This window comes from Trichosurus vulpecula, chromosome 8, assembly GCF_011100635.1.
Source record: "Trichosurus vulpecula isolate mTriVul1 chromosome 8, mTriVul1.pri, whole genome shotgun sequence".
Taxonomy (NCBI): domain Eukaryota; kingdom Metazoa; phylum Chordata; class Mammalia; order Diprotodontia; family Phalangeridae; genus Trichosurus; species Trichosurus vulpecula.
In genome coordinates this window covers 183,964,700-184,108,878 of record NC_050580.1, presented here as the reverse complement: position 1 = coordinate 184,108,878, position 144,179 = coordinate 183,964,700, and the positions used below count along the sequence as shown (strand labels likewise).

The window sequence follows — 144,179 nt, the reverse complement described above, 5'->3', positions numbered from 1 at the left end:
CCCACCCACCCTCCTTTTGAAGGCAAGCAATTAAATATAGGTTATACAGGTATCATTATGAAAAGCAATTCCGTTAATAGTAATGTTGTGAAAGACTAACTGTATTTTCCTCCATCCTATCCTGTCCCCCTTTATTCAATTTCTCCTTTGATCCTATCTTTTTTCAATAGTGTTTGCTTTTGACTACTTCCTCCCCCAATCTGTCCTCCCTTCTATCATCCACTACTCTTATCCCCTTCCCCTGTAATTTCCTGTAAGGGAAGATACCCAATTGAATATGTATGTTATTCCCTCCTTAAACTAAATCTGATGAGATCAAGGATCACTTGTTCTCTTTCACCTACCCCCTCTTCCCTTCCATTATAATAGTTTTCTGGCCACTTTTATGTGAGATAATTTACCCCATTCTATCTCTCCCTATCTCCCTCTCTCAATATATTCCTCTCTTATCCCTTAATTTGATTTTATTTCTTTTAGATATCTTCCATTCATCTTCAACTCACCCTGTGCCCACTCTCTCTCTCTCTCTCTCTCTCTCTCTCTCTCTCTCTCTCTATATATATATATATATATATATATATATGTGTGTGTGTGTGTGTGTGTGTGTGTGTACACATACATATATACATACATACACACTCACTTATACATATATATATATATATATATATATGCAATTCCCTTCAGCTACCCTAATACTGAGGTCTCATGAATCATACACATCATCTTTCCATGTAGGAATGTAAACAAAACAGTTCAACTTTAGCAACTCACTTGCAATTTCTTTTTCTTGATTACCTTTTCATGCTTCTCTTGATTCTTGTGTTTGAAAGTCTAATTTCCTATTCAGCTCTGGTCTTTTCAGTGAGAAAGCTTGAAAGTCCTCTATTTTATTGAAAATCCATATTTTGCCTTGGAGCATGATACTCAGTTTTGCTGGGTAGGTGATTCTTGGTTTTAATCCTAGCTCCATTGACCTCTGGAATATCGTGTTCCAAGCCCTTTGATCTCTTAATGTAGAAGCTGCCAGATCTTGGGTTATTCTGATTGGGTTTCCACAATACTCAAATTGCTTCTTTCTGGCTGCTTGCAGTATTTTCTCCTTGATCTGGGAGCTCTGGAATTTGGCGACAATATTCCTAGATTTCGTTTTGGGATCTCTTTGAGGAGGCTATCGGTGGATTCTTTCAATTTCTATTTTGCCCTGTGGCTCCAGAATATCAGGGCAGTTATCCTTGACAATTTTTTGAAAGATGATATCTAGGCTCTTTTTTTTGATCATGGCTTTCAGGTAGTCCAATAATTTTTAAATTATCTCTCCTGGATCTATTTTCCAGGTCAGTGGTTTTTCCAATGAGATATTTCACATTGTCTTCCATTTTTTCATTCTTTTGGTTCTGTTTTATAATATCTTGATTTCTCACTAGCTTCCACTTGCTCCAATCTAATTTTTAAGGTAGTATTTTCTTCAGTGGTCTTTTGGACCTCCTTTTTCATTTGGGTAGTTCTCCTTTCAAGGCATTATTCTGCTCATTGGCTTTTTGGAGCTCTTTTATCATTTGAGTTAGTCTATTTTTTAAGGTGTTGTTTTCTTCAGTATATTTTTGAGTATTTTTTTGGGTGTCCTTTAGCAAGTCATTGACTTGTTTTTCATGGTTTTCTCGCATCCTTCTCATTTCTCTTCCCAATTTTTCCTCTACTTCTCTAACTTGCTTTTCCAAATCCTTTTTGAGCCTTTCCATGGCCTGAGACCCACTCATGTTTTTTTTGGAGGCTTTTGTTGTAAGTTCTGTGACTTTGTTGACTTCTTCTGGCTGTATGTTTTGTTCTTCTTTGTCACCAAAGAAAGATTCCAGAGTCTGAGAATGAATCTGGGTGCGTTTTCGCTGCCTGGCCTTATTCCCAGCCAACTAACTTGACCCTTGAGTTTTTCAGTGGGGTACGGCTGTTTGTAGAGTTAAGAGAACTATGTTCCAAGCCTGGCGGGATGCACCAGCTCTGCCACACCAGCACTTCTCCTTCCCCAAGAACCCCCAACCTGGACTGGACCTAGATCTTCAGCAGACTCTTCACTCCTGCTCTGATCCACCACTTAATTCCTCCCACCAGGTGGGCCTGGGGCCGGAAGCAACTGCAGCTGTAGTTGTGTAGCTGCCCCACCTCCACTGCCCCTGGGGCAGTCGCCGAACCATGAACTCCTTTTTTCACTGTGTCGACAGCAGTTTTTCCCACTAACTTTCTCTGTTGTCTTTGGTGTTTGTGGGTTGAGAATTCTGGTAACTGCTGCAGCTCACTGATTCAGGGTGCCAGGGCATGATCCTTCTGGCTCCTGGTCTGGTTGGTCTGCACTGCCCACGCTGGGCTCTGCTCCACTCTGCTCCCAGCTCTGTGCGGGATAGACCTCACCCAGAGACCATACAGGCTGTCCTGGGCTAGAGCCCTTCTTCTCTCCGCTGTTTTGTGGGTTCTGCAGTTCTTCTCTGTTATCTTTGGTGTTTGTGGGTTGAGAAGTCTGGTAACTGCCACAGCTCCCTGATTCAGGGTGCTAGGGCCTGCTCCACCTGGCTCCTGGTCTGGTTGGTCCACGCCGCCCAAGTTGAGCTCTGCTCCGCTCCACTCCACTCCCAGCTCTGTGCGGGATAGACCTCACGCAGAGACCATCCAGGCTGTCCTGGGCTGGCGCCCTGCTTCTCTCTGCTATTTTCTGGGTTCTGCAGTTCTAGAATTGGTTCAGAGCCATTTTTGTAGGTTTTTGGAGGGACTTGGCAGGGAGCTCACACTAGTCCCTGCTTTCCAGCCACCATCTTGCCATTTTGGTGTTTTTAATAGAAATGGATGTTGTAATTTGTAAAAGGATTTTTCTACATCTATTGAGATGATCATATGAATGTGTTATAATGGGTGGAAAAAAGGGGACTTCCAAAAAAACAAAAAACAAAACCAAAGCCAGGTGTGGTACCACATAAGGTAGTGAGCTTTCTATCAGTGAAAATTTTACACTATAGTTTTGAAAATTGAGAATAGTGCCATATCCTGGATCCTGTTTTACGTACAATATAATCAACATATTTTCATCTATGTTCCATCTATGTCCCTCTAGGTTCATCTATGTTAATCCCATCGATGTTCAACTAAAATCTGCCCCTGTTCCCAGTAACTTAGAAATGTTGATTACAGTTCTGTCCTCTGGAGCAACATAGTGTAAGTCAAATACATTTTCTCCATGACAGCCTTTTAGACAACTATCATTTCTTCTTCTCTCATGTCTTTTCTCCTGGCTAGACACTTCTAATTTTTTGAGTGTTCTTCATTTGAAATAATTTACAAAGTCCTCACCTAATGATGGTTCCTATTCATATAGTGATTTAAGGTCACAAAAGTGTTTTAGATATGTAATCTCATTTTATCCTCATAACAGCCCTGTGATTTAGGCTTATGTATCAACAATCCAGCTAGCAGCTTCTGTGGGGGTGTAAGATCCACTAACAACCAGCACCCAGAAAGCTGCCAACACAGGTCTGCTTTACTTAAGGAAAACAACATTAAGGGGTTAACAATCTTACTTTAATCCAGCATACAAATATCATTTGCTTACTTCAGGGGAAAAAACCAGCACCCTGAATTACAGACCAAATTCAACATCTGGGTGTACAGTCAGGGAGCTCATTATGACAGCTGGCCCAGAGTCATGTGCCACTCCTGCTGTGGCTCAGATCTCTGAGCAAGAATGCCAACCTCTATGCTTATATATCCTGTTCAGGGCCCCGAAGGCCCTGACCTCACCCAGGCTGATTGTGGAAAAGTTCCCCACCCCCAATATCACATCAGATACAAATCAATAGTTCCCAATTGTATCAGTGCTGAGAAATACAAAAACATCCCACTTTAACTTCCCCATTCAAACAAAGGCCAGAATCATTAAAGGTCAAAAACAAAAAGTCCCACCTTAATTACTATTACAGTTTATAATGTTCCTATGTTTTCAGATGATGCAACCAAGGCTCAAAGAAATTAATGACTTGTTCAAAATCATATCTCAGTGTCTGGGGCAGTATTTGAACTCAAATCCTTCCAATTCCAATCCTAGCCCTTTAGTTTCCATTCTATACTACCTATTCATCCTTCTATAAAAGTGCTCCACTGTATCAATATCCTTCTTAAAAAAAATCGTGTCAAGAATGTACACAGTACTTGAGGTGTAGTCAGACTAGTAAAAATTCAGTATTATTTAGTGTGTCCCTTCGCTTGCCAATTAGACAGTTAATGTACTCAAATATGTCATTACCTTTTTGAGAACTTTGTCAAACTATTGACATGTTGATTTGTAGTTAACTAAAATGTAAAAATTATCTTCACATATGCTACTATTAAGACCCTCAGTTTCTATCTGTTCAGTTCATAAAAAACACAAATTCTCAAGTATGGAACTTCTTGTTTGTACATTAATCTTTACCAAATTTCATGTAGCAAATTTTGTACATTTTTCTTTTTTTTTTCAGATGCCTATCATTCCTGATGCTCTAGTACAGAAGAAATTCCTCCAAAATTACATATCATAGACTTAGTGCATTAACATACTTTCCTATTCTTATAGAAATCATTGATAAAAATATCAAATACGACAGGATCAGAGAATTTCAAGCGTTATAGTTCAGTCAACTCAACATCTATTTAAGTGGGTGTATATTCGACCTATATTTCAACCTCCTTTTTACAAAGATCTTATATGAGATCCTCCCCACCCCACCCAAGACTGTGCCCACCTTCCTAATTTTGCTGATCTTAGTCACCTGTTAGATTTCAAAATGTGGAAGTCCCACTTCTGTGCAGGGTTTGCTGATGACATTTAATTTCTTTGTGCAAAAACACAGTATTTGGAATTGGAAGACTCAGGTTGAACTTTTGCCTCTGCTTCTTATTACCTGTGTGACCATGGGCAAGTTAACATCTTCAGACTTACCTATAATATGAGAGGGTTAAATTAGACGGCTTCTTAGTAACTTCTCCCTTTACATTCATAATCTCTTTCTATTAGCTTCAGGTATATTTTTCTGTGTACATATGACACTCTTCCTAGTGATTTTAAGCTTCCTGACAAGGGGAACTATTCCTTTAGATCTATGTCCCCATTCTCTTGCATAGGGGCTATTTAATAAATTTTTGTCAAACTGAACCATCAATCTGTTTGGTCTGTCTACTGAATAGAATTTCTCATGAGTCAAAAGTATATAGTCAGAAGACAGTCAAATTTGGTTAAGATGTGATGTTAATTAGTGTCAACTGAATTTGTTTAAGGGCTGACTGTAGCTATAAACGAAATTACACACATGGCTCTGAAAGGTTGGAGGAGATAGACTGAGGGGGTGTAATAGTAATTAAGGTGGGACTTTTTGCTGTTGACCTCTAATGATTCTGGCCTTTGTTTGAATGGGGCAGATAAAGTGGGATGTTTTTGTATTTCTCAGCACTGAGACAATTGGGAGCCATTGATCTGTATCTGATGTGATATTGAGGGAGGGGAACATTTCCATGCCCAGCCTGGGTGAGGTCGGGGCCCTTCGGGGGCCCTGAACAGAAAATGTAAGATCAGATGACAGTAAAGCTCAAATACTACTCTTCTCCCTCCCTTTTTTCCCTCTACTGAAATGTGTTTTTGTGCCTCTTCATTTTGTGTAATTTACCCTCTTCTACTACCTCCTTACCTCTTCTCTCATAGCCCTCCCTTTACATCTCTTAATTATGTTTTTTATCCTTATTTCAGTTATTTTATACAGGCATTCACACTCTATGTGTATCCCTTTCAAATGTCATAATAGCTGTACTATTCTCAAGACTGACCTATATATGTGTATATAGAAAACATACTTAAGATGATATAATCCTATATAAACATGTAAATAATTTGCCCTTACTGATTAATAAGGTTTGTGGGGGTTTTTCCTCCTGTTTACCTTTTTATGTCTCTCTTGAGTTTTGTATTTAGAGATCAAATTTTCCTTTGAGTTCTGGCCTTTTCATCAGGAAGGTCTGGAATTCCCTTATTTCATTGAATGTCCATCTCCTTGCCTGAAAAATTATGCTTAGTTTTGCTGGGTAGTTGATCCTTGGTTGTAGTCCCAGCTCCTTTGCCCTTCAGAATATCATATTCCAATTTCTCCTGTCTTTTAAGGTAGAAGCTGAGAGATCCTGCGTGATCCTGACTGTAGTTCCACGATATTTGAATTGTTTCTTTTTGGCTGCTTGCAGTATTTTCTCCTTGATTTTGTAATTCTGAAATTTGGCTACAATATTTCTTGGTGTTTTCAGTTTGGGACCTCTTTCAGGGGATGATCGGTGAATTCTTTCAATAACTATTTTGCCCTCTGTGTCTAGGACCTCTGGGCAGTTGTCTTTGATAATTTCTTCGAAGATACTGTCAAGGCTCTGTTTTTTTGATCATTGCATTGACCATAATCCTTTATTTTTGCAATATTGATGTTACAGTAGAAATTGTTATCTTGGTTCTGCTCTTTTAACTCCCCATCAGTTCATATAAGTCTTCCTGGTTTTCGCTGAAACTGTCTTTTTCTTCATTTATTTTTTTTCTGTGAATTTCTTTTCTTTATTTAGTTTTCAGCATTGATTTTCACAAGAGTTTGAATTACAAATTTTCTCCCCATTTCTACCCTCCCCCCCCCCACTCCAAGATGGCGTATATTCTGGTTGCCCTGTTCCCCAGTCAGCCCTCCCTTCTGTCACCCTACTCCCCTCTCATCCCCTTTTCCCTTCCTTTCTTGTTGGGCAAGATACATTTCTATGCCCATTGCCTCTGTATCTTATTTTCTAGTTGCATGCAAAAACTTTTTTTTTTGTTTTTGAACATCTGTTTTTAAAACTTTGAGTTCCAAATTCTCTCTCTCTTCCCTTCCCACCTACCCTCCCTAAAAAGTCAAGCAATTCAACATAGGCCACATGCACATCATTATGTATAACCCTTCCACAATACTCATGTTGTGAAAGACTAACTATATTTTGCTCCTTCCTAACCTATCCCCCTTTATTGAATTTTCTCCCTTGGCCCTGTCCCCTTTTGAAAGTGTTTGTTTTTGATTACCTCCACCCCCATCTGCCCTCCCCTCCATCATCCCCCCTTTTTTATCTTCTTCCTCCTTTTTTCCTGTGGGGTAAGATACCCAAATGAGTATGTATGGTATTCCCTCCTCAGGTCAAATTTGATGAGAGAAAGATTCACTCATTTCCCTTCACCTGCCTTCTCTTCTCTTCCTACAGAACTGCTTTTTCTTGCCAGTTTTATGTGAGATAATTTACCCCATTCTATCCCTCCCTAGCTCCCTCTCTCAATATATTCCTCTCTCATCCCTTAATTTGATTTTATTTCTTTTAGATATCTTCCCTTTATCTTCAACTCACCCCGTGCCTGCTCTCTCTCTCTCTCTCTCTCTATATATATATATATATATATATATATATATATATATATATATATATATACACATATATTTATATATATATATATATATACACAACATATATACAAACATACACACTCACATATACATATATATACATAAAGATATATATGTGTATATATACATATATATATACACATAAAGATATATATGTGTGTGTGTATATATGTGTATATATATATATATATATATATATATATATATATATATATATATATATATATGCATATTCCCTTCAGCTACCCTAATACTGAGGTCTCATGAATCATGCACATCATCTTTCCATGTGGGAATGTAAACAAAACAATTCAACTTTAGTAACTCACTTGCAATTTCTTTTTCTTGTTCTTTTTCTTGATTACCTTTTCATGCTTCTCTTGATTCTTGTGTTTGAAAGTCAAATTTTCTATTCAGCTCTGACCTTTTCACTGAGAAAGCTTGAAAGTTCTCTATTTTATTAAAAGTCTATATTTTGCCTTGGAGCATGATACTCAGTTTTGCTAGGTAGGTGATTCTTGGTTTTAATCCTAGCTCCATTGACCTCTGGAATATCTTATTCCAAGCCCTTTGATCTCTTAATGTAGAAGCTGCTAGATCTTAGGTTACTCTGATTGTGTTTCCACAATACTCAAATTGTTTCTTTCTGGCTGCTTGCAGTATTTTCTCCTTGATCTGGTAGCTCTGGAATTTGGCGACAATATTCCTAGGAGATTTCTTTTTGGGATATTTTTGAGGAGGCGATCTGTGGATTCTTTCCATTTCTTTTTTACCCTCTGTATCTAGAATATTAGGGCAGTTCTCCTTGATAATTTCTTGAAAGACGATATCTAGGCTCTTTCTTTGATCATGGCTTTCAGGTAGTCCAATAATTTTTAAATTATCTCTCCTGGATCGATTTTCCAGGTCAGTGATTTTTCCTATGAGATGTTTCACATTATCTTCCACTTTTTCATTCCTTTGGTTCTGTTTTATAATATCTTGATTTCTCATCAAGTCACTAGCTTCCACTTGCTCCAATCTAATTTTTAAGGTAGTATTTTCTTCAGTGGTCTTTTGGACCTCCTTTTCCATTTGGCTAATTCTGCCTTTCCAGGCATTCTTCTCATTGGCTTTTTGGAGCTCTTTTGCCATTTGAGTTAGTCTATTTTTTAAGGTGTTGTTTTCTTCAGTATATTTTTCAGTATTTTTGGGGTCTCCTTTAGCAAGTCATTGACTTGTTTTTCATGGTTTTCTTGCATCCTTCTCATTTCTCTTCCCAATTTTTCCTCTACTTCTCTAACTTGCTTTTCCAAATCCTTTTTGAGTTCTTCCATGGCCTGAGACCAGTTCATGTTTTTCTTGGAGGCTTTTGTTGTAGGCTCTTTGACTTTGTTGACTTCTTCTGTCTGTATGTTTTGTTCTTCTTTGTCACCAAAGAAAGATTCCAGAGTCTGAGACTGAATCTGGGTGTGTTTTCGCTGCCTGACCATATTCCCAGCCAACTAACTTGACCCTTGAGTTTTTCAGTGGGGTATGGCTGTTTGTAGAGTTAAGAGAACTATGTTCCAAGCCTGGGGGGATGTGCCAGCTCTGCCACACCAGCACTCCTCCTTCCCCAAGAAACCCCAACCCAGACTGGACTTAGATCTTCAACAGGCTCTTCACTCCTGCTCTGATCTGCCACTTAATTCCTCCCACCAGGTGTGCCTGGGGCCGGAAGCAACTTCAGTTGTAGTTCTGTAGCTGCCCCACCTCCTCTGACCCCAGGGCAGTGGCTGAACTGCGAGCTTCTTCTTACACTCTGTCCCCAGCAGTTTTCCCACTAACCTTCTCTGTTGTCTTTGGTGTTTGTGGGTTGAGAAGTCTGGTAACTGCTGCAGCTCACTGATTCAGGGCACTAGGGCATGCTCCTTCTGGCTTCTGGTCTGGTTGGTCCATGCCACCCATGCTGGGCTCTGCTCCACTCCCAGCTCCCTGCGGGATAGACCTCACCCAGAGACCATCCAGGCTGTCCTGGGCTGGAGCCCTGCTTCCCTCTGCTATTTTCTGAGTTCTGCAGTTCTAGAATTGCTTCAGTACCAGTTTTTATAGGTTTTTGGAAGGGCTCAGTGGGGAGCTAATGCTAGTCCCTGCTTTCCAGCCGTCATCTTGGCTCCCCGCCCCCCAAGACTCTTTTTTTCATTGTGGATTTCCAGTAGACTTATAATTCTTCATTTGTCTCTCCTGGATCTATTTTCCAGGTCAGTTTTTTTTCCCAATCAGACATTTGGCATTTTTTTTCTATTTTTTCATTCTTTACATTTTGTTTTGCTACTTGATGCCTCATAGATTCATTAGCTTCCACTTGCTCAACTGTAATTTTAATGAGTTAGTGTCTTCATTTTGCTTTTGAGTCTCCTTTTTCCAATTGGTTGATTTTACTTCTCAGGGTGTCATTTTCTCTGTTTAGTTTCTGAACCTCCATAGCCATTTTGCCAATCTTATTCTTTAGGGACTTGATTTTGTCAGTGTATTTTTTCCCATTTTTTCCATTGTTTTCTTTTACCTCCCTAATTTAGTTTTTAAAATCCTCCTTTAGCTTTTCCAGTAATGCCTTTTGGGCTGGAGACCAGTTCATATTATCTTTTGAGGTATCAGTTGTGGCTATAGTTTCATTGCTACCCTCTTCCAAATTGGTATTTTGATCATGCCTGTCTCCATAAAAAGAATCAATGGTCCTCGGTTTTTTTGTTATAGGTAATGCTTTTAAAGTTTCATGTGCCCAAGTACATCTTATCCTTAATAATTTCTTCTGCTTATTCAGTAACTAAAAGGCATCTTCTTTCTATACCAGAGATGATGTATTGGGGATCAAGATAGGCTCTTAGCACTTATTCAAGCAAGTGCCCTTAAAGAGTTTGGCCTTTGTTTCCTTTGATTAATTCAGTGTCTTTTATTGAATCTTGTTAGGTTCTAAGCCCCATGCCCAAACCCCTATCTATTAGTTGCTAAGTTTATGTGGTGTGAATTGGTAACTAAGGTTGGGCTCCAGGTGGGGCCAATGAAGGGAAGTGCTAAGACCAGGGCCAATAGTAAGAGCTTAAGTTTTGGTCTCTCAGATGATGTTTGATGACAGCTAAAGAGTGCATAAAAAAGGAAGACAGAGCTATTTGCTTAGGGCTCTCACTCTTGGTGGTGTGATGATGTGGAAACTCTGGGCAGCTGTAGTTAAGAGCCCTCCAGCTTGTAAACCCAGATGTTCAGACTTTGTTAAACTCTGGTAACTATGAATTGTGATTTGAATCAGACAAGGTCTGTCTGTTGATGTTTTTAATTTGTTTGACTTTGCTCTGAAGTCCCCCTGAACTAAGTGAATGATGTCTGTATGCTGGATTAAAGCAAGATTGTTAACCCCTCAACATTGCTTTCTTTGCTAAAGCAGATGAAAAGGACCTGGGCTTGCAGCATTCTGTGAGCTGGTTGTTGTTTTTACACCACTCCCCACAGCAGCTGCTAGCTAGATTGTTGCAACAGAAGAGTACCTTATTTTATTTTCATCTATCATTTTTTTCCAGTTAAAAAAGATCTCAATGAAATCCACTATGGGACATGCGGGTCTGACTTTATTTGCTGTCATATTACAATGAGGTTTCTCAAATATATTTGTTAAATAATGAATTTTTGTTTTTATTTTTTATAGGTTTATCAAAAGATCAGTATCATCATGAGAGTAGAGAACTACAGAAAGAGATCAGCCTGTAAAATATTGCTATAGAATGTGGGAAAGTGGGCAATAGTCTCATTGAATTCTCTAACCAGCTTAGCAGTTATTATTTTGAATTATAAACAAATGCACCCAATGATTGATCAAATCAGAGAACATAAATACTTGTGAAAGGATTAGCTATTTGACAAGAAGAGAAAGGGAAACTTGGTAAATCATTTAGCACAAATTAAGCTTTGTCCAATTGTGTGTTCAATATGTCACAATGAGTCCCAAGCAGATAAGTGAATTAATTATAAAACGTCCTTTAAAAATGATCAGGGATGGAGGCACCTTCTACAGTTATGATTAGATGTAAAATTTTTAAGAGATAGAGGGGATTATAAAGGTTGAAATTGAACACTATTAATACAAGGTAATGAAATGTTTCTGCATAAATAAAATCCATACTGCTAGAAAAAGAAGGGAAATAATTTGTAAAAAGAAATCTTTGCATCAAATATCTCTGATAAAACTATCTCTAATGTCTGGGAATTTAGCTCAAATATGTAAGACCAAAATTCATTTCCCAAGAGATAGCTAAAGTATATAAGGTCTCAAAAACTGTGAAAACTATAAATAACTAAATGAAAAAAATGCTCTGAATCACTGGGAGTAAGAGAAATGCATAGCAAAATAATGTTGAAGTTTCTCCTAACACCCTGAAAATTGAAAAAAATGACAAAAATGTAAAGATTCAATTTTGGAGGATCTTCAGGAACACAGGCATGCTGGTGTATTGTTGAAGGTGCTGTGAATTGGTCCCAAGAGTTTGGAAAAGAATTCAGAATTTTGAAAAAAAGGGACTAAAATGTCGTACCTTTTGACCCAGAATTCTTACTGGTAGGCACATATCTCAAAAAGGTAAAAAGACAGAGAGAAAGGAATTTTATGTCTAATTTTTACACAAGAATTATTTTGTCTTCCAAAGAACTGAAAATAAACTGGATGTCTATTGAGAGGGAAATTACTAAACATGATGTGTTATATTATTAGAGGAATACTATTGTACTTTAAATAATGGCAAAAATGAGGAATTCAGAGAAAAAATGGAAAGGCATATCTACTGCCATAGAGCAAAGTAATCAGAACCAGAAAAACACTATTCACAATGCCTAAAAAATTCAAATGGAGAGAACAACAAAGGAAATAGGACATTGCAATGTCACTGTATAAAAGAGATGGGGACATATACCTCCCTCCCTTCACTGGAGGGGCAAGGTGATGGGAGGGGAATGTGGTATACTGTTACTGTTTTACTGTTGTTACTGTATTACTGTTGTAGTAATTAATATACCAATTACTTTTATTGAATTATTTAAAAAACCTTTGTCCTAAGGGAAGCCTTTCTGGGTAGAGGTGGATGAGGGACATGTTTGTAAATGAATTCAATATACAAATAGTATTAAAAAACTTTTAAAAGATCTATTATATTTTGAAAATGGAGTCTTGAAATTCTTTTCTATTATTTTTTCTATTCTCTCACACTTTTATTAATTTTCTTTTATCAGTTGAACTGCTAAAATTTGGTTTGTCTAAACTGAGAACTATTTAATTCTTTTAACCTTAAAAATAACTTTCCAAGTTTTCTAGGTTTAAGTATATTTTGAGAGATAACATTATTACTAATCTTCTTTTTTTGGAAGTGCTGGCATATGATATATTTGAAATCAACCTCTTGGTATTTTATCTAGCTGTGTCTTTTTATATTTAATAGTTTTCCTGTCAATAAAATTGTGATTGGTTTTGTTTATGATTCTATCTGTAATTTTTTTTTGTTCATTCACATTTATTCTTATGAGTATTGCACTCAATTTATCTTATATTTCCTTATTTTTGATGTTGCCTTATTCAAGTTATTCAAAGTAGCTAGAGAGACAAATTATATTTCTGTCATTATATGATTATTTCTAATATTTCCTTAAGATTTAATGCTCTTTTTATTATAGAAAGGAGTCTGAAGAATTGCAGAAAGCAGGACAGAATATAACAATGTTACTTGGATTTAAGGGCACCATGACAATATGGCTATATTGGCAGTGGCTGACTAAGTATTTCTCCTTCTCAAGGTGATTTAAATATATTTTACTTTCTCTCTTTTGGTGGGCAGTAGGATTAACAGAGATAGTAATTCTAAGTTATTCTAGACATTTGAGCAGATTTGGCTCCCTTGCTTCTTTCTACTCTGCTCTATTAAAAGAAGAACCTCAATAATATTTTTAAGTGAAACATAGTTCCTCTAAAACTAAATACATATTGATTGGCTCATCAAATTTTTTTCATAGATAGTCCATATTTCACTTTAACCTATCCCTATGGAACTGTTACAAATTACAAATTAGCATAATATGAATCTATTAAGGCAATATGATCGCACAGAAAGATTACTAGATTGGGAATTCAGAGATTAATGTTTAAAACCTGGCTTCCTTACTTATTCATTGTGTGTTCTTAAATGAATCACTATAGATTTAGAGATTATAATTAATAATGTGAAACTACTGAATTAGGTGATCTTTAAGGCTCTTTTCAGGCAGCTAGGTGTTACAGTGGATAGAGTGCTGGGCCTAGAGTCAGGAAGACTCATTTTGCTGAGTTCAAATCTGGCCTCAGCCACTTTTTAGCTGTGTGATCCTGGGCAAGTCACTTAACTCTGTGTGTCTGTTTCCTTATCAGTAAAATCAACTGGAGAAGGAATGGCAAACCACTCCAGTATCTTTGCCAAGAAAAGCCAGAATAGGTCACAAGTGAAAATGACTGAAAAACAAGAAGACTCCTTTCTATTCTAAAATTGTAGTTTCAATTCTACCTTTAAAACACCCCTTATCCCCATATATTATATATAAGCTGTTATATAATAAATATACCTATGAAATATTTTCTCTTAGTGGATACTATCTGTGGGGTCCAAATCATGGGCATTTTTTTAAGCTATGTAGCAATACAGAAGAGAATGGGACCCACCTGTAGAGAAGGGTCCACATATGGCAAGGGCTGTCCTCATGCTTTTCTCAAATTGAGGCAGAAGAGATATCTCTAGCCTTTTCTCCCTAGTCACTGCTCTCCAAGAGAGATTTATATTCCTGCTAAGAGAGGAAGATAGAATTTATGATAGGAAAGGAGCCCACTTAGTCAAATCACAGCAAAGCAGAAATCAGAGAAGGAGAATATAGGAGATTTTATGTCAGACAATACAGAGGGTAGGAGCTTGTTTATTGGGAGCAAGAGAACTCAGCTCAACTAGGGCAGTGTCCTGGATATTACGCAAGGGAAAACTCCCTGAAGTCTCTCGATTAGCAAACTGGGAACAGGAACGTGATGGAGACCATTTCCTTCAGCAATCTGAAGTAGGTTTGAGCTCTGCTGTCTCTTGAAGCTGGAATCTAGCTTGAGGTTCAAAGAAGACTGTCACTTGCCCTAAGTCATTGCATGTGTGTGCACACACACACACACAAACACACCTGCACATACAATTGTAAATGTTCCAATCCTGTACAGCAGGGGTGGAGAAACTGAGGCCTTCAGGCCACACGTACCCTTCTAGGTGCTTGGATGTCGCCTTTGACTGAGTCTAAGTTTTACACAATGAATTCTTTTTTTAAGGGAATTAGTTCTGTGAAGTTTGGATTCAGGGAAGAGGTCTCACTGGAGGACCTAGAGTGTCACATGTGGCCTCAAGGCTGCAGGTTCCCCAACCCTGCCCTAGGGAATATCTCAACCTGTACTTCTTCATACAATCTCTGATATCTAATTTATCCTTAACATTTGATGACCTCTTAGAATTATAGAATGCTTAAACTAGGAACACAATAGAGATGATCAAATCTAATCATCTCATTTTATAGATAGTCTTCTTGGTCATAATGCTGACTATACCTTAGCAAGGCAGATGTTAATGGATGCAGGTTTTGGTTTTAGATATACAGTGTATGGGAAAATAATTTTTTTGGGAACCAAATATTTAAAATTAAGCTATCTTTTCCATTCTAATAACTGCTTGTCCCATTTCTCTAGGAGACTGGAGTAAATACTTGATGTAATGCATAGAGTGAATCAATCTGTGGTATCTGAATTTGTGCTATTAGGACTTAGTGATTCATGGGAGATCAAGATCTGTCCCTTACTAATATTTTCTGTGATTTATTTCACTACTGTTTCAAGTAACATTCTTATTATGACCACAGTTATCACTGATTCCCATCTCCATTCCCCCATGCCATGTACTTCTTGTTAGCCAACCTATTTTTTGTGGATTTGTGGCTTTCCTCAGTCACCATCTCCAAGACAATCACAGACTTTTTTAGGGATAGCAAGACCATCTCCTTTAAAACTCACATGTGGCAGGTTGTATTTGTACACTTTGCTGGGGGTAATGAGATGGTGTTGCTCTTGATTATGGCCTATGACCACTATGTAGCCATATGCAAACCTCTCTACTATACAACCATCATGAGCCAGCAAAAGTTAATTTGGCTTGTTGTTATCTCATGGGCTATTGGACTTGTACACTCAGTTAGTCAATTGGCTATGATTGTGGATCTGCCTTTCTGTGGTCCTAGAGAGATGGATAGCTTTTTCTGTGACCTTCCACTGGTGATTGAACTTGCCTGCATGCCCTAGGATTATTGGTGAATGCTGATAGTGGATTCCTTGCTACAACCTGTTGCATGCTACTTTTGATTTCTTACACCTATATCCTACTCACTGTTTGTCATCACTCTACAGATGGGGTATATAAAGCATCATCTACTTGTACTGCCCACATCATGGTGGTGGTAATATTCTTTGTACCTTGTATCTTCATTTATCTTTGTCCACTCAACATTCCCTCAGTGGACAAATTTCTTGCCATGTTTTATGCAGTGTTTACACCTCTATTAAATCCTGCCATCTATACCTTGAGAAACAAAGAGATGAATGTGGCCATGAAGAGACAGAGAAGTCAATATGTGAGTTGAAAGGGAACATCTTAGGTATCTCTCTTGATCAGAAGCACCACCCATCAACTAATTCTTTTGACTTGGAGTCATGGATGGATACATGAATTAGACCATTGTAGACACTCAATTTACACCAAAAGTTGTGCATATCATTGGAACTATGATTAATGCCCTGATCATTCAGTGGAAACGTGAAGTTTTCCTTTGAAATTTTAACAAGATAGATTCAGAAGGCATTCTCCATGAAGACTGCTCTGTTTGCCTCTCTCTTTGTCTCTATTTCTTTCTGTCTCTCTCTTTCTCCCACTGAGGTATCCTTAAGTGAAAGGCAATATGACATGGTAGAAAGAGAACTGGACTTTAAGTCAGGAAAGACTTGTGTTTGGCACTTACCATCCCCATGTTCATGGATAAGTTATTAAACTCCTTTGGACTTTAGTTTCCTAAACTATAAAATTACAGTATTTAACTTTTAGGTTTTTCATGAGACTCTAAGAAGATAACATGTGAAGTCCTTTTGCGAATCATAAAATATTGGATAAATGTCAGTTACTATAATTTTCCTTCATCTCCCAGACAATTTAAAGGGATTTACTGAAAAGATAATTGCTTCTGTGGCTACCATTGTCATTAGGTGACATCATAAGCTTCCTGTGAGTTTTAAAAGTTCACTCAAAATTTGTCAAAATGATGTTTGTTCAGCTCTTTCTGTGATGGGTAAGAATTCGAAATTGAAGGTTGCCCATCACTTGGGGAATGGCTAAACAAACTGTTGTATATGATTGCAATGGGATATTATAGTGTTGTAAGAAAAGACAAGTAGGATGATTTCAGAAATACCTGGAAAGACTTACATGAACTGATGCATAGTGAAATTAACAGAACAAGGAAAACATTGTACACAATAACATCAATATTGTTTGAAGAATTGTGAATGACTTAGCTCAGGGGTGGGGATCCTGTGGCCTCAAGGCTGCAGGTTAAGGTGATTAGTTCTGTGAAGTTTGGATTCAGCAAAAGGCCTGTACTTGAGGACCTAGAGGGCCACATGTGGTCTTGAGGCCACAAGTTCCCTGCCCCTGACTTAGCTATTTTCAGCAATACAATGATCCAAGACAATCCCAAAGGACTAATAATAAAACATACTATCTGCTTCTAGGAAAAGAACTGATATTGACCGAATACAGACTGAAGCATGCTATTTTTACTTTCTTTTATTTTTTAAAATTTGAGTCTTCTTATGCAAAATGACTAACATGGAAATGTTTTACATGATTGCTCGTGTACAACCTATATCTGATTGTTTACCATCTCAGGGAGGGGGAAGGAGAAGAAGGGAAGGAGCAATAAAATTTGGAACTTAAAATTTTAACTAAAAATGTAAAACACCTTTTTAAAAAATGCTTGTTAAATCTAATACAATTGGGGATGATAGGGAAAAATGGATCTTTTCTCATAGGTCCTCCTATGTTCTCTCTGCTTTCAATGAAACTCAAAGGAGTTTCTCTCTCTCTCTCTCTCTCTCTCTCTCTCTCTCTCTCTCTCTCTCTCCATGCACACATGCACAAGGGCAGTGAAAATGATTCTAAAGGAAAGGTTCCTAATCTATAATTATTGAACTCCTTGGAGTTGTGGAATTATTGCAGAGTCTATCTCATTAAATAACCCATTAAACAAATAATTAAACATATGTTTTATATTCCAAATAAGTAATACATCTTGAACATTTATGAATTATAATTTTTTAAATGAATGCTGTTGCTATTATGATTAATAGAAAATAAATTTATTCAAAATTGCATTTGTAGTAATTTTTTATCATATTTTCCTCCTTCTAATATTTGTGGTCTCCCTTAATTAGAATGTAAATACCTTGAAACAGGAATTATTCTGTTTTCCTATTTGCAAACTTAGTACTTAGTACAATGCTTAGAACATAGTAAGGATTAAATAAATGGCTTTTAAATTATTTTTTATTCACCAAATTAAGAATAAGGTTCAGGAAAAATAAACCTATGCCAGGATTGAAAAGCACTTAAGATATTTTTCATATCCAACTATGTTTGGGAAGAACCACAAATGGAAGAACAGGAAGGATATTTAGAAACTTTCTAGCATGGTTCTTCTTAAATTCTTTGGAGACTTCTGGATTAAGAAATGTGATCAAGTCTTTTAAGATGCCCAGTATATGTACCAGTTTTGTTTTTTATTGATACAGACAGCATCCTTGAGATAATGGAACAAACAGAATGGAAAAGACAGCCTGAGTGGGATGGTGAAGCCCTCTCATAGAATCAGCCTGGCTCAGGGCTTCTGATTGACAGATAGGCCTAAGTCTAAGTCTTGGGGGAGTTATTAAGGAATCACCTGACCTATAGGAATCCAGAACTTAGAGAAGCAGGACCCACTTCCTCCCCACTAACACCTCAGCACAAACCTGACCAAATAAGGATAAAAGTGTCCTTAACAATTGTTATTGGCTCAATTTGCCTTTCCTTGTTCCTTGTACCTGGGTTAGAGTTCTTGCGAGATTGTGAGCCTGGACTCCACCAATGAGAGTAAGGCCAGTGATGATGTGGGGAGATGTTTACCTTAGGTTATAAAGCTCAAGTTCTGCCCCCTGTACGCTGCTTCTCCCTACTGATTTCCCGTTGGTTTGGAGATCACCCTTTCTCCCACAGGATCATAATAGAATCACTTTCTACTTTCTGCTTGAGCAGCCTCTGAGTTTCATTTAATTTTGGGGGGGTTTAATTTTTGTCCCATACAGAGCTTAATTTCCAAACTTTTTTCTCCAGATAAATATTTCCTCACATGCTGTATATTTAAAACCAAAACATGTATCCATTAACATCTATCTAGCTATTCAATATTAGGACCAAGAAAATGTCTACAAAATGAGACACCTGGTTTTGAGCATTTCTATTCTGCATTCTAGTTAAAAATTCTTTGATTCTATGAACTCATCAAAAATTAAGGATTAGAAATCAGAGATTGTATGAAGGAATATGAGCTTTCATGGGATGAAAGACCCTCACCAATTAAAAGTTAATAAGGAGCCATCTCAGGGTGGGAACAGAAATAAATTTTATTCAGTTCTTGAGAATTGGGTGTCCTCCACTAGCACAGAGCATAACCAGCAAGGGAGATGCTTTACAAGGAGCAAAGCACCAATAATTATACCCAACACAAGAGAATTCCAGCCCACCTCTGACCCTTCTCCCCATTGGCTGGGAGGTGGGCTTACAATCTGAGCATGAAAACTAGACAAAGAATCGGGAAATTGAGGCACAGAAACTCCAATTCCCATTCCCTTAGTTAATGATTACAACTGAGGGGACATCTATAAATCTAAAGAAGGAGAATAGGATGAGGGGAGGGGGAGACCCTCTCCATTCTCTTACAGTACTTTTACAGTAAAGGAAAGCAGGTCACAGTGACCCTGTTCTCACTGAGCAAATCTTTAAACCAGAACCAGAAAAAAGAACAAAAAGTTTCAGGGTAAACTTTCCCAAAGGCTGAGCCATCAGACTCTCACAGCCTCAGAATTTTTTTTACTTCCCTATTTCACTATTTCTTGATTTTTAAACATTTCTTTGTGTGTGTGTGTGTGTGTGTGTGTGTGTATCTTCTCTGTGAAGTTTTCACATTTTATTTATCTCACACTGGCTGAATGCTGTCAGCCTAGATGGCTTGGTTTTGTACTAAAATAAAATAAAATGGTTCGGTACTAAAATAACACCAGCTATCAGAAGGTATTGAATTTGTCTCTAAGTAGAGACTCACTGGTAGTAACAAAAAGTTACAAAACGGTAGGCTCTCACTGGAAAAAAAAAATGTCTTTACGTGTGGACATGTTTTAGCTATTCATCCTTCTCGTATTACCAAGGGGATCATGATTCTACAGGTTGATGCTAGTTCAGGCAGAAATTCCCTAACAGTCTCCTCAATTCTCTCTTCCTCCTCGTTCCCCACCTGTGCCCACTAGCCAAAGATTCTGTAATGACTCTGGGGCTGGAATAGGTGCTGATTTTGATTTACAAGGTCATCTCTTCCACTTTTGCATTTGTGCGAGCAAGAAGCCAGAGAAGAAGCAAGAGTTGGGGATGGGGAAACACAGAGGAGCTTGTCACCATGGAAGAGCATGAGAGATGTTGCCTACCCCAGAACTCTGGAGTTGGGACTATGTAGATGAATTATTAGGTAGTGAAAGCTTATTTTAGAGATTCATGTTTCCCTGAGGCTTATCTTTGTTTCTTTACGGTTTGTTTACCTGTTTGCATTTAAAAGAGAGGGTTGAGCCAATTGTTTGGGATCAGGGAATTCCTGGGCAAGCTACTTCAGTCACTGCAGAGATATTTCCCCTCCATAGCCTTCAATATCCAATTAAGCCCAAGGTTTGGAAGGGACTGTAACCATTAATTGCCACTAAAGGCCCTGACTCACTCCCTCTAGAGTGGGGCCCCCACCCAGCACAAGCTTTTGAGACTTTGAAAACTAAAGTGACCACCACTCCAGCATTAGCTTTACCCAATCTAGAAAAACCTTTCACTCAGTATGTTGATGATAGGAGAGGACAGGCTTTGGGAGTCCTAATCCAATCCTTAGCACCTGACCCCAAGCCAGTTGCCTGTTTTTCTTTTCTTTTTTTTTGAACAAAAATTTATTTACTTTTTATAATTAAGATTTTTTATGTTTAGTTTACAACACTCAGTTCCACATAATTATGAATTCCAGATTTTCTTCCCCCCCAACTCCCCAATACAGCATGGAATCCAATATATCTTCCACATAAAACTTCACATTGAACTTATTCACACAATAGTCAAAGTGTAAAGAAGAATTATGACCAGTGGAATGAATCATGAGAAAGAAGAAACAAACCAAAAGAAAAAAACAAAAACAAAGACAAAAGAGAACAAAAGGGAAAAAAATGGAGAGCATAGAGTTTGCCTCAATCTGCATTCAGCCTCCATAGTTCTTTCTTTGGATGTAGATAGCTCTCTCCATCATGAGTCCTTTGGAGTTGTCTTTGAACCTTTTATTGCTGAGAAGAGCAAAGTCTATCAGGGTTAGTCATCACAGAATCCATATGTCTATGGTTGTGCATAATGTTCTCCTGGTTCTGCTCCTCTCATTCAGCATTATATTGTGTAGGTTTTTCCAGGTTATTATGAAGTCTGTACCATCCCCATTTCTTATAGCAAAATAGTATTCCATTAACTTCATATAGCACAGCTTGTTTAGCCATTTCCAAATTGATGGGCATCCCCTTGATTTCCAATTCTCTGCTACTACAAAAAGAGCCGCTATAAATATTTTTGCACATATGGGTCCTTTTCCCACTTGTGTGATCTCTTTGGGATACAACCTTAGAAGTGGTATTCCTGGATCAAAGGGTATGAACATTTCTATAGCCCTTTGGGCATAGTTCCAAATTGCTCTCCAAAATGGCTGGATCAGTTCACAACTCCACCAGCAATGTAACAATGTTCCAATTTTCCCACATCCTCTCCAGCATTTATCATTTTGCTGTTTTGTCATTTTAGCCAATCTGATAGGAGAGATGTGGTATCTAAGAGTTGTTTTGATTAATATTCCTCTAATCAGTATTGATTTCGAGCATTTTTTCATATGCCTGTAGATATCTTTAATTCTTCCTCCAAAGACTGTCTGTTCATATCCTTTGACCATTTCTCAATTGGGGAATGACTTGTATTCCTATAAAGTTGGCTCAGTTCCTTGTATATATTAGAGATGAGGTCTTTATCAGAGACATTAGTTGTAAAGATTTTCTCCCAATTTTGTAATGATCTCTATCTCTTGTTGTGTCATGAATTCTTTGCTTTTATATAAATCTGATAGGTAAACTATTCCTTGCTTTCCCAAATTGCTTATAGTATCAGCCTTTACTCCTAAATCATGAACCCATTTTGACTTTATTTTGGTATATGGTGTAAGATATTGGTCTATGCTCAGTTTCTGCCCTACCATTTTCCAATTTTCCCAGCAGTTTTTGTGAAATAGTGAATTCTTAGCCCAGAAGCTGGATTCTTTGGGTTTATCAAAAAATAGATTGCTATAGCCATTGGCTACTGTGTCTTGTATACCTATCCTATTACACTGGTCCATGACTCTGTTTCTTAGTCAGTACCAGGTAGTTTTGATGACTGCCGCTTTATAGTACAGTTTAATATCTGGTATGGCTAGGCCACCTTCCCTAGCATTTCTTTTCATTAATTCCCTAGATATTCTAGACCTCCTGTTCTTCCAGATGAATTTTTTTATTATTTTATCCAGCTCTGTAAAATAATTTTTTGATAGTTTGATTGCTATGGCACTGAATAAATAAATTAATTTAGGTAAAATTGTCATTTTTATTATATTATCTCAGCCTAACCATGAGCCAGTTGCCTGTTTTTTAAAAAAATTAGACTCCATGGCTGCTACAGCCACTTTAATTGAGGTTGCTTCTAAACCTTTGCTTGGCCAGCCCCTAGAAGCTACGACTCCCCATCAAGTTCAGAGCATCCTAGAAGCAGAGAGCCACCAGGGGCTGGCTAAACACAGGCTCACCAAATATCAAGCCTTGCTCTTAGATACCCCTGACCTAATTCTTCAGGTGTGTCCTCGAAGCAGTGTGGTACACAGGACAAGTGATTAGGGGATCTAGGTGCGAAATAGTCATCTTTAATTCCCTCCAGGGAAACTGTCTTTTACACCAGGAAAATTGTCCTTTTTCTGTACACCTATACTGCCTGTTTGGTGCTTCTTTGCTTAACATCCTTGCCATTATTGTCTTCTCCATGCTCCAAGTCATCAACTTCCAGATGACTGCTCAGACTTTGTACCCCTTGAACGGGACCCATTGAGGCAGGGACAGCTCTACGCCCCTTGCCAACAGGAAAGAAATATCAGAAGCTGAGACCTTCACCCTTTACCCAAAAGAATTTGTGTCCCATTTGTTTGAGGCGGGAATGATGAGGGTACAATCTCTGGGAACCTCCTTGAATCTGGAATGCCATTTTTGGGAGCCCCCTTGAACTCATTTTTCCAGTAGATCTGTCCTTCCCCTAAGGCCATAAACCTTTCAGTATCTAGGCCCAAATCTCTACCTAGCCTAACCCTTTATTGTTCAGTTACTTCCCACCCTTGAGACCATCATTATCCATGCCTTCAGCTACTTCCCACCCTTAATCCAATTCTCTTGGTTCCTGGAGTTTGACCTCATCCCAGTCTCATCAAGCTCCTCCTTAGACTTCTCCTCAAGACCCTCCCTAAACCAATCCTCCCATCACCCCAGAAACACCCTAGATTCCTCCTACAGTATTTGTGCATATAAGTTTCAACTTGCTTCCATGAAGGTACTTGGATTGAATCTGGCCTGTTTGTGAAAACAAGAATCACAAAAGGTAAGATTTCTTAAGACAGCCCGTTTATGGTGAATCCTTAATAGACTTTGTCTTTTTCATTGGCAAAAAAGTAAACTTTTTTGAGAGATGTTATAGATAGTTAGACTGAGAAAACACAATTTTTGGTGGCTAAAGGGCAGGAATGATGTTTTAGAGATGTGTACTTGACACTTGAATGTGAGAATGGAAGCAATAGTGGTGGTTAAAGTGACAATGGCAGCAGTGACTGGGCACCCAGATTGGAAACATAGATCAGATGCACATCTTATCAGGGACTCCATACTTCTCAAAGCCCTGAGTTAACCTGGCATTCACAGATGTCCAGAACTGACCAGGGACTCAACCCCAGGCACAATACAAGAGCTGAAGATTCTCTCACATGGGCCAGAAACATTGACTTTGGGTAAAGGCTATTGTGGTGTAAGACATGAAGAAAGATAAAATTTCAGAGAATCCTGGGAAGACTTGTATGGACTGATGCAGAATGAAGTGAACAGAATGAGGGGGATTAATGTCTACTATGACATCAACTTTTAAAAAAATGAACAGTTTTGAAAGATTTGTACATTCTGGTTAATGTAATGATCAATCATGATTCCAGACAACTGATCGTGAAAAATTCTGCCCACCTCCTGACAGAGAGGTAGTAGCTTAATGAGGAAAATGAGGCATATTTTAAAATAAAAAAAAAATAATATACCTATTTTCCCTCATCGCCAGCATCATTTGTCATTTCTGATAGATATGAGGTGGTACATCAGCATTGCTTTAATTTGTCTTTTTCTAATCAATAGTTATTTAGAATATTGTTATGCAACTACAGATAGCTGATTTCTTCTTCTGAAAACAGCTTGTTCGTATCTTTTGACCATTTATCAATTGTGAATTGGCTCTTATTTTTATAAATTTGAATCAGTTGTCTATATATTTGAGAAGCAAGACTTTATCAGAGAAATTTCTGTCAAAGATTTTTATGTTACTTCATGGTCTATGGTACCTTTTAGTAAAGTGTAGTTTCCTTAATTATCTCTTTTAATTAGGTCTATTTTTGCTTTTGCTTTGTCTGAGATCATGCTTGCTATCACTGCCTTTTCTTTTTACTCCACCTGAAGAATAATAGTTCCTGCTCCAAGCCTTTATTTTACTTCTGTGTGTGTATCTTTCTGTTTCAAGCATATCTCTTCTACACAATATATTTTTGCATTCTTATTTCTAATCTATTCTGCTATCTGCTTTCATTTTATGGGTGAGCTCATCCCATTCACATTTCCAGTTATGATTACAAATTGCATATTTCTCTCCACCCCATTTTATTCTGTTTATGCTAATCTCCCTCTTTTTATCTTGTCCCTACCAAAAATCTGTTTTGCTTCTCACCACTGCATCTCTTTATCTGCCCTGCCTTTTATCATTTTGAAACTCCATACTTTTTATTTCCACCCCCTCATATTTTCCTGTTGGGTAAGAGATTTCTGTACTGAAACTGACTCCATAGATATTCTTCCCTCCTTGAAACAATTCAGATGATAGCAAGGTTCAGGCTTTGCCCAACATCTATTTATTTTCCCCTCTACTGTAAAAGCTCTGGAAACATGTCTAGGCTTTGACCATTTATCAGTTGGGTAATGACTCATATTCTATAAATTTGGCAAAGTTGTCTATATATTTGAGATATAAGACCTTCTTCTGAGAAACTATCTATAATTTTTTTTCCAAATTTTCTTCTTTCCTTCTAATCATAGCTATATTGCTTTTGTTTGTACAACACCTTTTTAATTCAATGTAATCAAAATGATGCATTTTATATCTCACAATGATATATCTTTTTTGTTCATAAATTCTTCTCATATCCATAAATCTGGTAAGTAATATGTTCCATGTTCTCATTTTCTTATGATATCTCCCTTCCTATTTAGGTCATGTATCCATTTTGATCTTACCTTGGTTAATTGTGTAAGACATTGTTCTATATCCAATTTCTGCCAGACTGCTTTCTAGTTTTCTTAACAATTTTTTTTGTCAAATAATGAATTCTTATCCCAGAAGCTTAAGTCTTTGTATTCGTCAAACACAAGGTTACTATAATTATTTACTACCATGAATTGTATATCTAGTCTGTTCCACTGATCTACCTTTTTATTTCTTGGCCAGTACCAGAGAGTTTTGGTTACTGCCTTATAATAGAGTTTAAGATGTCATACTGATAAACCTCATTACTTTGTATTTTTTTAAAAAAATTCATTCCTTTGATATTCTTGACCTTTTGTTCTTCCAAAAGAATTTTGTTGTCTCTTTTTCTAGCTCAATAAAATAATTTTTGGTAATTTAATTGAGATTGCATTGAATAAGTAGATTTTAGGTAGAATTGTCATTTTTATTTTATTGGTTCTGCCCACCCATAGAAAATGAACATTTCTCCAATTATTTAAACCCGACTTTATTTGTATAAAAAGTGTTTTATAACTATGTTAATATAGTTCCTTGGTTTGTCACGGCAAGTATACTCCCAGTTATTTTTACTTTCTGCAATTGTTTTAAATGGGAAATATCTTACTATCTCTTCTTTCAGAGTTTTTTGGTGATATACAGAATGCTGATGATATATGTGTGTTTATTTTATATCTTGTTACTTTGCTAAAATTATTAATTGTTTCAGCTAAGTTTTAGTTGAATCTCTAGAATTTTATGAGTGTATTATCATATTGTCTCCAAAAGAGATAGCTTTATTACCTTTTGCCCATTCTGATTCCTTCAACTTATTTTTCTCCTCTTATTCATATTACTAGCATTTCTAACATAATATTGAACAACATTTTGATATTGTTTATAATGAACATTCTTGTGTCACTCCTCATCTTATTGAGGAGGCTTCTAGCTTATCTCCATTAGAAATAATGCTTGCTCATGGTTTTAGGAAGATTCTTATAATTTCAAGAAAAAAAATCCTTTAAAGTGTTATTTTTTTTACATAGGAATAAGTGTTGTATTTTGTCAAAAGCTTTTTCTGCATTTATCGATATAATCATATGATTTTTTGTTGTTATTTTGTTATTGACATAATAATTTATCTTAATAGTTTTATGTTAGACAATCCCCGTATTCCTGGTATAAATCACACTTGATCACAAATCTTTGATATATTACTGTGGTCTCCTAGCTAGTCTTTTATTTAGGGTTTTTGCATCCATATTCATTAATGAAATTGGTCTATAATTTTCTTTCTCTGATTTTGCTCTACCTGGCTTAGATATCAGCACCATATTTGTTTCAAGAAACCAATTTGATAGGACTCCTACTTTTCCCATTACTCCAAATATTTTCTTTAATATTGGAATTAGTTGATCTTTAAATGTTTGGAAGAATTTACCTGTAAATCCATCTGGTCCTCATGTTTTTTCCCCACCTTAGGAAGCTCATTGGTGATTTGTTCAATTTCTTTTTCTCTAAAATAGGTTTATTTAGATATTCTATTTCCTCTTCTGTTCTAGGCAGTTTATTTTTTTTTTGTAAATATTCTTCCATTTCACTTCAAATGTTAAATTTATTGACCTGTATTTTGGTAAAATCACTCCTAATAAATGCTTTGATTTCATCTCCATTAGTGATATATCACCCTTTTAATTTTTGATACTGGCAATTTGGTTTTCTTCTCTCAAAAAAAATCATATTAACCAATGGCTTATCTGTTTTATTGTTTTTTCATAAAACCAGTTCCTAAGTTTATTTAATCATTCATGGTGTTCTTACATTCAATTTCATTATTATCACCTTTAAGTTTTAGGATTTCCAATTTGTTGTTTAATTGGAGATTTTTGGTTTGTTCTTTTTCTAGTTTTTATAATTGAATATATGATTCATTGATTTTCTATTTCTCTATTTTATGGATATAATAATTTATAAGTATAGAATATATTCACATTTTGTCATGTTATTGGCATTTTCTTTAATAGTTATTTATTATTTCTGTGACTTATTCTTTAACTCACTCATTCTTTTAGATTAAGTTGTTTAGGTTTCAATTAATTTGAAAACTGTGTTTCCATGGTCCATTATTAAATATAATTTTTATTGTATTGTGATCCAAAAAGATGCATTTCTACTTTTCTGCATTTAACTATGAAGTTTTTATGTTTTAATATATAATCATTTTTTAAATGTACCTTGTACCACTGAGAAAAAGATATTTTTCTTTCTATTCCTATTCAAGTCCATCCCGATATCTATCATGTCTAAGGTTATATTCATCTCCTTGACTGTTTTGAAAAATTGATTTATCTAGTTCTCAGAAAGATTTAAGTTCCTCACTATTATAGTTTTGTTCTCTATTCTCATCAGTAATTCGTTTAGTATTTACTTTAAAAAACTTGGATGCTATAGTATTTGATGCATATAGGTTTAGCATTGATATTACTTCAATATCTATGGTACTTTTTATCATTATACATTTTCCCTGTTTATCTCTTTTAATTAAATCTACTTTAGCTTTGATTTTGAGATCATGATTGCTATCTCTGATTTTTATTTTTTGCATCAGCTAAAGAATTCAAATTGTTCTTAAATGATGTCTCCTCAATGTATTTTCCAGATCAGTTGTTTTTCCAATGAGGTATTTCATATTTTCTTCTATTTTTCACTCTTTTGACTTTTAAAGATATTCTTTGATGTCTCATGAACTCATTAGCTTCCACTTTCCCAGTTCTAATGTTTAAGGAATTATGTTCTTCCTTGAGATTTTGTACCTCTTTTCCTCCATTTGTTTAATTTTATTTTTTAAGGAACTCTTTTCTTCAGTGAATTTTGGTGCCTCCATTTCCAAGAGTTCCCTTCTTCAATGAATTTTTTGTGCCTCTTATCATTAGGCTTATTTTGTTTTTTAAATGTTATTTTCTTCAGTATTTTTGCATCTTTTATCAAGCTGTTAATTTTTTTTCACAATTTTCTTGCCTCTCTCATTTTGTTTCCCAATTTTGCTCTACTACTTTTACCTCTTTAATTCTTCAAAGAGTTTTTGCTGGCCTTCCATCTACCTAGCATTTTTTCTTGGAGACTTTGCTTGTAGCTATTTTCACACTGTTGTCTTCTTCTAAGTTTACATCTTTGTCTTCCCTGACATTGTAGTAACTTTTTATAGTAAAATTCTTCTTTTTTGTTCACTTTCCCAGCCTATTTCTTCACTTTGAACTTTATGTTAAAGTTGGGGTCCCTCACCTGTTATTGGGGAGATCATGATCATAAGCTTGAGAATTTTTCATGCTACCTTTTCACACCTAGTTCAGTGAGTGAGCATTTTTTGATTTTTCTGAGATGAAATTATCCTTGGAGAGGTGTGGTCACTTCTTTTCTTGTTTGCGCTCTGGTCTTTACCCATGAAAGGCTCCTGCTCTCCTGCAGCCACAAGCACTAGTACTCCTTTTAACCATGGAATTGGAAATTGGCCTTGCTCCTTTGAGACTAATAAAAAGCACTTCTCTCTGACCTGGAACTGTGACCCAGAAGTGCTTGTGGGAAATAGGGTTGCTGACCAGTGCCAGCTGCACTTTATGATAGCAAAGGGTCTTCTGCTGTTTCTTTCTGATCAGTTGTCCAACTCCCTTACTGTTGTACCTGCCTCAAGGCCCATTGCTGGCACTTCTGCCCTGCTCTAGGCCTGCACCCTTCATGGTCTTAGAGACCTCCTCTGTAGACCTTCTAAGTTGTCTTAGGCCACAAAAATGTCTCCATCTCACCTTTTGTTGGCTCTCCTGTCCCAAAATTTGATTCAAGGAGGTATTATTTTAAAGTTTTTTGAAGGGGATGTTTAGAAGGTTTAGCTGGGTCCCAGCTTCTATTTTATCATCTTAGTTCTCTAGGGGTTTTGAGTTAAAGAATTATTGACTCACTTTTGCTACTTCTCTGGGACAAAAATGTTTTATTCTCTGGGGTTTCTCTGGGCCAATAAGTGAACAACAATGTAAGATTTTCATAGTTAATGCACTCAGGCAGGCATTTCCCACTATCTCTGCTTATTTAAAAGTAAACTAGCCCCATAAAATGTGACAGGACGGGATGGTGAGAAAACACTTGCAGTTAGGTTGGTGGAGGAGGAAAATCAATGAAAGTTTTAAGAACTATTTGGTGCTTGAGCTAGGTCTTGAAGGAAAAAGAATTTTTTGAGATGAAAGTGTGGAATGAGCATATTCAGTACATGGGATACAGAAGGGGCATGCTTTCCAAACCCACATTTGGAGGGGAGATGGCTTTTAAAATATTACTTATTTTGGGATTTTCTAGTTAGATAGAGCTCTTCTATTTGGCTTTCAATTTCCTAAGGACTCAGTGCCAGATGCTTCTCCAAATTTGCTGATAATCAAAGATACAAAGAAGACCCAGAGGATCATAATATATGGATTCTTTCCATCAACAGACCTCTTTCACCTAGAATACAGAGAATGAATTCCTGACCAGGGACTATTCCTTGCAGTAAATATATGCTGTGTACCATACTGATGAAGATTCTCTTTCTTATATCAATCTGTCTATATTCTCTTCATTGAACACAGATTTAAACCAGAGGAGGGAGAACAGATTTTGTCACCAAAAAGTGAAGTCTTTAGTGAGGGAGACACTCAATATGGTAAGCCCTTTCTGGTCCTATCTGATTTTCTGCAGTTGTCTCTATTTCTTTCCTGTCTCCCTCTCTTCTCTATTTTAAGGCAATTTAAGTGCATCACCTTTAGATGCTGCTTCTAAATACAATGGGCTCAGAGTTTTCCCCAACTCATGCTGTTTCTAGGAAAATTTAGGTTTTCTTCTCCTATTTTAGTCCAGTAATTCAGCCTTCTATGTAGCCACAGATATGGCTCTCAATCCATTTCAAAGGCTCAAACCTACTACTTCTTCAGAGTCCTCTCTAAGGTTTCATACATGATTATTTTATCAGTTTACTTTATATTAACATTCTGTAGCTTTTAAGGCATAAATAATAGGCAAATCAATGGGATGAATGAATAGAGTTTTCCAGATTAGAGGAGAGTTGGTTTTTGGGTACATTGGCAAAACGGCAACTGAATACAAGTCTGAGTAATAACAGGGAGGGAAACTAAGGGAAGGGGAAAAAAGTCTCAGACAGTTGGCATGATATGGGAACTGAACTCTATAACACTGAGCTCTAGAAATTATAGGTATATACATATTATATATACACAAAATCATAGTATCACATTTATGGAGAAAAACATAGATGTAACCTCAGAGATCATCTAATCCAAACCCCTCATTTTAGATATTAGGAGACTGAGGTCTAGGGAGGATATGTGACTTTCCCAAGGTCACCTTGGTATTAAACAGCAGAAGCATTATTTGAACCCAAATCTTTTGACTGTGACTCAGGCCAGTGCTTTTTCTACTATACCACATTGTTCCTTTAAATATCCTTGATATAGTAATGCAAATAAGAAAACCCATAGCCTTGATTCCATTTCTCCTATTCTCCTAGTTCACTACTTTGTTATATTCATCATTTTTATTCTTTTTTGTAGGGGGTAGGTTGGTTGAATTCACAGAATTATATAGTTAAAACTCTTAGTAAACAGAGAGATCTATCTCTTTTGGGTACAACTGCTTATGGTCTCCAAAAGTAAAAGGAATGGTTGCCTATTTAGTTTTCTTTATTAGGTTTTTAATAAAGCTAATCATAGGAAAGAAGTGAAACAAAGAGAAAGTTAATTGTTAAACTACATGACAGATGACTAGTCAATAAATTCTTGTATAGGACTAGGTACATAGAACATGGAAAATAAGAGGGAAAAGCCAAATTATGTATTCCATCCCCTCTTAGCATAAATGAGGAAACTGAATTGCAGAGGAGGTAAGGGAGCTGTCTAAGGTCACATAGCTAGTTAGTGGTTGAATTGGTACTAGAACCCAGACAGACTAAATAGCTGTCCTGAGTTCTTTCCATATTGCTCTACTAATTCTTGGTATCAGTGTGTAAAAGTTTTTCTTTATAGGGGGATTTTAACATGCTACATAAATGTACGTTATCATAATTGAAACTCAAAAATGTGTCTAGTCTACATATATCCAACATCCTTTCTGATTTCTATACATGCTTCAAGTGGGAACAAGTCTGAATATATTCCACAAAGTGTCATTCATTACGATTAATGGGACAAAGGTCAATCTTGAAAAGGTAAAATCAAAATTAAAAAAAAAGAAGATATAGTATATTTTCAAGTATAAAAATCATGGGAAACAAGCTGGGAAAATATCAAAGGATGTGGCAATGAGAAATCCTGAACAATCATTTTAATGAAAGAATAGAAAAGGTTAATACACTTATGGTACATACACGTTAAGAGCTTTGGAGGGGATTAAAAATAATGCATTTTCACAAATAAGTTAAATGGTCTTTCCCTAATTTATTTTTTGCAACTTACACACAAATAATTTTTCATGCATGATCAATAACTCAATTCAGCTCCATTCCTGAATAATAGTTTTGAGAACTGGAAATGAGGACAATCAGAATTCATAATATAGTGTAGCTACATGAAAAGAGCACTGGACTCATTATCAGGAGATCTGGGCTGCATTGTTTACTAACTTGGAGATATTGAACAAGTTAAGGGTGTTCATTTCTCTAAAATGAGAAAGTAAATACTCTCTAAGGGCTCTTTCAGTTCTAAAATTCTATGATATTGTGTTTTCCTACTTTGAAAAGCCCTTATAAAATACAGATAAGCATTTGCATGTTGAAACAAAGTAATATCTTCTCTTTCTCTCTTTTTCCCTCCCTTACACTCTCCCTCCCTCTCTCTCTCTACTTATCTTTCTCTATCTCTCCTTTTCCTCCTTCTCTCTTTCCTCTCTCTTTGTATTTCTTTCATTATCACTGCTCCCTATTACTCTCCATCGCTTCATGTCCTTCTCCATCTCTCTCTTCTTTATCTCTCTTACTCCTCTTTCCCTTCTGTCTGTGTGTCTATATGGGTGATAGTTCTGAGGTGGAGGAATATTCTTAACAGGCTACATAGGTATCAATATATTTATGTGGGGAGATACTTGTTTGAGAAGCAAAGATTAAAGAATAAACTCTGTTATCCATTTCAACAAAACTGCCATATTCTTACTCTTTCCAGGAAACTTTCTAGTAAATACTGGACTGAATGGATGGAACAAATAATTCTGTGGTGTCAGAATTTTTGCTAATGGGGCTTTGTGACTCTGGGGAGCTGCAGGCCTTCTTGTTTTTATTGTTTTCCATACTTTACTTGATCATCCTTTTGGGCAACATCCTGATTATTCTCTCTGTCATCAGTGATCCTAATCTCCACTTTCCCATGTATTTCTTGTTGGCCAATCTCTCTTTTGTTGACTTGTGGCTTTCCTCAGTGACAACACCAAAAATGATCATGGATTTTCTCAGAGAAAGCAAGACCATCTCCTTTGAAGGTTGCATGTGCCAGATCTTCTTTGGGCATTTTGTTGGAGGGGGCGAGATGGTGCTGCTTGTGGTCATGGCTTATGACCGCTATGTAGCCATATGCAAGCCACTTCACTATACAACCATCATGAGCCAGCAAAGATGCATTTGGCTTGTAGTGATCTCATGGACTTTGGGGTTTGTGCATTCAATGAGTCAACTGGCTGTCATCATGGATTTGCCCTTCTGTGGCCCTAGAGAGATGGACAGCTTTTTTTGTGACCTCCCACTGGTGATTGAGCTTGCATGCGTGGATACCTATGTCCTAGGACTAATGGTGAATGCTGATAGTGGAATCCTTGCCTTGATTTGCTTCTTTCTCTTGTTGATCTCTTACACCCATATCCTACTCACTGTCTATCATCATTCTATGGATGGGGCAGCTAAGGCATTATCCACCTGCAGTGCCCACATTACAGTTGTAGGAATATTCTTTGGACCTTGCATCTTCATCTACCTGTGGCCACTCAACATCACCTCAGTGGACAAGTTTCTTGCAGTGTTTTACACAGTCTTTACACCTCTGTTGAACCCTGCCATATATACCTTGAGAAACAAAGAGATGAAGGTTGCTCTGAGGAAACTGGGAAGTCAGTGTGTGAATATGAAGTGGAATTCTTAGATGTATCTTTTTATTGGAACTCTCATATTGAAATTCCTAATTACTATTAAGGGTAAAACCCTACTTCCAGTCACCAAGGCTTGTAATCCAAGTGTCATCCTTGAGTCCTTATTCTCTCTTACTCTCTGTATCCCAAATATTGCTAAATCCTGTCAATTTTTCCTTTGTAACATTGTTTGTATACACCCCCTTCTCTGATCCTGCCATCACTCTGCTGTAGGCCCTCATTACCGGACTCCTGGACTGTGGTAATAACCATTCAGTCAATAAACGTCTAAGTGTCAATTGAGTGCCAGGCACTGTGTTAATCACTGGGTATAAAATGGAAGAATACAGGCTCTGCTTTCCAGGAGCTCACAGTCTAATTGGGAAGGCACTATGCAAGCAACTATGTACAACCAAGTTATATGCCAGTCAGATCAGAAACATTCAACAGAGGGAAGATAGTAGAGTTAAATCGGTTAATTAAGACTGTATAGAAGGTAGAATATTAGCTGAGACTCAGAGGGAAGAAAGGAAGGAAACCAGGTGACAGAGACGAAGAGGGAGAGCATTCCAGGCATGAGGCTCATGCAGGGAAAATGACCTAAACGAGAAGATGAAATGTCTTGTTAAGCAACTGCAAGGATACCAGGATCACTGGATCAAAATATAGAAGCTGTGAGAGGTAAAAAGTGTAAGAAGACTGTAAAGGTAGAGAAAGGGAATTTGTGAAGGGTTTTGAATGCCAGAGGATTTTATATTTGATCTAGAAATGACAGGGTGTCGATGTTGCTTACTGAGTAGCAGGGTGGTAGTGTTAGACTTGAGCTTTAGAAAGATCACTTTGGCACTTGAGTGGAAGATACATGGAGTAAGAGACTTGTGGCAGGTAGATCCACCTTCAGGCTATTGGAATAGTCCACATGTTATGTTATACCAGTGTGGTGATAGTATTAGAGGATCAAAAAGAGCACATGTGAGAGATTTAATGAAGGCAAAATGGACAACAGATTGCATATGGGGGCAAGAGAGTGAGGAGTTGAGGAGGAATCTTCTTTAGTGAAGACAGCTTATCTTGTCAGTAAGCACCATTTATCTCCTCCCTTTTCCATCCTCTGGGCAAAGCATCCCTAAGTCACATCAGCATCTTTTACCGAATCTCCAAATTTAGCCAAGCAGAGATACTCAATTATCCCTCCATACCAATATTTCCTTGGGACAAATGGGAAGTGATACTAAAAGTACTGAGGGTTTCATCTAGAAAGGTGGAGAATCATCACCGGCTCCTCCTGCTACCAATCACTGGGTACTGTGGAGGGAATGGGATTAACACTTCCTCATATATATATCTATATATATATATATACACACACACACATTTTGTTTTTGCATATGTATATTAACATTTAAAATGTATATAGATATTGCTGTAACTAATAAAAAACAAACTTATTTAAAAGTGTTAATTTATAGGGGTTATTTGTGACTGTATATTTCATGAACCAACAAATATCATCATGTATGGAACCATAATTTTTTGCCTTTATAATTATGTTTTAATACTAAAAAAGATTGGAAATTTCTATTTTAACAAAATCTCTAGTACATAATTCTCCGTAATTCAGGTTAACCTTCATGACTACATGAGATGATTGAGATTTTACTGTATTCAAAGGTGTCCTCAGATGGCATAGACTAGGAAATGAGAATCAGAAGTTTGGGATAGAAAGAGCACTTATCTCAGAGTATTACTAATTGTATGTGAAGCATTATAGTGTAATATAGACAGTTGACCTCAGAGGTAGGAAGACCTGGTTCCTGTCTCATTACATAATGTCTATACGTTCTTGGTCAAGTAAATAAATCTCCTAGTGTTCTGAGTAATTAAGTAAGACTTCAAGTTACAGAAGAAACACTCATGTACATTGCTAGAGGGAGTTCTTTCAAAAGCAATTTTCCATACTTATGAAATCACAAATCTAGTTTAGAGAAAAAGGACCCAAGAAAATAATTTTAAACACTCTGAGGTGTTATTTACATACCTATAAAAATAAGAACACTATAATTATTATTATTAATCTTTGTCAAACAAACAAAACCAGTAATGGAAAAAAAGTGAGCAGAATTAGAACAAATGATAATAACATTCTATAGAGAAAGAGAAATTTAAAAAAACTTTGGGACTCCTACCAATGTAACTATAATCTATATGTCTCAAAAGAATGAAAATGAAACTTCACTTCCACTATACCTGACAGAGAGATGAAATTAAAATGTAGAAAGAGACATTTTTGGGCCATGGATAATGTGGGAATTTCTTTTGTTGAACTATGTACATATGAATTGAGGGATTTGTTTATTTTTTATGCTAAATTTGGAAAGGGAATAGTTTAAGTAAGAGATTGATTAAAAAAATCTATCTTACTTGAAAAATTAAAAAAAATAAATCAAACTGAAGAATATGCACTGGTAAAAATGAAATAAAAAATACAACTCCTCTAATACCCTTGATGATTTAGTAAATGAATTGTACTTGAACTTGAGAATAGACAGAAATCTTGCCCTTAGCCACCAAGGCATGACATTGCTCTACAAAAATGTAAGAACTTTCACCAAAAAGTGCAGATAAAATCAGAAGGAAATAAGTTATCTTGAAAAAAAATCTTTGGAGCAAAGTGCTTGTTAAAAGGTCTAATTTTCTTTTCTTTTTTTAAGTTTTTTTTTATTTTTTAGATTTTTTTATTTTTAGTTTACAACACTCAGTTCTGCATGTTTTTGAGTTCCAAATATTCTTCTCTGCCTTCCCCTCCTTCTCTCCCTAACTCCCAGGGTGGCATGTAGTCTGAGATAGGTTCTCCATATACGTTCCCATTAAACTTATTTAAACAACAGTCAAGTTGTAAAGAAGAATTACGAACAATGGAATGAATCATGAGAAGGAAGAAACAAAACCAAAAAAGAAGAGAAAAAAAATGAGAGCAAATAGTTTGCCTTAATCTGCATTCAGACTCCATAGTTCTTTCTCTGGATGTAGATAGCTCTTTCCATCATGAGTCCTTTGGAGCTGTCTTTGAACCTTGTATTGCTGAGAAGAGCTGAGTCTATTAAAGTTAGCCATCACAGAAACAACATGTCTGTGGTTGCATACAATGTTCTCCTGGTTCTGCTCCTCTCACTCAGCATCACATCATGTAGGTATTTCCAGGTTACTATGAAATCTGTATCTTTCCTATTTCTTATAGCACAAAGGCTAGAGGCACGACTGAAAGTGTGGTGGTACTGCTGCTCCCAGGGCTTCTACACTTTTCTGTCTATTGGTTATTAATTGTTGCTTGTGAAGATAAGGAAAGAGTCTCCTCTTCTGTAATGATTTCTTGCCTCAGTGATGGTCATATGAGGCTGGGATGGAAGCACATCTGGTGGTTTGGCAGACACTACTATTCCCACAACTTTAGATACCACCATCACCATCTCTATACCCCTAGCACTCAGTGAAACTCTCCAAGATTGGCTTTATTTTCTGGCCTGGTTCCCAAGTTATTTTTCAAGCTAAAAACACCCATTTCAAAGTTGAGACAAGGGCAAGGCTACAGAGATTTTTACATCTGACAGACTTTAAGGCTGTATGGAATTATACTCCTGAGGGACAAAAATATACAACCCATATCCTTACATCTAAAAATGGATGTTATATTCTAGTACATAGCATTTAGAATGCACTTAGTATAAAAACACATAGGATACTAAAAACACATGCAAAAATACATTTTGTTTAGAAGTGATTTGGATAAAAAGTATTCAGGAACATTGAAATCTCTTAAATAAAGCCTTTCAGGGGGGCGGAGCCAAGATGGTGACTGGAAAGCAGGGACTTGCCTGAGCTCCCCACCTAGTCCCTCCAAAAACCTATAAAAAATAGCTCTGAACAAATTCTAGAACTGCAGAACCCACAAAATAGCAGAGGGAAGCAGGGATCCATCCCAGGACAGCCTGGATGGTCTCTGGGTGAGGTCTACTGCACACAGAGCTGGGGGTGGCAGGACCAACCAGACCAGGAGCCGAGCGGTACAGGCCCTAGTGCCCTGAATCAGTGAGCTGTGGCAGTTACCAGACTTCTCAACCCACAAACACCAAGGACAAAGTTACCCACAAACACCAAAGAGGAGGTTAGTGGGAAAAGCTGTGGGGGACAGAGTTTGTGGTTCAGCCACTGCCTCAGGGGCAGCGGGGGTGGTACAGCTACAGAACTACAGCAGCAGTTACTTCCAGCCCCAGGCCCATGTGGTGAGAGGAATTAAGTGGTAGATCACAGCAGGAGTGCAGAGCCTGCTTAAGATTTGCATCAGGTCCAGGTTGGTGGTTCTTGAGGAAGGAGCAGTGCTGGTGTGGCAGACATGGCTGTACAGAAATAGCTCTGAAATCAACGGTACATCCCCTCAAGCTTGGAACAAAATACTCCTTGCTCTACAAGCATGGGAACATGGCCAGGCAGTGAAAACACACCCAGATTCAGTCTCAGACTTTGGAATCTTTCTTTGGTGACAGAGAAGACCAAAACATACAGCCAGAAATCAACAAAGTCAAAGAGCCTACATCAAAAGCCTACAAGAAAAACATGAACTGCTCTCAAGGCCATGGAAGAGCTCAAAAAGGAGTTGAAAAAGCAAGTTAGAGAAGTAGAGGAAAAACTGGGATGAGAAATGAGTATGATGCAAGAAAACCATGTAAAACAAGTCAATGACCTGCTAAAGGAGACCCCCTAAAATACTGAAAAATATACTGAAGAAAACAACACCTTAAAAAATAGACTAACTCAAATGGCAAAAGAGCTCCAAAAAGCTAATGAGGAGAAGAATGCCTTGAAAGTGAGAATTAGGCAAATGAAAAAGGAGGTCCAAAACACCACTGAAGAAAATTCTACCTTAAAAATTAGATTGGAGCAAATGGAAGCTTGTGACTTTATGAGAAATCAAGATTTTATAAAACAGAACCAAAGGAATGAAGAAATGGAAGACAATGTGAAAGATCTCATTCAAAAAAGCCACTGACCTGGAAATAGATACAGGAGAGATAATTTAAAAATTATTGGACTACCTGATAACCATGGTCAAAAAACAGCCTAGACTTTCAAGAAATTATCAAGGAGAACTGCCCTGATAGTCTAGAGCCAGAGGGTAAAATAGAAATTGAAAGAATCCACAGATCGCCTCCTCAAAAAGATCCCAAAAAGAAAACTCCTAGGAATATTGTTGCCAGATTTTAGAGCTCCCAGGTCAAGGAGAAAATACTGCAAGCAGCCAGAAAGAAACAATTTGAGTATTGTGGAAAAATAATCAGGATAACACAGGATCTAGCAGCTTCCACATTAAGGGACCAAAGGGCTTGGAATACGATATTCTGGAGGTCATTGGAGCTAGGATAAAAACCAAGAATCGCCTACCCAGCAAAACTGAGTATCATGCTCTGAGGCAAAATGTGGATTTTCAATAAAATAGTGGACTTTCAAGCTTTCTCAGTGAAAAGACCAGAGCTGAATAGAAAATTTGACTTTAAAATAGAAGAATCAAGAGAAGCATGAAAAGGTAAACAAGAAAGAGAAATCACAAGGGACTTAGTAAAGTTGAACTGTTTTGTTTATGTTCCTACATGGAAAGATGATGTATATGATTCATGAGACCTCAGTATCATAGTAGCTGAAAGGAATGTGCATATGTGTGTGTGTGTGTGTGTGTGTGTGTGTGTGTGTGCGTGTATGCATATATATACATATGTATCTATATGTGTATATGGAGGTGTATATATATATATATACATATATATATATATAGAGAGAGAGAGAGAGAGAGAGAAAGAGAGAGAGAGATACAAAGAGGGAGAGAGAGGGTATAGGGTGAATTGAATATGAAGAGATGATATCTAAAAAAATAAAATCAAATTAAGGGATAAGAGAGGAAAATATTTAGAGAGGGAGAAAGGGAGAGATAGAATGGGGTAAATCATCTTGCATAAAAGTGGCAAGAAAAAGCAGTTCTCTAGGAAGGGAAGAGGGGGCGGGTGAGGAGGAATGAGTAAATCTTGCTCTCATCATATTTGACCTGATGAGGGAATACCATACACACTCAATTGGGTATGTTATCCCACAGGAAAGAAGGAGGAAGAAGATAAAAAAGGGGGGATGATAGAAGGGAGGGCAGACGGGGGAGGAGGTAAAAACAAACACTTTCGAAAAAGGACAGGGTCAAGGGAGTAAATTCAGTAAAGGGGGATAGGTTAGGAAGGAGCAAAACATAGTTAATCTTTCACAACATGAGTGTTGTGGAAGGATTTTACATAATGATACATGTGTGGCCTATGTTGAATTGCTTGCCTTCTCAGGGAGGGTAGGTGGGGAGGGAAGAGGGGAGAGAATTTGGAACTCAAAGTTTTAAAAACAGATGTTCATAAACAGCAACAACAAAAAGTTTTTGCATGCAACCTGGAAATAAGATACACAGGCAATGGGGCATAGAAATTTATCTTGCCCTACAAGAGAAGATGGGAAAGGGGGATGGGGGGGAGTGGGGTGAGAGATGGGAGGGCTGATTGGGGAATGGGACAACCAGAATATATGCCATCTTGGAGTCGGTGGGAGGGTAGAAATGGGGAGAAAATTTGTAATTCAAACTCTTGTGAAAATCAATGCTGAAAACTAAATATATTAAATAAATTAAATACAAAAATAAAAAAAATCTCCAGCAACATGAAAAAAATAAAGCCTTTCATAAATCCCTTAAAATAATATTAATTATGTTGTGAATTGCTCATATTTGTTATTTTCAGTTTTTTGCTCAGGTGATTGTAGGGAATTTTTGGACACAAGCTGTCCTGTCTCTAAGTCATACTTGGCATTTGACTGATTACCAATTCATAGGCAGGTCCCCCTGTTGGAAGCAGTCAGTTTGCCTAGTATATAATCTGTTATATACAATCTACTCAATTTTTAGCTGCCATATGTCACAGCATCAAATTGCAATGGAAACTCTCAAATAAAATAATTTTGTTGCCAGAGCCACAACATACAAACTATTTAATTCAATAAAAATTATTAATTACCCACTATAAATAGGGTCCCATTCCTATAGTCACTAGCCTCAAGGATCTTACAATGTAAGTTGGATAAAGGTATATGACATGCTTATAGCAAGTAGAAAGTGATAACCATAGGGGCAGGTAGGTGGCACAGTGAGTAGGGCACTGGTCCTGGAGTCAGGAGAAACTGAGTTCAAATCTGGCCTCAGACATTTGACACACTTACTAGCTGTGTGACCTTGGGCAAGTCACTTAACCCCTTCTGCCCTGCCTTCACCCCTCCAAAAAAAGCGAAGAGCATAAAACACTCTTAATGGTATTATTAGGAATTTTAGAAGAGAAACTCCTCTTTCAACTTTTGGTGATAGGGAGTTATGATCAGGAAAGTCTTTGTAAAGGAGATTGCACCTGAGAGATGCTTTGAAGGAAGAGAAAGATTGTAGCAAATAGGAGATGAGAGGAAGTACATTCCAAGAACAAATACATAAGAAATCATTCAGGGAAAGAACTTCTTAAAATATTCCTTGTTTGGGGGCTTTCTGTTTATTTTCGGTTGTTCTTGGTCTTGAATTTTGAGACATGATTTGCCAGATGATAATCTCAACCTAAGGAGCCTCAGGCATAAAGAAGTCTCAGAGGACTATAGAAGATGAATGTTTTCCACGAACCTTTTGTCCTGCTCAGCACAGAGCATAATGTGGAAAGTTCCATGATTTGCCGCAGGGACTACACAGCTTCCCTGAAGTGAATATAATGTATTTTTATACTAAGCATGATGGTCATTCAAAAAATAATGATCTCTACTAGAAAGACTAGATGCCCATTATTCTCTACAAGCTTGTAATCATATGAGAAATCACTGGCTAAGAGACTGCATGTGGTAAGTCATTTCTATTATTTTTCTACCTCCATAGTTATCTCTCTTCTCTCTTTCTCTCTTACCAGAGACATAGGACAGAGTTTTAGAATATTGAGCATATGGAATGGTACAAAATAGTACAAAAATAAAATCTTAGAAGGGAGAAGAAGAGTTTGGTTCATTTTCCTTTTCTTTGCTTTTTTGACTTTGCTGTTTCCACCTTTTTTGAGGTGGGGGATGAGGGATAATTTTGCTGGTATTCATAGAATTCTAAAATTATTCATGCCATGTAAGATGAACAGACTAATCTCTCTTCAGTAGAACTTACCATGTCTCTCCAGTATTAAGGATGTAGATTCATCTTATAATTTTCCTCATTAAATTTTTAACCAATCTGATTTTAAAGAAAGCAGTGAAAGAGAAGGAGAGGAAATTATTGATCTTTTTGAGAGTAGATTTATTTTGGGTACCCCAACAGGACATAGTGTTTTTGAAAGTACAATATAAGTTCATAGATTCATAGATTTTTAGAGATAGAAGTCCTTAATTTCTTCTATTTCCTTTTTATCTCCACCCTTATATTATGAATAAAGGAATTCAAGCCAAGAGCTGCTAAATGTAATGTAATTATTTAGTAAGAGAGTCAGGACTAGAACTGTGACCAGCTTTACCTCCATCCAAAGGATATTCCAGAGCACCATATTATCTCCCAGTTCTTAATAAATCCTTTGTGATGGTAGCCCCTCCCTAGTGTGCATGTGTGCACCCACATGCATGTGTGTGTTGAAGTGTGTGTGTGTGTGTCAGTGTGTCTGCCTGTGTGTGGGGGGTAGTGGAAGAAAAAAAAAATAAAGAAATTTAAATGACAAATTTCTTATATATTTATAAGGGCAAAGCATGTTGTGCACAACAGATTTGCAGTTTCATGTTCAATTATGTTTTTAAAAAATTATATTATGATATGGAAATGCTTGTTTTATTACATAAATTAAAAAATACATTTAAAAATGAAATAAAATAAGTTTTTTTAGTTTTACTTAATCCTTTGTACCTGGAAAGTGCTGTATAAACTAAAGGAAAAGAAATTCTCTTCCAGTTATTACTCGTTTTTTTCCAGTTTCTCAATTTCTTCTGTCTTAGATTTGGTAAAAAACAAACAAACAAAAAACAAAAACCAAAACAAAAACAAAATTTTACTCTTCCATATGCATCAGTATCCATAAGGCCAGCCTAGATTAAGGAAAAATCTTAAAGAGGGAATATTTTAAGAGAAACTTAGTGGTATTGATTTCAATATTCTTTCAATATTTCCAATTATTTTCAATATTTCAATATTCCATAGTAGCATGGATTTTAGTATTTTTGTAGCTCGATTATTGGAAATGGAGTTAGAAAATACTGTCGAGAAATTTTAGCAACATTTGATCAATAAACATTTGTTAAGTGCCTACTATGTGCCAGGCTGCTGTGCTGAGCAGTAAAACCTCTACGGGACTTGTTTTAAGGAATAAATGACAATGGTTAAATATTCCAAATCATAAATATTATGAGTCCCCAAATAACTTGAAAACAATGTTTTCTTAATTAAATTAAACATTGTTTCTCTAAAATCTATTTCTATTTTAATTTGCTGAGAATATTCTTTTTTTTTTCCATGGCTGGAGCATAGACAATTTTTTTTACCAAGGGGGAAGGCAGGGCAATTAGGTTTAAGTGACTTGCCCAATGTCACACAGCCATTAAGTGTGTCAAGTGTCTGAGATGGGATCTGGTCCTCCTCATTCCAGGGCCAGTGCTCTACTCACTGAGCCACCTAGGTGCCCCAGCACAGACAATTTTTGAATGTGCTTGTTGGAAGTATTGCAAATTATGATTGAGGATGAAACAATGAATTTGGGTGGGAAGAGCACTAAGTTAAGTAATAGGAAAATTGTATTGGAGTCCTAGACTCATCACTTTCTATGTGGTATTGGGCAAATCCCATCACTTCTCTGTGTCTTGGTTTCCACCCTGCAAAAGTAGTATTTAGAGAATTTGGATTAAGATTCCTTATAAAACCTCTAATTTTTTCCATCTCTAAAAGGCCATGATTCAGAATCTTCCCATTATGAAAACCTCTTATACCTTACATGATAAACATTTGTATGCAAAAGAATTTCTTTTTCTCAGGGGATTCATGTCCATGGGTACATGACCTCACAACATTGATTTTTAACTTAAAAATTCCTTCAACTTTTTATCAAGTGGAGAATATGTTTTTGGTGGGTTTTGAGGCCTCAGAGTAAGAACATTTCCCTGTTAGTCAGTGCAAAATTCCATCCCTCCCTCCAATGAACTCTCTTAATGGAAAGATGTTTATTTAACATAATGAAACAATCTTTTAAAAGTCTCAGACTGAATTACTTTAATCCTGTGAAAATGGTTTTTTGAATTAGTCATCTCACTTAAGCAAAAGACTGAAGATCCAGGGAAGAAGGTAGATGAGAGGGAGATGAAAAATCTTTCTGCCCTTTATCTTGAGAAATCATGCAAAAACTTTCAATCATCATGCCCTTTATCATTACAATCTGAGGAGATTATTGATAGTTCAATGAACAGAGATGGCACAATTTTCCAGTGCTTCTCATAACAGCTAAGAAACTTTCAATTAATCAATCACTCAATAGACATTTATTAATCATGTACTATGTACCAGACATTGTGTTAAGTGTGAAAGAGTTTCACTTGAATGAATTTGTTGACCTGATTTCAATCACCCGGGTCTTAAGAAAGAAAGCCTATTGGTGGCAAGGTTGGAAAAAGAGGTGATGGTAATAATGATGCAATGAAGTTAAAGTTGAGTAAAGACATAGGGTTCCAATAGTTCAGGAGGACATGGTTGAGCTCAATTTATCTTCTATGGATGCTTAGGCAGCTTTTTTTCTTTTTGTTTCAGAACATCTGTGATTTAATTGGTATAGGAACTCCCCCTCCTCAAAAAGAGTATAGATTGGCGTTTGCCTGCAGTTTATAGTCTTAGAGCATTTCCTGAAACACTGATAGATGAAATGACTTGAAGTAATAACTCTCAAATTTGTCTGCAGTGAAAACATGTAGTCATTAGATCTTAGGGTGCTGAATACTGTCTACTTCTGAATGAAAAGTTTAATCCATTTCACTGGGCAATTACTGCACACCTCCTTCTCTCACAGATCACAATATTGTCACAGGGTCATATGATTTGAATCGGAAGTAAACTTAAGATAATTTATTCAAACTTTATCATTTTAGAGCTAAAGAACCTGAGGACCGAGCCTATGTCACACAAATAGTAAGTAATAGAATTGGAGTTTTGAGCTCCTTGATTTCTGAAACTTTCTATTTATATCAAACTGCCATTGAATTAGGTCAATTAATTCTCAGAAATTCATTTACTGATGTATTTTAGTTGTTGATTAGTCATATATTGAAAACATTTCAGGATCTTTATTCTGGTCAATCACTTAAAGATTATTTATTAAGTGCCTACTGGGAGCCAGACAAGTGGATTTAACTATTACCATGCTGAAGCCTCAGATCACATTTTAAAGTTCTTTGATTAAGATGTTGGATTAAATGATTTGTTTTGGATATGCATAGGAATCTCTTTGTAGCTTTTCTTGTCAAATCTGACGGTTGATTTCCCTTATTGGTCTGCAGTTTGAATCACAAAATCTTTGAATGTTAAATATGGGTGGGATATTTGAGACATGATCTACCTCAGGGATTTTCAACTGTTTATTTTTTTTAAGTCTTGGCTTTTTTAAGTATCCCTTGCCTTTTAGCAAAACTTCACATACTCTCTATTCAATATGAAAGGAAATAAATTCTAGAATCTGCCATGCATAAGTAAAATAAGATAAAATAAATATATTAATTATTCATAAAATTAAAGTTTATGGCTTTAAACTTAACATTAATAAAAATAAAACAATATTTTATTACATTCAGTGTAATAAAGTTGTTAAACATTTGTCAGAACACAGTTAAAAATTCATGTGAATGATGATTTTCTTTGTTGTTAACCAACTGTTTTGCTTTCAGTATAGTTTTTGAAAGAAATATCTGCTTATGATTTCTGGCCTTGTTTCTTTTTTGTCTTGGATTTGATTGAGAACAGGATTAATAATCCTGATTCAGAGAGATAATTTTTAAAAAATCTATTGAAAGCTTCATGGAGGACTTTTTTTAAATTAAGAATGGGATATTATTTTCCACGTTTATGCCAAACAGTTACCTTCATTGGTTGAATTACAATTTGGAGTCTTTGGTTATTGTAGGAAATGAATCAGATAAACCTTCACTTGGTGGAATTGTTTTTTGATATTTTTCTAGCTCATTATGAAAATGGCTTCTCATGAAGACCTCATTCGCTTAGTTTTGATCAGTTTTCCCTCAACTCTTTCTTTTTTTTCAAGAGTCTTCCCTTTTCCAGCTTTCCTCTACCTTTTTATCATTTCCTTTTAATCCATATCTTTTTTTTCAGTTAACACTATTACTTTTGGAATATTTCAGTAGAATAATATAGTTATCTTTTCAAATGTTCCACATAAGCCTTTGACCAGATGTTCCTTTTCCCTTGGGGTATTTGCATCTCACATAGTTTGGGAACCCCTCATCTCTCAAATCATATTGCCGTATATATCATTGCAAGACTGGTAAATGAAGATAAGATATAGTTTCATATTTATGGAGAAGAATGTTTATTTGTGTGTTAAAGGTATAGAATTAAGCTTTTTTACATTTTAATAGTAATTATTTTTCTCATTTTCTCCTGGAGGTTTATGGTAAAGATTGAATGGATGGCTGAACTAAATCATTCTTCAGTGTCTGAGTTTGTCCTGTTGGGACTTTGTGATTCATGGGAACTTCAGATTTTCTTTTTTATTTTGATCTTGGTGCTCTACCTGGTCATTGTTGTAGGTAATATCTTTATTGTGATTTTAGTTATCACTGACTCCCATCTCCATTCCCCCATGTACTTCCTGTTGGCCAACCTTTCTTTTGTTGATTTGTGGCTTTCCTCAGTCACTACTCCAAAGATGATCACAGACTTGCTCAAGGAAAATAAAACCATCTCCTTTGAGGGCTGCATGTGTCAGATCCTCTTTGTGCATTTTGTTGGGGGCGGTGAGATGGTGCTGCTTGTGGCCATGGCCTATGACCGCTATGTAGCCATATGCAAGCCACTCCACTACACAGTCATCATGAGCCAAAGAAGATGTATTTGCCTTGTAATGATCTCATGGACTATTGGATTTGTACACTCTATGAGTCAATTAGCTGTGATTATTGAGCTGCCTTTCTGTGGCCCTAGAGTAGTAAATAGTTTTTTCTGTGACATCCCACTGGTTATTGAGCTTGCCTGTATTGATTCCTATTCCCTGGGAATCTTGATGAATTCTGACAGTGGTATTCTTGCTATGACATGCTTCATTCTTTTAATGATCTCCTATATTTACATCCTTGTCACAGTCTGCCATTACTCTAAAGATGGAGCCACCAAGGCACTCTCCACTTGCACTGCTCATATCACAGTGGTAGTATTATTCTTTGGACCCTGCATCTTCATCTATGTATGGCCACTTAACATAACATCAGTGGACAAATTTCTTGCTGTGTTTTACTCAGTCATCACACCTCTCTTGAATCCAGCCATCTATACATTTAGAAACAAAGAGATGAAAGTTTCCCTCAGAAGATTTAAAAGTCAGTATGGCAGTTCTAGGTGGAATTTGTAAGAGCTTTGTATTTAACAGTTCCATATTTTATGCATGTCAGTGAATCTGAGATCAATGGCTGCAAGCATGTTACATTCAATTCCAGGTCAATGATTTGCAAACAAAAGTTGTATAAAAATTTGATAATATACAAAATTTGTGTTTTGATAATCAATTTAATAAATAATTTATTATGTTATTCTTGTTAGCATATTACTCATTACATTAAAATTTATAATAATTGAATATGTTGAATAAATGTTACTCTAGAAATTTAATACCTAAATCTCCATGAACAATGCTCCATAATGACTTGTTTTCAAGCCTCCAAAAGCATTCATATATCCTGATAGATCTTTAGATGACTACATTTATCTCTCATGTGGTCCCAGTGGTGTTGCTTTGGTGACTGCATTCATCCTGAAGCTCAACATAGAATGTAAGTTCCAGAGATTATTTTATTTTCACCTTTGTTCTTCTTGCAGTGAATCTACTGCTTGGTACACAGTGGACATTTAATAAATGTCTGTTGATTGGTAGATTGAGGTCTTGCACTTAACCTTTATAACAGATGGGATCTTGAACATTGTTGGTGATTATGATAAATTTGTCAAATTAAAGTGATTTTTGAATAATGGGAAAAAAGAACAGAATCACTGTCTTTTCCTTTTACAATCCTCTCTCACCTAAGAAGAAAATGCGACTTTTTAAGGGGGAGAAAAAAGGCAACATAAGAGGCAATAAGGAACGTACTGGTTGTAGATGTCATTTTAGAATGTTTTTCACCAGCTGTGAAGGAATTAAATGAAAATAAACCCTTATACTTCCTCTCTTAGTCCTTATAACTTCAAGCACATAATGTCTTACATTTGTTTTTTTTTAAATCCATTTGGCTATGATTATGGGTTGTCTGTAGTGTCTAGTCATCAAATACCCAATTTGAGAAAAGATCTGTTACTAGTACTTGTTTGGTTTAATTTCTTGATCTTTAAAGAAAAAATTATATATCACAATCAATTTATCCTGAGATTAAAATAAATGTATCATGATTGAATTATAAGAAATCATCATCATTATTTTACTAAGCTAAGCAAAATCATATGAATAGGAATGATATTGTCAGTAGCCTTTGATTCTAAAGGGCAAAAGATAAAAAAAACAGTGAAAGGGTTAACAACAACAAAAATAATGAATAACAAACAACAAATTCTAGGATTCATATATCATTTCAGTATTGGTAAAGTGCTGTTTGCAAACTTACATCATTTAGTAATCAAAATTACCTCATTTGGACCAAATAGTAACGAGAACATTTTCCCTAAAATAAAACTTTTGTGGGATCATATAATCTCATTGTCACTCCTTTTGTCTACACAAAACAGGATGTCAGGGGTTGAGAGAATTATGAACATTTTCTTGATTAATATAACCCTTTTTGTGTGACCAATTTTATCATAGCAAAGATCATATAAGTTTAGGAAATCGAAATTAGTTCATTTTAGGTTCCTTCATTCTAGGGGATATCCTATCTTCATCTCACTAAATTGATCTAGTCAGTTACAATGATTCTTACCCCTCAACTTGCCCTTCCTTGTAAATTGGTAGATATTCCCTGTCCTCCAGTCAGGGAAGAAATATTTGGAGGCAATGCTGCTCTATGTTGCCTGGCCTCGTTTCTTGATATAACTGAATATCTTCCTAGACTTGACATCAGGAAATCAGAGTTTAAGTCTTGCTTTATACACTTAGCTGTGTGATACTAGTTAAGTCAATTAACCTCTCAGACTCAATTTCTTCATTGGATAACTGGGAAAATAATAGCACCCATCTAACAGACTTGCTGTGAGTATTGACATAAATAAAGCTTTTTTTCCATACCTTAAATTGTTACATAAGTTTTATTCATCTTCATCATCATCATCATCATCATCATCATCATCATCATCATCTTTCACCTCACGTTTTTCTCATGAGACAACCCAAATACAGGATGTTCATTCCAGTTGCAAAAAACTCTTGTTGGATACCAAATGGGTTTGAACCAAGAAACATAAAACTATTTGAAACCTGGGAAGTCCTATTTCAAAGGTGGCTGTACAAAGCCTTTTTGCCTAAGAGTACCAGTCATTCATGATCTGAGATGGGAGTGGACTCAGCATAGATATACGGATATGTTTTACTGCTTCTCAATCTTCTGATTCCAATAGTTGGCTCTAAATTTCCATAGACACTTCTGATGCATCCCCCATTCCCACATCCTACTACCACTGAGGCAGTAAATACCCTAACTTGTTATCGATACTCATGCTGTCATCCTCATCTAGGTTAGTCCCAATCCTGATATGTTCTCCCCTTCAACTTTGTCCTCTGGAACCCTCATTTCATTTGCTAACAAACTTGGCATGCATTCTGATTATCCCTTCCCCTATTCTACCCTCCCTTCTATCACCCTGCTGCACCCCTCTTCCCCCTTACTTTCTTGTAGGGCAAGATAGAATTCTGTACCCCATTGCCTGTATATCTTATTTCCCAGTTGCATGTAAAAACAATTTTTAACATTTGTTTTTTAACCTTCAAGTTCCACATTCTCTCCTCTTTTCCCTCACCTCCCACCCTCATTGAGAAGACTAGCAGCTCAATATAGGTTATACTTGTGTAGTTATGCGAAACATTTCCATAATGGTCATATTGTGAAAGACTAATTATATTTCCCTCCATCCTATCCCCTCCCCCATTTATTCTATTTTCTCCTTTGACCCTGTCCCTTTTCCAAAGTGTTTGCTTATGACTACCCCCTCTCCCAATCTGTCCTCCCTTCTATCATTCCTCCTCTCTTATCCCCTTCTCTCTACTTTCCTGTAGGGTAAGATACCCAGTTGAGTGTGTATGTTATTCCCTCCTTAAGCTAAATCTGATGAGAGCAAGATTCACTCATTCCCTTTCACCTACCTCCTCTTTCCCTCCATTGTGACAGCTTTTTCTTGCCTATTTTGTGTGAGATAATTTATTCTTTCACTCCCTTTATCTTTGTCCCTATATATGCCTCTCTCAACCCTTCATTTTCTTATTTAGATATCACCCCTTCATATTCAACTCATCTTGTGCCCTCTGTCTATGTGTACACACACACACACACACACACACACACACACACACACACACACACATATTCCCACCAACTATCCTAACATTGAGAAAGGTCTCATGAGTTACAAATATCATCTTTCCATGTAGGAATGTAAAGAGTTCAACTTTAATAAGTCCATTATGATTTCTCTTTCCTGTTTACCTCTTCATGCTTCTCTTGGTTCTTATATTTGAACGGAAAATTTTCTGTTCAGCACTTGTATTTTCATCAAGAAAGCTTGAAAGTCCTCTATTTTGTTGAATGTTAATTTTTCCCCCTGAAGTACTGTACTCAGTTTTGATAGTTAGGTGATTCTTGGCTTTCATCCAGAGTGACCTCTGGAATAATCATATTCCAAGCCCTTCATCCTTTGCGTTAGAAGCTGCTAGATCTTGTGTTATCTTGATTTTGTTTCCAAAGTACTTGAATTGTTTCTTTCTGGCTGCTTGCAATATTTTCTCTTGGGAAGTCTGGAATTTGGCTAAAATATTCCTAGGAGTTTTTCTTTTGGGATCATTTTCAAGAAGCCATTGGTGGATTCTTTCAATTTCTATTTTGCTCTATGGCTCTAGAATATCAGGGCAGTTCTCCTTGATAATTTCTTGAAAGATGATATCTAGGCTCTTTTTCTGATCATGGCTTTCAGGTAGTCCAATAATTTTTAAATTATCTCCCCTGGATCTATTTTACAGGTCAGTGGTTTTTCCAATGAGATACTTCACATTGTCTTCCATTTTTTAATTCTTTTGGTTCTTTTTTATAATTTCTTAATTTCTCCTAAAGTTATTAGCTCCCATTTGCTCCATTCTAATTTTTAGAGTATTATTTTCTTCAGTGAGCTTTTGGACCTCCTTTGCCATTTGACTAATCTGCTTTTTAAGTCATTCTTCTTCCCATTGGCTTTTTGGACCTCTTTTGCCATTTGGCTTAGTCTATTTTTTTAAGGTTTTATTTTCTCCAGTATTTTTTTGGTCTCCTTTCCCATTGGGTTAACTAGTTTTACGTGGTTTCTTGCATCACTCTTATTTCTCTTCCAATTTTTCCTCTACCTGTATTACTTGATTTTCAATTTTTTTGAGCTTGTCCTGGACTGAGACAAATTCTTGTTTTTCTTGGAGGCTTTGGAAGTAGGAGCTTTGACTTTGTTGTCTTCTTCTGGTTGCATATTTTGATCTTCTTTATCACCAAAGTAAGATTCTATAGTTTGATTTTTACACAGTTTGCTCATTTCCCTAGCCAATCACTTGGTGTTTGAGCTCTTTCTCAAGGTGGCACTCTGCTTCAAGAGTAGAGTGTGCTCTGTCCAAAGTTTCAGGGTCTTTATGCAGCTGCTGTCAGAGATACTTCTAGGCACTTGCAAATTTTCAGTTCTTCTAAGGTGGTATGATGAAAGGAGAGGTGTTCATTCCTTTCCTGGTCTGCGCTCTATCTGTGAGTGACCTAAAGCACTCTTTTCTTCCTTGGAACTGTGAGAAAAATTCCCTCTCCATACCCTCCACAAGCTTTGCCACACTAGGGCTCCTCCTCACCCCAGTACTGCCACCCAGGACTGTGACCTAGATCCAAGCAGGGCAATAGAAGAGAATTGCACCTTAGTGCTATCAAAGAGATCCCTGGAATCCCACTCTGATCAGTTGTTTGATACCCTCATTGCCTGTGAGCCTGGAAGTCTAGAAGCAGCCATTGCTGCTGCTGCCACCACCACCACTGCCACCTCCACCACCCCAGGGCTTGGGTCAGACCATGCTCTTCTTTCACCCAGGTCCAACAGGGTTTCCCCACAGACCTTCTACTTTGTCTTTTGAGTTTGTGTGTTGAGAAGTCTGAAAACAGCTACAACTTCCCGTGATTCAATCCCCTGAGATCTGCTCTGGCCTAGTCTGGGCTGTGTCTTCCCCTACTGGACTGTGCTCCTCTCCCTGCCTAGTGAGATAGAGCTTTTCTGTCTGCCTTCCAGGTTGTCTTGGGCTGGAGATTTGTTTCACTCTGCCATTTTGTGGGTTCTGTAGCTCTAGAATTTGTTTAGAGTCATTTTTACAGGTAATTAGAGGGGTTTTGGTTTGAGCTCAAGCAAGTCCTTGCTTTCACTCTGACATATTGGCTCCACCCCCAGTAGTGTATATTCTACTGGCAATATTCAAGGGCATTGCCATTGAGCATCTGGCAAAATGGACTTCATGCTATGATATGAACTCTTTGGTCCATCATTCATGGTATCTTATTTACCATGGAGGATCTAGTACCAAAAATGCCCACATATTTGTCAGGAAAGGAGTGGTCTTAAGCAGTAGGATCTGATTAATTTTTCAATGCCTCAAGTGACCAATCAGGGACCTAGAAAGCTTCTGTCATAGAAGATCCATAAATCTAACAAAACCGATCAATATATTAAAAAATCTGAGGCAGACTTCCAGTGGCAGAGTCAAGATACAGGAGTAAAAGAAGCACTCAGGCTCTCTCAACATTGCCTTTTCAACAACTTTAAAGTAATGCATCAAATCAAATATTGGATTGACAGAGACAACAAAAGGTCAGGGTGAGATATTCTTCTGGCCCAAGACAGCTTAGGAGGTCAGAAAGAAAGATCTGTGACATGAGGTTAGGGGCAGGCCTAGATCCTAAGTGTATGCAACAATAACTGTCAGACTCAGTGGTGGCAATAGAAGCAGCAACAGCTTTGGGAGCTCTCAAGTCTGAGATGGTAAGGGGACCTAGTATAATGTCAATCACAGCAGCACACCTGAGGAGTGTTGCTGTGCATAATTTCAAGGGTCTAATTGCATAGTATAAAGAATTCTCTTTTCAGCAATAAACTAAAGGATAACATTCATAACAACAAGCTTAAACAAAATATATCATCTAATATATATGTCTATATATCATAACACTCAGTAGGTCATATGGTGCATCACATATATCATTGGATTCAGGAGTATTCCCCAAAATACTCATTTACACAATCAGGGGTCCCAGGCTAAGGTCTTCCCTAGCACAACACATCCCTAAGACATAGCAGAAAGTACCACACCATCCACCTCTAGGTCACAGCAAGAACATCACACTACACAGCATATATCATTGCATCCCAAAAAGCAGGGAGTACTAGGCTAGGGTATTTTTTAACACAATACATCCTTCAGGGGGAGCAGAAAATACCACAGCATCTACCCCTAGGTCACAGTAAGAACAATCTCCTCAATCAATACCAAGCATCCAAACAAAGTCCTCTTTCATTTTGACACGAGGTGACTTCCAAGTCCCATATCTCATCCTCTGTGGGCTGACTACTCCCGATTCTCACCTGAATTCACACTAATATACTGTTGGTGTAGTTGTTTAGTGATTCAAACACTCTGTGGAACAATTTGGAAGTAAATCCAAAGACCTGTAAAATCATGTATAGCATGAAGCGGTTGGGCCAAAACTGAAAGGAAGCTCAGCTATGGATGCGTCTGATGCTGAAAGGAAAGTTTGATGCTTTAGAGGTCAATAATGCATAGAAATCTGGAATGTAAGATTTATGAATCAAGGTAAGCTGGATGTGGTCAAACAGGAGATGCAAAGATTAAACATCAACATCTTGGGTGTTAGTGAACTTAAATGGACAGAAATGGGTGAATTTAATTCAGGTTATCATTGCATATACTATTACGGGCAACAACAACTTAGAACAAATAGACAAGCCCTCACAGTGAATAAAAGGATAAGAAAAACAGTCCTGGGGTATAATCTCAAAAATCAAAGAACGATATCCATTTCCATCCAAGGGAAATCATTCAGTATCATAGTAATACGTTAGTTAGCATTATTCTTACACCTCAACTTGCCCTTTCTTGTAAATTGGTAAATCTTCCCCATCATCCAATCAGGGAACTATCTGGGGGCAATGCTGTTCTGAATACATTGCTTGGCCTCTTTCCTGAGTCTTCTTTCTTGATATAACTTGATGTCCTCCTAGACTTGGTGTCAGGAAGATGTGGGAGACTAGTTAAGTCCAGTAACCTCTCAGACTCAATTTCTTCGGTGGGTAACAGGCAAAATAATACCACCAACCTCACAGGGTTGCTATGGGGATCAAATGAATTGTCATAAGTAAAGCTTTTTTGCATACTTTAGATTGCTACATAAGTGCTGTTCTTCATCATCGTCATCATCATCATCATCATCATCATCATCATCATCATCATCATCTTTCACCTCACATTTTTCTCATGAGACAACCCAAATAAAGGATTATCATTCCAGTTGTGAAAACTGTTGTTGGAGACCATACGGGTTTGAACTAAGGAATATAAAATAATTCCAAGCCTGGAAAGTCATTTTTAAAGGTGACTGGATAAGACCTTTCTGTCTTAGAGTCCCATCCATGAATGATCTGAGATGGGAGTGGAATCTGTATAGATATATTGATATACTTTACTGATTCTCAGATTTCTGCTTACAATAGCTGGTTCTAGATTTCCATGGACACTTTTTTCTCCCTTCACATAAGGTTTAATTCCTCAAGGACTCTGCTTGGCACACTGTAGATGATTACTAATTGCTTGACTGACTCTCTGCTGTTCCTAGATCAGACCACAAGACTAATCTAGTAATGCTTCTTTAAAAGAATTTTCAGACACTCAGGATTTGGCTATCCTGCTCCACTATTCTCCCCTGAAGGTAAACCTCTCAAGGGTCCTCAGATCAGTCCCTGGGAGGCATGGACGATGGAGGTTCTGCATCCTGGTGGCCTTAGAGATCAGTGTCGCTTTTGGAATGTGCTCCATCTGTGGCATATACAGGAAGCGGTTAATAAATGCTCACTGGCTAGAATCTATTGACAGCTCTCTGGTCATACCCTCTAAAAATCATCAAATGCTAAGGGGGGGCAGGCTTTCTTGTGGCTGGAAAGGCCTGAGGTGACCATCTAATCACAGAGGAGGAAAGGACTGGGCATTCCCATATCCTGCTGCCACAGAGGCAATAAGTATCCTAACTTGTTACCACTACTTATGCTCTCATCTTCTTCCAGGTCAGTCCCAATCCTGGGCCTCCTCTTTTTTCCCTTCAACTCTGTTCTCTGGAACCATTGTCTCTTTTGCTAACATAGTTTTGTCCATGTAATCCTCTTTGGTTAAAATTAGTGTCCTGGAGTAACTGAGGTGGAGCCAAGATGGCGGCTGGTAAGCAGGGACTAGAGTGAGCTCTGTACCAAGTCCCTCCAAAAACCTATAAAAAATGGCTCTGAAACAATTCTAGAACGGCAGAACCCACAGAACAGCAGAGGGAAGCAGGGCTCCAGCCCAGGACAGCCTGGATGGTCTCTGGGTGAGGTCTATTACACACGGAGCTGGGAGCTGGGAGCTGGGAGCTGGGAGCGGAGTGGAGCAGAGCCCAGCCTGAGTGGCGTGGAACAACCGAACTTGGAGTCCAGTGGATGGGGCCCCTAGCACCCTGAATATGTGAGCTGCGGCAGTTACCAGACCCCCTCAACCCACAAACACCAAAGACTGCAGAGAAGGTTAGTGGGAAAAGCTGCGGGAGTGGAAGGAGTTTGCGGTTCCCAGGCCCGGGGGCAGCGGAGGTGGGGCAGCTACGGCTGTTGTTGCTTCCAGCCACAGGTCCACCGGCTGGGAGGAATTAAGTGGCGGATCAGAGCAGGAGTGCACAGCCTGCTGAAGATCTAAGCCCAGCCTGTGCTGGGGGTTCTTGGGGAAGGAGTAGTGCTGGTGTGACAGAGCTGGCACCTCCCCCCCAAACATGGAACATAGAACTCATTAGTCTACAAGCAGTCAAAACCCACTGAAAAACTCAACGGTCAAGTTAGTTGGCTGGGAATATGGCCAGGCAGCGAAAGCACACCCAGATTCAGTCTCAGACTTTGGATTCTTTCTTTGGTGACAAAGAAGACCAAAACATACAGCCTAAAGAAGACAACAAAGTCATAGAGCCTACAACAAAAGCCTCCAAGAAAAACATGAACTGGTCCCAGGACATGGAAGAGCTCAAAAAGGATTTGGAAAAGCAAGTTAGAGAAGTAGAGGAAAAATTGGGAAGAGAAATGAGAAGGATGCAAGAAAACCATGAAAAACAAGTCAATGACTTGCTAAAGGAGACCCAAAAAATACTGAAAAATACACTGAAGAAAACAACACTTTAAAAAATAGATTAACTCAAATGTCAAAAGAGCTCCAAAAAGCCAATGAGGAGAAGAATGCCTTGAAAGACAGAATTAGCCAAATGGAAAAGGAGGTCCAAAAGACCACTGAAGAAAATACTACTTTAAAAATTAGATTGGAGCAAGTGGAAGCTAGTGACTTTATGAGAAATCAAGATATTATAACACAGAACCAAAGGAATGAAAAAATGGAAGACAATGTCAAATATCTCCTTGGAAAAACCACTGACCTGGAAAATAGATCCAGGAGAGATAACTTAAAAATTATTGGACTACCTGAAAGCCATGATCAAAAAAAGAGCCTAGATATCATCTTTCAAGAAATTATCAAGGAGAACTGCCCTGATATTCTAGAGCCACAGGGCAAAATAGAAATTGAAAGAATCCACCGATCGCCTCCTCAAATAAATCCCAAAAAGATATCTCCTAGGAATGTTGTCGCCAAATTCCAGAGCTCCCAGATCAAGGTGAAAATACTGCAAGCCGCCAGAAAAAAACAATTTTAGTATTGTGGAAACAAAATCAGAATAATTCAAGATCTGGCAGGCTCTATATTAAGAGATTGAAGGGCTTGGAATAGGATATTCCGGAGGTCAATGGAGCTAAGATTAAAACCAAGAATCACCTACCCAGCAAAACTGAGTATCATGCTCCAAGGCAAAATATGGATTTTTAATAAAATAGAGAACTTGCAAGCTTTCTCAGTGAAAAGACCAGAGCTGAATAGAAAATTTGACTTTCAAACACAAGAATCAAGAGAAGCATGAAAAGGTAATCAAGAAAAAGAACAAGAAAGAGAAATTGCAAGGGACTTGCTAAAGTTGAACTGTTTTGTTTACATTCCTACAAGGAAAAATGATGTGTATGATTCATGAGACTGCAGTATTAGGGTACCTGAAGGGAATATGCATATATGTGTATATATATATATATATATATATATATATATATATATATATATATATACACATATATGCATATTCATATGCATATGTATATGTGAATGTGTATGTATGTATATATGTACTTGTGTGTGTGTGTGTATATATATATATATATATGTATATATATATATATATATATATATATAAAGAGAGGGAGCAGACACAGAGTGAGTTGAAGATGAAGGGAAGATATCTAAAAGATATGCATATGCATATGTATATGTGAATGTGTATGTATGTATATATGTACTTGTGTGTGTGTGTGTATATATATATATATATATGTATATATATATATATATATATATATATATAAAGAGAGGGAGCAGACACAGAGTGAGTTGAAGATGAAGGGAAGATATCTAAAAGAAATAAAATCAAATTAAGGGACAAGAGAGGAATATATTGAGAGAGAGAGAGATAGGGAGAGATAGAATGGTGTGGATTATCTCACATAAAGGTGGCAAGAGGAAGCAGCTCTGTGGGAGGAAGGGAAAGGGCAGGTGAGGAGGTGAGGGGGGAATGAGTGAATCTTGCTCTCAACAGATTTGGCCTGAGGAGGCAATATCATACTTACTCAATTGGGTATCTTACCCCACAGGAAAGAAGATGGAAGAAGATAAAAAAGGGGGGGATGATGGAGGGGAGGACAGATGGGGGTGGAGGTAACCAAAAACAAACACTTTCGAAAGGGGACAGGGTCAAGGGAGATAATTCAATAAAGGGGGATGGGTTGGGAAGGAGCAAAATATAGTTAGTCTTTCACAACATGAGTATTGTGGAAGCATTATATATAATGATACACATATGGCCTATGTTGAATTGCCTGACTTCTTAGGGAGGGTGGGTGGGAAGGGAAGAGGAGACAGAATTCGGAACTCAAAGTTTTGAAAACAGATGTTCAAAAACCAAAAAAAAAGTTTTTGCATGCAACTAGAAAATAAGATACACAGGCAGTGGGGCGTAGAAATTTATCTTGCCCTACAAGAAAGAAAGGGAAAAGGGGATGGGAAGGGAGTTGGGTGACAGAAGGGAGGGCTGACTGGGGAAAAGGGCAACCAGAATATACGCCATCTTGGAGTGGGGGAGAGGGTAGAAATGGGGAGAAAATTTGTAATCCAAACTCTTTTGAAAATCAATGCTGGAAACTAAATATATTAGTTAAATAAATTTTTTAAAAAAGAGAAAAAAAATAGACTAACTCAAGTGGCAAAAGAGCTCCAAAAAGCCAATGAGGAGAAGAATACTTTGAAAGGCAGAATTAGCCAAATGGAAAAGGATGTCCAAAAGACCACTGAAGAAAATACTACCTTAAAAATTAGATTGGAGCAAGTGGAATCTGGTGACTTTATGAGAAATCAGGAAATTATAAAACAGAACCAAAGGAATGAAAAAAAAATGGAAGACAATGTCAAATATCTCATTGGAAAAACCACTGACCTGGAAAATAGATCCAGGAGAGATAATTTAAAAATTATTGGACTACCTGAAAGCCATGATCAAAAAAAGAGCCTAGATACCATCTTTCAAGCAATTTTCAAGGAGAACTGCCCTGGCATTCTAGAGCCAGAGGGTAAAATAGAAATTGAAAGATCCACTAATTGCTTCCTGAAAAAGATCCCAAGAAGAAATCTCCTAGGAATATTGTGGCCAAATTACAGAGCTCCCAGATCAAGGAAAAAATACTGCAAGCAGCCAGAAAGAAACAATTTGAGTACTGTGGAAATACTATCAGGATAACAGAAGATCTAGTAGCTTCTACATTAAGTGATCAAGAGAGTTGGAATATGATACTCTGGAGGTTAAAGGAGGTAGGAGTAAAATCAAGAATCACCTACCCAGCAAAACTGAGTATAATGCTGCAAGGCAAAATATGGATTTTCAGCAAAATAGAGGACTTTCAAGTTTTCTCAGTGAAAAGACTAGAGCTGAATAGAAAATTTGGCTTCCAAACACAAGAATCAAGAGAAGCATGAAAAGGTAATGAAGAAAGAGAAATCATAATGGGTTTACTAAAGTTGAATTGTTATGCTTACATTCTTACAGAGAAAGATGATGTCGGTAATTCATGAGACCTCAGTATTAGGGTAGATGAAGGGCATATCGACAGAGGGCACAGGGTGAGTTGAATATGAAGGGATGATATCTAAAAAAATAAAATCAAATTAAGGTATGAGAGAGGAATATATTGAGAGAGGGAGAAAAGGTGTCATGGAATGGGGTAAATTATCTCACACAAAAGTGACAAGAAAAAGCAGTTCTGTTGGAAGGGAAGAGGGAGCAGGTGAGGGGGAATGAGTGAATCTGGCTCTCATCACATTTGACTTGAGGAGGCAATAACATACACACTCAAGTGGGTATCTTACCCCACATGAAAGTAGGGGGAAGGACATAAAAAAGGGGTTTAATAGAAAGGAGGGTAGATGGAGGAAGAATTAATCAAAAGCCAACCCTTTTGAAAAGGGACAGTGTCAAGTGAGAAAATTGAATAAAGGGGGACAGCATAGGAGGGAGGGAAATATAGTTAGTCTTTCACAATATGACTATTTATGGGAGTGTTTTGCATAGTGATACATGTGAGGCCTTTATTGAATTGCTCGCCTTATTAGGAAGAGTGGGAGAAGGGAGAGAGAATTTGAAGCTCAAAGTTTTAAAAGCAGATGCTTAATAAAAAGGTTGTTTTTCATGCAATGGGAAAATAAGATATACAGGCAATGGGGCATAGAAATCTATCTTGCCGTACAAGAAAGTAAGGGGAAAAGGAATGGGGGGAAGGGAAAGGGTTGGTGATAGAAGGGAGAGCTGACTAGGGAATGGGACAATCAGAATATATGCCATCTTGGAGTGGGGTGAGCATAGAAATGGGGAGAGAATTTGTAATTCAAAATCTTGTGGAAATCAGTGATGAAAACTAAAAAAAATCAAATAAAAAATAAAAAATTAAAAAAAATTGAAAGAGCTTAGAGAAAAAGAGCCAATTAAACAGAACTGACAAAAAATCTGACATTCAGAAATCCATAAGGAAATTATATAATCTATGAGAGTGATAACCATTCCCCAATGAATAAATAACAAAAGGATAACTAATAATTTAAGCAGGAAATTGCAAATAATTGCCAAATAATTAGATAAAATGGGATTAAAACTCTAATAATCAAATGCAGGGTCAAACAATTTTTGAAATACTGCCTTACACTCATCAACTGGGAAAAAGCTTTAAGTTGCAAAATTTACTCCTGGACAGATGCTTGGTAAAACCAACATGCTATCATATTCTATGGGAGATCTATGCAATAAAATCTTTTGGGGGGGCACTCAAATAATGTACCTTTAGGGTACATGATCATTTTTTTTATATGGAGTATCCTAAAGCTAATACTAACAAATATTTAAGACCTGTTTGTGGAGATATATTGCTTGCTTTATGGTGATGGAAGAAATCTAAGAGCAATCTTGGTATCCAGTGACAAGAGAATGGCAGAATAGATTGTGGTTTCCACAATGTAATGGAATATTACTGTAAGATTTAAGATGCTAAATATGAATATACAAAATAAATATGAAATGACTCATGAGAAATGAAAAAAAAGAAATTCAATTCGAGCAGTGTTGGTGGAGGTATAGATTGATCCAGTCATTCTGGAGAGAAATTTGGAACTATACACAAAGTCCTATAAATCTGTGCATACCCTTTGATTCAGCAATACCACTACTAGGTCTGTAGCCCAAAGATATCATAAAAAAGGAAAAGGATCCACATCTACACAAATATCTATAGTAGGTTTTTTGTGGTGGTGAAGAATTAAAAATTCAGAGGATGTCCATCAACTGGGGAATGGTTGAACACCTTGTGGTATATGAATGTAATGGAATACTATTGTGCTGTAAGAAATGATGAGCAGGCCAATTTCAGAAAAACCTGGAAAGACATGAACTGATGCTGAGAGAAGTGAGCAGAACCAGGAGAACATTATACATAGTAATAGCAACATTGTGTGGTGACCAGCTTTGATAGACTTAGCTCTCCTCGGCAATACAATGATTTAAGTCAATTCCAAAAGATTCATGATGGAAAATGTTATCCACATCCAGAGAAAGCACTATGGACTCTGAATGCAGATAAAAGAATGCCATTTTCTCTTTTTTTCTTTCCTGTGATTTTTCCTTTTTGTTCTGATTCTTCTTTCACAATATGACTAATGTGAAAATATATTTAATATGATTGTACATGTATACCTATATTAGATTGCTTGTCTTCTTGGGGAGGGGGTAGGGAAGAAAAGGAGAAAAAATTTGAAATCAAAATCTCATAAAAGTGAATGTTGAAAATTATCTTTACATATAATTGGAAAAAAATAAAATACTATTAAGTGGAAAAAATAAAATTAAAAAAGAAAGGAGACAAAATAAGGTCAATTTGACAGCCAAGTGGATCATAGACAGAAATGAGAATGGACTTAAGAAATGGAGATCAACCATCTGACTAATGCAGTAGTCTTGGTGATGAGGGCCTGTATCAGTGTAGTGAACCTTTTCTGGAGCAAGTCCAAATGGATAACATACCTGCTCTTTTGGTGTAACTTACCATCTACTTTAATGACTGGACAATTCTTTGCTTTGAAGTCTAGGAAAAACCAGCAACATTCTTTAATAATTCTCTGTGGGATTTACTCTCTAGTCTGCCAGACTCATTATCTGAAGATATTTCCTGTATTTTTTTCTGCCTGAGAATAACTTCATATATGTCTTTACTACTGGGGCCACAACAAAAAAAATCTATATGGCAAGAATCTTGATGTGTCCTTGTCTCATTGAAGAAGCTGATTCTCAAGGTGTTATTCTAACTGGTAGGTTGAATGGCCAACACAGAAATATTGAGAATCTTATATTTCCACCAAAGAACACATTGATTTCTACATAGATATGATAATTGTATGAAAAAGATGGAATATTCCCAATAGAAAATGAATATAAGGCCATAGGTATAGTCAGCTATTTACCTGGAAGGTAATTCTTGAGCCTGTGAGAATTAGTAGATCCATTCTATCACTAACAGGTCTTTTTCACTCATCTTCTTGATTAAATTGGAGGATTTATATTATGAATGGAAAACATTAGATTACATATATTCAATTAGCACATAGCAAGTAAAAGGGAGAACATGGTTTGAAATACTTCTAAAAAGTCCACTAGGTAATGCAATGGATAGATTGTTAAATGTGGAGTTAGAATGTATTAAGTTTCAATCCTGCCTAAGATAATTACTAGCTGTGTGACCCTTGACAAATTACTTAATTAACTTCTCCAAACCTCTGTTTTCTAATCTTTTAAATGAGGGGACTGGAGTTTGCTCTTATGGTTCCTTCAGTCTTTAAAATGATGATCCTATGAACAATTTACAATTGAAGGGAAAGGGCAAGAGAACTCAGAATATATCTGTAAAGTAAGAATAGGACTTTCCCTGATTCTTATATGGTATGTTCAATACCAACTAATAAAACCTGAGATCTGGAATTGGGAAGATAGGTAGGAATGGTTTTGGCTCTTTATTTTATTAGGGCTTTACTGTCCCACTTTGATTGTTCAGTTACATTCAGAAAGTATTTATCTGTTAGAGTGCCCAAGAAGCTTCCTGTTTGTATAGTAAACCTGGTCCTTGTTGTTCACCAGCCCACATAGCTGACTCTTTTCTTTGAACTATTACCCTTCTGTCAATGGAGCACTAGTCAATGCTTAATTGTTTTCTAATTATAATTGTATACTAAAGTCTTATCTCTTCAACTAGGTCAAACTCTTCTGGATGTTAGGAAGTTTGCTTGGTATTATTTCTTTGGATTCTTATAGTACCTAGCCCTGTACTTTGCTTAGACATATGAAGATGCTAAGTAATAATAAATTGTTTTATTTATCAGATAACTTCCCACTTCCAGATATCATTGAAGACTAGAGGCTGTATGATACCGTGGCATTGGTGCTAAGATGACTTAAGTTCATATCCTGTCTCTGGCACAAACTAGATGTATGCAAATTGTTTAACTTTTCAGTGCCACCGGCAGCTTTCTAAAACTATCAGTTACAGATTGATTGGTGACTGGTATTGATAGAAGTAGTTGCCACAATGAAAAGATCCTATACCAATAAAATCACAGATACAAAGCAAAAATTTGAATAAATGATTGAGGCTGTGTCTTACTAATGCCGAACCATATAATAAAATTTGTCAGTTCAATGGGGAATAAAAAAACAATCAAATCATTCAGCTTCCTTTAGGACATTTTACTTTCTCTCCTTCTCCATTCCTAACCAGTCTTCCCTGCCCTCAACCCCCCACCAAAACAAAACAAAACAAAATCCAAACCTAGTACATAGTTCGGGAGGCAGGCAACTAGCTTTTACTTATTTTTTTCCTATTCTTTTTTTAAAAAATTAAAACATTTTCATTTAAAGTTTCAAGTTCCAAACTTGTATCCCTCTCTCCTTCCCCTCCTTCCTTCCTGAGGTAGGTAATCAGATATAGATTATAGATGTGCAATTATGTAAAACATTTCCATGTTAGTCATTTTGTACAACAAGACTAATAAAAGGTGAAAAAAGTAAGTGAAAAATAGCATGCTTTAGTCTGTATTCAATGAATGTCAGTTCTTTCTCTGGAGGCAGATACTATGCTTCATCATTTATTCTTCAAGATTGTCTTTGATCATTGTATTCCTGAGAATAGCTAAGTCATTCACAATTCTTCACTGAATTGTGATGCTGTTACTATGTACAATATTCTTCTGATTCTGTTCATGTCACTATGCCTCAGTTCATGTAAGTCTTTCCAGGTTTTTCTGAAATCATCCTGCTTGTCATTTCTTACAACACAATAATATTCCATTAAAATTATATACCACAACTTAATTAGCCATTCCCCAATTAATGGGCACCCCTTGGATTTCCAATTCTTAGCCACCACAAAAAGAGCCGCTATGTTTATGTACAAATAGTTTCTTTTCCCTATTTTTGGGATGCAGATCTTTTAGTGTTGGATCAAAAGTTATGCACAGTTTTATAGCCTTTTGGCTTTGTGAGTTGAACAAATTTCCCTGTCATGTGTGAAACAGTTTTTCATATTATTATTTTACTATGATTGTTATTTCTGGATTAGATCTGTTTGAAAGGCATAAGAGATTCCTGATGAAAATCTCCATCTAACAATGCAAATGGATACCTGATGTATAAATTATGGTTTTAGAAAGTTTCCATGGGACACTGAGAGGTTAAATGACATGTGAAGGGTCAAATATTCAATATGCATCAGAGGCAAACTTTGAACCCCAGAAGACTTTGAGGTTGGTTCTTTACTAATTACAGAACATTTTTCTTATTTTATTAATATTATTAATACAATTGTGTGTAATTGATGGAGCACAGTTTTTTAGGCTTTGTTAAAATATGTGAAGAAGTAATCTGTAAATAAGAAGTTAATCACAGTAAAGATAATTTCAGCAATAATCCCTTAGAGAAAAGTTTAAATTATGCTTTCATCTGTGTGCTTTCACTACCAAAGTAGGTGGGATATGGGGTGCTGAGTGTGAAGTCAAGAGGACCCTAGTTCAAACTTAGTGACCTTGGGCAAGTTATTTAATCTCTTTTGTTTCGGTTTCTTCATCTTTACTATTAGGATAATAATAGCATATACCTCATAGGATTGAGAAAAAGAGAACATTGAATGATGTAGTATGTGTGAAATGCTTTGAAAAGCTTAAAGTGTTTACAGTAGTAGTACTCATCATTGTGATAGTGTAGCAGCAGCAGCAGCAGCAGCAGCAGCAGCAGTAGTAATAGTAGTAATTTGAATGGTGTGGCCAGACCTTTGTGGGAATATTCTTGGAAATAATTGTATCACTTACTATTTAACCTCCCTGATGGACAATCCCAGGTTAAAAAGACTAAACATTTTCTCCTTTCAGTTGTATGGAAAGAGTTATTCAGGGTTGAGTCAAAGGCTATTATTTTCCCCAGAAGTCTTATGGAAAAAAAAGTAAATTCAACACCTACTTAATACAATTATATCCCATTTCTTCTCACCCAGGAGACCTGTGGAAAACCAGTCTTCATCATTACCTAAAATTCTTTTCAAAAAAAAATTAAAATCTACTTTAAAACCTAAGAAACTGATAGTAGTAAGTCATTATCTTTATGGGTAAATGTCTTGCAAGTAAAAATCTATTCATTTTCTCCTTCAACTCTTCTGCTGGGTTTTGGTAACACCACACATCTGAATGAAATCTAAAAGGAATATTTGTGCATCATAGACAAACTATTTTAGGATTATTTTTTTTTCATTTCTCTCCATTTTTGATACTAAGTTCGGCTTTACATTCATTCCTCTGCATTTATAGAATGACAATTTTGAAAAAGAAATAAAATACTACCTTCCCAAATAAAAATATTGCTCCACCTCTAAAGCCTGATTTCCATCTTCAACTTCTGTCTAAAGCAAAATGGATTTCACTAAAAATGCTATTGCTGTTATAAAATGTAATCTCCTTGAAGACAGGGACCATACAATTTTGACACCTACTACACAGGGGTTATGTAGCAAATGCTAAAGGTGATTGCTATAATGATGATCACAATGGCGATTAGGCAATGACTCATTATCCCTAATCTCCTTCTGTTTATGCTCTTTAAGATATCTTTTATCACATGGAAATTTCTTTGTGTGTAATTTTAACTTTTATGCTGCATTTTAAAAATAATTCAATAGAATTTTACTATCACCCATTTTAAAAATGTTTTCATTGATGTATGTTATTTTTAATATCACGATAGTTTCAAACAACATCCCTTCTCCTCCCCTTCTCAGAGAACTCTCCCATTTAACAAATAGTATTTTTAAAGGCAGAAAAGAAAGAGAAAAGAAATCAGCATAGCCTATCAATCAAAAAGAATCAAAATATTTTTCCAGAAAAAGTCTGAAAATATGTTTAATGTATGTCAGTTCTATCACTAACATCGAGTAAAGTGATTTTTACATGTATTACACATTTTGAGGCAATAAAATGTAGGTCGGTTGAGAGGGAGCTGGGAGGTTGGAGAATAGTGAGAAGTCACTAGCTGGTTTATCCTTTTCAAGCTGTGGCATACATGCTTTGTGGCATGGAAGGTTTGTGACATGCTAACATTTGCAATGTTTCGTAGTGAAATTGTCAGTATATAGAAGCATTGTGTTAGTTATGTTCTGGGTGCCATTTGATAAGCACACTTATTTTTTTCCAATTCTGTTTTCTCAAGTATTTTGTGTTTGGCAGAGATATTAGTAGGAATCACTTCAATTCTATACTTGCCTTGTGTTAGTCATTAAAATATTTTTGAGTGCAATGAGCTAACCTTTAAAGAGATGTGAATTTTGTTCTTCTAGCCAAGAAATGATGTGGACTTTATTTTAGTTGGATTTCTAGGTGAACCATGTAATCCTGGGCACCTGTCTTGTGCTACATCTCTTGCGTGTTAGACTACTAACTGAAAAGCAAAAATGGGATAAATGGAGTCTGAGCATGCTGACTTACTATTACTTTTGGTTGATGAGGAAGGATGCTATCAAAGTGAAATACAACAGAAAAGCATCTGTAGCTTAATTTTAGGTGAGTTAAATGAGCATAATTCTGCTTAGTAAAAAAAATAGTTTCCGATCATTCCTATTGGTGTGATTTTAGGTAAGTCATAATCTTGGGTTTCCTTTTCCTTACTTGCAAACTGAGGTTTTTACATTAAATGGACCTCTGAGTTGCCTTCAATACACACACACACACACATATAAAATCTCCAAAATTAAATTAGATTTATTTTAAAATATGTTATTGTGATTTTCATGAAAATGATGGGTGAGGGGGCACTTATAAATTGGGGAATGGATGACCAAATTTTGAAAAAGGAATATAATGGAGTACAATTGGCCTCAAAGAAATGATGAAAAAATAGTTTCACAGAAACATGGGACTGCTTTTATAGGATAGTAACAATTTATTGACAAATAATTTTTAAAGACTGAAGAACTCTTGATCTTGGAAGGCAGCCATGACCTAGAGACACCTACATATTAAAGTGTATCATTATCATTATTATTATTATTATTAGCAGTAGTAGTAGTAGTAGTAATAGTAGTAGTAATGGTAATAACAACTGGACTAAAAAGCAGCTGAACATCAAGTACTGAATAAGAACTGAAAATAATGGGTAGTGAAACTCTGCTTAAGTGTCTAAGTAACAGGAGATTTAGGTATCTAGGTACCCAGCTGATAAAGCTGAACTATAAGAAACAAGAATCACCAAATGTAGTCTGGGCAACAGTTAAAAAAACACCCTCCATGGTAAAACAAATTTCTTTGTCAGACGGGTTGTCTTATAGTTTCTTTGCTGAAAGAGGAACCAGTTCTAGGGTGTGGCATGCCTTATACCTGGAAGTGGAAGCAAATTGGTGATTGCAGGTGGTTAGAGTGGGAGGACTACAGAAATGGATTTTCTGACAAAAGAAGCACCTTTAACATCAGTTTAATTTAAAAAATCTATTGTTAATATAACTATCTGAGGAATTGTAGATATGGTTGTTCATTTTACTTGTTTCATAACTAAAGTTCTGTGTCCTAGCAACCTGAAGTCTAGAATGTGTATGATCTGCATCCTAAAACTAGATTGTAACTAAATTAAATGAGAAGTTGAAGTTTTTATCAATTGGCTAATAACTAGTGGAAAAGTCAGTTAGTGACTAATATGTAATTGGTTGGTGCCTGGTCACTTTCACGTATTCAAGATAAAGTGTAATGTGAACTTACCAAATCACATTTTCAGTGTTTTGTTTTAATTATTTCTCATTTTCTAACGATTGGTTTGTGAAAATGAATTAATTTTGACATTCCTTGTCTTAATTAAGAGGAGATTTTTTCGTACCTTTTTCAGAGTTGTTTGTAGGAGGCCTAAGTCTACTTTAAATATGTTCGTATAATGATCATGAACACTGGACTCAAGCTGATTCCTTTTTGTTTGTTTTCCCTTCAGAAAATTTTTGGGAATTTAGAGCAAAATAGATGGATCTGAAGAATGACTCTCTGATATCTGAATTTGTCTTGTTAGGGCTTACAAGTATTTGGGAACTTGAGATTTTATTTTTTGCAATATTCTTCCTGGCGTATGCATCAATCATGGCAGGAAACATTCTTATTATAATTATTGTGATCTTTGACTCCCAACTGCACTCTACCCCCATGTATTTTCTCCTGGCCAATCTTTCCTTTTTTGATATGACTATTTCTACTATTACTGTCCCTAAGATGATCACAGATTTCCTCACTGAACGGAAAACAATCTCCTTATGGGGCTGCATGGCCCAGATGTTTTTTCTCCACTTCTTGGGGGGTAGTGAGATGACTCTCCTTATATTCATGGCAGTTGATCGATATGTTGCAATATGTAAACCTCTCCACTACACAACTATTATGAACCACCAAACGCTGATAGGCTTTGTGTTGCTTTCTTGGGCTGTGGGTTTTGTGCACACCATAAGCCAAATGGCCTTTACTGTGGACCTGCCCTTCTGTGGCCCTAATGTGGTTGATAATGTTTTTTGTGACCTTCCTCTGGTGATCAAGCTTGCCTGCACTGACACCTATGTTCTGGATCTGCTTGTTATCGCTGACAGTGGGCTGCTCTCACTAATTTGTTTCATCCTCTTGCTTGTCTCTTACACTGTCATCTTGGTCACTGTCCACCATCGCTCTGCTGCTGGGCTCTCCAAGGCTCTGTCTACATTGTCTGCTCACATCACAGTGGTAACTCTATTCTTTGGGCCATGCATTTTCATCTATGCTGCACCATTTAGTAACTTTTCAGTGGACAAATTTCTCTCAGTGTTTTACTCAGTTATCACTCCTCTCCTGAATCCAATCATCTACACCTTGAGAAATCAGGAGGTAAAGGCAGCTATGATTAGATTGAGGAGCCGACATGTCACCTCCAGACAGACTTTGTAGATGAAGTTCATGATAATAATAATGAATAAGCACAACCAAGATACATCCCATCTCAGCATGACCTATTGCTCTTTATATTCATTAGCAAATATATTAACTTTTACTAATAAAGATAATGTATATTTATAATACGGTCCAACATTGATATTGTAGGGAGGTGCTTTGGGAGTATGTTTGTATTTATGTTTCTTTAAGTAAAAGGACAAAATGACTGGACATTAATTTGATTTTTCAATGAGAAAATATGTTGAAATAAGAAATATTTATCTTTACAAATTATATATCAACTTGATGATCCCTAAAGTCTCTTCTTTTTCTAAGTCCTTTGATCTTCTGATTTTTTGGGATATCATGAAGTACTGATGGATTACAGTCTGACCAATTCTCCTTTCATGATTCTTTGACTGGGTAAGCAATGCAAACTCTGTGAGCATCAGTTTCCTTATCTGTAAAATGGAGACAATAATAGCTAATAATAGCTTTTCCCTTACAGGGTTGTTGTGAGGATCAAATTAAATTGAAGTGTACCAGGTACCTCCATATAGAGTAAGGGTTCTATAACTTTGTATATTGCATGGAATACCTAGCTTTTATATTGTTCTATAGGTTTTGAAAAGTGTTTTACAAATATCAACTCACTTGATCTTCACAAGAGCCCTGAGAGGTTGATCCTATTATTATCTCCTTTTTCTAGATGAGGAAATTGAAGTAGACAGAGGTTATGTACTTGTCCATGTTCACACAGCTAGTACGTGTCTAAGTGTGGAGCTGAACTCAGGACTTCCTTTCTTCAGGTCCAGTTCTCTGTCTCCCACACTGCCCAACTTAGGAAAGGAGAACCTGCAGCATCAAGGCCATGTGTGACCCTCTGGGTCCTTTGGTGAGGCCTTTTGACTGAGTCCAAAATCGACACAACAAATGCTTTTATTAGGGGGACTTTTCCTATGAAGTTTGGATTCAGTCAAAAGGCTGCATCCAAAGACCTAGAAGAACACGTAGTCTCAAGGCTGCAGATTCCCCACCACTGAACTAGCTGTACAGGAGAGAGAATCCCTGTTAGTAGTGAAATTGGTCTCAGACAAAGAATGTGTCTGGAACTCAAAATGGTGAGTTCCATGACATAGCCATAAGCCTCATATTTCGAAGAATACTGTGTCATGAATTACACAAACACACACAAACACACACACGTCCTTCTGAATGAAAGAGAAATCCCTAAAATCAGCAATGGCCCATACTCAGCCTCAAGGGGAGCTGTATTTTGTCATAGCAATACAAAAGAAGAAAATTCATCCAAACTGCATACTTAACTTACATAGCCCCCCCCAAAACCTGAAATTAAATTCATAAATAATGCTCTTGTCTATCAGAGTCATGGTACATTGTTAATGCTGACAAAGAACATTTTATGTGAAGTCAAAACTTCCTCCCATGATGTGAAAGTACAAAATTCAGTCACCTGAAGTCACTTTCCATACCCAGCAAAATTAATTCCCCTGGAATCCAGCTTGGGTATGACCAAGACTTCCTATTGTTGATTAGAAACAAATATTAAGTGTTGAATGAATGAATGTTGAATGAAAAATCATTTAATAAGCAATTATTATGTTCAAAGAAGGGTACAAAAATCTCCAGAAATAAACAGGAAGTTGAGAGAGTCTTCATCGTGAAAAAGCTCACATTCTAATTGGATAGGCAACATATATTATGGCATTTAGCTTTGGGGAATGTGGAAAGACCCAGATGTCTACAGAGTTCCAACACTGGGAAGGATGGAAATGCTCATAAGTCTTTAGAGTACATTTGCTGCATTAATACTTTCCTGAAGGAAGTCCCCAGATAGAAGTTATAAAACATTGGTTCCTAGGAATTTCCTAATTCCTTGCTGGAACTAATACTCCTTAACAACTCCCTATGAAATACCAAATTCTTCAGATCTTGGTTTCTAAGAATCATTCAAGATCTAAATTTAAGATGATATCATATGAAATTTCTTTTCTTGCTTTTATGAGAAATTGATATGTATAACAGACTTTACCTTTTGAACTAACATGAAGGTGATTTTTCCTGTTTTATTTTTTCTAGTGTATTTTTTAGGTTGTGATGTTGTTCGGTCATTCAGTCATGTCTAATTTTTTGTGACCCCATTAACCATATCACACTAATGGAATTTTTTTTGGCAAAGATACTGGAGTGATTTGCCATTTCCTTCTCCAATGGATTAAGGAAAACAGAGTTAAGTGAGTTGCCCAGGGTCACACAACTAGTGTCTGAGGCTGGTCATTCTGACACCAGGTCCAGTGATCTATCTGCTGAGTCACCCAACTACTTCCCATATTAGGAAAGCAACTGAAAAAAAATCCTTCATAAGAGCAACTTGTGAAAAGAGAGATTTGAGTTAAGAAGGGTATAGGTAAGAAGGCAAGGATAAAATAAAGATGAGTTGTTGGAAGTGGGAATGAGAGAAAAAAGAGGAGGCAGATATTCTGATACTCAATGGAGTGAACATTAAAATAGCTCTTCTAGACTGGCAGGTAGAAAAAATAGCACATTTAAAAAATGAATAGCCAAGTGGCATTTTCTCCCTTATATCCATGAGAGTTGCTTGATGAGTCTTTATAGTACATTAACTTCATTCATTCTTTCATGAAGGATGTCCTTAGATAGAAGTTATGAAACCTTCATGCTCAGAAATGCATCTAGCTTATCCCCATTACATATAATGCATGCTGCTGGTTACAGATAGAAGCTATTTATAATTTTTAGGAAGACTCCATTTATTCCTAAGCTTTCTAGTGTTTTTAATAGGAAAGGATGTTGTAATTTTTCTAAAACTTTTTCTGCATCTATTGAGATAATCATATGGTTTCTGCTAGTTTTGTTATTGATATGATCAATTATGCTAATATTTTTCCTAATATTGAGCCAGGTTTGCATTCCTGGAATAAATCCTACATGGTCATAGTGTATTGTTCTCCGGATAAGTTGCTATAATCTTTTTGTTAATATTTTATTTAAACTTTTTGCATCAATATTCATTAGGGAAGTTAGTCTACAATTTTCTTTCTCTGTTTTCACTCTTCCTGGTTTAGGTATTAGTACCATATTTGGGTCATAAAAAGAACTTAGTAGGACTTCTTCACCTATTTTCCCAAATAGTCTATAAAGTATGGGTATTAATCGTTCTTTAAATGTTTGATAGAACTCACATGTAAATCCATCTGGCCCTGGAGAGTTTTTCCTAGGAAGCTCACTGATGGCTTGCTCAATTTCTTTTTCTGAGATGTGGTTATTTAGGTAATTACTTCCTCTTCTGTTAACCTGGGCAATTTGTATTTTTGTAAATATTCATCCATTTCCCTAAGGTTATCAAATTCATGGGCATACAATCGGGCAAAATAATTCCTAATTAATTTTCTAATTTCTTCTTCATTGGAGGTGAATTCACGCTTTTCATTTTTGAACCTGGTAATTTGGTTTTCTTCTTTCTTTTTTTAAAATCAAATTTACCAAGGGTTTATCAATTTTATTGTTTTTTTCATAAAACTAGCTCTTAGTTTTATTTAATTAATTATTTTATTTACTATTTATTATTTATTTATTTAATTTATTTATTTATTACTATTTATTAATTAATTTAATTAATTCAATAGTTTTCACGATTTCAATTTTATTAATCTCTCCTTTGGCTTTCAGTATTTCTAATTTGGTATCTAATTGGGGATTTTCAATTTGTTTTTTTTCTAGCTTTTTCAGTTGCATGTCCATTTCATCTATCTCCTTTTTCTCTATTTCATTCATGTAAGCATTTAGAGATATAAAACTTGCCCTAAGAACTTCTTTTGGTGTATCCCATAAGTTTTGGTATATTGTCTCATTATTGTCATTCTCTTGAATGAAGTTATTAATGTTTCTATGATTTGTTCTTTGGCCTACTCATTCTTTAGGATTAGATTATTTAGTTTCCAATCAATTTCTAGTTTACCTTTCCATGGCCCTTTATTACAAATATTTTTTATTGCGTCATGATCTCAGAAGGATGCATTGACTATTTCAGCCTTTCTGGACTGGATTGTGAGGTTTTTATGCTGTAATACATGGTTAATTTTTGAATATGTGCCATGTACCACTGAGAAAACGTATATTCCTTTTCATTCCCATTCAATTTTCTCCAGAGGTCTATCATATCTGCCTTTTCTAAAATTCTATTCACCTCTTTAACTTCTTTCTTGTTTTTTTGAGGTTAGATTTATCAAGTTCAGAGAGGGGGAGGTTGAGGTCCCTCACTAGTGTGATTTTGTTGTCTACTTCTTCTTGTAACTCCCTTAACTTCTCCTCTAAGAGTCTGCATTGTATAACACTTGCTTCATTGTCTATGGTGCCTTTTAGCAGGATATACTGTCCTTCCTTATCTCTTTTAATTAGATCTACCTTTGCTTTTGCTTTGTCTGAGATTAGGATTGGTACTCCTGCTTTTGTTTTTATACTTTAGCTGAAGCACAATATACTCTACAGCAGCCTTTTACTTTTGTCCTGTGTGTATCCCCCTGTTTTCGATGTGTTTCCTGTAAGCAACATATTGTAGGATTGTGGTTTTCAATCCATTCTGCTGTCTGCCTCCGTTTTATGGGAGAGTTTATTCCATTCAGATTCACAGATATGATTACAAGCTGTTTCTTTTTGTCCATCCTGTTTAACCCTCCCCCCCCCCCGTTTATACTTTTATTTCTCCCTACTCCCTCCTCCCTTCCACTCCTCAAAAGAGTTTGGATTTTGATCACTGCCATCCTCAGTTTTCCCTCTTGATTTTGATCCCTTATCTTACCATTTTCCCGTTGCTCCTTCTTCCCTCCCTTCTGACCACCTCCACTTTTCTTTCCCCTTTCCCCTCCTACTGCCTGCAGGAGAAATTTGATTTCTATACTTATCAGTATAGAACCAAATTTTTGAACCAAATCTTATGAGAGTAAAGCTCATATACTACTCTTCTCCCTCCCTTCTTTCCCTCTACTATAATATGTTTTTCTGCTTCCTCATGTGATGTAACTTACTCTTTTCTATTACCTCTTTACCTCTTCTCCCAGAACCCTCCCTTTAGATCTCTTAATTATGTTTTTATCATTACATGTTATTTTATACTGACACCCACAGTCCATATGTATCCCTTTCAATTGTCCTAGCAACTACTACTCTCAAGATTGACATATACATGTATCTAAATATATATATATATATATACATATGCATATATAACATATATGAAACAATATAATCCTATGTAATGATGTAAACAGTTTGCTCTTATTGATTAACAAGGTTTATGGGGGTTTCCTGCTCTTTACCTTTTATGTATCTCTTGAGTTATGTATTTGAAGATCAGATTTTCCACTGAGTTTTGGCCTTTTAATCAGCAAGGTCTTGAATTCCCTTATTTCATTGAGTGTCCATCTCCTTGCTTGAAAAATTATGCTTAATTTTGCTGGGTAGTTGATTCTTGGTTGTAGTCCAAGCTGCTTTGCCCTTCAGAATGTCATATTCCGCTTTTTTTCCCTCTTCCGGTGACGGGCCTGACAGAAATTAAAAATGGTTCAGCGTCTGACATATCGCCGTAGGCTGTCCTACAATACAGCTTCCAACAAAACTAGGCTGTCACGAACCCCGGGTAACAGAATTGTTTACCTTTATACCAAGAAAGTTGGAAAAGCACCAAAATCAGCCTGTGGTGTATGCCCAGGAAGGCTTCAAGGTGTTGGTGCGGTGAGACCTAAAGTTCTTATGAGGTTATCGAAGACAAAAAAGCATGTCAGCAGGGCTTATGGTGGCTCCATGTGTGCTAAGTGTGTCCGTGACAGGATCAAGCGTGCTTTCCTGATTGAGGAGCAGAAAATTGTTGTGAAGGTGTTGAAGGCACAAGCACAAAGTCAAAAAAGTAAATAAAAAGGATATGTTTTTTGAATAATAAAGAAAATTAAAATTAAAAAAAAAAAGAATGTCATATTCCAATTTCTCATGTCATTTAATGTAGAAGCTGAAAGATCTTGTGTGATCCTGACTGTAGTTCCACGATATTTGAATTGTTTCTTTTTGGCAGTTTGCAGTATTTTCTCCTTGACTTGATAATTATAAAATTTGGCTATAATATTTCTTGGAGTTTTAAATTTTGGATCTCTTTCAGGGAGTGAGCTTTAATGTTGAAGAGCAAATACAGAACTTGTCTTTCAATACTCTGGTGACTCAGTTGGTCTGCATGAGTCTATGATAGGAAGGAATAGACTCTCTGTCTCTCAAGTGCTTGACCCTTTTACTCATTGTAAGTCTGGAATACTGGAGAGGCCAGTCAATAGGCAAGCATTTAAGTGCCTACTATAGGATATGTAGACTATTTTGTTTTCTAATGATCCCCAGTTCTTTCCCTTTTTTGATTTTCTTGTCCAGAGTAGAACTTAAATATTGGAGGACTGTCCAAGTCTGTGGAAAAGAAGAAGCTACTTGGAGATTTGACCTTATGAGTGTTCTTTTTAGTTTCTTTAAGATTAAATAAAAACTTACCCATATGTGGTTACGTGGTACAGTAAATAGAGTGTTAGTTCTAGAATCTAGAAAACCTAAGCTGAAATATAACTTCACAAATTTACCAGTGTTGTAAATCTTATCAATTTACTTAACCATTTAACTCTGCTTCAGTTTCTCCTCTGTAATATATTAATAATAGCACTTTTCTCACAGGACTGCTGTCAAGATCAAATGAGATATTTGTAAAGTAATTTGCAAATATTGAAATACTATCTAAATTGGACTTATTGTTATTATTATTATTATCAAATATTATATTAGTCTGAGTTCTTGAGAGGCAATGGAGTTTATTTTTATCCTATTATGTAGAGAACTGGAAATGAGCCAACATCTGATGTGTTGGAGGCTATTCTAGGAGTAAAGAGAAGCAAAACCAAAAAGATTCTGATTTTCCTCAAGAAATTCTTGGGAGGGGGGAATTTAAGCCAAAGACAGATTTTATGTAAGAAATCCCCCATGGTGACCCCTATCCATTTAAACTCTGAGTTTTGGTTCTAGGTATTAGCTGTAGGAAGATTGATTTGGTGGCAGTGTGGAGAATGGATTGTAGAGGCAAGAGACTAGAGGGAAGCAGGCAGATTAGGAGTTTATTAAAATAATCTGGTTGATAAGGGCATAAGCTAATGTCATAACAGTATTAATAGCAAGGAAGAAGTAGAGACAGCAGGTGTAGAAATAGAATAATCAAGGAAGGTAGGAAAGAGGTAGTAACTAAAGATAACTTCAACATTTGGATCCAACATGACCAGGATGATGATGAATATACCAATTAAATTAAAGAAGTTTTAAGGAATTCAGTGGAAGTCTCTATGCCTACATGATAAAGTCTTCATTTTAATCTCTTTTCTACAAACATTCCATTTTGTCCTTGAATGTATTACATTGATGAACTTTTTTGGGAGCAAATTCAGACAGAACATATGTCTATCCCTTTGATGAAATTTGCATCCACTTTAATGACCAAACAACAATATTTTCTCTTGAAGCCTAGGGAAAACCACCATGGCTTGGTAATAATTCCCATGTGAATTTGCTCTTTGGTCTTCTGTGCTCATTATTATCTAAAATTGTTTCTCTTTTTTTTTTCTCTTCTTGCTTGGGATTTCATATAAGTCTCTCTTCCAGGAGACCCAGTAAACCCAGTAAACATCATCTTCACCGTATTTGTGTCTCATTGAAGTGCTTGTTCCTTGATGTCTTCATCTGGGGGGGGTAGGTTGAATGGCCAGTGCTATCTTATACAATAATTTTTGTATTAGAGTCATGTAACAGACAGATTTCTATATAGACTTAGTAATTGAATAGCAAAGATGGACTTTTACCAATGAAGGGCATTGAAGACACAGTCATCCTCAAGTAATATCTGGATAACTATTTCTAAATTCTATGGAATTAAGAGATCCAAAATTTTGCCTTTGCCCTTCAATTCAATTCTATAAACATTTAATAACTTCCTAACAGGTTCTATTCAATATCTTAGTTATGGGGGATATGTAGATGAAAAATGATATAGTCTCTGACTTGAAGAAGTTTGCAACCTCTACGGGATGTACTGCCAGAATCTTCTACTTCTAAATCTATGACCCTGTCATACTTTCAGGCAACATCAAATAACTGCTGATGCATATGATAATGGGTGTTTTATAATTTGTGTAGAACTTTGTACGCACTATTTCAAATGAAATAAATGATTCAAATGGAAACATAGAACATTGCAAATCTTAAAGTACTATATACATGCAAACTACCATCCTAATAGTAATTATTACTTGATGTATGATTGGAAAGAATTTAAATGCATTATTTTGTTGCTTACTATAAGAACCCTGTGAGGGAGGTATTCTATCTGTCATTGTATTTGTACAATGAGGGAAACCATCTGTGAGAGGTTACTGTTTTTTCTTATGGTCAAATAGGATTAGAATCTGGTCATCTTCTGTTTCTATGTCTGGCATTCTTCCACCCTCCTTCTCATGTACACGTAGAAGTATGAGAACAGTACAAAAAGTCAAAATGTGATAAGAACAAACTAGAGAACACTAAAAAGCAAGGAGGGTGGGGTCCCTTTTAGCTGGGTGGACCAGAGAAGGCTTAATGGACTTAAGGATGCTAGAACTGATGAGTAGAAAAGATGAATGAGGATTGTCTATGCATGGTGGAATCCTGTGAGAATGTGGCAAGGTGGGTAGGAACAAGATGACAAGAGGAAATAGGCAGTTTTCTGTTCTGTTTTGTTATAGATAGGCTATAACACTGGGGGCATGACTAAAGGGATTATATTTTATATGTACTTATATATTTGTTGTTAGTAGGAAGCCACTTATGGGTTTTGAGGTGGGGACTAAGCTATTACTTATGAAGATAATTTTGTCAGCTGTGTAAAGAATAAATCAGAACAAGGGTCTTTAACCTGATGCCTGTGAACTTGTTTGTTTAAAATATATTTTGAGAATTTTATTTTAATATAATTGGTTTCCTTTGTAAATCTATTAATTTTATTTAATGCATTTACAAATATTCTGAGAAGCTCATAGGTTTCACCAGACCATCAAAGGGAGCCATCACACAAAAAAGATGAAAACATTCTGAAAGAAATGGGAGAAACCAGAAGCATGCGAACCAGTTAGGGGGCTATGAAAACAGTTCAATTCAATTTCTTTCAATTTGGCCAAGAAACAGCAAGAAAAAACTGCTGAGAGCCTTAACTGAGTTATTATCTTTGTGAATGTGGATTAGGGGACAGATTCAAGCAATATTGTAGAAGTAGATTTGGAATGACTTAGTAACTGTCTGGCATTGGTCAGGGAGAAAAAAAAGAGAGAAGTGTCCTAAATTTCTCTAATTTTCCAGTCTGGGTGATTTAGATAAATTGACAGAGGGGCATGTTTATGAGGGAAGGTAACAATGAGGTCAAACATTTCACGTTTCCCCATCTCACCATCTATTCTCTTGCATTTGTTTGTTGAGTCATCCTCCATGTCTGACTTATCCTTCTTTCCATCTCCCCATGTTGAGCACTGTTATCGTTTCCTGAGTCACTTAGTAACTGAGATTGGAAAATTGAGTAACATATTTTTTTTACTCATCCCTCTCCCTTTCACCCATTCATATCTAATAAGTGGCCAAATATGTTCAGTATTAACTTTAAAATATCCCTTGAGCCAATTTCCATCCATAGTTCACATAACTTCTAAGCCACCTTCCTAAATCTTTCATCAGACCTTATTACTCCCTTACTTTATATACTTTATAAAGGATCAAATATAAATCCATTTATTTAGCATGGATAGCTCTTCACCATAATAATAGGTATCATTTACAATGTGCTTTAAGCATGCAAAGCAGCATACATATGTTTTCTTATTTGATTCTTACAACAATCCCATGAGATACGTTATTATCCTCATTTTACAGATGAGTCAACTGAGGCTGAGAGAAACTAAGTGACTTGACTAGGGTAACACAGCTAGTAAATGTCTGAGAAAGCATTTGAACTCAGGAATGTTTGACTCCATACTCAGGACTTCATTCATTCATTCATTTATCAAGGTATTTATTTATTTTACAGGTAAGAACATCCAATTCCCATCCAGAGTTATGTTTATAACTCTTTTCCTCTTCATCATAATGTCATAAATTTTCTATCTTTGCCCTCACTCTTACCCCTTTCTCTCTTTAAAAAGAAAAAAAAGTGGTAGAAAAGAAAAAAGGATAGGATCAATATTAATAATTTTAAGTGGATGTTGTCTGATCTTCTCCTTCACCATTTTCCCCTTTATCCAATATACATTTAGATGACTGGTTCTTAGCATATTTTTGCTTTTCATTTCCCCTTTATGAGCTTTCTCCAAAACTGAAGTTTTTTTTTTGGCTTGACTATTCCCTCCTCAACTTTCCCCTCCTTTTTAACCTCCTCTTTCTCTTTCCTTGCTATTTCTTTGTTTAACAGTGTATTTATATACCAAATTCTGAGTGTATCTGTTACTGTGGGGTGTGTGTGTGTGTGTGTGTGTGTGTGTATGTGTGTGTGTGTGTGTGTGTGTGTGTGTGAGAGAGAGAGAGAGAGAGAGAGAATTCAATCTTCCTTTGCTTGTTTCAGAAAAAAGTGAGATTCCAAGGCAAAATATGGATTTTCAATAAAATAGAGGACTTTCAAGCTTTCTCAGTGAAAAGACCAGAACTGAATAGAAAATTTGACTTTCAAACACAAGAATGAAGAGAAGCATGAAAAGGTAATCAAGAAACAGAAATTGCAAGGGACTTACTAAAGTTGAACTGTTTTGTTTACATTCCTACATGGAAAGAGGACATGGATGATTCATGAGACCTCAGTATTAGGGTAGCTGAAGGGAATATGCATATATATATATATATGTTTATATGTATATATAAGTGAATGTGTATGTATATATCTATGTGTATATATATGTGTGACACAGGGTGAGTTGAAGATGAAGGGAAGATATCTAAAAGAAATAAAATCAAATTAAGGGATGACAGAGCATCATACTGAGAGAGGGAGATAGGGAGAGATAGAATGGGGTGGATTATCTCACATAAAGGTGGCAAGAGGAAGCAGTTCTGTGGGAGGAGGGGAGAGGGCAGGTGAGGGGGCAATGAGTGAACCTTGCTCTCATCAGATCTGGCCTGAGGAGGGAATACCATGCATACTCAATTGGGTATCTTACCCCACAGGAAAGAAGAGGGTGGAAGATAAAAAAAAAATAAAAGGGGGAGGGGATGATGGAGGGGAGGGCAGATGGGGGTGGAGGTAATCAAAACAAACGCTTTGGAAAGGGGACAGGGTCAAGGGAGAAAATTCAATAAAGCGGGATGGGTTGGGAAGGAGCAAAATGTAGTTAGTCTTTCACAACATGAGTATTATGGAAGGGTTATACATAATGATACACATGTGGCCTAGGTTGAATTGCTCGACTTCTTAGGGAGGGTGGGTGGGAAGGGAATAGGGGAGAGAATTTGGAACTCAAAGTTTTAAAATCAGATGTTCAAAAACAAACAAAAAAAAGTTTTTGCATGCAATTAAAAAATAAGATACACAGGCAATGGGGTGTAGAAATTTATCTTGCCCTACAAGAAAGGAAGGGAAAAGGGGATGAGAGGGGAGGGGGGTGATAGAGGGGAGGGCTGACTGGGGAACAGGGCAACCAGAATATACGCCATCTTGGAGTGGGGGGGGAGGGTAGAAATGGGGAGAAAATTTGTAATTCAAACTATTGTGAAAATCAGTGCTGAAAACTAAATATGTCAAATAAATAAATTTAAATTAAAAAAAAGAAAAAAGTGAGATTTCAAAGATGTACTTCTCCCCCAGTGTTCACCTATGTAATAGTATGTTACTATATTCTTTGTCTACCAACTCTAATTTTGAAAAATTCTCAAGGTCCTCTTCTTTCTACTTTTCTCTTGTGTATTCTTTTTTATTTCCTTTTTCTTCTCTTAAAACCAACAAAACAAAAACTAATCAACTGTCTTTCTTCACTCCAACATTGGCCATTTAAGACAGTAGCATTCTATAAAGACTTTTCTCTCTTCTCCCCTATAAGTCATAAGCAATTGCTCATGATTCAGGCCTTTAAAATTTCTCAATATATCATGCTGTACAAGTTACACAATTGACACAAAAGACAGGAAAACTTGCCTTCAGACCTCCTTTGAATGCATATGAACTGTGTTATTCTGTCCAAATCACAACCTCTCAGTGGATTTCAAAAAGGATGCTGGTTTGCATTGGTAGAGGAGTTTGGTCACCAAGATCTAATGAAAGTGCACGTCTAGGACCAAAGTATATCTACATTTATATCTATAAGTATCTTTATATGTATGTATGTATATGTATCTTTATTATGTATCTCTTTATAACTTTCATTTCTATCTTTATCTCTAACTATGTAACCTGTCATCTCTCTCTTTGTCTCTCACTGTCTCATCTCTACTAAAGGTCTATTTTTCCCTTGTGGGATTATACCATTTTGCAGAATGTTATCCTTGTGTGGAAAACTGTTTTGTTCCCTTTTTGGAATATTTTTATTTCAGTATTTATTTTGTTTTATCATAATTATGGCAAAATTTAGTGTCATATTAACTGTGTTTCCTTGGTATTTGACTCCTTTCTGTATTTTTCTTTCTATAGTATTTTTTTTCCTTCTGGATTCTGACTATGTAACATATTTCCACATTTTTAATTTGGATTTCTTTTGACAATTGACTGATATATTATTTCTGCTTTTGTTTTTCCTCTGGTACCAATAATTCTGACATAGTGTTATTATTTCTTGAAATATAGTGAGCAGGTATTTTGTTTGTTTGTGCTTTTTTTCAGGGAAGCTGGCAATTCTTAAATGACTTCTTGTCCTTTTCTCCATGTTCAGAAATTTCCTAGTAAATCCATTATATATATTTTTTACATATTTCAATTTGTCCTAATAATTCTTGTTTTATTGAGTTATTGAATTGTTTACTTCATTTCATTTTTCAGGGTATATATTACTTGGGTCGTATTTTTTACCTCTTCTAAGCTATGTATTTTTCTTATGATGTTTTCCTCAATAATTCTAATTTTATTTTATCTTTTGATTAATTTCTTCTGTGTACTCTTAGAGTCCCTATTGAAAAGTCATTTTTCCTAGGGTCCAATTTTGCTTAATTTTGAGTTATTTTCTTTCTCTATGTTTACTTGTTAAACTTCTAACTAACTTAAGATATTTCTTCATTGTGTTAGAATTTTTTTTATGTTTGTGCATGTCTCCAGTCTCAGTCCCTGGATTTAATTTTTTTTTATGCCAAGTTCTAGCCTCTCCTCTTCCAAGAGGAAGGGATGGCTAGACCCTGGTATTAACATGAATAACAAAATACAAAACTGATGTCATTACTTTCCATATCTTCAATAGCTGAACTACTCTATATAAGCAGACAAAGTAGTAATCCTAATAAATAGAACTAACCAAGTCAATATCCAGAGGAAGGACACTTATTTACGGTATATTTTGTGCCAACAATCTTGCTAGGTGTTGTGAATTCAAGATAAAAGCCAAAAGGTGTGTGTATAAGTGTGTGTATAAGATATACAGAGTAAATACAAAACAACAAATATTATTGGTTATCTAACTCTATGTAATGATTAAATTAATAATATGAATGATACATGGTAGGTAAGGGTTTACATCCTAAATACAGATTTATAGAAAAGTGATTCCAGGACTTTTAAAAAGAGGAGCATCTTTTAATAATATCCAACAATGATTCAAAATCCACTTACTGGAGCTAAAGAGTAATCTGGGGGGTGGGGCCAAGGTGGTGGCTGGAAAGCAAGGACTTGCTTAAGCTCCCTGCCAGGTCCCTCCATACACCTATAAAAATGGCTCTGAACAAATTCTAGAGCTGCAGAACGCACCAAATAGCAAAGGGAAGCAGGACTCCAACCCAGGACAGTCTGGTTTGTCGATGGGAAGGGTCTATCGCACAGAAGCTAGGAGTGGAGTACACTGCACTAGGACCAACAAGACTGGGAACAGGGCAGAACAGGCATAGGACTCTGAATCAGTGAGCTGTGGCAGTTACCAGACTTCTCAACCCACAAACGCCAAATACAAAAGAGAAGATTAGTGGGAAAAGCTGCTGGGACAGACTAAAAGGAGTTCGTGTGTGGCCCACCCTGGCAGCGGAGGTGATGCAGCTTACAGAGGAACAGCTGCAGTTGCTTCTGGCCCCAGGCCCACCTGGTGGGAGGAATTAAGGGGCAGACCAGAGCAGGAGTGCAGAGCCTGCTTAGATCTGAGTCCCGGTTCCGGTTAACAGTTTTTGGGGGGAGGAGGAGGGCTGGTGTGGCAGAGCTTGCTGTGTAGAAGTAGCTTTGAAAATAGCAGTGCAGCCCCTAAAGCTGGGGACAAAGTACTCTTTACTCAACAAGCAGTCATACCCCAACAAAATAACTCAAGGGTCAAGTAGTTGGCTGGGAACATCAACAGTCTCAGATTCAGACTCAGACTTTGGAATCTTTTTTTTGGTGACAGAGAAGACCAAAGCATACAGCCAGAGGAAGTCAACAAAGTCAAAGAGCCTACCTCAAAAGCCTCCAAGAAAAACATGAAATGGTCTCAGGCCATGGAAGAGCTCAAAAAGGATTTGGAAAAGCAAGTAATAGAAGTAGAGGAAAATTGGGAAGAGAAATGAGAGGGATGTGAGAAAACCATGAAAAACAAGTCAATGACTTGCTAAAGAAGACCCAAAAAATACTGAAGAAAATAACACCTTAAGAAATAGACTAACACAAATGGCAATAGAGCTCCAAAAAGCCAATGAGGAGAAGAATGCCCTGAAAGGCAGAATTAGCCAAATGGAAAAGGAGGTGCAAAAGACCACTGGAAAAAATACTACCTTAAAAATTAGATTGAAGCAAGTGGAAGCTAGTGACTTTATAAGAAATCAAGATATTATAAAACAAAACCAAAGGAATGAAAAAATGGAAGAAAATGTGAAATATCTCCTTGGATAAACCACTAAAAGCTAAGATAAGGAAAGAGGAATCAAGGGGGAGGGCAAACTGAGGAAGGTGGCAGTCAAAAGCAAAACTCTATTGAGGAGTGGCAGGGAAAAGGGAAAAAGAAAAGTGAAAACTGGGGGGAAATAAGATGGAAAAAAGACAGAGATAGCAATCAAAACTGTGAAGGTGAATGGGATGAACTCTCCCATAAAATGGAAGCTGATAGCAGAATGCATTAAGAACCACAATCCTACAATATGCTGTTTACAAGAAACACATTTGAAACAGGGGGATACACACAGGGTAAAATGATGAAGTAGAATATATCGTACTTCAGCTAAAGTAAAAAAAAAGCAGGGGTAGCAATCCTAGTCTCAGACAAAGCAAAAGCAAAGACAGATCTAATTAAAAGAGATAAGGAAGGAGACTATATTCTGCTAAAAGGCACCATAATCAAGGAAGCAATATCATTATTTAACATATATGCACCAAGTGTTACACCATGTAGTTCCTTAGAGGAGAGGTTAAAGGAATTACAGGAAGAAATAGACAGACTATAATAATGGGGGACCTCAACCTCTCCCTCTCAGAATTTGATAAATCTAACCTCAAAATAGACAGGGAAGAAGTTTAAAGAGGTGAATAGAATTTAAGAAAAGGCAGATATGATAGACTTTTGGAGATAACTGAATGGGAATAAAAAGGAATATACTTTATCTCAGTAGTACATGGCACATACTCAAAAATTGACTATGCACTGGGGCATAAAAACCTCACAATACAGTGCAGAAAGGCAGAATTTGTCGAAGCATCCTTTTCAGATCATGATACAATAAAAATTATTTGTAATAAAGAACCATGGAAAAATAAGCTAAAAATTAATTGGAAACTAAATAATCTAATTGCAAACAATGAGTGGGCCAAGGAACAAATCATAGAAAAAAATTAATAACTTCATTCAAGAGAATGGCAATAATGAGGCAACATACCAAAACTTATGAGATGCAGCAAAAGCAGTTCTTTTTTTCCAGCCCATCTTTTAATTTTTTTTGAAAAATTCCTGACATTACAGAGCTAAACTGAAATGTATTAATATACCAGTCTTACATTTCAATGACAAAAATAGAAAAAAATTCATGAGCCCCCCAACAAAAACAAACCAAACAAACAAAAAACCAGAAACAAAACAATAAAAGGAAGAAACTTATAAAACTAAATATGGTTCTCAGTGTTAACAGCTGAACAGAGAAAGGAATTAAAACGCTGTAATTTGAAAAAAAAAACCATGAGTGGGTGATAAAGTTGTGTAGAAACTGAAAATTTACAAACTATTTAAAACTTGGAATCACTGACCAGAAATTACTCACATGAATCATGGGTGGGGAACAGCAGAAGGGGGTTATGGGTGAGTCTGCATTGCTCTAGCTGCTCCCCATGCCACCCATCTCTGAGAAAAGCCTGTCATTGGTTATATGCTGGGCCAGGCTAATGCTGGCAGTGGTTCCAGTGATGGTAACCTGCCTATCAGTAGATCCTTCCACTGGATTGGCAGTTTTGATCTGAGTCCCAGACATATGACATATCTCATTGATTTTGGCATCTTGATGTCCGATTATGCAACCAATTAAGTCATTTGGAATGGTGAGTTCATGAGAAGCAGTCTGAGCAGATGCATCCAAACCTGTCCAATAGCCTTTCACCTCTGGAAAGCTAGATTCAATGCCACTGAATCCAGTGTTGCCATGCATCATTGGAAAATGAGACTGTTGCATTGCCAACTAGTACAGCTTGGTCAAATCTGGCTGTGGAATAGCATACTGTCCTTGAATGGTATAGGCCTGACCACCTGCAAAGATGACTAGAGAGCTGGATGGCTTGGGCTGGTACAGGATGGTCACACCCTTCAGGGGAGACTGGGAGAGAGTCTCCAACATGACCACGCAGATCTGTTTGACACACTCAATGATAGATTGTGGGATGCCAGCAATAGTGATGGCCCACTCAGCTGAGTTTGGTAGCATATCCCCTGCCACCTGGATCTGAGCCCCTGTACTCTCTCTTATTTCCTTGATCTTGCATCCTGTTTTCCAATGAGAGAGCCACACTGGCTAGCAGGGACCACAAGCCTCAAGGTGACTGGGGGTCTAGTGGCAGCTGTACTATTGGTCATAGAGTTGCTGATGTCCTCTTCCAGCTTGTCAATACTAATTGCAAAGGCTTTAAAGATGGCATTGGTGTGTCCAGCTAGAGGAATTATTCTCTTGGGACAATTCCCTTCTGAGATGTTGATACACACACCACTCTCTTCACCCATCTTCTTTACTGATTCTCCTTTCTTTCCAATAATACTTCCAACTTCCTTTCCATGCATACGTAGCCGGATGGTGAGAGTGACATTTAATCCACCTTCAATCACACGGGTGTCCATGTCAAGCAGTGTTCTGGGGATTTGGACTTTTAAAAGTGGTCAAGTCTTTGGTCACTGGTGGGAGTGGAAGCCAAAAACTTTGGGCGCGAGGTGAGTGAATGGAAAAGGTGGAGGGGGGGAAGGGCGGGAGGCCAGGGGTGGAACAATAGGGCCAGGGGGGAAGGTGAGGGGGAAGGGCAGGCAGAGGAGGAACAGGAGGTGGAGGAGGAAGGGGAGAGAGAGACCCCGAGGCGGGTGGAGGGTGGTGGAGGGTGGGTGGGCAGATGGGGGGCTGGCAGATGGGAGACTGCAAGGGCTGAGGCTACTTTGGCTGCTGCCTCTGCTGGTCTCAGCAAAAGCAGTTCTTAAGGGAAGTTTTATATCTCTAAATGCTTACATGAATGAAATAGAGAAAACGGTGATGAATGAGTTGGACATGCAACTTAAAAAGCTACAAAAAGAACAAATCAAAAATCCCCAATTAAATACCAAATTAGAAATACTGAAAATCAAATGAGAGATTAAAAATTGAGATGAAGAAAACTATTAAATTAATAAATAAAACCAAGAGCTGGTTTTATGAAGAAAACAACAACAACAACAATAAAATTGATAAACTTTGGTCAACTTGATTAAAAAGAAAGAAGAAGAATATCAAATTACCAGTAGCACAAATGAAAAGGTTGAATTCACCTCCAATGAAGAGGAAATTAAAACAGCCCAATCATATGCCCATAAATTTGACAAACTTAGAGATATAGATGAATAGTTACAAAAATATAAATTACCCAGGTTAACAAAAGTGGAAGTAAAATACCTAAATAACCCCATTTCAGAAAAAGAATTTGAGCAAACCATCAATGAACTCCCTAGGAAACAATCTCCAGAGCCAGTAGTTTTTACATGTGAATTCTATCAAACATTTAGAGAACAATTAATTCCTATACTTTATAGACTATTTGGGAAAATAGGTGAAGAAGGAGTCCTACCACATTCTTTTTATGACACAAATATGGTAGTAAAACATAAACCAAAAAGAGTCAAAACAGAGAAAGAAATTTGTAGACCAATTTACTAATGAGTATTGATGCAAACATTTTAAATAAAATCTTAGCAAAAAGACTGTAGAACTTAGCATGAGAATACTACACTATGATCAGGTAGGATTTGTTCCAGGAATGCAAGGCTGGTTCAATATTATGAAAACTATAAGCATAATTGAACATATGAACAAAAGCAGAAAAAGCAGAAAAGCAGAAAAACAAAAGCAGAAACCATATGATTATCTCAATAGATGAAGAAAAAGCCTTCGACAAAATACAATAGCCATTCCTATTAAAAACAATAGAAAGCATAGGAATAAATTCCTTAAAATTATAAATAGCATCTACTTAAAACCATCAGCATGAATTACATGGAATGGGGATAAGCTAGATGAATTTCAAATAAGATCGGGGTGAAACAAGGATGTTCATTATCACCCCTAGTATTCAATTTGGTATTAGAAATACTAACTGTAGCAATAAGAGAAGAAAAAGAAACTGAAGGAATTAGAATAGGCAAAGAAGCAACTAAATTATCACTTTTCGCAGATGATATGATGATTTACTTAGAGAATCCTAGAGAATCAAGTAAAATACTACTTGAAATAATAAATAATTTTAGCAAAGTTGCAGGATATAAAATAAACCCACATAAATCCTCAGCATTCCTATACACCACTAACAAAGCCCAGCAGCATTAGATAGAAAGAGAAACTCCATTCAAAGTTACTGTAGACACTATAAAATATTTGGGTATCTACCTGACAAGACAAACCCAGGGCCAATATGATCACAATTACAAAACACTTTTCACACAAATAAAGTCAGATCTAAATGAATGGGAAAAAATATCAATTGCTCATGGTTAGGCCAAGCTAATATAATAAAAATGAAAATTTTCCCTAAATTAATTCACTTATTCAGCGCCATGCAAATTGAACTACCAAAAAATATTTTACAGAGCAGGATAAAATAATAACAAAATTCATCTGGAAGAACAAGAGGACTAGAATATCTAGGGAATTAATTGAAAGAAATGCTAGGGAAGGTGGCTTAGCCATACCAGATATTAAATTGTACTATAAAGCAGCAGTCATCAAAACAACTTGGTACTGGCTAAGAAACAGAGTTGTTGATCAGTGAAATTGGTTAGGTACACAAGATTCGGTAGTTAATGACTACAGCCATCTACTCTTTGATAAACCCAAAGAATCCAGCTTCTTGGCTAAGAATTCACTATTTCACAAAAATTGCTGGGTAAATTGGAAAATGGTAGGGCAGAAACTGGGCATAGACCAATATCTTACACCATATACCAAAATAAAGTCAAAATGGGTTCATGAATTATGAATAAAGGCTGATACTACAATCAATTTGGGAGAGCAAGGAATAGTTTATTTATCAGATTTATGGGAAAGAAAAAAAATCATGAAACAACAAGAGATAGAGAGTATTATAAAATGCAAAATGGATAATTTTGATTATGTTCAACTGAAAAGTTTTCGTATAATAAAAGTCAATGAAAAAAAATTAGGAGGGAAGGAGAAAATTGGGAGAAAATCTTTACAACTAGTGTCTCTGATAAAGGTCTCATCTCTAAAACATGCGAAGAACTGAGCCAAATTTACAGGAATACAAGTCATGCCCCAATTGAGAAATGGTCAAAGAATATGAACAGGTAGTTTTCAGAGGAAGAAATTAAATATATCTATAGGCATAGGAAAAAATGTTCTAAATCACTACTGATTAGAGAAATGCAAATCAAAACAACTCTTAGGTACCACATCTCTTCTGTCAGATTGACTAACATGACAAAACAGGAAAATGATAAATGCTGGAGAAGATGTGTGAAAATTGAAACACTGTTACATTTCTGGTGGAGTTGTGAACTGATCCAGCCATTCTGGAGAGCAATCTGGAACTATGCCGAAAAGGCTATAAAAATGTGGATACCCTTTGACCCAGAAATACCACTTCCATGGTTGTATCCCAAAGAGATCACACAAGTGGGAAAAGGGCCGATATGTGCAAAAATATTTATAGTGGCTCTTTTTGTAGTAGCAAAGAATTTGAAATCAAGGGAATGCCCATCAATTGAAGAATGGCTGAACAAGTTGTGGTGTACGAATGTAATGGAATACTATTCTGCTATCAGAACTGGAGAAGATACAGACTTCATAATAACCTGGAAAACCCTACGTGATATAATGCTGAGTGAGCGGAGCAGAACTAGGAGGACATTATACACAACCACAGATATATGGATTCTGTGTTGACGAACATTGATACACTTTGCTCTTCTCAGCAATATAAGGTTCAAAGACAATTACAAAGGACTCATGATTGAGCAAGATATCTACATCCAGAGAAATAATGAAGATTGAGGCAAAGTATTTGCTCTCCTTTTCTTTCTCTTCTGTTTTTATTTTTGTTTTCTTTTGTGTGTTGTTTCTTCTTTCTCTTGATTTATTCCATTGGTCATAATTATTATTTACGACTTGATTATTGTATAAATAAGTTTAATGCGAAGTTATATGTAAAAGTTATATCGGATTCCATGCCATCTTGGGGAGGGAGGGGCGTGGGGTGGGGAAGAAAATCTGCAACTCAAAATCATGCGGAACTGAGTGTTGTAAACTAAAAAATAAAAAATCTTAATTAAAAAATGAATGCAAAATAATTTGAGTTTAGTTCTGGGTATTAGATACAGGAAGATTGTTTTGGTGGCTGTGTGGAGGATGTACTAGAGAAGGAAGAGAATTGAGGGAAGCAGACAAATTAGGAGTTTACTGAAATGATCTAGTTAATAAGGGCATAAGCTAGTGTCATAGCAGTATCGATAGCAAGGAAGAAGTACAGAAAGCAAGTATAGAAATAGAAATGATCAGGGAGTTTAGGACAGAGGTAGTAACCAAAGATAGCTTCAACATTTGTATCCTAGGTGACCAGGATGATGATTATACCAATAAAATTAAAGAAGTTTTAAGGAATTCAGTGGAGGTCTATATGCCTACATAATAAAACCTCCATTTTGATCTCTATTCAAGAAACCTTCCATTTTTTCCTTGAACGTGTTACATAGATGAACTTTTTCTGGAGCAAATTCAGACAAAGCATATGTCTATCCCTTTGGTGAACTTTACATCCCATTTAATGACCAGACAACAAATTTTTCTCTTGAAGCCTAGGGAAAACCAGAATTGCTTGGTAATAATTCCCATGTGAATTTTCTCTTTGGTCTTCTATGCTCATTATTATCTAAAAGTGTTTCTAATTTTTTTTTCTCTTCTTGCTTGGGATTTTGTATATGTCTCTCTTCCTGGAGCCCCAGGAAACCCATCATCTTCACTGTGTCTGCATTCCATTGAAGAGCTTGTTCCTTGATGTCTTCATTTAGGGGTGGTAGGTTCAACGGCCAGTAATGTGTTGTACAAGAATTTTTGTATTAGAGCCATGTAACAGATTTCTATATAGACTTAGTGATTGAATAGCAAAGATGGACTTTTACCAATGAAACAGATTTTAGACACAGTCATTCTCCTGCACTGTCTGGATAAGTATTTGTAGGTTCTATAGAATTAGGAGATCCAAAATTTTGTCATTGCCCTTCAATTCAATTCTATAAACATTTAGTAAGTGCCTACCATAGTCTATTCAATATATTAGTACAGGGGGATACATAGATGAGAAATGACATAGTCTCTGGCTTGAAGGAGTTTATAGCCTGAATGAGATGAACAGCTGGAAACCTTCCACTTCCAAATCTATGATCCTGTGGGTATTCAGGCTACTTCAAGCAATAATTATAGTAATAATAGGTGACACATTTGATAATGGGTGTTTTATAGTTTATGTACAACTTTGTATGCATTATTTCAAATGAAATAAATGACTCAGATGGAATAATGTACATAAGGAAAATTACAAATCTTAAGGCACTGTATACATGCAAATTACTATCCTAAGGAGAAATATTACTCCATGTATGATTGCAAAGAATTTAAATGCATTATTATGTTGCTGAGTATAACAACCTTGTGAGGGAGGTATTCTATCTGTCATTCTAATTATACGATGGGGTAACAGGCTTTGAGAGATTAAGTGATTTTCTTATGGTCATATAGGATTAAAAACTGGTTCTCTTCTGCCTCTAAGCTTAGCATTCTTCCATCCTCCTTCTCATGTACACATAGAAGTATGAGAACAGTACAGGAAGCCAAATGTGATAAGAACAAACCATAGAACACTAAAAAGCAAGGAGGGTGTGGTCACATTTAGTTGGATGGATCAGAGAAGGCTTAATGGACTAAAGGGCACTAGATCTGATTAGCAGAAAAGATGTGTGAGGATTTTTTATGTGTGGAAGAAGCTGGTGAGAATGTGTCAAGGTAGATAAGAACAAGATGACAAGAGGAAACAGGAAGTTTTCTGTTCTGTTTTGTTACAGATAGGCTATAACACTGGGGACATGAAAGGCCTTAAAGGCAAGATTAAAGGGATTTTATTACATATGTATATATATATACATATATATATATACATATATATATATATATATGTCTATTGTCAGTAGGAAAGCACTGATGGGTTTTGAGGTGCAGACTAGCTTATCACTGAAGATAATTTTGTCATCTGTGTAAAGAATAAATTAGAACAAGAGTCTTTAACTTGGGGCCTGTGAACTTCTTTTTTAAAAATACATACTTTGATTATTTTAGTATTATTGACTTTCATTGTAAACCTATTAATTTTACTTAATGCATTTACAAATATTCTGAGGAGTCCATAGTTTTCACCAGACTGTCAAAGGTACCTATCACACAGAAAGCAAGATGAAAAAATTCTGGAAGAGATGGGAGAGACAGGAAGCAAGGAAATCTATTAGGGAGCTGTTAAATTCAATGCAATACCTTTTGATTTGGCCAATAAACATCAAGGTGAAAAATGCTGAGAGCCTGAACTAAGTTATTATCTTTGTCAATCAAGGCCAGGAAATGGATTCCAGAAATATTGTAGAAGTAGATTTGGAAGGATTTTCTAAGTGTTCGGCATTGGTAAAGGAGAGAAAAAGATGGAAGGGTCCTAAACTACTCCAGTTCTCCTGACTGTGTAATAGAGATAGTTTGGCAGAGGGACAGGTTTCGGAGGGAAGGTAACAATGGGGGAAAACATTTCATGTTTCCCAGTCTCACCATCTATTCTCTTGCATTTCTTCATCTGCATGAGTTATCCTCCATGTCTCACTCGTCCTTCTATATAATGTTTAAATTAATAATGGTATGAAGGATACTTGATAGTTAAGGGTTTTAATCCTAAATACTGAGTTGTAGAAAAGTGATTTCTAGGCGTTTAAAAACATGAAGACCTTTCCTTAATATCCAATAATTTTTCTAAATCCAGTTACTGGAGATAAAGAGCAATCTGATAATTTCCAATTTATTTGACAATGTTGAGCAATAACTCCAAAGGGCAAAGTGTCTGTGCTCAACACATGGGAGTCATTGGTCAAGAAGTCTGTTTATCTAGGTGCACTAATTTGAACATTTTCACATAAATCTGCTCTGTTCTACACCTCTAGCTGAAAAAACAATTAATAACTGAGAGGTAATCATTAAGAAGTGAGGACTATAGATTTATAAGTGGAAGAAAAGTAAAAGTTATTTGGTGCCAGCTCCTCACAAGTAATGGCAGGAAAAACTGAGGTGCAATAAATAAATTACCAGCAATTGCTTCATTCTACCAAAATGGTCAAGTGCATAGAAACACAGTGTGTTCTTTCTCTAAAATGTAAGTTACCCTGATTGTCTCTTGCTTTTTATGCCTAACCATTTTTTATAATACTCCATCTTAAATATCTTTTGCATTAAGACGCTAAGATATATTTCAAAGACTTTTAGATATTCAATATTTTCTGTATTAAATCAAAATCAGCTTTCCATATTTCTCAATTATATTCAATAGTTCTCCCCTAAAACTGTTTCTTTTTCAGATTTGTCCCTTCAGAGAACTTCTGGGTGATTGAAACATATCAATACGTGAAGATGAAGAATAGCTCTATGCTAAATGAGTTTATTTTGTTAGGTCTCACCAATTCTTGGGAGATTGAGATTTTCTTTTTTGTGATCTTCTTCCTTGCCTATCTATCAATCTTGGCTGGGAACTGTCTCATTATACTTATGGTGACTTTTGACTCCCACTTGCACTCGACCCCCATGTACTTCCTCCTCGCCAACCTCTCCTTTATTGACATAATTTCTTCCACTGTTACTGTCCCTAAGATGATCGTCGACTTCTTAAGGGAGAGGAAAACCATCTCCTTTTGGGGCTGCATGGCACAAATATTTCTAGCTCATTTGTTGGGAGGGAGTGAGATGGCTCTTCTCATAGTGATGGCTGTTGACAGATATGTTGCAATATGTAAGCCCCTTCACTATATGACTATCATGAACCATCGAATTCTGGTAGGAAGTGTGCTGCTTTCATGGACAGTTGGCTTTGTGCACACTACGAGCCAAATGGCCTTTATGGTGAGTCTGCCCTTCTGTGGCCCTAATGTTATAGATGATGTTTTTTGTGACCTTCCCCTGGTGTTGAAACTTGCCTGCACTGACACTTCTCTCCAGGAGCTGCTTCTTGTTGTATTTAGTATGCTGCTTTCCTTGATCTCCTTCATTCTTTTGCTTGTCTCTTATATTGTTATATTGGTTACTGTCTGGCATCGTTCACCTACTGGACTGTTTAAGGCTCTGTCTACACTGTCTGCTCATATCACAGTGGTTACTCTTTTCTTTGGGTCAATAATCTTAATCTATGCTTGGCCAGTTAATTATTCATTAGATAAATTTCTTTCAGTGTTCTCCTCAGTTATCACTCCTCTCCTGAATCCAATTATCTATAGCTTGAGGAATCAGGAGATGAAAGCAGCCATCATTCGACTGAGAAGCCGACACATCTGCTCCAAGCCAAACTGCTAAATGATGAAGAAATTTTTATTGTGCCTGGGAGAATATTTCTTAAAATGACTAATTACATATATATGTATGCATATTTTATAAATAAAAATCAATCTTATTTTCAAAACAATTTATAATAATATTTGAGAAATAGTTTTGTTTTCTGTTTTGTATGTTGCTAATTTTGAGACCCTCATAACTGCAATTAAATTCAATCTTGGAATTATAAATTGGAAAAGACTTCATCAAAGATATGAATAGAAAATCACCAGCTGAACTAGATTATTTCTAAAATATTTTCCATTCTTTGGTTCTATGACCTTTTGTTATTATTTGAAATATAGTTAAGTTTCAGTTTGATAAATAATGGTGATAAAGGCTTGAAAAAATGAATGCTTTAAAGATTTAGTCCAAGAACAGAGTTTGGCAAATTCTCCATGAATGTCAAAGCAGATTTCAGGTTCTGTGACCAAGGACAGTTAAATACCTTTACAAAGAATAATTGAGTAATAACTGTGCCATTGATTCATGTTATACAGTATAGGGTATAGTGTTTATAAGGCAGTTTAGTTTACCTCAGCAAAGGGCATGGATAGACCACTATGACAGTGACATTCAGATGAGGCTACACACAATTGATATTGCACACAATTACAAGTACCTGTTGACATGAAACACACACATACATACACACAAACACACTATTCTGAAAGAAACAAAAATCCTAGTTTTTTTAAAAAAAACATTGGGGCAGCTCTCAGGGCATCTTGTTTCTACAGTGCATGATGTCAGTACAGCCAACTGAGATGGCAAAAATTGAAGCTTAATGGTAATTTTGCATGTTGAAAGCTAAGAATAAAAATTTTTAATCAACAGGCTTTTATATTTTAAAATATATTTTATTCATTCTTATGTTTTTACTTTGCATAGATTTGTCCTTCTTTTCTAACCCTTATCCTTTCATAGTCATTACTTAAAACAAGGAATTAAAAAAGGAAGAGAAAAAAATTATTTGGCTATTCTCCAATCAGTGGACATATACTTTGTTTACAACTTTTTACTATGTCAACAACAAAACATACTTGGTATGCACATAATGGAGTTTCTTTTTGGTCAATGTCTTTCTGAGAGTATATGCATAGTAATGAAATCACAGGGCATGGGCATTTTAGTCACTTTTATTGCATAGTTACAAAGAGGATTCCATTATAATTACACTAATACACATTTCCATCAACATATCAAGTCAGGAAGCATTTATTAAGCCCTTTCCTCAAAACTGATGATCTGTAATATGGTTAAAACCATCACTATTTTTAAGGAGCTCACTGATAAATGTGGAGACAATTTACAAAAAAAATTAAGTATAAAAACACTATATTAAGTGTATATTGAATATATGAGAAGAAATGTATTACCATTAAGGGAGTTCAAAAAAGTTGTGTTTTTTTTTTTTGTTTTTGAATGTGGAGTTTTAGATGAGGCTTGAAGGAAACCTGGGAAACTAGGAGAGGGTGATGAGGAGGGAGACAATTCCAAGAATGGGGCATAACCAGTGAAAATTCATCAAATTGGGAAATGGAGTTTCTTGTTCAGGGAACAGCAAGGAGGCCAGCTTCAGTGTATGATAGAGCACATGAAGGCAATAGGGTTACTTAAGAGTCAATAAAGATTTTCAAGTGCCTACTGCATGCTGGACACTGTGATAAGCACTGTGGATACTTTCTAAAATGCAAATGGTAGTCCCTGTTTTTAAAGAAACCCTGATCTAATGGGTGGGGGAGACAATATACAAAGAATTATGTACGTGTAAGCTAGCTACAGGATAAACTGGAAATGATTACCTGAGGGAAGTTACTAGAATTAAGGGACATCTGAAAAGTCTTCTTTCTGAAGGACAACATGTATGTGTGTAAATACCTGCAAAACAGACAAATGAAATGGAAGTGGTAAAAGATTTGTGAGATCAAAAAAGTTTTATTTCTTTAAAAATAATTTAAAAGACTGAATTTCTTACTACTTTCTGGATATTTAATACTTCACTGGAAATTTATTGATGTTTACTGGCTTAAAATTTTATACCTGAATCAAGACCCTGAATTTTTTTTTATAGATGTTGGGAAAGAAAACAATTAATGGCAAAGAGATAGGAAAGAGAGATATCCATTAAGATATATGCACTCAGATTGTTAATCAATGTTCTATCAGTGATATTTATCTTTTTACATGTGTGGTGCAGGAGAATATTTTCATTTTTTGTTTTATTTTTTCAATTTAAAAAATTATAAATTTACTTTTAGTTTTCAACATTCATTTTCACAAAATTACAAGATTTTGAATTACAAATTTTCTCCTCATCTCTACCCTCTTCTGCATCCCAAGATGGCATATATTCAGATTGCTCCTTTACCCAGTCTGTCATCCCTTCTGTCACTCCACTCACCCCACCCCATTTAACCCCTTTCTCCTTACTTTCTTTTAGGGCAAGCTAGATTTCTATACCCCATTGCCTGCATATCTTATTTCCCAGTTGCATGTGAAAACAATTTTTTAAACATTTGTTTTTAGAACTTTGAATTCCAAATTCTCTCCCTTCTTCTCTCCCCACCCATCCTCCTTGAGAAAGCAAGCAATTCAATATAGGTTATACATGTGTCATAAAGCAAAGCATTTCCATAATTGTCATGTTGTGAAAGACTAACTATATTTCCCTCCATCCTATCCTGTCCCCCTTTATTCAGTTTTCTCCTTTGATCATGTCCTTTTTCAAAATGTTTGCTTTGACCACCTCTCCCCTTAATCTGTTCTTCCTTCTATCATCCCCCCTCTTATCCCCCTCCCCCTACTTTGCTGTAGGGTAAGACACCCAATTGAATGTGATTGTTATTACCTCCTTAAAGAAAATCTGATGAGAGCAAGGTTCACTCATTCCCTTTCACCTACCCCCTCTTCCCTTCCATTACAACAGCTTTTTCTTGCCACTTTTGTGTGAGACAATTTACCCCATTTTCTCTCTCCCTTTCTCCTTCTCCCAATACATTCCTCTCTCACCCCTTAATCGTATTTTTTTAGATATCATCCCTTCATATTCAATTTGCCTTGTACCCTCTGTCTAAATATTTGTATATTCCATTTAACTACCCTAATATCAAGAAAGGTCTCATGAGTTATAAATATCATCTTTCCATATGGTTATATAAACAGTTCATCTTTAGTTAGTTACTTATGATTTTTCTTTCCTGTTTACCTTTTCATGCTTTTCTTGATTCTTGTATTTGAAAGTCAAATTTCCTATTCAGCTCTGGTTTTTTCATCAAGTATGCTTGAAAATCCTCTATTTCTTTGAAAATCCATATTTTACCCAGAAGCATTATCCTCATTTTTTTCTGGGTAGGTGATTCTTGGTTTAGATCCCAACTCCTTTGACCTTCGGAATATCATATTCCAAGGCCCTTGATCCCTTAGCATAGAAACTGCTAGATCTTGTGTTATCCTGATTATGTTTCCACAATACTCAAATTGTTTCTTTCTGGCTGCTTGCAATATTTTCTCCTTTTCCTGGAAACTCCAAAATATTGGCTACAATATTCCTAGGAGTTTTCTTTCTCAAGAGGTGATCATTATAAAATAAGATAATTTTTGTAAAGTACCTGAAATTGTGCCTTGCGCAGAGTAGACACTGAAGAAATGCTTATTTCTATCCTTCCTGGATAAGATGTATATATTTTATTCTCAATTGATAAGGAGTCACTGAACTTTTGGGGGCTGAGCAAGGATATGGCCATATCTTTACATTACAAGTATTTTCCAGTATACCTGACATCCTCCCTGCTTACATTTACGGAGACTAGTTTTTTAAAGGGTGATAATACAGTTTGTGGATATAGTCTGCATCATTGTTGCCAAATCAATGAAAACTTTGTTCAGTCATATATGATGTCCCTTCAACAAAGTGTGACATCCCCTTGACAAGGTTACCCCTCAAAAACTTGTAAATTGGATATGGATACCAGGCAATATAAAGCAGAAGCAAAGACGTATGGATGAGTTCTCTCCCACAATTCCATCACAAATATTTAGAAGAATATACCAGACTTAGTCCTGATCAGGACACTCAAATCACAGTGAATAAAGTTTCTAGGCCAGGTCAGGAGTGAGAGACATACTGGTTTGCTGATGGGGGTCAGGGGTAAGGATGAGACAAACCAGATATTACCCTGTTGAGTCTTCTCACATGGGGAAAATGAGAGCTGAAGCTGTGGACTGGGTCAAAAAAGAGGTCCCAGATTCACACATGATGGTCTGATAATGTGCAAGGAACAGAGCAGGTGCCAACTGACAGCTGTGCTGATCACTACCAAGTTCTGCATCACAAATCCAGTGTGAGATTTGAGAGAAAATATGCCTGGTGGGAAGGGGTGGGAAGACAAGTATATTAAATGTAGTGGCCATGGGCCATAAGCTGTGTATTGAGCAAGGAACTAGTTCAGAAGAAAGCAAAAGTTGTATTTTCAATGTGCTGAATATTATTTCCTCTTCTTTTTTCCCCTCCAGTTTTTATATTTAAGCGATGGCTTTTAAGAAGAAATGGGTGGAGGAGGGGGGGAAGGGAAACAGAAGAATACTTGGAGAAGTTTAGGCAATGTAAAAGAAAAATATGTAAATAAAATCTACTTAAAGATGAGTTGGTTAATTGGTCTTATGTTTAGCTTTCTACATATAATAAATGTTTACTTTGACTGAAATTTCTCCTTTCTAATGACATCTCAGACATCATGCATTGTAGAAACAAGATGGCTTAAGGGCTGCTCCAGAAGTTGATTTAAAAAAAAAATTACTTGAGTTTTGCTCATAATGGCATAAGTGTGTGTGTGTGTGTGTGCGTGTGTGTGTGTGTGTATGTGCACGTTTCATGTCAATAGATGCTCATAAATAAGTGGATTGTGACCTCATCTGAACTTTGCTTTCGTAGTGGTCCATCCATACACTTTGGGTGAGGTATGCTTAAGTCAGGGTCGCTTTCAGCCTCATAATATAGAACATGAATCTGTGATAACAGTAGTTGCACCATTGCATTGTGTGGAAATATGTAGTCATCTTTGATCCTAGCACCTGAAATTTATCCGAACTACGTAGGAAATTTGGCAGAGATTCCATTTTTGGACTGAGTTTCTAAAACTTTCAACCTGCAGTATCATCTTAAGAAGTATACTATCCTTCCCTAATTCCAGAAGAATACTTACATAAAATCATGACTCCCTTCAGATTATCTACTCTAATGAAATTTGCAGGATGCCTGATGTTTATCAGTTAGATGGAGATGAAAAATATCTTTATGATAAATGACCCTAATGCAGTTGCTTGACATCTGTCTCAATTTCTTCAACCGTACAATGAGGATAATAATATCACCTACTTCCCAGGGTTGTAATGAGGGTCAAATGAGACAAAATTTGTAAATCATTTAGCACAGTGCTAAATGTGCTAAATTAATTGTAGGCAATTAATAAAGGCTTGTTCTTTTTCCTTGCCCTTTTCTGTCCATTCCTGGCACTCTGGACAAATGATAAGTGCTCTAAAAATAAATGATGAATTGAATGATAATATGCCCAGGCAGTAGACCTGAGAATATGATTGACACAACCTTCTCTCCAGGCTAATTCAGAGGACTGAGAACCAGTCGTAGCATCAGGGAAACTTGCGTGCAAATCCAACCTTAGACACTAACAGGCTATGTGACGCTGGGCAGGTAACTTAGCCACTGCTTGCCTCAGTTTCCTCATCTGTAAAATGGGGATAATAATGCCACTCACCTCTCAGACTTTAGAGGGTTAAATGAGGAAATAATTGTAATTTGCTTAGTACAGTGTCTGGCACATAGTAGACCACATAAAAATTCTTAGCTATTGTTAGCTATTAGAATGTTTTTTTTGGGGGGGGGGTGGAGCCAAAATGGCGGCTGGAAAGCAGGGACTAGCATGAGCTCCCCTCCAAGTCCCTCCAAAAACCTGTAAAAATGGCTCTGAACCAATTCTAGAACTGCAGAACCCACAAAATAGCAGAGGGAAGCAGGGCTTCAGCCGAGGACAGCCTGAATGGTCTCTGGGTGAGGTCTATCCCGCACGGAGCTGGGAGTGGAGAAGAGCAGAGCAGAGCCCAGCATAGGTGGCACTGATCAATTAGACCAGGAGCTGGGCGGAGCGTGCCCTAGCGCCCTGAATCAGTGAGCTGCAGCAGTTACCAGACTTCTCAACCCACAAATACCAAAGACAACAGAGAAGTTAGTGGAAATAGCTGCTGGGGACAGAGTGAAAAAAGGAGTTCAAGGTTCGGCCACTGCCCCCGGGGCAGTGGAGGTGGGGCAGCTATAGAACTACAGCTGCAGTTTCTTCCAGCCCCAGGCCCAGCTGGTGGGAAGAATTAAGTGGCGGATCAGAGCAGGAGTGAAGTGCCTCCTGAAGATCTAAGTCCAGTCCGGGTTGGGAGTTCTCGGGGAAGGAGGAGTGCTGGTGTGGCAGAGCTGGCACATCCTCCCAAGCTTGGAACATAGTTCTCTTAACTCTACAAGCAGTCATACCCCGCTGAAAAACTCAAGGGTCAAGTTAGTTAGCTGGGAATATGGCCAGGCAGTGAAAACACACCCAGATTGAGTCTCAGACTTTGGAATCTTTCTTTGGTGACAAAGAAGACCAAAACATACAGCCAGAAGAAGTCAACAAAGTCAAAGAGCCTACAAAAAAGCCTCCAAGAAAAACATGAACTGGTCTCAGGCCATGGAAGAGCTCAAAAAGGATTTAGAAAAGCAAGTTAGAGAAGTAGAGGAAAAATTGGGAAGAGAAATGAGAAGGATACAATAAAACCATGAAAAACAAGTCAATGACTTGCTAAAAGAGACCCCCCAAAATAGTGAAAAATATACTGAAGAAAACAACACCTTAAAAAATAGACTAACTCAAATGGCAAAAGAGCTCCAAAAAGCCAATGAGGAGAAGAATGCCTTGAAAGTGAGAATTAGGCAAATGGAAAAGGAGGTCCAAAAGACCACTGAAGAAAATGCTACCTTAAGAATTAGATTGGAGCAAGTGGAAGCTAGTGACTTGATGAGAAATCAAGATATTATAAAACAGAACCAAAGGAATGAAAAAATGGAAGACAATGTGAAATATCTCATTGGAAAAACCACTGACCTGGAAAATAGATCTAGGAGAGATAATTTAAAAATTATTGGACTACCTGAAAGCCATGATCAAAATAAAAAAGCCTAGATATCATCTTTCAAGAAATTATCAAGGAGAACTGCCCTGATATTCTAGAGCCACAGGGCAAAATAGAAATTGAAAGAATCCACCGATCACCTCCTCAAATAGATCCCCAAAAGAAATCTCCTAGGAATATTTTTGCCAAATTCCAGGGCTCCCAGATCAAGGAGAAAATACTTCAAGCAGCCAGAAAGGAACAATTTGAGTATTGTGGAAACACAATCAGAATAATCCAAGATCTAGCAGCTTCTGCATTAAGAGATCGAAGGGCTTGGAATAAATACTCAATTGGGTATCTTACCCCACAGAAAAGAAGGAGGAAGAAGATAAAAAAGGGGGGATGATAGAAGGGAGGGCAGATGGGAGTGGGGTAATCAAAAACAAACACTTTCCACAGGGGACAGGGCCAAGGGAGAAAATTCAATAAAGGGGGATAGGTTAGGAAGGAGCAAAATATAGTCAGTCTTTCACCACATGAGTATTGTGGAAGGGTTATACATAATGATACACATGTGGCCTGTGTTGAATTACTTGACTTCTTAGGGAGGGTGGGTGGGAAGGGAAGAGGGGAGAGAATTTGGAACTCAAAGTTTTAAAAACAGATGTTCAAAAACAAAAACAAAGTTTTTGTATGCAACTAGAAAATAAGATACATAGGCAATGGGGCATAGAAATTTATCTTGCCCTACTAGAAAGGAAGGGAAAGGGGATGGGAGGGGAGTGGGGTGACAGAAGGGAGGGCTGACTGGGGAACGGGGCAACCAGAATATACACCATCTTGGAGTTGGGGGGAGGTTAGAAATGAGGAGAAAATATGTCATTCAAACTCTTGTGAAAATCAATGCTGAAAACTAAATATATTAAATGAAATAAAATTAAATTAAAAAAAGAAAGAGAAAAAAAAGAATGGTTTTGACCTTAGTTCCCTCAACACTGTTGTAGGTTGTCCTCCAACAAGGCATTTTGTTGAAAAAAAAATAAAGAAATTAGCCTAGCTAACCAGCTCCTCCTTACAGGACACCTAATTGACAATCTTCAAGTTCTAGAATTTGAAATATTTAGTCACTTTATTTGGAAGTGTGGGTACAAAGTACTTGTTAAATTCCAGTTCCAGTGCTATCATCAGTGGGTTGGCAACATAGTTATCAAAAACCATAAAATTAGAAATCAACAAAGCTTTGGGTAGACATTATACAGGCCAATGGGAACCAGCTAATGGGAATAATGAGTATGGGCTAAAGAACCTCCAGAATCAGGAAACTAAAAAGTTCACCTGTATTCAATAAAATTTATCTGACCAAATTTATCTGACCTTAATTACCACTAAGAAAATGTAATAAATAAATAAATCCTAACTGAATGCTGTAATCCCAAATCTTTAGTGCATTTTTTCCAGATTGCAAACTTCAATTTTCATTAGTTTGAAAGCAGATTTAACATGGGAAATCTAATCAATCCCAAATAAATCTCATTCTCTCATTTTAGTAACCCCATACACTGCCTTAGATTTCCACTTTATTTTTATATTTTCATTTATGATATTTAAAACTTTTCCCCTTGTCTATTACCTTAAAGCTTTCTCAATCACCTACCAATACCCAATACCCTGTCAAATTCTTATTGGTTCTACTTTCATAATGTCCCTTGAATATGTCTCCTTCTCTCCACTCACACAACTCTCATTGTCTTAAACTTCAATAAATGTTGACTGAACTGAATTAAAAGGAATTGAGTTGGATCATTCTGATAGCCCCTTAAAACCTCTAATTTACTCTAGAATTTCCCAGATTAAATCTAATCTTCACAGATCTAGCAGAATACCCTTCCTAAGTAACAAGAAGTGTGTAACCAAGATACCCCATGTCTCAACAGCCTCCAATGGCTACCTATTATAAAGAGAATAAAATAGTTCCTGTCCATGTGCTAGCTTATTGTAGGTTTGTTGTCCTATTATGGAAATAATATTTTATTTTTCCAAATTGCATAGAAAAACAATTTTAACATTAATTTATTTTAAAAATTCAGTTGTAAATCCTCTCCCTCCTTCCCCTCTCCTCTTTCTGAGATGGTAAACAATTTGATATAGGTTATTTATAGACAAACATGCAAAACATATTTCCATATTAGTCATGTTGTAAAAAAAAATCAGAGATCAGAAAATGAAAAAAAAGAAAGTACCCAATCCATCTTCAGTCAAACTTCATCTGTTCTTTCTCGGGAGTTGGATAGCATTTTTTCACCATGAATCTATTAGAATTGTTGATCATTGCATAGTTGATCATTGTAGAATATTGCTGTTGCTTTGTACAATATTCTCCTCATTTTGCTTACTTCACTTTGCATCAGTGCAAGTAAGTTTTTCCAGGTTTTCAAGAAATCATCCAGCTCATCATTTCTTTTCCTTTCTTTCCTTATTTTTTAACAAACTGACTTTTTTCTCTTTCCTCCTTTTTTTAAAATAAATTTATTTTTTATTTTTAGATTACACTGCTTAGTTCCACAAGTTTTGGGGTTGCAAATTTTCTCTCCCTCCCTCTCCTAGCCTCTCTCCCACAAGATGGCATGTAATAAAATGTAGATTCAACATATACATTCACATTAAAACTATTTACATAATAGTCTGGTTGTAAAGAAGAAATATTACCAATGGAATGAATTTTGAGCAAGGAGAAAGAAACCCAAAAAAAGGAAAAAGAGAGCAAAAAGTGTGCCTCAATCTGCATTCAGATTCCATAATTCTTATTCTGGATGTGCATAGCTTTTTCCATCATGAGTCTTTTGGGGCTATCTTTAAACCTTGTATTGATGAGAGGAGTCAAGTCTATCCAAGTTAGTCCTTACAGATACCATGTGTCTGTAATCTTATATAATGGTCTCCTGGTTCTGCTCCCCTCACTCAGCATCAGTCCATACAGATCATTCCAGGTTATAATAAAGTCCATCTGCTCTTCATTTCTTTGTACTTTTTACATTATAATAAATTTATTGAGCAAAGATCTTGGAAGGTTCTAGTCATTAACCTTTTAGTCTTGCACAATTTTTTATTCTTCCTTGAGAATTTGGCTAATAAACATAAAACAGATGAATGTCTCATTCTCAAGAGTTCCAGAAATCAGGGGGATAAGACACATTCACAGGCTTCATCATCTCATATCTATAGGAGCAAGTCAGGTAGTCCTTGAAGTCCTTGAAAATCAGATGTTCAGTCATCCATAAGCCATCTTCCAAACATTACAGAGTTGATCCTACCTACTGTTATGAGGAGTCTTTCCCTTTCTGACTTCCTAAAGACTTATCATTTCTCTCTATATCTCTGTATATGCAGGGGAGGTACTAAGGTTGAATACATGATATCCAAGGCTTCTGCCAATGTAACCGTGTCCTCTATGATCATTTAAGAAAGAACACAGGACCTGATTTATACCAATCTGAACCCATAAGTTTTGGCCAGTGTCCATTCAAGCCTTGGGCATTCATACAGCAAGCCATTCATCACTTAGCCCAGGACACACAAATCCCTGGTACTCTGCTAGAAATAACAGACTTTGTAAACAATAGCCCTTGGCCAGAGGGCAGGCTCTACACATGCTCAGTATGTGCAAAAGAAAGAAGGTCAAATTTTGCTCTTCTAGTCACGTGCATACAGGCATAGGCAGTAGCAACAATGCCACCTCCGGATCAGGGGGAGGGGGCAGGGGACAAGGACAATAAGTGCATTCCTCTCTAAGCATCTTGCTGTCATTCTCTTGTGAAGAGGGCTGAATTTTAAAATACAGCACAGTATCCAATGCCACACACCCCTCCCCAAAGCTGAGAGTGGAGACCTGGATCATGCTTCCAGAGGGGGCATATCCTTCCCTTCAAACTTTTGGAGGGAAAACTCAGAAACAAATGATGTTCTGTGCATCATAGCAGTACACTAAGAAAGTTTCCATCCAGGATTTATCTTACTATTTTTCTCATAGCCACCACTTCCTAAGACGTTTTCCCTGAATGCCCAATCTCTACTCTTCAGCCTTTTGCCATCCTCCATCATTGCTATACCTATAGCTACATTGGAATCTTGGTTGGAATAAAAGATTTCTCCAGGGGCCATCTCCTGAGGCTTTTACTCTCAGCTACCAATGTATAGTTATCCTAGATCTTTTCAGAGTTGGCATACAGCTTCGTAAGCAAAAATAGATCTTTACAGGTATCACACAAGAACTGGAACTAAGGAATCAAATGTAAAATTGGGATGAACAGTGAGACATTTTTTAAACTGCCTGTGATGGGGAAGCCTCAAACTCTGTCAGTCATTAATAGCAATTCTGCCACCCTACCTAGCTGAGCCCAGCATCTTAAGCTGTATTTCTAAGATATAACTCCATCCTTAGGGCCATGGGTTAGGTTCCAGCAACCTGGGGATTCCCTTGAAATCATTATGCCTCAGGGTTTCTGTCCTGAAGACCCATGGAATTTCTACTATATGGTGAAAAGATGTACTGAAGTTAGGAAGACGTGACTTCAAATCCTGTCTCAGATAACTAGCTGTGTGACCTTGGGTCATATTTGAACTCAGGAAAATGAGTCTTCTTGACTTCAGGCCCAGCACTCTATCCACTGAACCACCTGTTCAAATCTGGCCTCAGATACTTCCTATCTGTGTGACCCCAGGGCAAGTCACTTAACCTTTGTTTGCCTTGGTTTCCCCATCTGCAAAATGACCTGCAGAAGGAAATGGCAAACCACTCCAGTATCTTTGCTGAAAAAAAAAAAACCCAAATGGAGTCATGGAGAGTTGGACAGGACTGAAATAACTGAATAATAACAAATATTGTCATTGTTACTTCCTAAGTTTGGGCTAGAGCTGTGAAGTAGATGAGGTTTGCCTTTGATCTTGGAGTCCCAGAAACAGTTTAAATAAAGGTTCTGTTGTCTGCTATCTGTTCAACCTTGGTCAAGTCACTTAACTTCTCTGGGCCTCAATTTCCTCAGCTGTAAAATGAGGGAGTTAGAGTAAATGGCATCTAAGGCCTCCTTCAATTCCAGAACTATAATATTACAATCTTATCTCCCTTTTCAGAAGTCTTCTCTCTAAGATAAAACTCTTTGCCACTGCCACACAGCTGGTTATCTGGCTCTTAGTCTTCTGCCAACTAAACCATCCAGATATTAGTTTATTATTATTAGCCTAAGGTGCTAACCCAGGGTAGTGTAGTGAAAGATTTGGAATCGTGGGCTCTGGGTTGAAATCCCACCTCTCTCACTTACGACTTGTATGAATCTGGGCGAGTTATTTAACTTCTCTTTGCCCCAATTTCCTCATCTGTAAAATGAGAGATGGAATAGTTGGCCCCGAGGTCTCTTCTCCCTCTAAATCTATGATTCTATGATCCCTTTGAGATGTATATGATTAGGCTTGTTTTTTTTCCAGTTAAGCCCAAATATTTATCCCCAGCTATGGCTTCAGAATGTGCCTATTGGTCACATATAGACATCCATATTTGCATGGGAAAAAGAAGACATATTTTTAAAGAACCAAATTTTCTGATGAAAAAATATTGCATTTCAGCCAGTTGTGTTTGTTGTTGTTGACATTGTTGTTTAGTCTTATTTTGTTTCAGGCATGTTATATAGATTGATTTTCTCCATTTAATGCCCCTTCATTTGATTTTCAAAGTCCAATGGAGCGAGGAGACCCGGCATACCAACACAGCACTTCTGAGCAGACACTATTTGGAAGTGTTCTGGATCACATATGCTCTCCCAGGTTTCCACTACACTCTGATATTAACCATCTGGGATATATTGAGGAAGACATCAGCAGAAGATTTTTTTACATGAAAAGTATCATAGAGTAGGTCCCTCATTAAAACCAGTTCAATTGAGAAATGATAAGACTGGAGATGGGGAGCAGAGAACTGGCTCTGAGAGACTGCTGCAAGGGACTGGACCAGTTTACAAAGAGGAGGAACCCACATTCTAATTATCTTTGTAGAGTTCTAGATTATCAGTTCAGTCTGTGTGCTCCAGACATAACCCCTACCTTCTGTTCTTCTTTCTTGTTTCATTTAAAAGGCACTGTTCACTCTCTTTTCATGCTTCTCTTGGTTCCTGTGTTTGAAGGTCAAATTTTCTATTCAGCTCTGGTCTTTTCACTGAGAAAGCTTGAAAGTCCTCTATTTTATTGAAAATCCATATTTTGCCCTGGGGCATCATACTCAGTTTTGCTAGGTAGGTGATTCTTGGTTTTAATCCTAGCTACATTGACCCCTGGAATATCATATTCCAAGCCCTTTGATCCCTTTATGTAGAAGCTGCTAGATCTTGTATTATCCTGATTGTGTTTCCACAATACTCAAGCTATTTCTTTCTGGCTGCTTGCAATATTTTCTTCTTGATCTGGAAGCTCTGGAATTTGGCAACAATATTCCTAGGAGTTTTCTTTTTGGCATCTTTTTCAGGAGGCATTCAGTGTATTCTTTCAATTTCTATTTTACCCTCTGGCTCTAGAATATCAGGGCAGTTCTCCTTGATAATTTCTTGAAAGATGATATCTAGGCTCTTTTTTTGATCATGGCTTTCAGGCAGTCCAACAGTTTTTAAATTATCTCTCCTAGATCTATTCTCCAGGTCAGTGGTTTTTCCAGTGACATATTTCACATTGTCTTCCATCTTTCATACCTTTGGTTCTGTTTTATAATATCCTGATTTCCCATAAAGTCATTAGCTTCCACTTGCTCCACCCTAATTTTTAAGGTAGCATTTTCTTCAGTGGTCTTTTGGACCTCCTTTTCCACTTGGCTAATTCTGCCTTTCGATGCATTCTTCTCCTCATTGGCTTTTTGGAGCTCTTTTGCCATTTGAGTTAGTCTATTTTTTAAGATGTTATTTTCTTCAGTATTTTTTGGATCTCCTTTAGCAAGTCATTGACTTGTTTTTCATCATTTTCTCTCATCTGTAAAGGCAATCATTAAATGAGAAGATCTTTTCCACCCATTTTAATAGGCTTTGGGGAGGCTCTGAAGGTCCTAGGGGGAGTGACTAAGACTGGAGCCAATGGTATATGCCTGAGTTCTGGTTGCTCAGATGACATTCTAGTCAACGGGAAGACATCTGGCAACTATATAAAGGGAGAGAACATGACTTGGAGTTTGAGAAGTGGCAGAGGTAGGAGAAAGAGAAGTGTCGCTGGTGGCAGCAGTGGAAGCAGCGGTGGTGGCAGCAGCCGAAGTGGTGGCAGCAGTAGCAGGCGCTAATGAAAGCAGGATTGAGCCTCGTGCAGACTGGAGAGGGCTGAGCAAGGGCTTGAGGCCAGTGGGTAATCTTCCTACTGGAGGGCACTAGCATTGGGTGGAGCACCAGTATGGCTTGACTTGCTGCCATTATATTTTTCTGTAACCTCCTGGTCGCTATTGTGAGACAGGCATATTAGTTTTGGAAGGTTCTTGCCAGGATATTGAACTGGGGACACTGGTCCATGGGTCTGATACTTTGGAGCTTGAATAAATGCTTTAACTCCTCTGCCTTCTACTTAGAGATTTCCTTATATCCTTTGATTCTGGACCATTCAGGCATATTCATGAGTTTCTTTGAAATCATAAATTCTGCCTTAATGATATAGATATGAACAGGCAGTTTTCAGAGGAAGAAATTAAAGATTTCTATAGTCATATAAAAAATTCTGTAAATCACTATTGATTAGAGAAATGCAAATCAAAAGAACTCTTAGGCACATCTCTCCTGTCAGATTGGCTAACATGACAAAACAGGAAAGTCATAAATGCTGGAGAGGATGTGGGAAAATTGGAAAATTGTTATATTGTTGGAGTTGTGAACTGATCCAGCCATTCTGGAGAGCAATTCGGAACTATGACCTAAGGGCTATAAAAATGTGCATACCCTTTGACCCAGCCATACCACTTCTAGGGCTATATGCCAAAGAGATCTTGCAAGTGGGAAAGGACCCCATAGGTATAAAAATATTTATAGCAGCTCTTTTTGTGGCTGCAAAGAAATGGAAATCAAAGGGATACCCATCAATTGGAGAATGGCTAAACAAATTGTGGTATATGAATATAATGGAATACTATTGTGCTATAAGAAATGAAGAGCAGAAGATGGCAGCTGGAAAGCAGGGACTTGCCTAAATCTTTTCCCCCAGGACCCTCCAAACACCTGTAAAATGGCTCTAAACAAATTCTAAAACTCCAAAACCCATGAAATAGTAGAGGGAAGCAGGGTTCCAGCCCAGGACAGCCTGGATGGTCACTGGGTAAGGTCTGTTGCACGGACCTGGGAGCAGAGCCAAGCAGAGCCCAGCATGGGCCACGCCTGGTCCAACCAGACTGGGAGCTGGGTGGAACAGGCTGTAGTGCCCTGAATCAGTGAGCTGTGGCAGTTACCAGACTTCTCAACCCACAAACACCAAAGACAACAGAGAAGGCTGGTTGGAAAAACTGCAAGGACAGAGTGAAAGGAATTTGTGGTTCAGCCACTGCCCCAGTGCGGTAGAGGTGGTGCAGCTCTGAGGCTGCTTACAGAGCTACAGCTGCAGTTGCTTCTAGCCCCAGGCCCACCTGATGGGAGGAATTAAGTGGATAGACCAGAGCAGGAGTACAGAGCCTGCTTAGATCTGAGTCGCAGTCCTAGTTGGCAGTTCATGGGGGAGGAGAAGTGCTGGTGTGGCAGAGCTTGCTGTGTAGAAGTAGCTCTGAAAACAACAGCACAGCCTCTCAAGCTTGGGACAAAGTACTCTCAACTCCACAAGCAGTCATACCCTGATGAAAAGCTCAAGGGTCAAGCAATTGGCTGGGAACATGAACAGGCAGTAGAAACGAACTCAGATTCAGACCCCGACTTTTGAATCTTTTTTTGGTGACAAAGAAGACCAAAACATACAGGCAGAAGTAGTTAACAAAATCAAAGAGCCTACATCAAAAGCCTCCAAGAAAAACATGAACTGGTCTCAGGCCATGGAAGAGCTCAAAAAGGATTTGGAAAAGCAAGTTAGAGAAGTAGAGGAAAAATTGGGAAGAGAAACGAGAGTGATGCTGTTTCAATAAGTCAGCTAGCAGCTTCTGTGGGGGTGTAAAACCAGCAACAACCAGCACACAGATTGCTGCAAAAACCCAGGTCCTTTTGATATGCTTTACTAAGGAAAGCAACATTAAGGGGTTAACAATCTTACTTTAATCCAGCATAAAAATATCGTTCACTTAGTTCAGGGGAAAAAGGCAGCACCCTGAACTTCAAAGCAAATACAATCAAATTACAAACAGACCAAATATAATTTGTAGTTACCAACATCTGAGTTAAGTCAGGGAGCTTGACAAGGGCTGGCTCAGAGTCACACATCACTACTGCTGCAGCTCAGAGCTCTGAAAAAGGAAAGCCAACCTCTGGTTTTATATATTATGTTCAGGGTCAAAGGTGAGTCACACATGCAACTCATCCACATGACCGAAAATCGTCACAAAAATGGGACTTAAACTTACATGGTCTAAAAGCCTCTGATGTCACAAATATGTCATTCAAACCCATTTTGATTGCCATTACACTATACCCTTTGACCATTTCTCTATTGGGGAATGACTTGTATTCCTATAAACATAGCTCAGTTCCTTGTAAATTTTGGCTATGAGGCCTTTATCAGAGACACCGGTCATAAAGATTTTCTACCAAATTTCTGCTTCCCTCCTAATCTTTGTTGCATTGGTTGTATTTATACAAAAACTTTTCATTTTAATATAATTAAAATTATGCATCTTGCCTTTTGTAATACTCTCTATCTCTTGTTGGGTCATGAATTCTTCAATTTCCCATAAATCTGACAGATAAACTATTCCTTGTTCTCCTAAATTGCTTATGGTATCAGCCTTTATTCCTAAATCATGAACACATTTAGACTTTACTTTGCTATAAGGTGTGAGATATTGGTCTTTGTCCAGTTTCTGCCACACCAATTTTCCAAGCAGATTTTGTGAAATGGTGAATTCTTAGCCCAGAATATGGATTCTTTGGGTTTATCAAATTTACTGTAGTCCTTGACTACTGCACCTTGTTTGATTTCTTCATCTGAAAATTGCCCATTTATATTCTTTAATCATTTATCAATTGGGGAATGACTTGTAGTCCTTTCAATTTGACTCACTTTTCTATGTATTTGACAAATGAGGCTTTTATCAGAGACACTTGCCACAAAAATTGTTTCCCAGATTTCTGCTCTCCTTCTTTGCATTTCCTTTCTTGCATTGGTTTTGTTTATGAAAAAAATAATATAATCAAAATCATCAAATTTATACCCTAAAATGCTCTCTATTTCTTCTGTGGTCATAAATTCTTCCATTATCTATAAATCTGACAGACAAACTATTTGTGAGCTCCTAATTTGTTTATAGTAACATCATTTATGTCTAAATTATATACTCGTTTTGACTTTATTTTGGTATAAGATGTAAGAAGTTGGTCTACACCTGATTTCTGCCATACTGTTTTCCCATTCTGGCAGTTTTTGTCAAATAGTTAATTCTTATCCTAAAATCTTGGGTCATTGGCTTTATCAGACACTAGATTGTTATGGTCATGCACTATTGAGTATTGTGTACCAAATCTATTCCACTGAAACACCACTCTATTTCTTAGCCAGCACTACATTGAGAAGGCAGGGCAATTAGGGTTAAGTGACTTGCCCAAGGTCACACAGCTAGTAAGTGTGTCAAATATCTGAGGCTAGATTTGAATTTAGTTCCTCAAGACTCCAGGGCTAATTCTCTACCCACTGTACCATCTAGCTGCCCCAATGAATCTCACTTTATAACACAGCTTGAAATCTGGTGTGGGTGGTCCACTTTCCGTCACATTTTTTTTCATTAATTCCCTTGATCTTCTTGATGTCTTCCAGATGATTTTTTTTAAATTTCTAGCTCTATAGAATACTTTTTTTAGGTAGTTTGTTTGGTGTGGCACTGAATTAATAATTAATTGAGGTAGAATTGTCATTTTCATTTATTAGCTTGGCCTGTCCATGAGCAATTTATATTTTTTCCATTTGTTAGATCTGACTCTATTTGTGTAAAAATGTTTTGTAATTGTGTTCATATAATTTCTGAGTATGTCATGGGAGGTAGGTTCTAAATAGTTTATATTTTCTACAGTTTGAAATAGAATTTCTCTTTCTATCTCTTTCTACTGAACTTTGTTGCTAATATATAGAAACATTGATGATTTATGTAGGCTCATTCTATATCTTGCAACTTTGCTAAAGTTAACTATTTCAACTATTTGTCGATTCTTTAGGATTCTCTAAGTATACCATCATTTCCTCTATAGAGAGTGCCTAATTCCTTCAATTTCTTTTTCTTCTTTTATTGCTATAGTTAACCTTTCTAGTAAACCATTGAATTATAGTAGTGATAATGGGAAGCCTTGCTCCAACCCTGATCTTACTAGGAAGTCTTTTAACTTACCTCATTAGAGATAACACATCCTGTTGGTTTTAGATAAAAACTACTTATCGTTTCAAGGAAATCTACATCCATTTCTGGAACATCTAGGTAGCCCAATAGATAGAGAAGTGGGCTTGGAATTAGGAAGATTCATCTTCATGAGTTCAAATCTAGTCTCAGATATTTTGCTAGCTGGAGGACCCTTGGCAAGTCTTAACCCAGTTTGCCTCAGTTTCTCATATGTAAAATGAGCTGGAGAAGGAAATGGCATACCAGTCCATTGTCTTTGTTAAGAAAACCACAAAGTGGGGTCACAGAGAGTCAGAAATAACTGAAACAACTGAACGAAATGCACTCATTTGCATGCTCTCCAGTCTTTTTATTGGGAATGAGTGTTATATTTTGTCAATCTTTTTTTCCTGCATTTATTGAGGTAGTCATTTCTTCTTGTTGTTGTTCTTGTTGTTGTTCTTCTCGCTCTTGTTCTTCTTGTTCTTGTTCTTGTCCTTCCTCTTCTTCTTCTACTACTACTTCTTCTTCTCTTCCTCCTTCTCCTTCTCCTCCTCCTCCTGCAACTCCTCCTTCTCTTCTTTGTACTCTTACTCCTCCTCCTCATCCTTCTCCTTCTTATTCTCATTTTTTCATTGTATTTCTTTTCTTTTAATTTTATGTTAAAGTTGGGTTCTTCTCCTGCAGTGTAGGGGGAACTCTCCCTAGCTTCAAGTTTTTTTGCTGCCATTTTCAGAGCTAATTCTAAGGATTTGTAAGTTTTCAGTTCTTCCAAGGTGGTATTATTTAAGGAGAGGTGTGGTCTCTGCTCTCCTTGCCTGTGCTTTCCTCTGTGAGCAATCACAAGAACTCTTTTCTACCCTAGAAATGTGAACAGGATCCCCCTGCAATTACATGCTAGTGCTAGTTCCAGTTCTCTTCCTCTCCTGGGGACTGTGACTCAGCTGTGTGACCCACATCCTCTTTTGGGCAATGCAACAGACTTTCGCACCCAGTGATAGCAATGTGTCCCCTGTAATCTTCTTCAGACCAGTTGTCTTGCCCCTTTATTGGGGATATGCTGAGAGTTCCAGATACCAATGAAATGTCAAATAGGAATGCAAATGTGACAATGGTGTAAGAACTATCAAAATAATGCATAATTCAATGCCAGATTGGTGGTACAGGCAGTAAGTACTATGACTTCAATGAAAGAAGATATTGAAAACCACAATAGAAAAAAAGGTTGAAAACATATGCTTTAAGGGAAGAAGTAATAGAAGTGGCAATCATCTGTCTTGAAATTTCCAATTGAGTGGGATTTATTTTATTTGAATGAAGTTTGGATTCATGCATATAAAGGTGGTGAGGCCATAGTGGACAGAGTCCTGGGCTTGGTCTCAGGGAGACTTTAGGTCAAAATCTACTTCTATCACTTTGTAACTAAGGACTCTGCGGAAGTCAATTCATCTCTATGTGCCTCAGGAAACCCCTTAGGATCACTGGATAATAGCCTCTGAGTTGAAAAGCATCTTTGAGTTCATCTATTTCAAACTTCCAGACTTCAAAACTATGCTCCTCCAGCTGTCTTATGACGGAATTTCCCTCAGCTCCTCGGATATTCTCATTCTGGAACATCCAACCATCCCTGTATTTTCAGCTAGAAACATACCTCTACTCCCCCACCCCAATGTAGTGGCAAGCATCCTAGCATACCCAGGATGACCTGCTAAAGAACCTAGAGGTTCTTTAATCTGCTTTTCTAGGAAATCCTACTCAAAAGGGGTTAAGAATCTTACTTTTAATTACATTCACTAGTTCAGTGAAAGTGTCAGCACTCTGAATGTCAGAGAAAATATAAGCAGAGAAAATACAAGCACAGAAATTAGCATAAAGACCAACAGACAGGGCTTTTAACTGCCTGAACCAAAGCAATATTTCTACACACTTTACATATACCACTGAATCAAGAGAGCCTTTACATCTGAGTAGTTGGGGGTGGGAAGGTGGGGGGGTCTGAACATACAGCTATTCAGAGTCTTGACCAGGGAATCACAAAGTCCTTCTCATAAGCAACCCCCCAAATCAAAATACCAACTGAGAGTATATATACACTTCTCAGAGCCAGAAGGCATTACAACTCTTGCGACTCAGTGCCTAATCAACTTAGTACCAAAAGGTCTGAAAGCTTTCCTACAAGCAAACCTCCCCTAAGCAAGCACCTCCCCCAATGGGCTCTGTTACTCAGGATGTATCACAGCTGTGAGCTGGGCCAGAGCTCAAAGCAGGTGATGTAGGCCTATTAATGGATGGGGCAGATCTTCATATCCCATTAACATTACACCTAGTCTCCTAGTGATGAGTCCCTCCTGGGGACTCTATTTTGTGGAGGGGGTCAGGATGGCTTTCATTCACCTCCTGGCCATCCCTGCATGGGGTACCTTTATTCTGCTCCTTTACACTACTTTTCAGCTCCCTTTTGTGTTGTCCTCTTCTGCCATTAGGCAATAGTAGCCAGTAATCCATAAACATTTATGAAACACCTGGTATATACCAGGCATTGTGCTGGGTGATTGGGATACAAATACAAAAAAAGAAAGAAGTCCTCAAGGACCTTACAGTCTAATGGAGGAAGATAACACACAAAAGAAAGCTGAAAAGAAAGAGTGTGGGGGAGGGAGGAGGTAGCCAGCATTGGGACATAGGAAAGTCAAATAAGTCCAAATAAGTATAGTACTGGAAAATGAGATGTTTGAACAGGTGTCTGTCCTGTCCCCTCTCCTTAAATGGAGGAGATTATGGCTATGCTTTCCAGTCAGAGGGACAGAGAATACCAGTGAAGTGCAACAGGATTTGTTGAATGAGATTTCTATTGGCAAGTTTACTGGGCCTGTGGTGGAGAAGCCAAAGAAGTTCAAAATGAGTTCTGTCATTAGAATGTAACCTCCTTGAGGACAGGGAATGTCTTTCTTGTTGCTTGCACTTGTATCCCTAGCACTGAGCACAGTGCCTTCCTTTCTTCTTTCCTTTCACCCTCCTTATTTCCCTCCCTCCATTCCTCCTTCCTTTCTCTTCCTGTCAGGAATGCTTTAATTGACCCAGTGAGGATTCAAACTCAGGTCCTATGTTCAGCACCCCATATCTGACATTTTCACTGTATCTTTCTGCTTCATGGAACTCATAATGGTATATAAACTGCTAATCTAAATGTTCCCCTGCCCTCCTTTCCAAATTTCTTTCAAGTTTTTCCAGTAATTCTAATTGACTAAAAGTTTCTTTCTAGTAGACAATTTCCCATTCCACCTACATTTGAGATGGCAGAAAAACAGCTTAAACTTACTAAATTCTCTAAAAACCACAATGTGATTAAAATATGATAATATATAAAACTATAAATATACATTTTATAATTTGATGAGGGAGAAAGCACTAACAACTCAGGTCATCAGGAAAGACTTCCTGTAGGAGGTGTCACCCAAGGACAGTCTGGAAGGAAGATTTTTTTGAATCTTTGCTCTAAAAACTGAAATAAGGAATGTCTTTTGAGTATGGGGTCCGAATAAGGTGGGAGATAGAGTGTTTACATGTATTATCTCACTTATCCTCACAATAATCATGTGAAGTAAGTGCTATTATTATTATTCCTATTTATGGGTGAGGAAACTGAGGGACAAAGAAGTCAGGTGCCTTGTTCAGGGTCACACAGCTACTAAGTGTCTGAATTCAGTTCTTTCTGACTCCAAATTTGTTGCTCTATCCATTATGTCCCCTCCTTAAACAGTGAAGTGTTGTGAATTGGAGTTCACATTAGGAAAATTGTCTGGTTAGGGCACAGCTTGGATTGGAAGGGAAATAGGAATTAGGAAGATTATCTTGTACTTTGTGTTTCATCCTTGAGGCATACAAGAGCCATTTAAATTTACTAAGCTTGCAATGCCATGATCAGACTTAGATTTTAGGAAAATTTTATGGCAGTTCCATGAAGAAGGATTAGAGAGGTAAGAGACTAGAAATGAGTTCAAAACTTTGTACAAAATCATAGATCTGTTTTTATGGTGCTTGGAGGAAGTTCTAATACTGGGAGTATTCCCAGGTTGATGAAAGCAAAGCTCTTTTAACTACTTGTGTGGTTCCTGCTATAGACTCCATAATATAGGATTAATCTTTTATCTGGAGTTTCTATGTACTTTCTTCTTTCACTTGATCAGATTTACTGAAGGAAGCCAGATGAAATTTGGCACAATAGAGGAAATGATTTCATTTAAAAGTGTGGAAATGTGTTTGTTTCTCATGTTTCCCAGGTATGTCTTTGCTCACACTTCATTAAATTGGTCCAGAAATTGGTCAAAGGATCTTTTTCACAAGGAACACCCACAAGTCTCCTTAGTCATCCCTTATTAATGATATTTCCTCTTAGTTATCATGGGAAAACCAACAGAATCCTAGGAGACAAGTTCTTTAGTCAAATGATCTCAGGCTGGCAAGAGCATTCTCTACAGAATCACTTGGCTGCTAACATGCTGTCTTTCTGCATATAGCAGCATTTTATAATGATCTTAGTGCTTCTAGTCACTACAAATGGTTAGAAGGCTAAGTTTTGGGATCCCTTCAGCTCGGCTACAGTATCAGCTGCTGTGATAGAAGAGGTAAGTGAGAGAGATGGAAATAAATTCTCCAGAAGATATATTCTTCTAGCAGAAGATCAGATTGGCCAGACTTCCATATTTCAGGGTGGATAGATGATGTTGGGAGCAGTATTATTCATTACATGGGACAGTGACAGGTGGGAATGGGGGGGGACAGGTCTGGAACTACCTTCTTCTAGGAAAAGAGTCAATGGGAAGAAGAAGAAGCCAAACACAGGAAGGGATGGTTAATGTGAAGGGTTCCAGTTACGGTGCTATGGGCATACATACCTGAAAACAGAACTTGATTACATCTCCTGATAGACGTATCAGAGAAATGAGTAAAGATAAAAAATTAGCCATCTCCTCAAAACTTATGGAATTTTCTTTTCCTTGATGAAAATGTCTATCTACCCTACCTCCTTCTCTTAGAATATGTATCTCCTTTGTTCATCATGACTTGTTCCCTTATGCTGTCTGGATTTCACAGGTGAGGATTTCTATGGTAATCTCTTTTGAATACTAGAGTCTAATGACTTCCAGATCTTTTTTCTCCATCTGCAATGGAAGTGACAATGTCCTACTATCTAATTTTTTTAGCTCTGATCATGCTGTCTAATGTTTCTGGGGAAAATCACAAAACCCCAATGCCAGGTTCATTGCAAATTTATCCTGTTCAAACTTAACTGAAATTCTTTTGCTATTAATTAATCTTCATCTCTCATAAACCTTATTTATTTACCTGCCGTAGTAATTCTAAGCCTTTAACATATTCTTCAAGCTCTCATCTAACTTTCCTTAATGCTCCTCATATGATCTTGTTTCCTACTTTAATAAAAAAGAGACCATCTACTAAGAGTCTCCTTCTCTTCCACCTTGCACCTCTCACCACACCTTTTCACCAGCTCATTATTTCATAATCTCTTCCCTCATTCTCTTCAATTTTCCTATTGTTTCAGAGAAAGAGTCACAGGGATAATATCTTCCCTGTTTCTTCCTATCTGTGTCTTTTAGATTATCTCCTTTTGCCTTCATCAGTTTTTCCAAGTGATTTTTCAATTACCTCTCTTTTGGGATCTTTAATACTTCTCTTTTTCACAGATTCCTTTTCCTCCGTGTACAAATCTCCCTTATAATAAACAAAAAAACCAAAATAATTCCCCTGGATCCATTCGATCAGGCTGCTGCTTATTCCATTTCTGGAAGTGTGGTCTAAGCAAACTTCAATTCAATCCTGTAAGTATTCATTGAGCACCTGTAATGTGTAAGTCAAGGAGTAGTGTGACCAAGTGGACAGGAACCTGGACTTGGATTCATGAAGATATGTGTTTGAGTCAAGTAAACAAGAGTCATGAAGCATTATAAAACACCTACTATGTTCCAGACACATCTAAGTTCTGCCTCTGGTACATATTAGCCAAACTATATCATTGCAAGCAGTTTCCAATCTGGATAAAATCACAGGTCCTTTTCCTCCTGCCCCCTCCAACCCACAAAAATGATCAAGTCACTATGATAATTATATGGATACAAAGATTCAGAAGGTCGTGTTCTTGGTCCTGTAGTCTCCTTCTCCTCTGATTTGAAGCATTTGAATTTTATTCAATAGGCAGTGGAGTAGAAGACTATTGGAGTTTTTTGAACAGGTGAGTGATGTGATTAGAGCTTCTCCTTAGGAAGATTGCATGCCATTTGTGCATAGTTTAGATGGAAAGTAGCATAGAAAGGAATCAGGGAATCCAGTAAGGAGACTATTGCAGAAGTGTCAATTAAAAATAAAAAAAGGCTTTAACAAGGGTGCGGAGTGCTCTATCTACAGCACTCGCGCTACTGTCCCCCCACTGCTAGCCCATCCTCTCACTCACCAAGTCGCAGCATGATGAGTCTTCGGGGCGCCACCGGCCTCCGCGACCCTCGCGGAGGATGAACCAGACAGAACACCTGAGGTAATCAGGGAGCTCTTTATTCCGTCGCGACTACATCCCGGAACGCCGCACTTCCCCGAAGCTAGTGCTCTTATAGCTTTACCCCTCCCTATGCGAGCTCTATTGTCCAATCACAGGCTGAGTCCTACTTTATCTCCTAATATGGCAGCAAGCTAGCTCTAAGTGTTCCCGCCCCCAACATCTCCCGTTCCCGCCCCCAACATCTCCCGTTCCCGCCCCCAACACAAGGGGTAGGAGTGCACAGAATCTGGTGTGGAGGAATGGGGTATCTGCAATCTGTCTTCTCTCTTAAGGATAGCCTAGGATTAGATTAGAGACCAGCACTGAGTGCAGCTATTTATCACTGGGAGTTGTCTCCTAATTATGTGATTAGGAAGCAATATTCCATGGTAAAGTCTAAATTAATGTTTATGGATTGATTAGGAAGCCTTGAAGATACTAGCAGTCTAAGTTTAAAGCTTCACTTCTTTGGACTCTTTTGCCTGTTTTCCCCATCAGTGTCTTAGTTCTTTTTTTTCTCATTACTATTATTATATTTTGCCTCTTTAAAATTTACTTCAGAAGTTTTCTTCATTATCTTATTCTCACCATATTTACTTCAGTTCTTTTCTTTCTCTTTTCTCCATCATTTCTTCTTCCTTGGCACTTGCTAGGGCTGCATACAGCCTATTTCTTGACTTTTAACTCTTTGCTACAGTTGAGCTCTACTTCCAAAGTGGAAGGGGCACTGTCCCATGCTTCAAGGGTTTTGTGCAGCTGTTTTCAGAGCTAGTTTTGAGGGTCTGTAAACATTCAGTTCTTCTAAGGTGATATGATCTAAGGAGAGATGTGTTTGCTATTCTCCTGGCCTGCGTTCTGGTCTTTGAGTCAACACAAGCACTCTTTTTTTGCCCTTGAACTGTGGCTAGGGTCCCTCCTCCACTGCTGCCATAAGCTTTGGTGGGCTAGTGCTCCTCTTTGCCTTGGGTCTACCACTCAGAACTGTGACTCAGATGCAAGTATGGGGAAAACAACAGACTCCTGCGATCAGTGCCAGCAAAGACACCCCTGTAATCTCCTTCTGATCAGTTATCTGACCCCTTTACTCTCTCTCTTTCTCTAAATCTATTAAAGTCTACACCCAACAGGTAGGTTCAGATGAGTGAGAATAAAGATTTCTATATCCAAATATCACCCTTTGAAATAACCTTGTAAATTATGTTAATTTGTTCCAACTCAATGGAAACATACATTGAATTGGAATAATGCTGTAACATCATGGGCTTCATTATTCACAATAATATAGACTTTTTGTCCTTTTTTTAATTTAAATTTATTTATTTAACATATTTAGTTTTCAGCATTGATTTTCACAATAGTTTGAATTACAAATTTTCTCCCCATTTCTACCCTCCCCCCCACTCCAAGATGGCATATATTCTGGTTGCCCTGTTCCCCAGTAAGCCCTCCCCTCTATCACCCTACTCACCTCCCATCCCCTTTTCCCTTCCTTTCTTGTAGGGCAAGATAAATTTCTACGCCCCATTGCCTGTGTATCTTATTTTCTAGTTGCATGCAAAAACTTTTTTTTTTGTTTTTGAACATCTGTTTTTTTAAAACTTTGAGTTCCAAATTCTCTCCCCTCTTACCTTCTCACCCACCCTCCCTAAGAAGTTAAGCAATTCAACAGAGGCCACATGTGCATCATTATGTATAACCCTTCCACAATACTCATGTTGTGAAAGACTAACTATATTTTGCTCCTTCCCAACCCATCCCACTTTATTGAATTTTCTCCCTTGACCCTGTCCCCTTTCCAAAGTGTTTGTTTTTTGATTACGTCCACCCCCATCTGCCCTCCCCTCCATCATCCCCCCCCTTTTTTATCTTCTTCCCTTTTCCTTCCTGTGGAGTAGGATACCCAATTGGGTATGTATGGTATTCCCTCCTCAGGCCAAATCTGATGAGAGCAAGGTTCACTCATTCCCCCCTCACCTGCCCTCTCCCCTCCTCCCACAGAACTGCTTCCTCTTGCCACCTTTATGCTAGATAATCCACCCCATTCTATCTCTCCCTATCTCCCTCTCTCAGTATGTTGCTCTCTCATTCCTTAATTTGATTTTATTTCTTTTAGATATCTTCCCTTCATCTTCAACTCCCCCTGTGTCTGCTCTCTCTCATATATATATATATATATACATATATATATATATATTTATATATACACACACATAGATATATATACATACATATACATTCACTTATATATATAGATAAACATATATATATGCATATTCCCTTCAGCTACCCTAATACTGAGGTCTCATGAATCATACATGTCATCTTTCCATGTAGGAATGCAAACAAAACAGTTCAACTTTAGTAAGTCCCTTATGATTTCTCTTTCTTGTTTACCTTTTCATGCTTCTCTTGATTCTTGTGCTTGAAAGTCAAATTTTCTATTCAGCTCTGGTCTTTTCACTGAGAAAACTTGAAAGTCCTCTATTTTATTGAAAATCCATGGTTTGCCTTGGAGCATGATACTCAGTTTTGCTGGGTAGGTGATTCTTGGTTTTAATCCTAGCTCCATTGACCTCCGGAATATCGTATTCCAAGCCCTTCGATCTCTTAATGTAGAAGCTGCCAGATCTTGTATTATTCTGATTGGGTTTCCACAATACTCAAATTGTTTCTTTCTGGCTGCTTGCAGTATTTTCTCCTTGATCTGGGAGCTCTGGAATTTGGCAACAATATTCCTAGGAGATTTCTTTTTGGGATCTATTTGAGGAGGCAATCGATGGATTCCTTCAATTTCTATTTTGCCCTGTGGCTCTAGAATATCAGGGCAGTTCTCCTTGATAATTTCTTGAAAGATGATATCTAGGCTCTTTTTTTGATCATGGCTTTCAGGTAGTCCAATAATTTTTAAGTTATCTCTCCTGGATCTATTTTCCAGGTCAGTGGTTTTTCCAAGGAGATATTTCTCATTGTCTTCCATTTTTTCATTCCTTTGATTCTGTTTTATAATATCTCGATTTCTCATAAAGTCACTAGCTTCCACTTGCTCCAATCTAATTTTTAAAGTAGTATTTTCTTCAGTGGTCCTTTGGATCTCCTTTTCCATTTGGTTAATTCTGCCTTTCAAGGCATTCTTCTCATTGGCTTTTTGGAGCTCTTTTGACATTTGAGTTAGTCTATTTTTTAAGGTGTTTTTTTCTTCAGTGTATTTTTCAGTATTTGTTTGGGTCTCCTTTAGCAAGTCATTGACTTGTTTTTCATGGTTTTCTTGCATTCTTCTCATTTCTCTTCCCAATTTTTCCTCTACTTCTCTAACTTGCTTTTCCAAATCCTTTTTGAGCTCTTCCATGGCCTGGGACCAGTTCATGTTTTTCTTGGAGGTTTCTGTTGTAGGCTCTTTGACTTTGTTAACTTCTTCTGTCTGTATGTTTTGGTTTTCTTTGTCACCAAAGTAAGAATGCAAAGTCTGAGACTGAATCTGGGTGCGTTTTCACTGCCTGGCCATATTCCCAATGAACCAACTTGTCCCTTGAGTTTTTCAGCGGGGTATGACTGCTTGTAGACTAAAGAGTTCTATGTTCCACGTTTGGGGGGAGGCGCCAGCTGTGTTACACCAGCACTACTCCTTCCCCATGAACCCCCAACCCAGACTGGGCTTAAATCTTCAGCAGGCTGTGCAGTCCTGCTCTGATCAGCCACTTAATTCCTCCTACCAGGTGGGCCTGGGGCCATAAGCAACAACAGCTGTAGCTGCCCCACCTCCGCTGCCCCTGGGGCTGGTAGCCGAACCGCAAACTCCTTCCACTCCTGCAGCTTTTCCCACTAACCTTCTCGACTGTCTTTGGTGTTTGTGGGTTGAGAAGTCTGGTAACTGTCGCAGCTCACTGATTCAGGGTGGCGAGGCACGTTCTGCCCGGCTCCTGGTCTGGTTGGTCCACGCTACTCACACTGGGCTCTGCTCCACTCCGCTCCCAGCTCCCAGCTCCCAGCTCCATGTGGGATAGACCTCACCCAGAGACCATCCAGGTTCTCCTGGGCTGGAGCCCTGCTTCCCTCTGCTGTTTTGCGGGTTCTGCAGTTCTAGAACTGCTTCAGAGCCATTTTTTATAGGTTTTTGGAGGGACTTGGCAGGGAACTCACGCTGTTCCCTGCTTTCTAGCAGCCATCTTGGCTCTGCCCCCACTCAGTTCAGTTTTAAAAGGATATTCACAGTCTATAGAGCACTGATAGGAAACTGGAGACTATGAAATGTGAGGAATATTGTGATATGAGGGAAGAAATATTTACAATTTTAGCCATACAAAAGTGAAATAGGGTTTCCCAGAAGATTATCAGTTCACTTCCATTGGGAGTTGTCAAGAAGTCATACAAAGACTACTTGAGAGAAAATTGTGGGACTCCTGAGTGAAAGACAGTTTGGAATAGGTAGCCTGTAAGGCCCTTCGTAACTCTGAGATTCTGTTATGGTGTGATTGTCTGAAGGGCAAGAATGCTTGATATCACCAATTTCCCTTAGTTGGTGTAAATGAGAGCTACCTCTCTTTAAGACGTCTTTAAATTTTAATTTTATTTAAATACAATTTTAATATATTACTTAAATACATAGGTTTAAAATATATTTTATGTTAAAATAATATTTTTATCTAGAATTAAATTCAAAAAATTGAATTTATGTATACACAAAACTCAAGATGTACATGAAACTGAATTTCCATTTTACACTTACTTTTTAATATATGTGTATGTACACTCTCACACACATACTATAAGGGCAATTAATTAGAAATGTGAGTGGAGGGTGCTGGGGACAGAGTGAAAGGGGCTCCAGGTTCGGCCACCACCCCAGGGGGAAGCAGGGTGGTGCAGCTACAAAACTACAGCTGCAGTTGCTTCCAGTCCCAGGCCCACCTGGTGGGAGGAATTAAGTGGCATATCTAAGTGGTTTGTGCAGAGACTGATTAAGACCTGAGTCAGGTCCAGGTTGTCAAGTCTTGGGTGAGGAGGAGCGCTGGCGTGGCAGAGCTTGCTGTATAGAAATAGCTCTGAAAACAACAGTGCATCCCGTCAAGCTTGGAACAAAGTACTCTTTGCTCTACAAGCAGTCATACCCTGACAAAAAACTCAAGGGTCAAGTGAGTTAGCTGGGAACATGGCCAGGCAGTGAAAACAGACTCAGATTCAGTCTCAGACTTTGGAATCTTTCTTTGGTGACAAAGAAGACCAAAACATACAGCCAGAAGAAGTCAACAAAGTCAAAGACACTACATCAAAAGCCTCCAAGAAAAACATGAACTGGTTTCAGGCCATGGAAGAGCTCAAAGAGGATTTGGAAAAGAAAGTTAGAGAAGTAGAGGAAAAATTGGGGAGAGAAATGAGAATGATGTGAGAAAGCCATGAGAAAAAATTCAATGACTTGCTAAAGGAGACCCAAAAAATACGGAAAAAAAAATACTGAAGAAAACAACACTTTAAAAAATAGACTAACTTCAATGGCAAAAGAGCTCCAAAAAGCCAATGAGGAGAAGAATGCTTTGAAAGGCAGAATTAGCCAAATGGAAAAGGAGGTCCAAAAGACCCCTGAAGAAAACACTACCTTAAAAATTAGATTGGAGCAAGTGGAAGCTAGTGACTTTATAATAAATCAAGATATTATAAAACAGAACCAAAGGAATGAAAAAGTGAAAGACAATGTGAAATATCTCATTGGAAAAACCACTGACCTGGAAAATAGATCGAGGAGAGACAATTTAAAAATTATTGGGCTACCTGAAATCCATGATAAAAAAAGAGAGCCTAGATATCATCTTTCAAGAAATTATCAAGGAGAACTGCCCTGATATTCTAGAGCCAGAGGGTAAAATAGAAATTGAAAGAATCCTCCAATTGCCTCCTGAAAAGGATCCCAAAAAGAAAACTCCTAGGAATGTTGTCACCAAATTCCAGAGCTCCCAGATCAAGGAGAAAATACTGCCAGCACCCAGAAAGAAACAATTCAAGTATTGTTGAAACACAATCTGAATAACCCAAGGTCTAGCAGCTTCTACTTTAGGAGATCAAAGGGCTTGGAATATGATATTATGGAGGTCAATGGAGCTAGGATTAAAACCAAAAATCACCCACTCAGCAAAAGTGAGTATCATGCTCCAAGGCAAAATATGGATTTTCAATAAAATAGAGGACTTTCTAGCTTTCTCAGTGAAAAGACCAGAGCTGAATAGAAATTTGACTTTCAAACACAAGAATCAAGAGAAGCATGAAAAGGTAAACAAGAAAGAGAAATCATAAGGGACTTACTAAATTTGAACTGCTTTGTTTACATTCTTACATGGAAAGTGTGTATAATTCATGAGACCTCAGTATTAGGGTAGCTGAAGGGAATATGCATATATATATATATATATATATATATATATATATATATATATATATATACACACACACACACAAACACACACACACACACATATATATGCATATATACGTGTGTGTGTATGCACATATATTTGTGTCTGTGTATATATATATATATATATATATGCATATATATGTAGACAGAGGGACAGAGGGCACAGCGTGAGTTGAATATGAAGGGATGATATCTAAAAGAAATCAAATTAAGCAATGAGAGAGGAATATATTGAGAGAGGGAGAAAGGGAGAGACATAATGGGGTAAATTATCTCACATAAAAGTGGCAAGAAAAAGAAGTTCTGTAGGAAAGGAAGAGGGGACAGGTGAGGTGGAATGAGTGAATCTTTCTGTCATTGGATTTGACCTGAGGAGGGAATAGCATACACACTCAATTGGGTATCTTACCCCACAGGAAAGAAGAAGGAAGAAAATAAAAAAGAGGGGATGATAGAAGGGAGGGCAAATGGGGGAGGAGGTAAGCAAAAACAAACACTTTTGAAAAGGGACAGGATCAAGGGAGAAAGTTGGATAAAGGGGGATAGGTTAAGAAGGAGCAAAATATAGTTAGTCTTTCACAACATGAGTATTGTGGAAGGGATTTACATAATATTACACATGTGGTCTATGTTGAATTGCTTTCCTTTTTAGGGAGGGTGGGTGGGGAGGGAAAAGGGGAGAGAATTTGAAACTCAAAATTTTAAAAACAGATGTTCAAAAACAAAAAAAAATTCCATGCAACTAGGAAATAAGATACACAGGCAATGGGGTGTGGAAATTTACCTTGCCCTACAAGAAAGGAAGGGAAAAGGGGATGGGAGTGGAGTGGGGTGACAGAAGGGAGGGCTGACTGGGGAATGGGGCAACCAGAATATATGGCATCTTGGAGTGGGCAGAATGGTAGAAATTCACAGAGAATTCATAATTCAAACTCTTGTAAAAATCAATGCTGAAAACTAAACATATTAAATAAATTCATTTTCAAAAAAGTATTTGTGGTAAATACAGAGAAGGATGCTATTTTATTAGGCCCTTAGGAACTTTATAATCTAATTGTAGAAAGAAATCATGCAACCACAAAAAGTCAAATGACACTAGAGCTGTTAAATGACAATTTGTGATAAAAATGCAAGAGCTAACAAAATGCGGCATATGATTAAATGTCAAAAGAGAGGAACAGATGCTAGAGTACATGCCTAGTAGCAGTAGCTTGGTCAATGAATGTTAGTAGTTCAGAGAATGGAGAGGTCATTATGAGTTGGAATGGTCAGAGAAAGCTTCATGGAAGACGTGGTACCTGAAATGACAACTGAAGCACAGATGGAAAGACTATGTAGGAATAGAGCTAAGGTGTAAGGCAAAACATTGTAGTTATGACAAGTGGTATGAGAAGAAGCGAAAGGGTGGAAAAATATGAAGCAAGTTTTTGGAAATGGAAATAAATACTCCTTTTTGTGGTGTGTGCTGGGTGGGGGAAGCAAGATGGTAAGAGATAAAACTGCAAAGGTAAGGTGTAGTGAAATTGTAGTGGTTTTGATTGTCATGCGAAGGTATTTGGACTTCACTTGGTCAACAATAGGGAGCCATTGAAGTTTATTGATGAGAAAGATGACATCAAAGTTGTGTTTCAGGAAGATTAATTGGATAGCAGGATGGGTTATATGGATACAAACTGGACATAGAAATAGCAATTAGGAGTTATTGTACCAGTCCAAATAAAATTTTTAATTAGTTTGCTGGTGGGACTAAAAAGGAGGGTGAGGATATAAGAAATATTACAAAGTTAAAATCTATAGAACTCTGCTACTGCTTTGATCCTGGGGACAAATAACAAGAAATTTCAGAAACTGGAAGGGTACAATAAAGATCAAATTCTGGCAGGGGGAGGAAGATTTCATTGGGAGATGGGTGAAGAAGCTGAGAACATAGATTTCTAGGGTTGAGAAGAGCAAAGTGGAAATGTGAAGTAGGTCACAGTGAGGAGTGATTTTAAGGCTTCCAGGCAGAATATTGTTGAAATGGCTTGTCATGAGGTTCAAGGTGGTTAAGATTTTATTTGTAATTATTTTGGAGAAATTCTTTCTTCTGGTACTTTACATTGCCAATATATCTTAAAGAGAAAATCCTGGTTCAGCCTCACCCTGGTCAATTCAACAAATTTGGGGAAATAAAACAAAGGAGTATATTAGCACATAAATAGGTACAGTAGGTGGCTCTGCTGCTTTTTATGGACAGGAATAAACAATTTTCATAAAAAGGCAAAAGTATGTTGTTTGGTAAATGCCATCAATGAGGAGATGGGATTAGTGCCACTTCATTACAGTATCATGGGGAGATGGGATGAATATGGATGCAGACTCCCATGTCCTGCAGGCTGGCTGTGCATGAACCAAAAGGCTAAACAAGGTTTAAAATGAAATCACTGAGACTGACTCTGCACAGGTAGCTGACTTTGCATAATATTTATTTTTTTAAGTTAAGAGTTTTCTATTTGCTAATATTCTTGCCTTAAGACTTTGTTCCAGGGTCCAGGTTTGCTCCCTGGTGTATTGCTATAAACCCTGTTAAAATCTCAGAGTAGGATAGGAATTATACCTAAGCCAGGTCCTATACACAGTATAATCCAGAAGACACTGCTTTGCCTCATTCCTGTATGAAGTGGTTGGGTTTTGGTCTTGTCATTGCTTATGATAGTGTCTGGATAGGACTGTCCCTGGAAGTTTATAAATGATTTATGTCATCTGCTCAAGGACATTTTGGGCATGTTTTTGCTTAGGTATGATTTAGAATTGGTAGAGAGAATGATTACTTGCTGTATAACTGACTTTATTTGGGTTGGGGCTAGCATAAGACCTTTAGAAAGGAGATAAATTCTTATTTATTGATATGAAAGAAGAGACACAGGGATCAAGACTCTCTTTAGGGCAAGATCTCTAGAGCGATAATAGAATTTGGAAATCAGGGACATGATGAGGAACTGACTTTTCCCTACATGTGCTCCTCCAAAGTTTATTCTCTCTCCTTATGGATTTCCTTCACACAGGCCCAATCCCAAATCATGCCTAGGCAGTGTCAGTCAAAAAGCCAATTGGGCCACTCAAGTTGTGTGCACAATTATACAGACACGTATGTATATAGTCATGTATGTATTGTGTATATATCACCTACGTATCTGTCTGTCTATCTATAGAAAGAAAGCTTTGCTTTCTTTCATAAACCTGGCCTGAGCCAACAGTCCAGGCCTGAAATTGGCAGCTGGACAAAATAGTTTAGTACCTACCTTCTGCTACAACTTCCAGCTTCTTTCTGTCTCCTGGCACACTTCTTCACCCTGACTCTGTTTTCTTCCATAGTCCTCTACCTGTGGATCTATGCCTTTACTGCTCAAATCTGGGAGTAGACCAGCCCAAGATTATTCTGGCTTTAGCCCAGTATTCTAGGGTTTCTCTAAAGTCTCCTATCAGTCAGCCATGCTGATCTTGTCCCAGTTTCCTTGTATCTGTAAGCATGAAGTGGCCATTGCTTCAAGCCTGACTCCTTGTCCAATCCTTCAGGAAATGAAGCAGTCCAGTGGTTTTTCTCTTTAGTTTTGTTATTTCTTTTTCATCTTCAGTAGCTGCTTCTTGGAGGAGGTGGACCTCTGTGGAAACTTTCAAATGTCCAATGAGGACTTCATTTTTAAATGACCAGCTTCAGTTTCTATTCCCTTCTGCATTATACATACTTTAAAGGAAGAAGTAATAGGTATAGCAATTTGTGGTCTAGAACTTTCTTGTTGGGATGATTTCTTTTAGTGAAATTGTGGTTTAAACAAGTAGAGACAATGTGGTATAGAGGGTAGACCATGAGCTCAGAGTCAGGAAGATGTTGGGTCAAAAATCTCATTAGCTGTGTGACCCTGACCTAGTCACTTTATCCCTTAGGCATTAGAGAGCTAACTAGAATTTATCCAGTAGGTCATGAATTCCCTATGAGGGTAAAAGCATGGATCCTTTACCCATCTGAATAGTTCAAGCTGTAGACCTTACACCGCAAGATAATTTTTATATGAAATTTCTATGTAATTTTTTTCCTTTACTTGCCTAGAGTTACTGGTATAGGAAGCAGGCCAGATACATGGGTGGGGAGCTGTGGCTCTGTGGCCACACATGGCCTTCTAGGTCCTTGGGTGTGGCCTTTTGACTGAGTCCAAGTTCTACAGAACAAATCCTTTTATTAAAGGGTTGAAGGGAGGGTTCATGTGAAGGGTTCCAGGTTATAGAGATGTCACCATACAAATGTTGAAGCAAAACTTGATTTTATCTGCAAGTAGACAAATGAAAGAAATGAGTAGGTGTAAAAATAAAAAAAATTGACCATCCCTTCAAAACTTATTGAATTTTGTTTTTCTTGATGAAAATGTGCATCTACCCTTCTCTAGAATATCTATACCCTTTGTTCATCTTAACTTGCTCCATTATGCTGTCTGGATTTCATGGGTGAACATATATATGGTAATCTCTTTGGAATGTTAGAGTCTAAGGATTTCCAGATCTTTTCCCATCTCTGCAATGAAAGGGTCCTATTATCTGTTTTTTTTCATGCAATCCTGCTGTCTAATGTTTCTGGTGAAAGTCACAAACTTCACTTCCAGGTTCAATGCAAATTTATCCTATTCAAACTTAACTGAAATCCTATTGCTATTAATTAAACTTTATCTCTTATAAACCTTATTTATTAACCTATAGTAGTAATTCTAAGCCTTTTCCATATTCTTCAAGCTTCCATCTAATTTTCCTTAACACTCTTACTTTAATAAAAAAAAACTGAGACCATCTACTAAGAGGCTCCTTCTCTTCCACGTTGCATCTCTTTCACCACACCTTTTCACCATTTCAGTATTTAACCATCTTTATTCCCATTTTCTTTAATTTTCCTAATGTTTCTAAGAAAGAGCAATGGAGATAGCATCTTCCCTAGTTAACTGCTCTATCTGCATCTTTGAGATTATCTCCTTTTGTCTTCATCAGTTGTTCCAAGTGATTTATCAATTAGCTTTCTTTTGGGATCTTTAATTCTTCTCTTTTTCACTGATTCCTTTTCCTCAATGTACAAACTTTCTCTATATTAAAAAACAAAATAAAATGAAAAATATCCTGTCCATGAATGCAATCAGGCTGCTGCTTAGTTGTTTTATATTAGTGTGGTCTAAGCAAGTTTCAATTCAATCCTGCAAGTATTCATTGAACCCCTATGAAGTGTGAGTCAAGGAGTAGTGTGATCAAGTGGACAGATACATGGACTTGGACTCATAAAGACCTGTGTTCCAGTCAATTAAACAAGAATCATCAAGTATTAGAAAACACCTACTATGTTCCAGACACTGCTAACTTATGCTTCTGATACCTATTATCCAAACTATGTCATTTTAAGTAGTTTCCAATCTATATAAAGTCACAGGTCCTTTTCCTCCTGTCCCCTCCAACCCACAAAAATGCTGAAGTCATTGTGGTATTGATATGGATACAAAGATTAAAAAATTGAACCTTTGAAAGTCACATTATTTGTCCTGCCCTCTCCTTCCATTTAAGGCATTTAAATTTTATTCAATAGCTATTGGCGTATAGGACTATAGGAGATTTTTGAACACGGGAGTGATGTAATTACAGTTACTTCTTAGGAAGATTGTATGACATTAGAGCATAGTTTAAATGGAACCTAAAATAGAAAGTAATCAGGGAGACTGGTAAGGAGGGTATTACAGAAAGGTCAATTAAAAACAAAAAAGGCCTTAACTAGGGATATGAGTGCACAGAATCTGATGTGGGGGAATGAGATACCTGCTATCTCTCTTCTTCCTTAAGCCTAGGATTAGATTAGAGACAAGCACTGAGTGTAGCTACTTATCACTGGGAGTTGTCTCCTAATTATGTGATTTGGAATCCTAGAAGACACAAGCAGTCTAAGTTTATCACTTCACTGCTCTTTGGACTCTTTTCCCATGTTTATTCCCCATCACTCTCTTAATTCTTTTTTCTTCCTTACTGTTATATTTTGCCTTTTGAAAATTTACTTTTGAAGTTTTCTTCATTTCTTTCTCACCATATTTACTTTAGTTTTTTTTTTCTATTTGTTTTCTGCATCACTTCTTCTTCTTTGGCACTTGCTAGGGCTGCATACAGCTTATTTCTTGACTTTTAACTCTTTGTTAAAGTTGGGTTCTGCTTCCAGGGTGGAAGGGGCATTGTCCCAAGCTTCTAGGCTTTTGTATTGCTGTTTTCAGAGTTAGTGCTGGAAGTCTTAAAGCTTTCAGTTCTTCTAAGATGGTATGATCTAGGGAGAGATGATTTTACTCTTCTCCTGTTCTGTGTTCTGGTTTGCAAGTCAGCACAAACACTCTGTTTTTGCCCTGGAACTGTGACTAGGGTTCTTGCTACATCGTGGCCTCACACTCTGATATGCTAGTGCTCCTCTTCACCCTGGGTTTACCATTCAGGACTGTTATCAGATGCAAGTATGGGCAAAACAACAGACTCCTGCCCTCAGTGCCAGCAAAGAAAACCCTGTGTTTTCCTGACCAGATGTCTCACCTCCTTACTGTCTGTCTTTCTCCAATTCTAATACAGTTAATATCCAACAGCTAAGTCCTGATTAGTGAGAATAAATAGTTCTATATCCAAAAATCTCACCTTTTGAAATTATTATGTAAAGTATGTTAATTTGTTAAAGCTCAATGGAAACATATAGTGATTTCGAATAATGCTTCCACATCATGGGTTTCATCATTCACACTAATATAGATAGAGTTTTTGTCCTACCTCATATCCTGAGTCCCGTTCTACCTCCTACAAGAGGCTCCAATTGCTAGACCTAATTAAGTGTCCTTCATTTTGTTTTTGTATGAACAATGAATGCAATGGTACAGGAAGATGGAAAAAATAGTTTAAATAGGTATAGTTTGATATAACCCTTTCTAGTTACTATGCACATTTCTATGCATTACCTCACAAAAATGCTGTGAATTACAGTAGGCAGTGCAGAATGTATTATCCTTCATTTAGACATGAGAAAAGTGAGGCTCAGAGAGTTTAAGTGACTTGGATAAAATCTCACAGGCAGGAAGAAGCATCAAAGTGTGCAGTCACTTTAGGTTTTCCAATCCCAAGAACAGTATAGGCTGCCATTCTCTGGCCCCACACAGAAAGAAGGAGAATGGGAATCAGGGCATGTTTATGATGAAATAGAAGAACATCCTCACCAGCCAATGGCAGAAACTGTAGAGTGATATGAATGACTCCACCACTCCTTTCTTCTCAGTGTCTGTTCTGGTGCATTGCCTTGCCTATCTTTCCCAGCTTTTTTTTTCTGTGTAGCAGTCATGCTTTGCTTTCACCCAGTCATCTCTAGGAAAAAAGCTAGAGAATTGTCAGAAGACAGTGTTTTACCTGAATGTGGCAATAAATTTGTAGATCTATGTAATCACAGATAAAGGAGTTGATTAGGTTATACAATGTTGAGATGAGATTGGATTTCCATAGCATTGCACATAGCAGGCCCTTGACTAGTGTTTATTGAATGGCCTTGAATTCTGGGATGTCATTATCATGTCTAGTAATTTGAATTCTCTCTTTATTCTCTTCACACAGGCAATTTCAGAGGTTACCCTGCTGAGAATCAATGGACAGAGTGAATCAAACTTCAGTGTCTGAGTTTGTGTTCTTGGGACTCACCAATTCTTGGGACAATCAGCTTCTACTCTTTGTGTTTTCCTCTATTTTCTACTTGGCAAGCATGCTGGGAAATTCCCTCCTTGTGTTCACAGTGACTTCTGACCCTCACTTACACTCTCCCATGTACTTCCTGCTGGCCAACCTTTCCTTCATTGACTTAGGGATTTCTTCAGTCACTACTCAGAAAACACAAAGTCATTTCATTTTCTGGGTGCATCACCCAGATGTTCTTTATTCACTTGATTTTTGGTGCTGAGATGGTGGTGCTTGTAGCCATGGCCTTTGATAGATATGTAGCCATATGTAAGCCTCTCCATTATTTGATTATTATGTGCCCAAGAATGTGCCTTTTGCTTTTGGCTGCTGCTTGGATCCTTGGCCTCATCCACTCAGTTGTCCAAATGGCTTTTGTAATTAACCTGCCCTTCTGTGGTCCCAATGAATTGGACAGTTTTTATTGTGATTTCCCTCGGTTCATCAAACTTGCCTGCACAGACACATATAGACTTCAGTTCATGGTCTCTGCTAACAGTGGCTTTATGTCCTTAGGTGTCTTTCTCATTTTGATCACATCCTATATTTTCATCCTAGTTGCTGTTCAAAAACATTCATCAAGTGGTTCTTCTAAGGCTCTCTCCACTCTTTCATCTCATATCATGGTGGTGATTTTGGTTTTTGGCCCAATTATCTATTTTTACGCATGGCCATTTAGCACATCACATCTGGACAAATTTCTTGCTATTTTTGATGCAATTCTGACTCCCTTTCTGAATCCACTCATCTACACAATAAAAAACAAGGAGATGAAGTTGGCAATTAGAAGAGTGTGTAGCCAGCTTGTGAGGTTCAGGAAAATTTCATCAATCACTTGATGAGAAGACAAGAACTTCTAACTTCCATAATCAAAAAGTCTGGAAAGAGAAGTCATGAATGGAAAGGATGAATTTTGTTTTGAGCACATTGATTTGAATTCCTATGTGGATGAAAATGAGAGTTTCAAGTATAGATTTGGAAACAGGAGTCTAGAGGTGGAAGAGAACTTTGAATGTTGTCTATATTAAAACATAACTCTAACAATAAATATGCATGAGGTCATCATTGAAGAGCACAGATGGAGCAGAAAGGAATTCCAAGGCCAGAAATTTAAGGGGAGTTAGTATAATTACGAGATGGAAGAAAGCTAATGAAAACTAGTAAAATAAACAGAAACATAAAGGCAAGACTAGATTGAGAATATTTCCATGCCAGAAAACACTACCATGAAGAGAATTTCTACACAGAGTATTTGTTGACAATTTAAAATGAGGAAATAGCTACAGGTTTTTGTTAACTCATCACCAACTCCAGGGAAGAATCTTTTTTTTTCTGGATTCTAGTTGAATTAACTGTAGCAAAAAAAAATCATTTGTGCAATCAAAAAACACAATTTCTTGTCCATTTTGGTTTCTTTGTGGAAACATGTCAATCCCTTTCTGAAAAAACAGTATTAATACTGTGGATATTGTGTATACAATCTTTGTAAAGAACTTGTCTTTGAAGTCACTGAAAAAATACAAAAGAAATTGTTTTGTATGCTTAATGCAAGTACTCAATGTGTACCTAATATATCATACTGTAGGGTCCTCTTGATTCTGCTAGATTAGACTCTCTTTAAAGTTTTTGAAAAAGAAGTTTCTCTTCATGTGAAGAAACCAGATATTTAAGTCATATCATACATGGCACTGTGTCAACCTGTTTGCCATTTTGCTCTTGTGACTGCTACTTTTAACCTTTTACACACATTTGTTCTGGTCCTCCATTAAACTTTTGTAAAATTAGTCCCTGGACTTTTTGTTAATCTTTGAATTTTCAATGTCTACTTTTCAAGCTAAAGCTTGAATTTTTATATAGTTCTTAATCTAGACTCAAATATTTTCATGAAGGATTCTATTGGTTTTCCATCACCAAACCAAATATTTATTTATTCATTTCTAAAATTCAATTCAAGTCAATTAACTTTACATGTTTCTCACATGATAGGCACTCTAATATAAGCTAGGCATATAAATGGAAAAGAAAAAAGTTCAAGCCATCTAGAAATTTACGTTCCACTCAGGATGGTGTGCATATATACAAATAAGTAAGTACAAAATATACAAAGTAATAGGTGGAAAGAGTGCTAGTAAGATGAGGAATCAGACAGCATGAATATGAGCTAAAAATTGAAATATATATATACATGTATATATATATATATATACATATTAAATGGGTACTATTCTTTTAGTTCTCTGGAATCATGACTGGTCAAACCATTGAATGGAGTTCTTAAATTTTTCAAAGTTGTTTGTCTTAGAATAAGACATGCCTGGCCAATGTGAGACTTTATTTTGCTTGACTATATTTTTGTTACAAGGATTTTCTTTTTTTTTCTTTTCTTCTTTTTTTTTCAGTGGGGTGTAGGGCAGAGATGGGAAGGGGACACAACAGATTTTTCTGTGCTGAAAAATGTCCTTTATAGAAAATCTCTTGTACATTCCTTCTCATACGCTTGGTGTGTGGAACTGCTTGATCTCAAGAAGTAGGGTTGATTACTAGTCTCTTGTTCTTTACTCGTTACTTTTTGTTTCTTATCTGCCACAATCTGTCATTCTGTCCTTTTGCTTAAATTTTGAAATGTTCTATTACTTTATTCATTTGTGGTCATCAGATTTCATCAGTTCAGTCACTGAACAAATATTTGCTATAAGCCTTACTAAAATCTCATAGAGGTTTGGTATTATACCTAAACCAGAGTCTGTACACACTATAATCTGGAAGACACTGCTTTGCCTCATTCCTGGATGAGGTGGCTGGATTGTGGTCTAGTCATTGCTTACTATAGTGTCTGGATAGGATGGTCCATGCAGTTTATAACTGATTTATGTAACCTGCTCAAGGACATTTTTGGCACGTTTTTGCTTAGGTATGATTTAGAATTGGTAGAGAGAATGATTACTTGCTGTACAATTGACTGTGTGAGGGTTGGGGCTAGCATAAGACCTATAGAGAAGAGATAAATTCTTATTTATTGCTTTGAAAGAGGATGCACAGGAGTCCAGACTCTCTTTGGGCCAAGATCTGTGGGGAGATGATAGAATTTGGAAATCAGGGACATGATGAGGAACTGACTTTCCCCTAAATGCACTCCTCTCAATGTTTGTTCTTTCTCATTATGGATTTCCCCTCACACAGGCCCACAGGGAATACTCATTCTGTCCACCAATCCCAAATCATACCTAGGCACTGTCAGGCAAAATCCCTCAAGGGTCACCTGGGTTACACACACAAACACACACACACACACATATATGTAGGTGTGTATGTGTCATGTATATATCATCTATCTGTCTATTTATTTATTGAAAGAAGGACCTACTTTCTTTCAGTAACCTGGCCTGGGACCACAGTACTGGCCTGAAACTGGGAGCCCAACTCCTTTGTTTAGTACATGTCCTGCCCACTGTCACAAGTCGCAGCTTCCTTCTGTCTCCTGGCACACTTCTCCACCCCGGCCATGCTAACTTTGTTTTCTTCCACAGTCCTCTACTTCTGGATCTATGCCTGTAGCCCTCAAATCTCGGAGTAGCCCAACCCAAGATTACTCTGGCTTTAGCCCAGTATTCTAGGGTTTCTCTAAAGTCTCCTATCAGTCAGGCATGCTGATCTTGTCCCAGTTTCCTTGTACCTGAATGCCTGGAGTGACCATTGCTTCAAGCCTGACTCCTTGTCCAATCCTTCAGGAGATGGAGCAGTCCTGTGGTTTTTCTCTTTTTTTTATTTCTTTTTCATCTTCGGGAGCTGCTTCTTGGAGGAACTGGACTTCTGTGGAAACTTTCAAATGTCCAAGGAGAACTTCATTTTTTCATGACCAGCTTCAGTTTCTATACCCTTCTGCATAATACATACTTTAAGGGAAGAAGTAATAGATATAGCAATTAGTGGCCTGGAACTTTTTTGTTGGGATGTGTTTTCTTTTACCGAAATTGTGGTTTAAACATGTAGAGACAATATGGTAGAGAGGGTAGACCATAAGCTCAGAGTCAGCAAGATGTTGGGTCAAAAATCTCATTAGTTGTGTGACCTTGAGCTAGTCACTTTACCCCCTTGGGCACTAGAACACATCTAGGATTTATCTAGTAAGTCATGAGTTCCCCATGGTGGTAAAAGCATGGCTCCATCACCTACTTGAATAGTTCAAGCTGCAGACCCTACACTGCAGGATAATTTTTATATGAAATTTCTATATATTTTTTCTTCTTTTAGTTGCCTAGAGTCACTGGTATAGGAAGTAGGCTAGATACATGGATGGAGACCTGTGACCTTGAGGCCACATGTGACCTTCTAGGTCCTTAGTGTGGTCATTTGACTGAGTCCAAGTTTTATGGAACAAAACCTTTTATTAAGGGGATTTAATCTGTGAAGTACTTCCCTCAGATTTGTGGAAGGAAACCAGATGAAATTTGGTACAGTAGAGGAAATGATTTCATTTAAAAGTATGAAAATGTGTTTGTTTCTCATGTTTCCCAGATATATCTTTCTTCAAAGTTCATTAAATTGGTTCAGAAAAGCATCAAAGGATCTTTTTTCACAAGGAACACCTAAGTCTCTTCTCAGTCGTCCGCTATTAACATTTCCTCTTAATTATCATGGGAAAAGCAACAAAATCCTAGGAGACAAGTCCTTTGGTTAAATGATCTCAGGCTGGCAAAATCATTCTCTATAGCATCACTTTGCTGCTAATGAGCTGTTTTTCTGCATATAGCAGCATTTTATAATGATCTTACTGCTTCTAGTCACTACAAATGGTTAGAAGGCTAAGTTTTGGGATCCCTTCAGCTTGCCCACTGTATCAAGCACTGTGATAGAAGAGGTAAGTGAGAGAGATAGGAATAAATTCTCCAGGAGATAAATTTTTTCCAGCAGAAGATCAGACTGGCCAGACTTCCATGTTACAGGGTAAATAGACGATGCTGGGAACAACATCACTCATTACATATGACAGGGACAGGTGAGGATAGGGAGGAGTCTGGAACTTCCTTCTTCTAGAAAGATAGTCAACAGGGAGGAGAAGAAGCCAAACACATGAAGGGAGGCTTCATGTGAAGGATTCCAGGTTATGGAGACATCACCATACATAGCTGGAAATAGAACTTGATTTTATCTCCTGATAGACATATCAGAAAAATGAGTAAAAATAAAAATACAAAAACAAAAAAAATTTAACCCTCTCCAAATTTAATGGAATTTTTTTTTTATTGATCAAATTTGTATTTGCCCTTCCCCCTTCTCTTAGAATATCCATCCCTTTGTTCATCCTAACTTGCTCCCTTGTGCTGTCTGGATTTAATGGGTGAGCATTTCTACGGTAATCTCTTTTGAATACTAGAGTTTAAATATTTCCAGATCTTTTCCTCTGTCTACAATGAAAGTAGCAATGTCCTATTATCTGATTTTTTTCATCCAATCCTGCTGTCTAATGTTTCTGGGAAAAGTCACAAACTGCAATACCAGGTTCATTGCAAATTTATCCTATTCAAACTTGACTGAAATCACATTGCTATTAATTAGTCCTCATGTCTTTTAAATTTTATTTATTCACCTGTAGTAGTAATTCTAAGCCATTTCATATCCTTCAAGCTTCCATCTAACTTTCCTTAATACTCTGTAGATGATCTTGTCTCTTACTTTAATAAAAAAAAAAACTGAGATCATCTACTAAGAGCCTCCTTCTCTTCCACCTTTCACCTCTCACTACACTTTTTCACTACCTCAATATTTCATCTCTTTTCTCCCATTTTCTTCAATTTTCCCATTGTTTCAGAGAAAGAGTGATGGAGATAGTATCTTCCCTAGTTAATACTTTTCTGTGTCTTTGAGATTATCTCCTTTTGCCTTCATCAGATTCCAAGTGATTTATCAATTAGCTCTCTTTTGGGATCTTTAATTCTTCTCTTTTTCACTGATTCCTTTTCCTCCGTGTACAAATCTCCCCTATAATAAACAACAAAACAAAACGAAAAACATCCTCTCCATGCATGTGATCAGGCTGCTGCTTATTCCATTTCTAAAGGTGTGGTCTAAGCAAATTTCAATTCCATCCTACAAGTATTCATTGAGTGCCAGTAATGTGTAAGTTAAGGACTAGTGTGATCAAGTGGATAGAAACCTGGACTTGGACTCATGAATATCTGTGTTTGAATCAAGAAAACAAGAGTCATCAAGCATTACAAAACACTTACTATGTTCCAGACATTGCTAAGTTCTGCCTCTGGTACATATTATCCAAACTACATCACTGCAAGTAGTTTCCAATCTGGATAAAATCACAGATCCTTTTCCTCCTGCCCCCTGCAAACCACAAAAATGTGCAAGTCACTGTGATAATGATATGGATACAAAGATTCAAAGATTGAACCTTTGAAGGTCATGTTCTTGGTCCTGTATTCTCCTTCTCCCATTTAAGGCATTTGAATTTTATTCAATATGTATTGGAGTAGAAGACTATTAGAGTTTTTTCAACAGGGGAGTGATGTGATTAGAGCTTATTCTTAGGATGATTGCATGTCATTACCACATAGTTTATATGGAAAGGGTCATAGAAAGGAATCAGGGAGACCAGTAAGGAGACTGTTGCAGAGATGTCAATTAAAAATAAAACAAGGCTTTAACTAGGGGTAGGAGTGCACAGTACCTGGTGTGGTGGAATGGGATATCTGCAAAAATCTCTCTTCTCCCTTAAGGATAGCCTAGGATTAGACTAGAGGCCAGCACTGAGTGCAGCTATTTATCACTGGGAGTTGTCTCCTAATTATGTGATTAGGAAGGAACATTCCATGGTAAAGACTTAATGAATGATTATGGATTGATTAGGAAGCCTTGAAGATACTAGCAGTCTAAATTTATAGTTTCACTGCTTTTTGGACTCTTTTGCCATCTTTTTTTCCCCATCAGTGTCTTAATTCTTTTTTTTTCTCCCTACTATTATTGTATTTTGCCTCTTTAAAATTTACTTTTGAAGTTTTCTTCATTTCCTTATTCTCACCATATGTGCTTTAGTTCTTGTCTTTCTATTTTCTCCATTGTTTCTTCTTCTTTGGCATTTGCTAGGTCTACATACAGCCTATTTCTTGACTTTTAACTTGCAAAAGTTGGGCTCTCCTTCCATAGAGGAAAGGGCACTGTCCCAAGCTTTAAGGTTTTTGTGCAGCAGTTTTCAGAGCTAGTTCTTGTGGTCTGTAAGATTTTAGTTCTTCTAAGGTGGTATGATCTAGGGAGAGATGTGTTTTCTTTTCTTCTGGCCTTTTTTCTCATCTTTGAGTCAACGCAAGCATTCTTTTTTTGCCCTTGAACTGTGACTAGGGTCTCTGCTCCACTGCTTCCATAAGCTGTGGTGTGCTAGTGCTTCTCTTCACCCTGGTTCTACCACACAGGACCATGATCAGATGCAAGTATGGGCAAAACAAAAGACTCCTGACCCCATTGCTAGCAAGCACACTCCTGTAATCTGATCAGATATCTGACCCCTTTACTGCCTCTCTTTCTCTAAGTCTAATAAAGTCTACATCCAATTGCTAGGTCAAGACTAGTGAGAATAAAGAATTATTATGTAAAGTATGTTAATTTGTTTCAGCTCAATGGAAACATGTAGTGAATTGGAATAATGCTATTACCTCAAGGGATTCATTATTCACACCAATATAGACATATTTTTTGTCCAACATAATATCCTGAGTCCCCTTCTACCTCTTAGAATAGGATCCAATTCCTAGACCTAACTAGGTGTTCTTTTTGTTTTTGTATGAACAGTGAGTGCAATTGTATGAGATGAAAGAAAAATAGTATAAATAGTAATAGTTTGATGGAACCCTTTCTAGTTACTACGCACATTTCTATACATTATCTCAGTTGATTCTCACAAAAACCCTGTGGAGTATATAGTAGGCAGTGCAGTCTCAATTTATACATGAGAAAAGGGAGAGTCATAGAGCTTAAGTGATTTGTCTAAAATCTCACAGGCAGGAAGAAGCAGCAAAGTGTGCAATCACTTCAGTTTTTCCAAGCCCTAGAATAGTAGATGCTGCCATTCTCCACCAAGAACATCCTTACCAACCAAAGGCAGGAATTGTAGAGTGAAAGGAATGACTCTACTTCTCAGATTCTGTTCTGATGCATTGCCTTGCCTATCTCTTCTAACTCTTTTCTGTGTAGCATTCATCCCTTTGCTTTTACCCAGTACTCTCTAGGAAAAAAGCTAGAAAAGTGCCAGAAGACAGTGCTTTAACTGAATATGGCAATAACTTTATAGTTCTATGTGATCACAGATTAAGAAGTTATTCTGGCTATGCAATGGTGAGATGAGACTGGATTTCCATAGCATTGCACATGACAGGCCCTTGACTAGTGTTTATTAAATTGACATGAATTCTGGAATATCATTATCATTTCCAGTAATTTGAATTCTCTCTTTATTCTCTTCACACAGGCAATTTCAAAGGTTGCCCTGCTCACTGAATCAATCAATGGACAGAGTGAATCATACTTCAGTGTCTGAGTTTGTGTTCTTGGGACTCACCAATTCTTGGGACATTCAGGTTCTACTCTTTGTGTTTTCCTCTGTTTTCTACTTGGCAACCATTCTGGGAAATTCCCTCATTTTGTTCACAGTGACTTCTGACCCTCACTTACACTCTCCCATGTACTTCCTGCTGGCCAACCTTTCCTTCATTGACTTGGGCATTTCTTCTGTCACTTCCCCTAAGATGATATGTGACATTTTCAGAAAACACAAAGTCATTTCATTTTCTGGGTGCATCACCCAAATGTTCTTTATTCACTTGATTTATACTGCTGAGATGGTGGTGCTTGTAGCCATGGCCTTTGATAGATATGTAGCCATATGTAGGCCTCTCCATTATTTGATTATTATGTGCCCAAGAATGTGCATTTTACTTCTGGTTGCTGCTTGGATCATTGGCCTCATCCATTCGGTAATCCAAATGGCTTTTGTAATTAATCTTCCCTTCTGTGGTCCCAATGAATTGGACAGTTTTTATTGTGATTTCCCTCGGTTCATCAAACTTGCCTGCACAGACACATACAGACTTCAGTTCATGCTCACTGCCAACACTGGCTTCATGTCATCCGGTGTCTTTCTCATTTTGATAATATCCTACATTTTCATCCTAGTCACTGTTCAAAAACATTCATCAAGTGGTTCTTCTAAGGCTCTCTCCACTCTTTCATCTCATATCATGGTGGTGATTTTGTTTTTTGGCCCAATTATCTATTTCTATGCGTGGCCATTTAACACATCACATCTGGACAAATTTCTTGCTATCTTTGATGCAGTTCTGATGCCCTTTCTGAATCCGGTCATCTACACAATAAGGAACAATGAGATGAAGTTGGCAATGAGAAGAGCATGTAGCCAGCTTGTCAGTTTCAGGAAAATCTCTTAAATGACTTGATGAGAAGACAAGGACTTCCATAATAAGAATGTCTGGAAAGAGAAGTTGTAAGGGGAAAGGATGAGTTTCGTTTTCAGCACGTTAATTTGAATTCCTAGGGGTAAGAAAATGAGAATTTCAAGTATAGATTTGAAAACAGGAGTCTAGAGATGGGAGAGAACTTTGAATATTGCCTACATAAAAACATAACTCTAACAATAAATATGCATGAGATCATCATGGGAGAGTATAGATGGAGCAGAAAGGAAATCCAAGGGCAGAAACTTGAGGGAGGATGTAGTATAATTATGAGATGGAAGGAAGGTAATGAAAGCTACTGAAACAGAGACATAAAGGCAA

At 37.2% G+C, this 144,179-nt stretch overlaps 6 protein-coding genes and 3 pseudogenes across 7 annotated transcripts; 8 read left to right on the top strand and 1 right to left on the bottom strand.

The window, feature by feature from the left end:
* Nucleotides 1-15,229: 15,229 nt before the first annotated feature.
* LOC118830191 lies at nucleotides 15,230-16,148 on the top strand (annotated as a pseudogene).
* A 16,540-nt stretch (nucleotides 16,149-32,688) lies between these two features.
* Nucleotides 32,689-33,627, top strand: LOC118828874 (olfactory receptor 4K14-like). Its single transcript, XM_036735761.1, has one exon. The coding sequence runs from the start codon at nucleotides 32,689-32,691 to the stop codon at nucleotides 33,625-33,627; it is 939 nt and encodes a 312-aa protein (XP_036591656.1).
* Nucleotides 33,628-46,356: 12,729 nt separating this feature from the next.
* Nucleotides 46,357-47,295, top strand: LOC118828923 (olfactory receptor 4F4-like). The gene has a single exon (XM_036735815.1). It carries the CDS (start codon nucleotides 46,357-46,359, stop codon nucleotides 47,293-47,295), a length of 939 nt encoding a protein of 312 aa, XP_036591710.1.
* Nucleotides 47,296-68,574: 21,279 nt separating this feature from the next.
* On the top strand, nucleotides 68,575-78,921 carry LOC118828677 (olfactory receptor 4K13-like). Of its 2 annotated transcripts, XM_036735490.1 has the most exons (2): nucleotides 68,575-69,492; nucleotides 78,898-78,921. In XM_036735490.1, the coding sequence occupies exons 1-2, from the start codon at nucleotides 68,575-68,577 to the stop codon at nucleotides 78,919-78,921; spliced, it is 942 nt and encodes a 313-aa protein (XP_036591385.1). The 2 variants fall into 2 exon arrangements, with proteins under 2 accessions (XP_036591385.1, XP_036591383.1); XM_036735488.1 differs by lacking the exon at nucleotides 78,898-78,921 and having other exon boundaries at nucleotides 68,575-69,516.
* Nucleotides 75,066-75,480, top strand: LOC118828678 (60S ribosomal protein L34-like). The gene has a single exon (XM_036735491.1). It carries the CDS (start codon nucleotides 75,100-75,102, stop codon nucleotides 75,451-75,453), a length of 354 nt encoding a protein of 117 aa, XP_036591386.1. The 5' UTR covers nucleotides 75,066-75,099; the 3' UTR covers nucleotides 75,454-75,480.
* Nucleotides 78,922-86,010: 7,089 nt separating the features above from the next.
* LOC118830051 lies at nucleotides 86,011-87,017 on the bottom strand (annotated as a pseudogene).
* LOC118829781 (olfactory receptor 4K13-like) lies at nucleotides 87,016-95,013 on the top strand. The gene is made up of 2 exons (XM_036736663.1): nucleotides 87,016-87,107; nucleotides 94,029-95,013. The coding sequence occupies exons 1-2, from the start codon at nucleotides 87,016-87,018 to the stop codon at nucleotides 95,011-95,013; spliced, it is 1,077 nt and encodes a 358-aa protein (XP_036592558.1).
* A 39,286-nt stretch (nucleotides 95,014-134,299) lies between these two features.
* Nucleotides 134,300-135,224, top strand: LOC118829780 (annotated as a pseudogene).
* Nucleotides 135,225-142,874: 7,650 nt separating this feature from the next.
* On the top strand, nucleotides 142,875-143,831 carry LOC118828954 (olfactory receptor 4F3/4F16/4F29-like). The gene has a single exon (XM_036735867.1). It carries the CDS (start codon nucleotides 142,893-142,895, stop codon nucleotides 143,829-143,831), a length of 939 nt encoding a protein of 312 aa, XP_036591762.1. The 5' UTR covers nucleotides 142,875-142,892.
* The last annotated feature ends 348 nt before the right edge of the window (nucleotides 143,832-144,179 follow it).

Bases quoted from the DNA above. Each gene is read 5' to 3' on its own strand.
- LOC118828678 (XM_036735491.1), top strand. From the start codon at position 75,100: ATGGTTCAGCGTCTGACATATCGCCGTAGGCTGTCCTACAATACAGCT.
- LOC118829781 (XM_036736663.1), top strand. From the start codon at position 87,016: ATGTCAAGCAGTGTTCTGGGGATTTGGACTTTTAAAAGTGGTCAAGTC. The intron at 87,108-94,028 runs GTGAGTGAATGG...TTTCTTTTTCAG, and splicing joins CCAAAAACTTTGGGCGCGAG to ATTTGTCCCTTCAGAGAACT.
- LOC118828874 (XM_036735761.1), top strand. From the start codon at position 32,689: ATGGATGGAACAAATAATTCTGTGGTGTCAGAATTTTTGCTAATGGGG.
- LOC118828677 (XM_036735490.1), top strand. From the start codon at position 68,575: ATGGATCTGAAGAATGACTCTCTGATATCTGAATTTGTCTTGTTAGGG. The intron at 69,493-78,897 runs GTCACCTCCAGA...TTGGTCAGGGAG, and splicing joins TTAGATTGAGGAGCCGACAT to AAAAAAAAGAGAGAAGTGTC.
- LOC118828954 (XM_036735867.1), top strand. From the start codon at position 142,893: ATGGACAGAGTGAATCATACTTCAGTGTCTGAGTTTGTGTTCTTGGGA.
- LOC118828923 (XM_036735815.1), top strand. From the start codon at position 46,357: ATGGCTGAACTAAATCATTCTTCAGTGTCTGAGTTTGTCCTGTTGGGA.